At 44.2% G+C, this 144179-nt stretch overlaps 1 protein-coding gene across 1 annotated transcript; it reads right to left on the bottom strand.

The window, feature by feature from the left end:
* Nucleotides 1-25396: 25396 nt before the first annotated feature.
* On the bottom strand, nt 25397-126217 carry tfap2d (transcription factor AP-2 delta (activating enhancer binding protein 2 delta)). The gene is made up of 8 exons (XM_078541325.1): nt 126179-126217; nt 125286-125783; nt 122347-122407; nt 101683-101848; nt 78115-78233; nt 59776-59917; nt 30538-30651; nt 25397-25616 (listed from the first exon to the last, which is right to left on the bottom strand). Exons 1-8 carry the CDS (start codon nt 126215-126217, stop codon nt 25397-25399), a joined length of 1359 nt encoding a protein of 452 aa, XP_078397451.1.
* Between the last annotated feature and the right edge of the window lie 17962 nt (nt 126218-144179).

Below are 144179 nucleotides of genomic sequence, written 5' to 3'. Positions count from 1 at the left end.
ATAGGACATTAAGTGGACTGAGAATATATTAGTTAAGAAATTCTCCTGAACACAATTCAGAAATTCTTCCTGATCCTTTCCCTTTACTCTAGCATTATCGCAATTGATATTTAGATAATTGGAGTCCTCCAATATCATCACTCAATTGCACACTTTTGTGATTTCACTGTAGATTTGTTCCTCTATGGCTCTCTTTCACCATTTGCAAGCTTTTAGAATCCCTAGTAGCATGATCATACTTTTTTATTTCTCAACTCTAACCAAATGGATTCTGTCCTTGCCTCCTCAAGGACATCCTCACTTTCTGACGCTACAATATCTTCCTCAATCAGTAACGCCAACCCACCTCCCTTTTTTCCATCCCTATCTTTTCTGAACACTTTGTCAATGTGAATATCAACTGCTCAGTCCTCATCATTATTAAACCATTTCCTTTATTGCCACTACATCATAATCCCACACTACTATTTGTACTTGTTGCTCATCAACCTTTGTGTGTTTACATACATCCACGTAATCCTGCCTTTTTATTTCTCATTCTACTTCTTTGTCTGCTCCTATTTAAAACGGTTCTCCCTCCTTCTCTAGTACTGTCCAAGACTCTCACTTTATTCCTTTTTTCTACTTCTATACGCTGATGCCCATTCCTGCCAATTCCCAAACACATTAGTGAACTGCCCTGCAAGGAACTTAGTCCCAGTCCTGTGGAGGTGCAATTTGCCACTTTTGTATCTGTGTCTCCTGCCCTAGGTCCCAATACCAAAAGAATTTGAAGCCTTCCTTCCTGCACCATGTCTCAAACCACGCATTTTTATTTATTTGTTCATGAGATGTGGGCATCACTGGCTATGCCAGCATTCATTGCCCATCCTTAATTGCCTTTGAGAAGGTGGTGAACTGCCTTCTTGAACTGCTGCAGTCCATGTGGTGTGGGTAGACCGACAGTGCTGTTAGGGAGGGAGTTCCAGGATTTTGACACAGCAACAGTGAAGGAACGGTGATATATTTCCAAGTCAGGATGGTGGATGGCTTGGAGGGGAACATCCAGGTGGTGGTGTTCCCATGTATCTGCTGCCCTTGTCCTTCTAGATGGTAGAGGTTGTGAGTTTAGAAGGTGCTGTCGTAGGAGACTTGGTGAGTTGCTGTAGTGCATCTTGTAGATGGTACAAGCTGCTGTTGCTGTGTGTCGGTGGTGGAGGGAATGTATATTTAAGGTTGTGGATGGGGTACCAATCAAGCGACCTGCTTTATCCTGGATGGTGTCAAGCTTCTTGAGTGTTGTTGGAACTGTCACCCATCCAGACAAATGGAGAGTGTTACATCACACTCCTGACTTGTGCTTTGTAGATGGTGGACAGGCTTTGCAGAGTCTGGAGGTGAGTTACTCACTGCAAAATTCCCAGCTTCTGTCCTGCTCTTGTAGCTACAGTAGTTAAATGGCTGGTCCAGTTTAGTTTCTGGTCAATGGTAACCCCTAGTATGTTGATAATGGGGGATTCAGTGATGGTAATGCTATTAACTGTGGATGCTGGAAATCCAAAACAAAAACAAAAATACCTGGAAAAACTCAGCAGGTCTGGCAGCCTGCGGAGAGGAGCACAGTTAACGTTTCGAGTCCGAATAACCCTTCAACAGAACTAAGTAAAAATAGAAGAGAGGTGAAATATAAGCTGGTTTAAGGGGGGGCGGGGTGGGACAAGTAGAGCTGGATAGAGGGCCAGCGATAACCAAAATGTGTCACAGCCAAAAGAACAAAGAGGTGTTGAAGGTGGTGATATTCTAAGGAATGTGCTAATTAAGGGTAGAACGCAGGACAAGCAAGGTACAGATAGCCCTAGTGGGGGTGGGGTGGGGCGAAGGATTCAAAAAAGGCTAAAAGGTAGAGATAAAACAATGGATGGAAATACATTTAAAAATAATGGAAGTAGGTGGGAAAAGAAAAATCTATATAAATTATTTGGAAAAAAAAGCGGGGAGGGGGGTATCAGAAATGGGATGGGGATGGAGGAGAGAGTTCATGATCTAAAATTGTTGAACTCAATATTCAGTCCGGAAGGCTGTAAAGTGCCTAGTTGGAAGATGAGGTGCTGTTCCTCCAGTTTGCGTTGAGCTTCACTGGAACAATGCGGCAAGCCAAGGACGGACATGTGGGCATGAGAGCAGAGTGGTGTGTTGAAATGGCAAGCGACAGGGAGGTCTGGGTAATGCTTGCGGACAGATCGAAGGTGTTCTGCAAAGCAGTCACCCAGTCTGCATTTGGTCTCTCCAATGTAGAGGAAACCGCATTGGGAGCAACGAATGCAGTAGACTAAATTGAGGAAAGTGCAAGTGAAATGCTGCTTCACTTGAAAGGAGTGTTTGGGCCTTTGGACTGTGAGGAGAGGGAAGTAAAGGGGCAGGTGTTGCACCTTCTGCGGTTGCATGGGAAGGTGCCATGGGAGGGATTTGAGGTGTAGGGGATGATGGAGGAGTGGACCAGGGTGTCCCGGAGGGAACGATCTCTGCGGAATGCCGCCGGGGGGGTGAAGGGAAGATGTGTTTGGTGGTGGTATCATGCTGGAGTTGGCGGAAATGGCGGTCGATGATCCTTTGAATGTGGAGGCTGGTGGGGTGATAAGTGAGGACAAGGGGAACCCTATCATGTTTCTGGGAGGGAGGAGAAGGTGTGAGGGCAGATGCATGGGAGATGGGCCGGACACGGTTGAGGGCCCTGTCAACCACCGTGGGTGGAAAACCTCGGTTAAGGAAGAAGGAAGACATGTCAGAGGAACTGTTTTTGAAAGTGGCATCATCAGAACAGATGCGACGGAGGCAAAGGAACTGAGGGAATGGGATAGAGTCCTTACAGGAAGCGGGGTGTGAGGAGCAGTAGTCGAGGTAGCTGTGGGAGTCAGTAGGCTTGTAATGGATATTGGTGGACAGTCCATCACCAGAAATTGAGACAGAGAGGTCAAGGAAGGGAAGGGAAGTGTCAGAGATGGACCATGTGAAAATGATGGAGGGGTGGAAATTGGAAGCAAAATTAATAAATTTTTCCAGGTCCAGATGAGAGCATGAAGCAGCACCAAAGTAATCATCGATGTACCGGAGAAAGAGTTGTGGGAGGGGGCCGGAGTAGGACTGGAACAAGGAATGTTCCACATACCCCATAAAGAGACAGGCATAGCTGGGGCCCATGCGGGTACCCATAGCCACACCGTTTATTTGGAGGAAGTGAGAGGAGTTTAAGGAGAAATTGTTCAATGTGAGAACAAGTTCAGTCAGACGGAGGAGAGTAGTGGAGGATGGGGATTGTTCGGGCCTCTGTTCGAGGAAGAAGCGGAGAGCCATCAGACCATCCCGGTGGGGGATGGAGGTGTAGAGGGATTGGACGTCCATGGTGAAGAGGAGGCGATTGGAGCCAGGGAACTGGAAATTGTTGATATGATGTAGGGTGTCAGAGGAATCATGGATGTAGGTGGGAAGGGACTGGACAAGGGGAGAGAGAAGGGAGTCAAGATAGCAAGAAATGAGTTCCGTGGGGCAGGAACAGGCTGACACAATCGGTCTGCCAGGACAGTCCTGTTTGTGGATTTTGGGTAGGAGGTAGAAGCGGGCCGTCCGAGGTTGGGAGACTGTCAGGTTGGAAGCTGTGGAAGGAAGATCTCCAGAGGAGATGAGGTCAGTAACAGTCCTGGAAACAATGGCTTGATGTTCAGTGGTGGGGTCATGGTCCAGGGGGAGGTCGGAGGAAGTATCTGCGAGTTGACGCTCAGCCTCCGCGAGGTAGAGGTCAGTGCGCCAGACAACAATAGCACCACCCTTGTCAGCGGGTTTGATGACAATGTCAGGTTTGTACCTGAGAGAACGGAGTGCAGCAAGTTCAGAGAGAGACAGGTTTGAGTGTGTGAGACAAGCAGAGAAATTGAGACGACTAATGTCACGCCGACAGTTCTCAATGAAAAGATCATGAGAAGGTAAGAATCCAGAGGGAGGGGTCCAGGTGGAGGGAGAATATTGGAGGTGGGTAAAAGGATCCGTTGAACGGGGAGAGGACACCTGCCCAAAGAAGTGAGCACGGAGACGAAGGCAGCGGAAGAAGTGTTCAGCATCGTGCCGAGCCCGAAATTCATTGAGATGAGGGCATAAGGATATGAAACTAAGTCCTTTGCTGAGCACTGAATGTTCAGCGTCAGAGAGGGGAAGGTCAGAGAGTATGGTGAATACACAGCCGGGGCTGGGATTGGAAGACGGGATGGGGGCAGAGGGACAGGCAGGGGTGGAGGGTCCTGGATGGGTGTTGGTGTCGATGAGTTGTTGGAGCTTGTGTTCCTTTGCACCTGAAAGAAATAGACAAAGTTTCTTGTTGAGGCGTCGGATGAGACGAAGAATAAAATGAAACTGGGGTCACACGCAGCTTTGAAAAAGGGTGCGGCGGTGCTGCAGGAGGGAGAGGTCGACTGTGTTCATATGGCAGCGCATTCCACTGAGTGTGGATCTCAGAATGCGACGAGAACAGCAGTCCAAGGAGTGTTGTACGTCCCGGAGATACCTGTAATCCTGGGTGGGTTCGAAACGTCTGGCTGAACTTGTTCTCACACTGAACAATTTCACCTTAAACTCCTCTCACTTCCTCCAAATAAAAGATGTGGCTATGGGTACCCGCATGGGCCCCAGCTATGCCTATCTCTTTATGGGGTACGTAGAACATTCCTTGTTCCAGTCCTACTCCGGCCCCCTCCCACAACTCTTTCTCCGGTACATCGATGATTACTTTGGTGCTGCTTCATGCTCTCATCTGGACCTGGAAAAATTTTATTAAATTTGCTTCCAATTTCCACCCCTCCATCATTTTCACATGGTCCATCTCTGACACTTCCCTTCCCTCCCTTGACCTCTCTGTCTCAATTTCTGGTGATAGACTGTCCATCAATATCCATTAAAAGCCTACTGACTCCCACAGCTACCTAGACTGCAGCACTCACACCCCGCTTCCTGTAAGGACTCTATCCCATTCTCTCAGTTCCTTCACCTCTGTCGCATCTGTTCTGATGATGCCACTTTCAAAAACAGTTCCTCTGACATGTCCTCCTTCTTCCTTAACCGAGGTTTTCCACCCACGGTGGTTGACAGGGCCCTCAACCGTGTCCGGCCCATCTCCCGTTCATCCGCCCTCACACCTTCTTCTCCCTCCCAGAAACATGATAGGGTTCCCCTTGTCCTCACTTATCACCCCACCAGTGTCCGCATTCAAAGGATCACCCTCTGCCATTTCCGCCAACTCCAGCATGATGCCACCACCAAACATATCTTCCCTTCACCCCCTCCGGCGGCATTCCATAGGGATCGTTCCCTCCCGGACACCCTGGTCCACTCCTCCATCACCCCCTACACCTCAAATCCCTCCCATGGCACCTTCCCATGCAACCGCAGAAGGTGCAACACCTGCCCCTTTACTTTCCCTCTCCTCACCGTCCAAGGGCCCAAACACTCCTTTCAAGTGAAGCAGCATTTCACTTGCACTTTCCTCAATTTAGTCTACTGCATTCGTTGCTCCCAATGCGGTTTCCTCTACATTGGAGAGACCAAATGCAGACTGGGTGACCGCTTTGCAGAACACCTTCGGTCTGTCCGCAAGCATTACCCAAACCTCCCCGTCGCTTGCCATTTCAACACCCCACCCTGCTCTCATGCCCACATGTCTGTCCTTGGCTTGCTGCATTGTTCCAGTGAAGCTCAACGCAAACTGGAGGAACAGCACCTCATCTTCCAACTAGGCACTTTACAGCCTTCCGGACTGAATATTGAGTTCAACAATTTTAGATCATGAACTCTCTCCTCCATCCCCACCCCCTTTCCGATCCCCGCCTTTTTTTCCAAATAATTTATATAGATTTTTCTTTTCCCACCTACTTCCATTATTTTTAAATGTATTTCCATCCATTGTTTTATCTCTACCTTTTAGCCTGTTTTGATTCCTTCACCCCACCCCACCCCCACTAGGGCTATCTGTACCTTTCTTGTCCTGCGTTCTACCCTTAATTAGCACATTCCTTAGAATATCACCACCTTCAACACCTCTTTGTTCTTTTGTCTGTGACATATTTTGGTTATCTCCACCTATCACTGGCTCTCTATCCAGCTCTACTTGTCCCACCACCCCCCCTTCCCACCCCCCCTTAAACCAGCTTATATTTCACCTCTCTTCTATTTTTACTTAGTTCTGTTGAAGTGTCATTCGGACTCGAAACGTTAACTGTGCTCCTCTCTGCAGATGCTGCCAGACCTGCTGAGTTTTTCCAGGTATTTTTGTTTTTGTTATGGTAATGCTATTGATTGCCAAGGAGAGATTGTTAGCTTATCTCTTGTTGGAGATGGTCATTGCCTGGAACTTGTGTGGCATGAATGTTACTTGCCACTTATGAGGCCAAGCCTGGATATTGTCCAGGTCTTGCTGCATTTGGACATGGGCTGCTTCAGTATCTGAGGAGCCACGAATCGTGCTGAACATTGTGCAATCCTCAGTGGATATCCCTACTTCTGACCTTACAATGGAGGGACGTTCATTGATGAAGCAACTGAAGATGGTTATGCCTAGAACACTGACCTGAGGAACCATTACAGCGATGTCCCGGGACTGAGATGATTATCCTCCAACAACCACAACCGCCTTCCTTTGTGCTAGGTATGACACTAACCAGTGGAAACTTTTCCATCTGATTCTAATTGACTCCAGCTTTACTAGGGCTCCTTGATGCCACACTCAGTCAAATGTTGCCTTGGTGTCAAGGGCAGTCACTTTCACGTCACCCTTTGAGTTCAGCTCCTTTGTCCACGTTTGGATCAAGGGTGTGGTGAGGTCAGCAGCTGAGTGACCCTGGCGAAACTGAAATTGATAGTCAGTAAACAAGTTGTTGCTGAGCAAGTGTTGCTTGATTGCACTGTCGATGGCACTTTCCATCGTTTTACTGATGATCAAGAGTAGACTGATGGGGCAGTAATTGGCCGGGTTGGATTTGTCCTGATTTTTGTGGACAGGACATGCGTGGGCAATTTTCCATGTGGCTGGGTAGATGCCAGTGTTGTAGCTGTACTGGAACAGCTTGGCTAGGGGCATGGCAAGTTCTGGAGCACTATCCTTCAGAACTATTGCCAGGATGTTGTCATGTCCTATAGCCTTTTCAGTATCCAGTGCCTTCAGCCATTTCTTGTTATCCTGTGCAGTGAACTGAATTGGCTCAAGACTGGCATCTGTGATACTGGTGATCTAAGGAGGAGGCCAAGATGGATCAGCTACTCAGCACTTCTGGCTGAAGATTGTTGCAAATCTTTTACACTGATGTGCTGGGCTCCGCCATCATTGAGGACGGGGATATTTGTGGACCCTCCTCCTCCAATGAGTTGTCTAATTGTCCAGCACCATTCACGACTGGATGTGCCAGGTCTGCAGAGCTTAGATCCGATCGGTTGGTTGTGGGATTGCTTATGTCTGTCTGTTGCATGTGGCTTATGTTATTTTTCATGCAAGTAGTCCTGCGTTGTAGCTTCACCAGGTTGGCATTTTTAAGTATGCTTGGTGTTGCTCCTGGCATGCCCTCTGGCACTCTTCATTGAACCAGGGTTGATTCCTCGGCTTGATGGTGATAGTAGAGTGGGGATATGTCAGTTCACAAGGTTACAGGTTGTGATTGAAGAGAAGTCTGCTGCTGCTGATGGCTCACAGCATCTCATGGGTGCTCAGTTTGTGTTGCTAGATTTGTTCAAAATCTATCCCATTTAGCACATTGGCAGTGCCACACAACATGGTGGAGGGTATCCTTAATGTGAAGATGGGACTTTGTCTCCAGAAAGACTGTGCAGTGATCATCCTACCAATACTGTCATGGACAGATGCATCTTCAACGGTTAGTTTGATGACGACAAAGTCAAGTAGGTTTTTCCCTCTTGCTGGTTCCCTCACCATCTGCCACAGATACAGTCCAACAACTATATCTTCTGGAACTTGGCGATTTTGGTCAGTATTATTATGACCCACTCCTAGTGATGGAAATTGAAGTATCCCACCTAGAGTACATTCTGTGCCCTTTCCACCCTCAGTGCTTCTTCCAAGTGTTCAACATGGAGGAGTACTGAATCATCAGCTGACAGGGACACATTACATGATAATCAACAAGAGGTTTCCTTGCCCATGTTTGACCTCATGACATGAGATTTCATGGGGTCCAAAGTTAGTGTTGAGGGCTCCCAGGACAACTCCTTCCCAACTGTATACCACTGTGCCACCACCTCTGGCAGGTCCATTCTGCATTGATCCCCCATCCTCCTATTTCTACTCTCAATTGTGTGTCCAACTGAAAGTCATCCTGATTACTACCTTCGAGGTTCTTCATTTAAACTTACCCACTAGCTCCTGGAAGTCTGACCACAGGACCTCAATATCTGCCCTCCCTAAGGGTCGATTTTCATGGAGTCCGGATGACACTGGAGCCATTTGAAAATGGCAGGAGGGACTCGATTCTAGGACTTTCTACCTCAATTGGCAATTTTCGTTGGGATGGGATAAAGGTGCAAGTAGCGAGCCTATGTCCTGCACTCCCAACTTGGCCAGCTCCATTGTAGGGATAGGCATCTCCTGGCTGCCCGAAATTTTTATGGAGTTGGACCAACTTCTCCATAACTCGTGGTTCATGGCTCCTCAAAGCAGACATGAACTATAGTCTGAATTCTGGTGTCTTTTGAAAGATGAGTTCAAAAAGTCTTACCCATGCCATCCAGCCACTTCCCATGGCCTCTCATACCATCCGTGCCAACTCAATGACAACTCATGCCCCTTAGCCATTCCCGATGGCTTCTCATACTCTCTATGCCAATTCAATGCCTATTCACTCAGTATGCATTGTATACAGAACCAATGACCAATGTAATATAAATGTTAAGTGTGGAACTGCTGAGAGAGAAAAAAACCCATTCAGAAATTTTCTTTGAAAATAATGCTGTTCCTACAATCTTATAAAAGTGTCAACCAGGCAGACTGTTGAAGTATAAGTAATAGAGGCTTCAAAAGCTTCATACCTCTTAGTCTTGTCCAAGTAAACATTGAGACATTGACAAAAGAGATCACCGAAAGAACAAGTTATTACATGCGTAATGAGGGCAGGTGGAAACCCAACGGCAGTCTAATTGACACTTTTTAGGGTTGTAGGAAGAAACTGCATTTTTTTTTTAAAGAACATTCCTGAAAGGGTGTGTTTTTTTCTCAGCACTTATGTGGGGTGACCACCTCCTGGAATGTACAATCCAGGAAATACTCATCCCCCTTGATGCTCCACATTGATTCCAGCTGCCTCTCAAGCTCATAAATCTTGAGCTCAATCTGAATCAACTGGAGAAACTTCCTACACACATGGTCTCCCAAAACACATGAATTGTCCTGAAGTTCTCACATGCCACAGAAATTGCAAGCAAGAGGTCTTAGCTGCCCACCCATAATCTCAAATAAACCCACCATTCCCTCTTTTAGAGTCTTGTTGGTATCTTACTTGAACTATCAATTTTAATTAATGCCTCTCGATCTCACCCCTCAGGTGTTGCTGTCTCTTGGGCTGACGCTTGATTTAAAAAAAAATACCAGAACAGCACCTCTTCTTTCATTCAGCAAATTCCCAACTTTAGTACTCTGTAGGAGCAATACACTGTATAACTGGATTCTCTGCTACTTGCTTCATGCATTAGCAAAATATAATCTAGGCTGTCACTTCAGTGCAATACTGAGTAAATGTCTAAATCATTTTTGAAACACTTCCCATTGTAACGAAGCTCACACTTATTTCTGGTGAAACTTCCTTCACTTCCTTAATTTGTTCAGAATTGCATGATATGTAAATTTTACAAATAAATTGCTCGCATTTATTTTACACCTTTTATGTCCTCAGAATATCTAAAAGCACTTTGCAGACAATGAATTATATGGGCAACAGGCATCACTTACAACTGATTTTCAGGTAAACTTATATTACACCTCAAACACATTTTGTTGGATGAAACGGAGTTGAAAATCAGAACAAACAAGTCAAATTTGATTTTTATTATAAGGCACTGCACTTTTCCATAATTTCTCATTTTTACAGGGATTCCATTCTGCCACTTATTCCATTTTCTGTGAAAAACATAAGTGGCCTTAGTTATAAATATAAATATAGACCAAGATGCCCTGTAAGAATGGCATGGGGAGATGAATGATGTGAGGAAGTAGCAGGCCATGGTAAAATAGTTCAGATATTGAGGATGAATAAATAATCTGGAATTTGTTTGATTATCTTCATTAGTCATAGACTATTTATACAAACGCTTTCCCACAGCAGATTAGGTGGGATATGAGAAGCCCATGATAGACTAACATCCCAGCGTTTCTACCATCAGTGATTGACAGGTATTCAGACCGGAGAGCTTCAATCATGGAATTTAACATGATGGCAGAGAGATAAAATAGGAAATTATAAGCAGAGACATGAAATCTAATCCCATCCTCATGGGCAATGTCAGTGGAAAATGGCATACGAATGATTAATATAAGGGTAAGAAGGATGATAAGTGAAGAAGGTAGGGAATTCCATGAATTTAAACACAAAACCTTTCAGAGAGTCAGGCCTCCAGCAGCAAATGTTATTGGAGATATTTTAAATACACAATATTGAGCCAAATCTTCCAGCCTCAGGGTTGTCGGAGACCAAATGTATGACTGAAGATGTGTGTCAGGACCCTGTGGAAGTCTTGATGTGTGGACCGCCATGGGAATTGCCTAGAAAGTTTCAGCTTCTGATGGACAATTCCCCTGTTCCCCAGGACCCTCTTTGAATATTTCTCCGACTCGAGCTCAGAGTCCAAGACTTTGGACAGTTACCCAGGAAATGTTAGACAGATTAAAACCTAATCTAACATCAGGGTAACTACAGGGTATTCGGGTGGTTGGGGGATAGTTGGGTCAGGTCGGGGGTAATCGGGTTGAGGGGATAGTTGAATAGTCGGGGGTAATCTGGTTGGGGGAGTAGTTAGGTTGGGAATGGGGGAAGTTGAGTGATCGGAGTGTTAGTCAGGTCAGGTCCGGGGTTAGTCATGTGGTTGGGGGGTTAGTTGGGAGTCAGGGGAATGTTGGCTGGTCGGGATGGTAGTCAAGGGATAAATTGAGGGGTCAAGGAAGGAGCCAGGGGCTCAGAGGTGGTAATTCAGGGGTCAGTTATGTAGTTATCCAGATGTTAGACTATGTTTTAATTGGTATTATTAGTTTTATTAATATTGTAAGTATTGTTTTTTTTATCAGTATTGTAAAGCTTACTGGCAGTGCCAAAATCTATTGGGAAGTGTAAGCTTTGTTAATTATAATCAATTAATTAACACATATTTGAGATGGCAGGGCAGGTGATGTGTTGTGACTGCAGAATGTGGGAGCTTCTGGATACTGGTGTGATCCAGGGCAAACATATCTACAATAAATGTTTGCGATTGCAGGAGATTCAGCTACGAGTTATTGAGCTGGAGGATGAGCCGCAGACACTGTGGTACATCAGGGAGGGGGAAAGTTACCTGGACATTTTATTCCAGGAAGCGGTCACACCCCTTAGGATGGAGTCTTCTGATCTGGTCAGTGGTCAGGGACAGGAGTGTGTGATTGCAAGTGAGGCAGGTAAGGGGACCCAGAGGGCAGGAGTTCAGGAGCCTTGGTCTTTGCAATTGTCCAACTAGTTTGAGGTTTTATTGACTTGTTTGGATGAGACTGGGGTCTTCAGGGTGGATGAGCTAACTGGCCAAGGCACCATGACACAGGAAGCCATTCAAGCAGGGGGCATTACAAGGAATGTAGTGGTAGTAGGGGACAATACAGTCAAAGGGATTGACACCGTTCTCTGCAGCAAGGAGCGTGAATCCAGACAGCTGTGTTGCCTGCCCTGTGCCAGGGTTTGGGACATCTGCTCAGGGCTGGAGAGGAACTTGCAGTGGGAGGGGGAAGACCCAGTAATCCTGGTCCAGGTGGGTACCAATGACATAGGCAGGACAAAGAAGGAGGCTCTGCATAGTCAGTTTGAGGATCTTGGCACCAAATGAAGAAGCAGAGCTTCAAAGGTCACAATCTCTGGTTTATTACCTGAGCCACGTGAAAACTGTCATAGGACAAATCAGATTAGGGAGATGAATGCGTGACTCAAAGCCTGGTGTGGGGGACATGGGTTCTGGTTCATGGGGCATGGGCACCAATACTGGGGAAAGTGGGATCTGTACCATTGGGACGGTCTACACTTGAACCATACTGGGACCAGTGTTCTTGCGAGCCGCATAACTAGGAAGTAGAGACGGTTTTAAACTAAGTAGTGGGGGAAAGGGTACAAATTTAGGAAGAGGATGCAAATCAAACAGTAGAGACAAGGCAAAAGAGATAAGTATTATTAAGGGAAATGAAAAACAGACTGTGACAGGAAGGGATAGAGAGTATAAATCTAACAGTAAATTAACAGATGAAACTAGAGGTTATAAAAAAAATAAAAGGATAAAACTAAAGGCTCTGTATCTGAATGCATGAAGCATCCAAAACAAAATGGATGAACTGAGAGCGCACATAGAAATAAATAATTACAATTTGATAGCCATTTCAGAGACATGGCTGCAGGAGGACATGGATTGGGACCTGAATTTTAAAGAGTATAGGACAGTTAGGAAAGACAGGAAATGAGGAAAAGGTGGAGGGGTGGCTCTAGTAGTTAATGATGGTATTAACACAATAGAGAGGGAGACCGAGGTTCAGGAAACCGGGTTGTGGAAACGGTTTGGGTAGAGATGAGAAATGGTAAAGGCAAGCAAGGAGTTGTGCACAGACCCTCTAATAGTAACCATGTGGTATAATGAATGGAGCATTAGGAAGAAATAATTGGAGCTTGTCAGAAAGACATGGTGATAATCATGGGAAATTTTAATCTACATATATACGGGAAAAGTCATTTGGGCAAAGGTAGCCTAGATGAGGAGTTCATAGAATGTTTCTGGGATAGTTTATGAAAACACCATGTTCTGGAGCCAGGAAGAACAGGCTGTACTAATCTTGCTAGTGTACAATGAGATGGGATTAATTAATGATCTCATAGAGAAGACATCCCTAAGTAGCAGCGACCATAATATGCTTGAATATTACATTCAGTTTGAGTGAGAGAGGAATGGGTCTGAGACCATGCTTTTAAACTTAAATTAGGGCAATTATGAGTGCATGAAAGCAGAGCTGGCAAGAGAGAATTGGCAAATTACATTAAGGGGTAAGTCAATAGAGATGCAGTGGCAAACATTTAAGAGGATATTTAAGAATACACTGAATAAATGCATTCCAACGAGTAAGAAAAAGTCCAGGGCCGGGCGCACCATCCATGGTTAACTAGAACGGTTAAAGATAGTATCAAACTTACAGAAAAAGTATATAATCATGCAAAGATAGATGGAAGACCAGAAGATTGGACTGAACATAAGGGACAGCAAAGGATGATTCAAAGATTAATAAGGAGGGAAAAAATAGAGAACAAGAAAGCTAGCCAGAAATATAAAAACAGATAGTAAGAGTTTCTATAAATATTTTAAAAAGAAACAAATTATCAAAGTGAGCATTGGTCCTATGGAAAGTGAGTCTGGAGAATTGATAATGGATAACAAAGAAATGGCCAATAAATTGAACAGGTATGTTGCATCAATCGTCACTATAGAGGATAGGAGTAACATCCCAGAAGCATCTACATATCAGGAAAAGGAAGAGAGGGAGGAACTCAGGAAAATTACAATCACCAGAGAAGTGGCACTGAATAAATTGTTGGAGCTGCAGGCTGACAAGTGCTCGGGTCCTGAGGGACTTCATCCTAGGTTCCTAAAAGAAATGGCTAGTGAGATAGTTGATGCATTGGTTTTAATTTTCCAAAACCCCCTAGATTCGGGGAAGGTCCTATTAGATTGGAAGATAGCAAATGTAACTCCATTATTCAAAAAGGAAGGGGGACAGAAAGTGCGAAACTACAGGCCAATCAGCTTAACATCTGTCATAGGGAAAATGTTAGAAGCTATTATTAAAGAAGCTATAGCAGGGCACTTGGATAAGTTCAAGGTAATCAGGCAGAGTCACCATGGTTTTGTGAAAGGGCAGTCATGTTTAACTAACTTATTGGAGTACTTTGATGAAGTAACATGAGCTGTGGATAAAAGGGAACTGGTAGATGTATTGTACTTAGATTTCCAGAAGGCATTTGATAAAGTGCCACTTCAAAGGTTTGTGTGGAAAATAAAAGCTCGTGGTATAGGAGGTAACATATTGGCACGGATAGAAGATTTGCTGGCTAACAGGGAGCAGAGATTAGGTATAAATGGGTCTTTTTCAGGTTGCCAAGATGTAACAAGTAGCATGCCACAGGGATCAGTGCTGGGGCCTCAACTCTTTATAATTTATATTATTGACTTGGATGAAGGGATGGATGGGATTGCTGCCAAATTTGCTGATGGCACAGAGATAGGTAGGAAATAATTTGTGAAAAGGATATAAGGAGGCTACAAAAAGATATAGATAGGTTAAGTGAGTGGGCAAAGATCTGGTAAATGGAGTATAATGTGGGAAAATGTGAAATTGTCCATTTTGGCAGGAAGAATAAAAGAGACGCATATTACCTAAATGGTGAGAGATTGCAGAGCTCTGAGATGCAGGAGGATCTGCGTGTCTTAGTGAATGAATCATAAAAGGTTATTATGCAGGTACAGCAAGTAATTAGGAAAGCTAATAGAATGTTATCATTTATTATGAGGGGAATTGAATACAAAAGTAGGGAGCTTATGCTTCAATTATACAGAGCATAGTGAGACCGCATCTGGCATACTGTGTACAACATTGATCACATTATTTAAGGAAGGATGTAAATGCATTGGAAGCAGTTCAGTGAAGGTTTACCAGACTAATACCTGGAATGTCTTATGAGGAAACGTTGGACAGGCTAGGCTTGTATCTGCTGGAGTTTAGAAGAGTAAGATTGAAACATATAAGATCCTGAGGGGACTTGACAGGGTGGATGTGGAGAGGATGTTTCATCTTGGGGGAGAATCTAGAACTAGAGGCCATCGTTTAAAAATAAGGGGTTGCCCATTTAAAATGGAAATGAGGTGAATTTTTTTCACTCAGAGGATCGTGAGTCTTTGAAACTCTCTTTCCGAAAAGGTGGTGGAAGCGGAGTCTTTGAATATTTTTAATGCAGAGGTGAATAGTTTCTTGGTAAGCAAGGGGGTATAGGTTATCGGGAGTAGGAGGGATGCAGATTTGAGGTTACTATCATATCAGCCATGATCTTATTAAAGGTGGAGCAGGCTCGAGGGTCCAAATGGTCTACTCCTGCTCCTTGTTCATATGTTCATAAAAAGGGGATGTGTCATGTCTTCCCCACTTTGAGGAGTTTCCTGAGTGATGCTTTGCTGCACATTTCTGGGAAAGCCCAGATTGGAAGGTCCCTGTAGAAATGTGCAGCAGCCAGAGGAATGTTCGATCGCCATGGCAATCCAACAATCATTGCCGCTGCTCAGAAGATCTGGGCCAACTTGGCCTATAGTTTAATAATGCTCTTGTAAATTTTGTAATTTATGTACTTAATATTTAAAACATCTTACTCTCAGTTCTTCCATATTTTTACTTTAGTGGAAATTGAAGATGGTGATTGAAAAAACTTCAAAAAATTACTTGGAACAATTCACTGGTTTTCCTCTTCTTTTAAAGGCAGCTTTTGCTGACTCTCTCTGGTTAATGCTTATTGAGAGTTCATTCGGGCCTGAACTTCCGCGGAGTGGCAATCAGAATCGGCTTGACGCTCCAATCCTAATATCTTATTTTTACATTTTTTCAATCCTGTCTCGCCCGATCATCCGACTCAGAACTGTGCAGAGCAGAGCGCTCCTGAAGCCTTCACTCAAGTGTTGCTGCATCAAAGGGGAGAAGGCCGTGCCCCTTTTTTATTGAGCTAGCTGCCGTAAAGCAGTTAAATTTAAAGCGTTAAAGGACTTTGACAAGCCAGGGAGAAGGTAAGTGGATAGGGTCCTGGGGGAGGGGGGTGGGGTCGGGCCTTGGCGGGGATGGGATGGTCAGGTCAGGCCTTGGCGGGGGACGTTGTTGGGTCCGGTTGGGCCTTGGCAGATGGGTGCGGGGGTTGGAGTCGGGAGTCAGGCCTTGGGGGGGGGGGCTTGGGGGTGTAGCTGGGTATTGGACCTTGGGTACATGGAGATGAGACTTGACAGCCGGGACTTGGGCCTTGAGGGGGAGCTGGGGGTCAGAGTTGGGAGTTGGGCATTGGGGTGGGGATGAGAGTTGGGTGTCGGGAAGGGGGGTGGGGGTGAAAGTCAGGAGTTGGTTCTGGCGGGGTGGGGGAGGGTTGGGCATTGGATGGGGGTGGGAGAGTCCCCATGGGGACAAGTCCCCCATCCCCCCATGGGGGCGTGTCCTCATTGGGCAGGCACGTCCCCTTGGTGGAGGGGAGTCCCCATAAGTGGGGGAAGAGTCCAGTGGGGGTGGGTAGTCAGGGAGTTCTGTGGCGGGGAATCCCGTGGGGGTGGGGATTCCTAGTGGGGGTGTAGTCAGGGAATGGATGGAGTCCCATGTGGGTTCAGGGGTGTTGGGGGAGTCCCATGGGAGTTCAGTGTGGGCCTGCACAGAAGTTAGGGGGAGGATTTTTCCCTCGTTGGGTCAGCTCGGCAGGGGCAGTCGGGAAGCCGACCGCCGTCCGCGGTTGTGGCTGGACCGCGATTTCATGCTGCTGGGCCAAATAGGGCCCACCTAGCGTGAGTGGCGCATGGCAGCGCTCAGCGCTGCCTGTGTCAAGGGGGGGAAGGGTAAGAGCGCAAGTTTGCGCATGCACGCGGGTGTGTGCTGGAAAAGCTCCATGAGGCACAAAGCTGTCTCAGGGAGTTGAAGAGTTTAGGACATTAAAAATAAAGATTTTAAAAATGTTATAAAACATGTCCTCACATGAGCAGGGACATGTTATAAATGAAATGTTAAAATTTGAATTTTATTTTTATTTGCTGTTGGAAACCTCATCCCGTTCGTGGATGAGGCTTCCTAAAAGATGCAAATGTCGCTTGGCCTTTTTGCCTGTCCACAAACCATTAGGTTGTACGGGCAGCAAAAAATTTATTTCAATTATAACTTTATTGGCCTTAATGGGCCTTTCAATTGTTGGCGGGCACGCTGGAGTTGGCAGCGCGCCCGGCAACCGAAATATTGCGCGAATGTGCGATGACGATGGTCGGGTCAGGCGTGCACCCTCCCGATGAGCTAAAAATTCTGGCCTAGAAGAGGTTTTAATTCTTCTAACCTTTTCCTGGGTAACTATTGATATAACACAACTTGTGATTTAAATAGCAATTTTGGATGGTTCCCACTGCAGTGAATTGCCCATCGGAAGTTTGCACTTCCCAGGCACACACTATGCAAACCTCACCCGGGAACATTGGGGGTGGGGTGGGGGCACGGGTTTTGGGGGGTGGTGGGTGTGGTGGTGGTTCCCCAGTGCATCTTTGGGTAAGCCCCAGTTACACTGCCCTGGAGAACAGAAGTTATGGCCTGAATCATTGTAAATCATTTGGATTGCTCCAGCAGGCAGCCAGTCAGAAGATGATGGATTGAGTAGTCACCTTCTGCCCATGGTTCTCAATTTTAATTGGTACATTTTGTGGATGGGAAATTTCAAGCGATCAAACACAATGTGGCACAGAAGCTTGCAAGAGTTACACATTACGATGCCTCAATGTGTGCCTGAGGTGTGTTGCCCGATGGGCCACCTGATGAATGAAATGTAGTAATCGCAGCACTTCCATGGCCTGAGTCTTCTGGTCGGCATGTGGGGGCGGGCCCAGCTCGCCAATGCGTAAAATGACCTGCGGTGACATCGAGCGTGCATCCCGACGTCACCGCGCGTAATTCAGATCTTCAGTTTGGCGAGCGCACACCGGAATCGGCTGCGCGCCCACCGAACTGTCAAAGGCCTGTTAAGGCTGTTAATAACTTAATTGAGCTGGTTGTCTGGGCTGCCCGTCCAACCTTAAGGCTGGCGGGCAGGTGAAGAGCCCAGGCAGCCTTCGCATTTATCATGAAACCTCATCCACAGGCGGGATGAGGTTTCATGAAGTGTTTTTAAATTGAATAAAATTTTTTATTAAACTTCATTGGCATGTCCCAGCTCATGTGACACTGTCACATGAGGGGACATGTCTGAATATTTTTTTTTCTTTATTTAAATTTTTCATAATCAAACCAATCTCCCTGAGGCAGCTCTGTGCCTCAGGGAGATTTCTGTGCTCTTTCGTGTGCATATGCAAAAGAGCGCAGACCCAGACTCTCCCTCATGCCCCTGCCCACACAGGGACTGCTCAGCACTTCCAATTGTGCATCACGCTGGATGGGCCTTAATTGGCCCGCTCACATAAAATGGTGTTGCGCAGCCAAGCGCGGAAGGCTATTGTCTGTATGCCTGCCCACGCCCACGCCCATGCCCACGCCCACTCCCTCTCAGCCCGCCCAACGGGGAGAAAATTCTCCCCCATATGTACTATAGATTTCCCATTGCATTTTTACACTGAACTGAAGTATGTACATTATTGTCACTGAAGCATATCAGGTACCCATGATGTATAATATAATCAATCTCACCTTGTTTAGCACACAAATTTCTCTGTCTCTGCTTCTTTCCTACTTAATAATTATTTCTGTACTGAGCTCTGTGTCTGCTGAATGTGCTTTCAGCTGTCTAGTCTCAAACTCAAGAACTTCCTCATTAAACCTTCCATCTCTTCAAATCCCTCTGCTTCCTTAAGAGTCCCCTAAACCTATCTTTTTCACTCAAATTTTAGTCACCCCTCTTAATGGGATAGAAATGATTCCAGGCTCATTGTGGAGCCTAGACATGACATTGTGGAGCAAGTGAATGCCTGAACCTAAACAGCTCAAACAACGATAGAAATTGATCCTTTGCATATAAGTCCTTGTAGGGGGATTGAAGCAGACTTCAAGGGGAACCAATTGGAGAGCTTGTGGAGTTTGAGGAGCAATCATGCTTCTCCTGGCTCTACTTACGAGTCCAACTGCCTTTGGTTGGTGTCTACAAGAGCTACTGAAGCATCTACATGTTCACTCCACTCTTCAGGAACCAATTTTGCAAACAGGTCCTTCAGAAGGAATTGACCACTCGTTAATATAAACAAGGGGCCTAGTGCCTATGTTAGGCATCTGCCCTGGATACATCAGAAATCCGACTCATAAATTTAACATTGGAACCAATGCCTGTGCAAATAGGGTATAGGCTGTCCTACTGCTAATTTGGTATGTTATGCATATGTTTTACACCTGATAAACATCTGAAATGTATTTCTCCTCTAATGTTCCCTTCATTGACTTGTCTCAATGTTAGTCTTGTTATGCTTCTGTGAAGGGCCTTTGGACATTTTTCCTTGATAACACCACTATACAAATGCAAGTTTTTATTACTGTTGTTGAAAAGTTACCAAATGAACTCGGTATATTAACTCAATGATGTTTCACTGCATTTTTTGGACAACATTTAGAACTTTTGATTTTTATTTGTGACCAAGTGCACACATATATTAGATTACAAATACAACAGTTCATGTACAATACATATTATAGAATGCAACAGTAGAAAAGAAAACAGCCAGCGCTGTGCAAGCTGCTACATTTCTTCAATTTACAATAAGAAAACCAAGCTTTCAGTCTGCCAAAAACCCTGAATACCACTGTGCATTCACCAAATCTCATAGGAAACTCATCAGATCACAAGCAATTTTTAACCCTTTCTGTTCTGGATATTTATTAACCTATTAAAGAATGCAGTATCATCTTGTACCACGTAAAAAGTTACAAGTTTAATTTTTTATATCAGATATTGGGAATATGTTCTCTTAGTTCTGAAATCTTTTATTTACAGTTTTCCTTATATCATCTCCATTTTTCCATGGTTCCATTGGCCTGTGTCTTCATGTGGCGGGGAGGGAGGCAGTCTAGGCTATGGCGGTTTTCATGACATCACCAACCCAGTTATATGATTAGTGAAAAGAAGGCCAACTTAGTGGAAGGGTGAAATGAGGAGCGTCAATTCTCTGCCTTTGTCGGGCAAAGACAAAGGCGTTTCACCTAACGGCTGGAGGATTGGAGTGTCAGATTACTCTGGCATGTAAATCTACAGTCTTTCCATCCTCTGACTATCCTACCTGGGGCAACTCTTTAATGCTCTTTGGCATGAATGCTTCATGTTTTGGTAATATAATGTAAAGGTAAAGATATGCAAGAATAAATGGTGGCTAGGAGAAAGGATATAGAAATACAACACAGTAGGTGCCTTTGGGCATTATCAAGTTTATAAGCTTGGATGATGATAGGGCTAATCATTCCAAGTTAGCAAGTTAAATCAATTTTGCATGTTACACTTTTGCTAGGTGACATTGTTTAATGATCCATTGGATATATGAGTGAATAATTGGTACAAGACATTGGTGATGCTCACAACTCACTTCCAGGTGACAAGATATTTCATGGAAACAATCTCATTAGGCAGAAGTTACAAAGTCATATAAGTGGGGGAAAATAGTTGTTATTCAGAATTGTTTCTTAAATGTCCCTCAGTCCACAGAGGTCCATGTGAAAAAGCCCCATTTTTCTATTTATTGTTATCCCCATTTTTCTAAGTCTGGGTAGGAATAGGCCATTCAGTCCCTCATGCTTTTGAAATAAAACAAAATGAAGTAAAAGTAAAATAAAATAATATTGATGAGTAGCCTAAAAAGATTTAAAAGTATCATATAGTCCTTCTGTTAAAGTTTAGTGCTGACACGGCATGCAACAGAATGGTGTTTTAGCCCAGCATAAATAACGTGGCACATTATTATGAAAATTTTAAAGTGGTGGGATCTCTTTCATTGTATATGTGCAGTCATGCATTAATGGAGTATGTTTTCATGGTGAGAAGCAAGTGATTGCTGATATTTTAACGATACTGATGTAGGTCTACTTCCTATTCGCTGCAGTCGGACCCAAAGGCCAGCTCCTCACTCCTTCACCCTCCATCACCTTCCAGTTACTGGCTCTCACCTCCAGGGAAGCTTTTACCAGAAAGGCGTGAACAAGTAAGCAGGAAAATTTAGGAAGAAATAGGGCTGCATCACACACAACCCAATAAGAGTACACATTATTATTTCAAGTTATTTTTTATCCATCTCTTCCCCCTCTCTCAAGGTCAGTCTGCCACTTTGCTGCCAAAAGGCAACCCATCAGGCCCAACATCACTGACCCTAATAACTGAGTATGACTTGCATATTCAAAAGTCACATCTGTTAACTGTGATTGCAGGGTAGAAACGTCTATGGCTGAAAGGCTGTAATTTACATTTCAACAAATTGATTTTTAGTGAAGCGACTATTCTCACTATTCAAATTAAAGTGGTTTGAAAATGCACGTTATAAGTAATATAACTTATCTTGTACTTAAAGGACATTGGATCCAATCACTCGCTGTAAAGATGCAAAATCTGAATTGAATTGATTGCACCAGATTGATTCAATGAACAATTTGCATTTACATAGTACCTCTATATGGACAATATTCCAAGATGCTATATGGAGGGGACGGTTGGGGTTGTGGGAGAGTAGGAGATAAATAAAAGAGAAAGTGAATAAAGGTGCGGATGCTGCAAGATTTAGAAGTGATTGAAATTGTGACTGAGAGGATGGGTTCCCGGATAGATTTTAAGGGTGGAGAAAGAAGTGGGGAGGAAAATGAATTTAGCCAGGAAGTTCCAGAAAGTCAGACTGAGGGGGTGTTGAAGGATGTGCCACCAATGTAAAGAGGGGGATATACAAAAGCCCAAAGTCAGACAACTGAAGGGATGGAAGGCTACAGGCAAATGATAAGGTAAGTCCAGGGAGGGAGTTGACAATAAGAACAAAGATTTTAAACAACAAAATAACGTTGCTCAGTGGAAATAGGGGCAATGAGTGAGCAGGACTTTGTGTGGGACAGGGTATGAGCAGCTGAGCTTTGGAGAAATAGAAGTTTATGGATGCTGGAAGACAACAGACTAAGATGGAGAACATTGGAGAAATTGAGTGCAGATTTGAAAAAATGTGAATAAAGGTTTTAGAGATGTAGAGGTTGAGGTAGGGTAGAAGGCAGGCAATATTATGGAAGCCTTGGTGAGGGATATGATGTGGGGATAGAAGGTCAGTTTTGGATCATTCAGAACACCAAATATCTGCAAGATCAGGTTCAGCTTGAGCAGTGGCCACGGAGAAGAGTAGAGGAATATTACAATTGTGCAAAGTTCATATCAAGGGATGAACTTGATGATATTGACTCCTCTATGCCCCACAACCCCATGTTCACTGTTCAGATGGCGGAAATTTTGATTCATCCATTACCTGAAGTCATACAGGTGAGATAGCAACACAGTGAGTTTGTTGTAGAGTCAAGGGAAGTGTTGGAAAGGAAAATATGGGTGTTGTCAACAAATGTATGGAAGATAAGCTTGTGTCTGTGGATGATACAATTTGGAACAGCATATTTTTCAGGATGAGCAGGGTCCCAAGGATAGATCTCACCAAGGATTATTTGACAGCCCCTTCAAAACCTGTGACATCTGACACGTAGAAGAACAAGGGCATCAGGCGAATGGGAAACACCAACTTCAAGTTTCCTCTAAGTACTGGCTTGGCAATATATCACCAATCCTTCACTGTTACTGGGTTAAAAACCCGGAACTCCTTCCCTAACGGCAGTCTGGGCACAGAGGTTCAAGAAAGTAACACATCTCTATCTTCTGAAGGCCAATTAGGGATAGGAAGTAAATGCTGGCTCACACATCATGAACAAATAAAAAAAATCATTAGTGGAACTTCAGAGGAACATAATGGGGACAGGAAGAGGAGCCATTACTGGCGATGTGCTGGCTGTGTTTAGTCAAGTAGGGGTGGATCCATACAAAGTGAATCCCGGCGAGGAGAAATAATGGAGGAGACTGATGTGCTTAACTTCATCAGACATTGCAGAGGGGTCAACGGGGATATGGAGAGAAAAACAGTTTCTTTGAGTGGGCTTAAAAAGATTTGACTTGAAACTAATTCTGGGATAGGTAATTCTTTTCATTATTTATTCTTTCATGGGATGTGGGCGTCGCTGGCTGGGCCAGCATTTATTGCCCGTCCCTAATTGCCCTTGCAAAAGTGGTGGTGAGCTGCCTTCTTGAACCGCAGTGTCCATGTGGTGTAGGTACACCCACAATGCTGTTAGGAAGGGAGTTCCAGGATTTTGACCCAATGTCAGTGAAAGAACAGTGATATAGGTCCAAGTCAAGATGCTGTGTGACTTGAGACAGGAACTTGCAGGTGGTGGTGTTGCCATGCATCTGCTGCCCTTGTCCTTCTAGGTGGCAGAGGTTGCAGGTTTGGAAGGTGCTGTTGAAGGAGCCTTGCTATGTTTCTGCAGTGCATCTTGTAGTTGGTACACACTGCTGCTATTGCTGGTCAGTGCTGGAGGGAGTGAATGTTTGTGGATGGAGTTGGCTGCTTTGTCCTGGTTGGTGTCAAACTTCTTGAGTGTTGTTGGAGCTACACTCATCCAGGCAAGTGGAGAGTATTCCATCACACTCCTGACTTTGGATTGTAGATGGTGGACAGGCTTTGGGGGATCAGGAGATGAGTTACTCTCCCCAGAATTCCCAGCCTCCGACCTGGCCTTGTAGCCACAGTATTGCACTACTTTGAACTATCTTGAGAGAGTATTTGAATTCTGTTCAGCTGAAAACTTCAGGGGAATTTCCAAATTTAAATTTGTATGATATAATTGTACACCAAGTTATCCAGGCATTTATTGCAAGTGAAATAATCTACAAGTCATTCAATCTGGCCAATACAAGGAATATAAATTAATTGAACGTACTTGTAATCTGAAAGAAAAGATCTAGAATTTCTAAAAATGCACAGCAGACTGATTAATGACTGGAAAAGAGGCTAATAGATAAACGTTTTAAGGTGTGATCCTGAGTTCTGAGGAAAGGTCAAGCCCAGAATGTGAACCTCTCTTTTTCTCAGATGCTGATTGACCAGTCGGGCATTTTCCTCTTTTTCTTATTTTCTGTAGTGCCTGGATCTGACTTTTAATAGGTAAGATAACGTGTTAATAATTATTTTAAATTTTAGTGCGTTTCAATTTTTTGAAAACGTAAAGCTGACAGTTACCTAATAATCAAACTAACTTCAGTGTTAAATGGTAACCTGTTTTTTGTTGCTCAAATTGGAAAAAGAAAGCATAAGAAATAGGTGCAGCAGGAGGACACATAGCTCCTTTAGCCTGCTCCATCATCAAATAAAATCATGGCTGATCTGACCTTGGCCTCAACTGCACTTTACTGCCAGTTCTCCATAACCTTTGACTTATCTCTCGTTCAAGAATGTGCCTGTCTCAGCCTTGATTATATTCAATGACTCAAAACTATTCAAAAACTCACTGAGGTTCATATATGCTGAGATATCAATGCTAAGCCTTAAAAGTGTTACTGTCACACACATAATACTACAAGATGCACAGAAACCTAACTTCATTTTGTCAAAAAAAATCGAGTAATGTAAAAGGGGGTTTGAATTAAGCTCAGGGTGAAAATGGATCAACAACATGTGATATGAATACTTTTATAATCTGTGTCCTGGTTTGTCTGGCTAATTGAAAAATTTATCATACCACATGGCTCACGATGGCAACTTCAATTTATAACATGATCAGTCAGGAAACTAATTTGAATAAGCACTTTAGCAGTTTTAGTTTCTCTGTGTTGCCACATTACATCATTTATATGATATACCACTGGAAATGTGATGGGCTGCAAAAATCTGCAGCCGTTCCAACTTACATCTGCCATAAACTTGATGCTCATCCACCAGAATGGTGAAAACTAGATCAGAACTCAAATAGACTGGTGAGTCCTGGTTGAAGCCACATGTGCAAACTCAGAAGATTCCTGGATGTTACAGGGAGACTGGAGCCATCATTTTCCCCAGAATCTTGTGATCATGCAAATAATTACATGAGGTAAATAATGAGCAGGTTTCATGCCACATCATGTAGATTGTTATTTGAAAGGGAATACTGCACTTTTGAATCCGGCGCTTAAGTTGTTAGGTGTATCATTATAAACACTATATAAACAGCACAAATGTGCATTAAATGTTCCAGTATTGTAAAAGTCGTGACTCCAATGTCGAGCTTTTATTGCCCTCTTTCCAGTCTTCCTACAAGAGGAAAAAAAACACCTTGTTTAAAATTGGACTTCAGCAGCAAGAAAGCTCTGGTGACTTAAAAGTTCATTCACTGAGTTCATTCTGTCTTCTCAATTTTGCCATCCTTTTGAGATGACTCCAAGCTCTTCCGCAGTGATGCCTTTTCTGTGTTGCCATTGCCCTGACCGTTCTCTGGTGAGCCTCCATTTTTAGTAACTGTGTGCTTATCCAGGTAGTTGAGCATTTCACTGAGGACAGTTTGGAAGCTGCTGAGGGCAGCACAGATGGCTGGGGTACCAAATCCATGTGTGATCAGGCTACATCAGATTTAAAAACAACAAATATTAATGTTTGAGTCCATGCGTACTCATATGGAACAAATTTGTTAAGACTATTAAACTATTACTAGAAATGCATAATTATAACTCGCTTTTCAACAGAAAAATAAAAAGAAAAGGAAAGATTTACATTTATCATTTGTGCTTTTCACAAACACCAGATATCACAAAGCACTCTACAACCAATGAAGTATTTTTGAAATGTAGTCACTGTTGTAATGCAGGAAATATGACAGCCAATTTGTGCACAGCAAGCCCCAACAAACAACAATGTGATAATGACCAGATAATCTATCATAGTCAGAAAGATTCTCAAACTAAGTAGAGGTGCTCCTGGATAAGAAAATCTATTCTTTGTACAAACATTACAGTTGAAAAAATAACTATAAAACCTATCCATGATACCGATGGCCAAAAACCTTCCCAGGGCCCAGAGACAAAAGGAGGTAGATCTGTGGTTTCATCAGTATATGTATCATTGGAGCACCCAGGCATCAGCCACCTTAACACAAAGATCTATCAATATTAGTCTGCTGCGTCAGATGGGAATAAGGTGGCTGGGTGGTTAAGTACCCATTAGAATTCTTACTGGTGTTATGACCAGGTGAGCAGAAGCAAGCCGGGCTCCCCTTCTATTCAGGCCCCTCAGTTGGTTGCAACAAAAGTGTTAAAATTTCTTGTCCCTATAAATGCCTTTTCCAATTCAAATGTATTTATTTTTTCAATAATGAGCCAATCAAGCCAGGTTTCCTTCAGTCAAAGATAAAGCTTATTAGCTACTGAACCTGAGGAAAAAAATAAAGATGTGACAACACACACATAGATATCAGAAGTAAGGAAGTTAGAGTCCAATAAAGAGTTAGGGATTAAGTCCTTTGCTTGTCTTTGAGGCGTAGATTGTTGAACGTTGTGGTCATTTGGAGTTAGTTGGTTTCCTGTAGAATTCTGGAGTTGACCTGGTTCAGGTCTGTACTTTTTTGAGGAGATTCTTCTGGCTTGAGAAAGAGAGAGATAGAGGGAGAGAGTTTGAGAGATCTTTACTGCTCTCTTCCAGCAGTGTTTTCAGATGACTCTGTTGTTTCTTTCTCCTCCTTCCTCTTTCCTCCTGATTCTGCTTGGCAGAAACAGTTTTTAAAACTTGTGTCTATATATTCCCAGGAAGGTATTCATTAAGCATGTCTTGCCATCATTGTTGCAGACCAAGTTATCCCATTTTTTGATCTTTCCATCTCCGAAACCTTTGACACATTTCATGATAGAAATCAACAGGAGATAGGATTATTTTGCCCTCCACAGGGGCTTTTGAATGCCTGATGAGTATCTGGCTGGTTAGCAGTTCCCATTGTCTTGACAGAACTACAGCTGATCAAAGTCCAGCACTTTGCATTTTTAATGCCTGCCTTTCAAGAGTTTGAATTGGACCCCAACAGCCCCCCAGGTGTGAAATTCCATGCAATAGTTCTGCAGTGCAATTCATATAGAAACTTTCCAGAGAAGTTGTCAACTTACAGTATCAGACATCAGGTGACTCATGGCAGCCGTTTTAATCAGTGTCTTTTCTTGTATTTGTTTTGAAACAGGTCATATTTAAACAGTTCAACATGTCTGTGGCTAACTGATGAAGTTGTAGTCAGTCACAGTTTCCTGTCATCGTGATGCTGGTAAACTCAGAATGCATTCCCTCCATTGCTACCTTAATTGCAGTTTTCTGAGTTGTCCAAGGTGTCTGTCAGAGGCAGATGGAGGCCTTGTGAAGTTATGGAAATTGGGTTCTTTCTGTCTCAATTACAACCCCAATGTCATTTTCACATGAAAATCCAGAAGGCCCCGCCCATAGCCCAGCCTGCCAGTAAAGCCTAGCTGGACTGATCTATCCGCTGAAGCAATGTTTAAAACCAGTATGTACATGTAACTGGATCATGGTGTCTGTGTGCTTTTGAGGTATTTGGTTTGTCAAGCAACCTTCCGGATTCCAGAATGCATCCTTCTGAGATTTTCTGCCTTTTGGCAGGTTTATCTGCTTATCATGAGTGGCAAAGCATCTCCCAATCTGCAGTACATAGCTGCACCAAGCAGGTTACCAAAATTCTGTTTGCCAGGAATGACCAATACATTACCTGCCCCATTGACCTCAACAGTCAACAGGAGAGGGTTCATGACTTGCAGCAGTAATTGTGCTGGGATTTAAATTCGTCACATTATTGACATTTGGCACTTTGATCTGCAGTGTAATTTTATAGCAGCTTCTGAATTTGCAGTGTCATTATGTCATAGACATAACAGCTGGCTGAACGATTTCAACATTCTTTAATACAGAATGAAGGGAATGGTAGGTGATGTAGCTTTAATACAGATGTATCCAGAGTATTGTGGCCTGTACCGGTGTTGCCTTCAGAACATGAGAGCACCAAGCACTGCAGAATTTTTGAATATGAAAGATTACCATTCTATTGATGCCCTTTAGTCCCCAGTTGCAGAAAAAGGATCACATATGTTTGTCCAAGGAAGTCTGACAGTTGTCACATTGCACATATCTTGTAATATTCTACCATCTCTTCAATATTCAGCCCTTCCGTAAACATGGTAGAGTGGCCATGAGGTAACTGAAGCTGAGGTTCTATGTCTCAACAGTTTGGTGGGGGGATTGGGTGGTGGGGGGATGGGGGGGTGGGGGAGGGGGGGGCGTTGGTGGGGGTGGTGGTGGTGGAAGTAGGTGTTCCTTACAATATGCTTCAGAAAGAGTCTCTTCCATCATAGTGCTGTGCTGCATCATGCACCACCTTGCCATACTAGGACGCCCATATTTGAAGGAGGCACAACAGTGGAAATAGTTGCCATTGGATAAGGCAGACCAAAGGGAAAGTGAGGAAGCAGTAGAAGATGGAGAGCCGCCTCACCATCTTGCAGAAAGAGATGTGAGGGATATTAATTGCTCAGATATTTCAGTAACTTGCTCATTCTCCTGTCCTGAAAAGTTGTCCAAAGCACATCTGTATTAAAGCTACATCACCTACCATTCCCTTCATTTTGTATTAAAGAATGTTGAAATCATTCAGCCAACTGTTATGTCTATGACATAATGACACTGCAAATTCAGAATCTGCTATAAAATTACACTGCAGATCACACTGCTAAATGTCAATAATGCGATGAATTTAAATCCCAGTACAATAATTGCCTTATATTAATTTCTTATTCAAGTGTCAACACATAGTGCCTTTCTTAGAAGAAGATTTCCTACCTCCAGTACTCCTACAATGTTCTCTCCTAGTAACCTCAGCTATGTTGATGGATGGTTGCTGTTGATCATGATGGGATGCTCATGGCTGGTGACCCCTGGGTTACTGAAGGTTTCATCACATGACTTGACCCAACTCTCCAGCCATTAGTTGGCCAAAATATGCATCCTTGTGACACATTACATTGCTACACCAATTGGAAAGCAATTGGTTCATTACTCAATTGGATAATGCTTGGCTGTCAGCCAAATAGTCTCTGTCTTCCCATTTTAAATATTTTGAAATTATTCAAAGAAAACGACAAAAACCAATATTTTTTAATATCCCAATGATTTTTCTCCAGAGTTGCATACAGTAGTGTCCTGGAGATTGATCTTCAATTCCTGGAGAGTCCAAGCTCATCCAGGAGGGTTGGCAACCTTACCTTTAGGTGTTTGAACTTCTGAGCACCCAGCTTCAGGTTGTTGCATCTTGGCAGTTGCCAGTGCAATCTGGCTCAGCTGACTAGCTGGCACCATGATGGGTGTTGGTTGAAGGAGGTGACGAAGCAGCAGACATGTCACTGCCACTCCCTTAGGTCTGACAGTCCCCAATTTCACTGATCTGTGGGAGAGGAGATCTTACAAGATGAATGACTCCTTGAAATACATTTCAGTGATTTGAGCTTCCAGTAAAGCTGATAAGACTGATGGCACTGACTCCTTTTGTGAGAGCCTGACTATAGTGTCTCTGGGGATGCCATGCAAGATGACATCACATAAGAAAGGAGCAGACTCCTCCATACTTTCAGCTGAAATGATGAAACTCCTCGCAGGCCCTCCAGTGCCTGGTGTATTCACTTGAGCAACACAGGCAGTTTTCTCTTCGTGGCTGGACCCTGGAAATCCACATCTGTGTCCTGATTAGCAGTGCTGGGAAAGAACTTCTCTGTCTGATGAGCTGCCTCCTCGGCCGTCACTGCCACAAGCATTTGTTGCTGCTCAATTATGCTGGGTGTCTCAAAACGTGGACAGCCCTCTGGATCATTATCTAACCCACACAGAGTGCCGATGTTTGTGGTGTTTGTGTGGAATAGGGTGCATGATGGTGCAACTTGTGGTAGAGTGCCCTCCTCCGAAGTGGATTCTTCTGCAGGGTCTAGGTTCTCTGAAGTTACAAGAGGAAAGAGAAAAGGGGGAAAGAATTGGGGTGACACATTAACAGATGGCAGTCTTGAGACTGCAGCTTGAAGTTGTGAAGTTTGTTGAATATTAGCTGAGGTACATGGAGGGTTACAAGTAGTGTGTAGGCACTTGCTCAGGTAAGCTGTCAGCCTCATATTCTCTGATGCTCGTGGCTTTTCCCAGGCCACCAGTCCTCAGGTCTTCTTGCTCCACATGAGTGAGGGTGTGTTTTTTTTTCCCAACAACTTTATTAGTAAATCTACTGTAGTGGATGCAATATATATGATGTTAGGTCACAGATCAGCCCTGATTTCATTGAATGGTGGAACAGGCTTGAGGGCTAAGTGGTCTACTCCTATTCCTATGTTCCTTTGTACGTCAAACACCATAAAACCATATGGTTAATATCAACAGCAGAATAACTGACTTGCTGATACAATGTCAGGTGACTAAAAATTTTAGTGTAAATTTGATCAATATGATAAGTGGCAGAAATACCTAAAATGTGTTAAATGTCTCTGAATATCGAGGTCTAGAATTGGAGTTGGTCTTGAGGATCCCAGGGGTGATCTTTCTTGACTTAATAGGTCCTGAAATTCCTTACAGATTTGCCTGCAATTTAAAAAAAGAACACAGTTTGTTAATGTATTGGATTTAATATGACATATGCCAGTTTGTTATTTGGCAGCTTCCAAGGATCTTGGATTTGGTGAGGTATGACGTTGAATTGAAAATCTCAGGAAAGCTCACCAGACTGAATTGGCAAAAACAAAAGAGTGTATATATCAAATGATGCATTGAGCCTCTTACATAGTATAGGATAATGGTGCTCTTGGTGACCATCTTACCCTCTCTATTTTAACAGATAGTGCCATCACAATGGCCCCTCTGTGGCGTTGCAGTCACATAACATGTCTCAATCCTCCTTTTCCAAATTTGGTTGCCACATCAATTCTTAAATTATTTTCCCCTTCTTCTTTAACCCTCCAGCATCATACATCTGCAACCACCTTCAGCCAGAAGTGCCAAGCAGATGATCTGTCTCGGATACTTCCAGGGGTTCCCAGTATCACAGATGCCAGTGTTCAGCCAATTCCATTCACTCAATGTGATATCGAGAAACGGCTGAAGGCACTGGATACTGCAAAGGCTATAGAGCCCTGACACCATTCCAGCAATCATACTGAAGATTTGTTCTCCAGAACTAGCTGTACCCCAGGCTAAACTGTTCCAATTTAGCTACAACATTGGCATCTACCCAACAATGAGAAAAATTGCTCAGGTATGTCCTTCCACATAAAGAAGGATAAATCTAACCCGGCCAATTACTGCGCCATCAGTCTACTCTTGGTCATCAGCAAAGCGATGGAAGAGGTGGTCGACAATGCTACTAAAAGGCACTTACTCAGCAATAACCTGCTCACTGATGCTCAGTTTGGGTTCCACCAGGGCCACTCAGCTTCTGACTTCATTATAGCCTTAGTCCAAACATGGACAAAAGAACTGAACTCAAGAGGTGAGAGTGACTGTCCTTGACATCAAAGACCCCTAGCAAAACTGGAGTCAATGGGGATCGGGGGATGCGGTGGAACTCTCCACTGGTTGATGTCATACAGAAAACAAAGGAAGATGGTTGTGGTCATTGGAGGTCAATAATCCCAACCACAGGACATCATTACAGGAGTTCCTCAGGGTAGTGTCTTAGGCCCTGCCATATTCAGCTGCTTCATCAATGGCCTTCCTTCCATTATAAGGTCAGAAGTGGGGATGTTCGCTGATGATCGCACAATGTTCAGCACCATTCGCGACTCCTCAGATACGGAGCAGTCCATGTCCAAATGTAGCAAGACCTGGCTTGGGCTAAAAAGTGGCAAGTAACATTCACGCCAAACAAGTGCAAGGTAATGACCATCTCCAACAAGAGAGAATCTAACCATCGCCCCTTGACATTCAATGGCATTACCATCACTGAATCCCCAACTATCAATATCCAGGGGGTTACCATTGACCACAAACTGAACTTTCCCAGCCATATAAATACTGTGACTACAAGAGGAGGTCAGAGGCTGAGAATTCTGTGGTGAGTAACTCACCTACTGACTCCCCAAAGCCAGTCCACCATCTATAAGGCTGAAATCAGAGGTAGAATTTTCTCCCCGTCGGTGGTTGTTGGGCAGAAGCGGGCGCGGGCGTGCACGCAGCCAATTGCCACCCGCGATCGGCTAGGTGCTGCTATTTTACACAGGCGAGCCAATTAAGGCCCGCCCAGCATGACGCGCGCCTGAAAGCGATGAGCGCTCCCTGTGCGGGCAGTGGGGTTGTCTGAGTAGGGGCCTGCGCTCTTTTGCGCATGTGCGTGAAAGAGCTCAAAAGTCTCCCTGAGGCAGAGCTTAAACTAATTTAAAGTTCAAAAAAATTTAATAAATGAAAAAAAATATTTTTAAGACATGTCCCCTCATGTGAAACTGTCACATGAACTGGGACATGTCTATTAACTTTAGTAAAAATTTTTACAAGACTTTAAAAACCTTCATGAAATCTCATCCCACCCATGAATGAAGTTTCATGATAGATGCGAAGGCTGCCTGGGCTCTTCGCCTGCCTGCCAGCCAACCTTAAGGTTAGACAGGCAGCTCAGTTAATTGTTTCAATTGATAGTTAACTGGCCTTAATAGGCCATTGACAGTTCAGCGGGCATGCAGCTGACTCAGCTGCACGCCTGCCGAATGGAAAATCTGAATGACGCGCGGGGACATCGGGACGCACGCCTGATGTCACCGTGGGTTATTTTACGCCTCGGCGAGTGGGCCCTGCCCCCGCTCACCGAGTTGAAGATTCTGCCCCAGGAGTGTGATGGAATGGTCTCCACTTGTATCAAATTTGCGTGGTTGGTCTAGTTAATTTCTGGATAATGGTAATCCCCAGGATATTGATGGTTGGGGATACAGCAATGGTAATGCTCTTGAATGTCAAGGGGAGATGGTTAGCTTTTTTAGTTATAGGTGGTCGTTGCCTGGAACTTGTCCGGTGTAAATGTTACTTGTATGTCCAGTGCCAATAGGTCTACCCTTCACCCATTGGTATTTGAGAATTTTACTTGGGTCTTACACACAGTATATTACTCTAACATGAATAGTTTAGAAAGACTCCCAGCTTTCGGATGGGATGACTGCTTGCCTCTATCAAAGCCTATGCAAAGTTTGAGGCCAATGGGCCATGGGTTGCCAGTTTGTGGTTAAAAAGAAAGATTTGCATTTTTATATAGCTTTCTCAACCTCCAGATGTTCCAAAGTGCTTTACAGCCAATGAAGTACTTTTGAAGTGTAGTTACTGTTCTAATGTAGGAAACATGACAGTTAATTTGTGCACAGCAAACTTCCACAGGAAGGATTTTAACTCAGCCAAGGCATAGGAAGACAACCAGTGCCTGTAGTACTGTACCCCAGAATAGATCAGAACTATCAGCAGAGGAGAGAAAAATTGAAAGCAAAGCAATTTGATGTTGGAGCTTTCCCCTGAATGTTCCACAAACATTTAAAAGTAATAAAAGATTGAATAAATGAAATACACAGAAGTAAACCATGTTTACTTTGTTTGCAGCATTTCCTGAATAAGCAAAATATTTGTAGCTTGATGAATTTTCTATTTTACTACAATGAGAAAATCTCAAAGAAACATTCAAATTTGCTATTGGTGATCATCTCAGGGAACAATTACTTCTTGAAAGAAAAGAAGAGCAGCAGGCTTTAAATACCACTCTTTGTTTCACATGGTTTCAGCTTCTACGTGATTTATATGATTTCCAGTCCTAGGCTACTCTTCCTGAGGTCATCTTTTCAGTGTTTTCAGGCAGGTACCAAATACAGGTCACTCTAATTACATGGATTCCTGCAGCATCATGTAAGCTGTCAGTCACACTAGTCTGACAGCAATTGATATATCTCTTAAGAAAAAAAGTCAATGCACAAACACTTAGTCTTAGCACAATATTGCATACAAAGACCCATGCTGTGTCTTGAAACTGTGGATCATATTTTTAGACTCAAGCCTACAAAAGTCTATACCCAAGAAACTGTATTTACATTTATTTTATCGGGAAATTATATATGCTGCAGTCAAAGCAATCCTCCAAGGAGCCAAAGTGTACTAAAACTATAAATGTATTTTTAAAGTTTATATTCTGATTTCATCTTTAACAAATACTTATCCATATCCAGAAACTGATGATTCTCAAAAAAACATTTCTCTAAGTCAATAAAACTGATGCTAAAAGTGCTAAACTCATTTTGCCCAAGAAAACACACAGATTTGCACTAAGTGCAGCAGCAGGCAGTTAAAACAACATTTTACCCGCTGGCCACAATGGCGGCTTTTCACGCTGTATCGTCCCAAACCCGCCGCATTAATTATGCATTCTGGGGAAACAGGCTCTTTCGATGGTGGGCAGGCTCTCATTCATCTGCCATGTCATCACATTGCACCATATCTAAAGTGTAGCTACGCGCACACCTCTCAGTGCTTCCAGCCCATGGCTGCTGCAAAGAAGACATGGCCCTGAAAGGCAAAAAGACTGCAGCCCCCAAGTTCAATGGCACGTCCCTTGAACGCCTTTTGGATACAGTGGAGGCTCGCCGTGATGTCATCTACCCCCACTCTGGCCACAGGATGGGCAGCAACCTCACAAATCCAGCTTGGGAGGTGGCGGCAGCGGTGGGCAGTGCCAATGCCACTCAGTGCCACTACAGGATGAACGGTCTCATCCATTCCGCCAATGTAATTCTCTTCTCATCATTCTCAACTCACACTCACAAACCCATCACACATCCACAGAGATCTCATACCTCAAAGGACAACACCACTAACTCTCACACACACCCTCACATCTCCATCAGGCTCATACTCTCTCGAGCTTGTGTCCTCAGCATGTCCATGGCTCCGATCACCACGCAAACATTCCGCGCAGTGCGATGTGTCCTGCTCACCCTCTCTCTATCTGTTTTCATGCAGGAGAAGCCAGCTCACATCAGCAGGGAGAGGTTCCAGACCAGCAGGTGGAGTGGCCCACATTAGGCCCCTCACTCACTTTGCGCACTGACTGATGAGGACATGGACCGTGCCTGCGGGGACAGTGAGATCAGCGGCGATTACCCTCCTGAGGACCCTGCACCACATCATCCCTCTCACAACACAACTGTGAGTGCTCTCTCTCCTGCTTTTGACTCTGCTTCCATGCACTAATTAACTCTACTTTGGTTCACAGGGAGCTCTGCCAAGCAACTGGCACCCTCAGCCAGCCAGTCCCTCAGCGCAATCCAGGTCCTCACCTCCAGCCAAGAGGACACCTCCTCCATTGAAGAGCTGGAAATACACAGCCTGAAAGACCCATCACAGTGCTTACACACACCCTCTACCAGCGCACAGATTTACACCTCGGTGGGACCTAGATCTAGTGCAGGCTCGGAGTCACAATCTGGTGGTCACCGCACGGACACATATCCACAGCAGCAGGAGGCAGGTTCATGCAAGCTCCCCAGCACTTGGAGATTGCTGGGGACCAGGCATCTGTGAGCTCCGAGTCAGATGATCAGCCTCTAGATTTGGCCTTCAAACTCATCCTGGGGAGTCAGCGGAAGGCGGGGAACATCACGCAGAGCTGTTGGAAGCCCTTAGCAGAGCAGCATGTAAGTTGGAGGAGTGCGTCCACCTGCTCTCTGATGAAGTGGTGCCCACAAGTGCGTGTATGGAGGTCTCCATGAGGATGGCGGACGCCATGAAAACCCTGGTCCAGCAGAGTGTGGAGATGCGCTCAGGCCTGCACTCCATCACGGGAGCCATGGGTGAGTTCCTGCAGTGGCAACACAAGAGGGAAAATGGGCCAACTCGATGTCCCTCCAGATGCTCCTTCCCCTTAAGGAGTCAGACCAGGGTCCCCAGGCACTCAAAGGGAGGAGGAGCGGCAGCTGGACACCCCTGAGTCATCCACTCAGAAATCTCAGAGGCTGTCCTCTCCCTCTGAGTCCCTTTGCCTGTGACTCCCTCAACCTTGTCCTCTGTCACCGCAGAGGGAGCAGGTGGCCCATGAGTGATTCTGGAGGGAAAAGTGTGTGCGTGTGTCAGGACCTTTTGGAGCCTCATGCAAGTATTCTCACACTCACGTGGATCCTTCACGTATCATAATCACCTCAATGTCCTGAGCATTTTCAATGCTGCCTGCTGGGATTCGTGATCAGTTGTCCATCTGAGCTGACCTGCATCTCCACCCACCCACTGATCACACTCCCATGCAGCATCTGACCTCACCCAGCATGACTCTCGTTTCACTTTTGATTTGGACAGGATGGTTTGGATTTGTTTTTTCATGTGCTCTCCCATCTTTTCCCCTCCCTTCGTCACCCATTTCCTTTCCCCTATCACAGTTGACCCACCCCCCCACCCCCATCCAGGCATCACCTTCCACCTCCCCTCCGTGACCTACCAGCCACAACCGTTTTCCTTCGGGGACGTCCGGGTGAACATGCACATTCCCTTCCTTCCAGTAAATCCCACCCTCATCCACATTAACCTCCCCAACCTCTTCCTTTCCACCCCCAGGGTGCGTGTCTGCCTCCGAGACCCACCAACCACCCTCACCGTCCCCTCTACCGTCAAACTCTCGTCCTCCCACCCTACCAACTCATTCTGCCCTCAGTCATTCTTATCATTCCCTCTTACCACACACACCCTCAGTTCACTCCCCAGGAGGTAGACATGGACCCATCAGACCCCTCCTTGCAATTTCACATGGATATTCCTCCCCAAGAACACCTCACCCCCTCCAGGCCACTTCCCCCGGAACACTGTCCCACCCTGCAGCCCTTTCCACCCCGCAACCCCTTCCCCGCCTCTGGACACTTTCCCCCCACTCCAGATCTCCTTTCCCCCTCTGGACCCCTTCTCCCCTCCAGACTCCTTCCCCCTCCACCCCGGAATCCCTTCCCCCCCCACTTAGTCCTCCCACCACACCCACCCCAACCCCCTGACTCCCCACTTGCTTAGTCCCTCCCCCTTCCTGACACCTCAGAAAGCCTCATTTCTTCTGCCCTTAGTCCTTCCTCCCTTCTGACTCCTTCCTCCAGCCTTACCTCTTCCTCCAGCCTCACTTCTTCCTCCAGCTTTACTCCTTCCCCCTTCCCAACTCCTTCCTCCACCCTTACTTCTTCCTCCACTTTTATTCCCTCCCCTTTCTGCACTCCTTTCTCCCCCTGGACTCCTTCTCCTCTCCACAGTCCTTCCCCTCTCCGAACTCTTTCCCTTACACCTTCCACCCCTCTTACACCTACCTCCCCAGTTGCCATCTTCTCCCCCATTACCCCATCCTCCCCAGGGCTCTCCCCCCTTCCCAACTTCACCCCACCCCCGACACCTCTTCCTCTCCCAGTCAATCCTAGAACTCTGTCTCCCACCCCCTCAACCATCATCCATTGTGAGCATCAACGGTGACTTTCCAACTTCCGTGAGATGCTTTGCAGCAGAGCCAGGTCCATGAGAATCCACCCAGCATGCCATGAATGTTCCCCAAGGGTCCTGTTGCTGTTGGGCTCCTGCATTGTCTCCTCTTCGAATGTCCGCAATGTGAGCAAGACCCTGGCGGTAAATCCTGACTTCTGCACATCACAGTTGTCAAGACGTGTTCTTTACCGGCGTGTTTTCCCGCTGACTTGGGCGGACGATCCAGCGGACGGGGGGATGAGTCCTGCAGGCTGACCTTATTATGATAAGCTGAGGTATTACAATGAGGTTCCCGATAACCGATGGCGGGGAACGCAGCCCGCCATCGACGGGCTGAGCGGACGATTGCAAACTGTTTTCACACTGGTTGTCCACTCACAGCACCAAACAAGCCCAACACCAGCGGGCACAGAAAATCCCAGACAGGGCTTTGTTTTTAAGGAAAACTTTCTGATGCTCCACTAGTACTGAACTTCTCTGCTACTCTGCAGAATCTGAAGGGGAGTTTTTTTTTAACTGGAAACAGAATTTCAGAATTGGGGAGGAGGTGGCAACAAGTGCTCAATGGGTCTAATGCTGATAGCTTGAGACCCAAACACATTGAACTTATGGGCTTCGTCTCCATGCTGCTAGAAAGCAACATATGTTGGTGGGCGGAAATTGAAGTTCAAGCAGCAGGAGGCCACCCCTATACCAAAGAAAGACTCACTGGCAAGAAGATGGGAAGGTGAAGAGGTTTCAGGATCATCTTCCAGGACTTGGGAGTGGAGGGGGAGTCTGCAGTAGGGAGGCCTAATCTTTCCTTGTGGTGTTCTGATTAATGCAGTCCTCCACGTAATGATATTTTTAGCATGGGTTGTGATAACTGCAAGAACAAAATATGGGCAGAGTGTTGTTTACAGGGAACAGGAAATCTAGACAGAGGACTTCAAGATTCAAAGTTTCCCCTCCCTCATTTCAAAGACCAACACAATAGGCTTACTTCATGTTTCCTTTTTTTAAAAAAAATCAGTTTTATTGCTGGCATGGAAACCCTTGAGAAGGGTCAACACTGCTTACAGACTGCTGTGGTAATGTTAATTACAGAAACATTCCTTGAGGGTTTTCAGTGTAAAACAAGGAGGACACAGCATCAGCATGGTCTGAGAGCCATTCCGCTGCTTCCACAGATGTTACCTGACCTGCTGAGCATTTCTGTTTTACTCTCTGTTCAGGTTGTATCAGGGCCAGTTTTAAATCATGCACCCTGGAACTAATAATGGAGTCATTCTAGGACACTCCTTATAACTGATGTCACTGAATGGCAAAGAAAGGAAGGGATTTCCATTTTGACAATAAAAAAGACATTTGAAAGTCAAAGATATGAAACCAATTGGAGCAGATTTTCATCAGGTCAACATGGTGACAATGCCCTTAAAATACAGTTGTTAGACCTATGCCCCTATCCCTCCCCAAAGTCCCCCCACCACTGACCTCCCACCCCTCAGCAACACCAAAGCTTTGGCTACTGCCATTTTTAAAGGGCCTCTCTTCTGTATGGCTGAACTGTCCATCCTGTTGTGGCAATAGGTCTCTTGATTATGAAACTAGAGTCCTATGAAGTAATAAATATCCCATAGTTCTCAGGAGACGTGGGGCAGAGCAATGCCACCAACATTCCACAAATATATCCCGGCACTGAGTGGTCTAATTGTCAGTCTTAAGGGGACAGCTCCTGACCACTCCATAAATGGGCCAGGAATGTTCATGGGGTATACTGCATATCGCTTAGGTGGGTTTATTGAGGCAAAAATTTGAATCAGGCTTTAAGTCCAATTGAAGCTCTATTATTCATTCTAGGCTTTTGATTCAGTTAGCACACAACATAACAGTGGAGATTAGAAATTTAAATTGTTGATGTTTTTAAACTTTGTTTATCCATTCCTTCAGGTTTAATGTAAAACATGCTATCTGCAATTAGTTTGTTTCTATCATTCTTGGAAATTAAAAATCAGAATGAGTTATTATATTGCAGTGTAAAACTACATTATTTCACAGCTATGTAAAGCTGATACTCTGATACTTGAAGAAAATGGGCAATTTCAGTGGTTCCACCTGCATCGTGGGAGTACCTGTCAGAGCAGCAGATCAAGGCAATAGGGGCTCGACTCTGAGAAAGTCAGCACTTCACAGGATTGTGCGATCTGATTCTCAAAAGCTACTGGGAGCAATCTACATACAACTGCTGCATTGGTTATTGTGAAAGATGTATACAAGCTCTATCTTGGCTTAGTACGCAACTACAGAATTCCACAAGGTTCTGACAGTGTGAAAATGTCACATAGAATTTTGTTCTTTAAAGTTTCTTTGAGTGCAGCTCCAACAACACTCAAGAAGCTTGACACTATCTAGGACAAAACAGCTGCTTGATTGGCATCCCAACCACAAACATTCACTCCCTCCACCACCAACGCACAACGATAGGTGTGTACCATCTACAAGATGCACTGCAGGAATTCACCAAGACTCCTTAGACAGCACCTTCCAAACCCACAACCACTACCATCTAGAAGGACAAGGGCAGCAGATAGATGGGAACACCACCACCTGGAAGTTCCCCTCCAAGTCATTCACCATCCTGACTTGGAAACATATTGCCGTTCCTTCACTGTCACTGGGTTAAAATCCTGGAACTCCCTTCCTAACAGCACTGTGGGTGTACTCCACCACATGGACTGTAGCGGTTCAAGAAGGTAGCTCACCACCACCTTCTCAAGGGCAATTATGGATGGGAAATAAATGCTAGCCTAACCAGCAATGCCCACATCCCATGAATGAATAAAAAAAACTCAATAAATTTCAATATCCCTTTGTTCTGACCAACAACAGCCACTGTTAATTACCTCTATGGATTGGAGCTCGCAGAACCATTATTTATATTAAACTGTAATCATTTTTTTCCACGATTATTAAACTAACATTTGCTTTTACCCATACCCACAAAATTATTTTTGGGCATAACAGGTGATCCTGATGCTGATCCTGCATTAACAATCTTTCTGCTGGTTAAGGGTTTCCAAAGGATGGGTTGAAAAGGTTCTCTCTAATTTCTTTCGGTTTTTAATGAAATAGGCTTTTTATTAATGCTTGTTTAATATTGATGTTAAAGCAAGAGGAAGAAAAGAAAGATGACTAAAGTGACCTAAAGCTGACAAAATTGGCATGTCAAACAGCTAAGATAAATATGTAGTGTGGAAAAGAGAGTGGAGAATAGCTAGGGTGGCTGGATGAAAATACCCTTAATATTGCAAATGCCCCTAGTGTATTAACACATGGGACTATAATGGCCCCAGCTAAAAAGTGGCCCTCTCCAGGGTTTGTGAGCCATATAATAATGCCTGTTATAACCTAAGGAACTTGATCTCTCTCCCTCAATCCAACTGGACTGAGAAGCTGCTCATCTATATTAGTAAAACCCACTGGTTGACAGCAGGTCCCATCCTTCTCTGTTCACATAGGTTAAAGTGGATTGTAGTGAGGAAAGGGAGATGTCCAGGGTAATGCTCTGGGGACCTGGGTTCAAATCCCAACATGGCAGATGGTGGAATTTGAATCCAATAAAAATCTGGAATTAAAAGTCTAATGATGACCATGAAACCATTGTTGATTGTCAGAAAAATCCATCTGGTTCATTAATATCCTTTAGGGAAGAAAATCTGCTGTCCTTACCTGGTCTGGCCTACATGTGACTCCAGACCCACAGCAATGTGGTTGACTCTCAACTGCTCTCTGAAATGGCCCAGCAAGTCACTCAGTTATTTCAAACCGCTAAAAAGTCTAAAAGGAATGAAACCAGATGGACCACCCAGCATTAACCCAGGCATCGGAAAAGACAACGGCAATCACAGCCCTTTCAATCCCTGCTAAGTCCTCCTTACTAACATCCGGGAACTTGTGCCAAAATTGGGAGAGCTGTCTCACAGACTAGTCAAGCAACAGCCTGACATTGCCTGTAAGGTATGATTCCGTAAGTATGACTATGCCCCAGAGACCACCATCACCATCTCTGGGTATGTCCTGTCCCCCCCAGCAGTGGTGGCGGTACAATGGTATACAGCCAGGAAAGATTTGCCCTGGGAGTCCTCAACATTGACTCCAGATCATATGAAGTCTTATAGCAACAAGTCAAACATGGGCAAGGAAACCACCTGCTGATTACCCGGCACCATCCCCACTCAGCTGATGAATCAGTGCTCCTCCATGTTGGAAACCACTTGGAGGAAGTACTGAGAGTGGCAAGGGTGCAGAATGTATTCTGGGCGGGGGACTTGAATGTTCATTGCCAAGAGTGGCTCGGTAGCACCAGTACAGACCAAGCTGGCTAAGTCCTAAAGGACATAGCTGCTAGACTGGGTCAGCGGCAGATGGTGAGGCAACCAACAAGAGGGAAATACATCTGCTGCAGATGTATCTGTCCATGACAGTATTGGGTGGAGTGACCACCACACAGTCTTTGTGGAGACGAAGTCCCATCTTCACATTGAGGATACCCTCACCCCTAGAGCTCAATTCTTTTATCCATGCTTGAACCAAGGCTGTAATGATGTCAAGAGTTGAATAGCTCTGGCAGAACCCAAACTGAATGCCAATGAGCAGGTTATTGCTTGATGGCATTGTTGATGTTGTGTGGAACTACCACTGTGCTAAATGGGATAGATATCAAACAGATCTAGCAATTCAAAGCTGGGCATCCATGAGGTGTTGTGGGCCATCAGCAACAGCAGAATTGTATTCAACCGCAACCTGTAACCTCATGGCCCAGCATACCCCCTTTCTAACATTACCATCACGCCAGGGAATCAACCCTGGTTCAGTGAAGATTGCAGGAGGGCATGCCAGGAGCAGCACCAGGCATAAACAGCAAGCAATAGACAGAGCTAAGCGATTCCACAACCAATAGATCAGATCTAAGCTCTGCAGACCTGCCACACCCAGTCTTGAATGGTGGTGGACAAACAACTCACTGGAGGAGGAAACTCCATAAATATCCCCATCCTCAATGATGGATTCAGCACATCATAGCAAAAGACAAGGCTGAAACATTTGCTACAATCTTCAGCCAGAGGTACTGAGCTGATGATCCATCTCAGCCTTCTCTAGAGATCCCCAGCATCACAAATGCCAGTCTTCAGCCAATTCAATTCACTCCACGTGATGTTAAGAAACGGCTGAAGGCACTGGATACTGCAAAGACTATGGGCCCTGACAATGTTCCGGCAATAGTACTGAAGACTTGTGCTCCAGAACTTGCCACACCCCCAGCCAGGCTGTTCTAGTACAGCCACAACACTGGCATCTACCTGTCTATTTGGATAATTGTCCAGATATGTACACAGCAAAGCAGGACAAATCCAATCCGGCCAATTACCATCCCATCAGTCTACTCTCAATCATCAATAAAGTAACGAAAGGGGTCATCAACAGTGGCATTAAGGGGCATTTGGCAATAACTGGCTCACTGACACCCAGTTTGGGTTCTGCCAGAGCCACTCAGCTCCTGACCTCATTACAGCCTTGGTTTATACATGGACAAAAGAGCTGAACTCCAGAGGTGAGGTGAAAGTGACTGCCCTTGACACCAAGGCAGCATTTGACCAAGTGTGGCATCAAGGAGCCTTAACAAAACCGGAGTCAATGGGAATCAGGGGGAAAACACTCCTCTGGTTGGAGTCATGCCTAGCACAAAGGAAGATGGTTGTGGTTGTTAGAGGTCAAACATCTCAGCTCCAGGACATCACTGCAGGAGTTCCTCAGGGTAGTGTCCTAGGCCCAACCATCCTCAACTGCTTCATCAATTACCTTCGTTGCATCATGAGGTCAAAATTGGCAATGTTCACTGATGATTGCACAATGTTCAGCACCATTCGCTACTCCTCAAATACTGAAGTAGTCCTTGTCCAAATGCAGCAAGACCTCGACAATATCCAGGCCTGGGCTGACAAGTGGCAAGTAACATTCGTACCACACCAGTGCCAGGCAATGACCATCTCCAACAAAAGATAATCTAATCATCACTTCCTAACATTCAATGGCATTACCATTGTTGAATCTCCCACAATCCTGGGGATTACCATTGATCAGAAACTGAACTGGACTAGCCATATAAATACTGTGACTACAAGAGCAGGTCAGAGGCTGTGGCGAGTAACTCACCTCTTGACTCCCCAAAGCCTGTCCACCATCTACAAGGCACAAGTCAGGAGTGTGATGGAATACTCCCCACTTGGCTGGATGAGTGCAGCTCCAACAACACTCAAGAAGCTCAACACCATCCAGGACAAAGCAACCTACTTGATTGGCATCCCATCCGCAATCACCCCATTCACTCACTCCACCCTCGACGCACAGTAGCAGTAGTGTGTACCATCTACAAGGTGCACTACAGGAACTCACCAGGCCTCCTTAGACAGCACCTTCCAAACCCACAACCACTACCATCTAGAAGGACAAGGGCAGCAGGCACATAGGAACACCAACACCTGGAAGTTCCCCTCCAAGTCACTCACCATCCTGACTTGGAAATATATCACCATTCCTTCACTGTCGCTGGGTCAAAATCCTGCAACTCCCTCCCTAGCAGCACTGTGGGTGTATCTACACCACAGGGACTACAGCAGTTCAAGAAGGCAACTCGCCACTACCTTCTCAAGGACAATTAGGGATGGGCAATTGTTGCTGGCCTAGGCAGAGACACCCACATCACATGAATGAATAAAAAAAGTTGTATAAGGGGAGATCAAACGTTCTTCAACACCCTCTGAACATAGGAAATTGCAGCAGGTGTAGGCCATTTGGCCCCTTGAGCTCATGGCTGATCAATGTCAATGCTATTTCCCACGCTATCCCCATATCCCTTGATATCTTTAGGCCTGAATTTTTCAGGCAGTGGGCGGATTCGGCTGGAGCGGGTGGGGTGGTCATGGTGCTCAGTGCTACCTGTGCAGGTGGGGGGAGGAGGGAAAGTCAGTGCCAGCGCTCTTTTGCGCATGCTCTCAAAAGCGCACTTCAGTCTCCCTGTGGCACGGAGCTGCTGTAATTATTAAATAAATGAATGTAAGATTCAACTAAACGGGAAAAGTTATTCATTTATTTAATAAAAGCTTTAGGAAACCTCATCCAGCTCGTGGATGAGGTATGCTAAAAAAAGTGAAGGCCGCTTGGCCTTTTCGTCTGACCACCAACCTTAAGGTTGGACAGGTGACTTTAACAATTACATCAATTACTCACTTAAAGGCTTCAAAAGGCCGTTTACATTTCGGTGGGCGCACAGCCAACTCCGGTGCACGTCGGCCGAATGAAAATATTGCAGGACTGCGCGATGATGTCGGGACGCACACCCAATGTCATCACGGGTCATTTTCCGTGTTGGCATGTCGGGCCCTACATGCAGACTGAAAAATCCTGCCCTTAATGTCTAGATATCCATCGATCCCTGTCTTGAACATAATGAAAGAGCCTCCACAGCCCTCTGGGGTAGAGAATTCCAAAGATTCATCATCATCTCGCTGAAGAAATTCCTCCTCATCTCAGTCCTAAATGGCCTAGCTCTTATTCTGAGACTGTGATCCATGGTTCTAGATGCTGCCCCCCAATCCCCCTGCCACCCCTCCCTGCCAATTTTATGCTTATATTTCAATTTTTCAAGTTTTACATTTTCCTTCTAACAGTATGTTCTTTATTTGCTGATTTTGTGCTAAATGTGGGGGGGCAGAGCAGGAGTGGGCGCGGACCCAATCGGGTCCACGCCACCATTTTACGCGGGTGGGCCAATTAAGGCCTGCCCAGCGTATTTATCGACTCCCGTGGATAGCAGGAGTGGGCGTGCGGCGGCGGACATGCACAGACTACCAGGTCCAATGGCGACCCAGCAGCCTGTTCAAAAGGAAGGCCTGGCAGTCTTTTCTAGGCTGCTCACAATGGCAAGTGCAAGGCCACAGCAGAGGGCTTCTGGTGAGCAGGCCAGTCCAGAGTGTAGGCCAGTGGGTCAGGCCTGGCCGGAGGGTAGGGTGGGGGGCCAGTGTGCCCCTCATTTTTCAGAGGACTGCCTTGCTGCCCTCCTCGAGGAGGCGGCAGCACAGCAGGAGGTGCTGGTTCCCCAGGATGGGAGGAGGAGGCCCCACCCACATGACAAAATGTGCCTGGGAGGAGGTGGCGGAGGTGGTGAGCTCCCACAACGTGGTGCAGCGCACCTGGACCCTTCAACAACTTGTTGCACTCCGGCAGGGTTAATACCATGTTAGCATTGGGCATTTAACCCAGCAGGTCAGTTTAACCCCCTGCTGCAGCACCCCCAAGTCCGAGTGTCGTGACTGCATTGAGTCATTGACGGCATTTGTCCTTTGCTGGGTGGGCCAGCAGATATTGCCCATGCTGAGGTTAGCCTGAGACGGTGATGAAGAGATGTGTATTGCCCCCGCAGCATGTCTTACACTGAGTCCCGCATGACTGATGTGGGATCAACCTGGAGGAGCTGTACCTAGGCGCTGTTCTTGAACTCCAGGACATTTCCTAGTTAGGGTGATGAAATGCTGGGAGGGGAGCTTCAAGGTGGCATGGCAATGAATCATCTGCTGCCCTCTGCGCTCCATGTGCTTGCGCTTCCTTGCTACGAAAGGATATAGTGTGGTGCCTAATGTGATATAGGCAGCATGTGTCCAAGGAGGGGGTGGGGGGTGGGGAGCTATGTGTGAGTGCTCAGCAGCAGCGGGGTGAGGAGGCATTGGAGCCCTGAGATGTCCCACTCTGGTTGGGTTGGGCCATGCGCAAACAGAGTCCATGTGCTATTTGCACTAATTAATCCTCGCCTCTCATTTTCAGGTGAAAAATGCTCATAACGCGGTAGAGTGTGCGAGGACTGGCAGTGGCCAGGTGCAGATCGCCATTCTAAGCCGCTTTTAACAGTTGGCCCTCGATCTGGAGAGGCACCATGCACCCAAGTCCACTGGTGTCGGTGAGGCTGGGGTGCCATGGCCAGGTATTTATGCCCAGCAGTGTGGTCAGCATTGTTCTCCCAACAGCTATAGCACTGCTGAATGTTAGTTGACTTAATTTTGCAACGTGGCTTGACCATGGGTTATGGAAGGATGAGCGCATAGTGACCCGGGGGACAGGGATGGACTTTGCCATTGTCTCAATGCTAAGTGATTCACTGTCCTTGTTCTTCCTTTCAGCATCAGCAGAGCAGGGCCGGGAGGAGGAGCAGCAGAGGCCCCCTCTCACACCTGAGGGGCATGAAGTTTCACCAGCGTCACACCATTTCTGCCAGTCAGGCAACAGAGCAGATACTAGCACCTCAGTGGGAATTCAAACATCGGCTAGTGCCCCGGGGCACAGCGGTGAGGGCACTTCACAGTCGCTGGAGCAGCTGGCAGAGACAGAGAGTGCCCATGGCGCCAGCAGTCGGAGAACTGCAGGGGCCCAGACACATGCTCAGTCGATGCCTAATGACATTCCTCTGGAGTCGTCCGCGATGCAACAGGTGCAGGAAATGCAGCCAGGTGTGCGGCAGCATCTGGGGGAAGATACATGAGGCTATGCTTCGCTTGGTCTCTGTGGTGGAGGAGTCTACACGGACGCTCGTCAAAGAAATGAGCCACATGTCTGAGCGCCATGCATCTTCCATGGAGAGAGTGGCGATTCTCATGGAGACACTCCTCCAGGAGACCCGTCAGGGCTTCCTGGGGATGGACTCGGACCAGCAAGCCCTCACATCGGCATTTACCTCAGCTGGTCAGAGCCAATGCGGGAGATGGTCTGGGCAACAAGTTTCCCAGCTTGGTGCCCATCCATCCATGGTGAACAGGGAGGTCCAAAGCGACCTCACGTCGGTGCAGCAGCTGCCTATCGTCTCTGTGTGCTCCTCTCAGGGTGCTCCAGGTGAGGGCGGCAACACCTCCGCCCCTCTCCCAGTGACTGTATCATTCAGTGAGGCTGCGACGACTGGGGAGATGCCAACTGTGGAACTGGCAGCTCCCTCCCAGGCGGGGCCAGCACAGGCTCCACGGGCCAGAACAACCACCAAGGTCAGAGGCCAACAGGACAGCAGTCAGCAAGCTGTCTCAGATGCCACTCTGAGAGATGGGGCAGCACCAAGACGTATCACCCAGAAACAAAAACATAAGGCACCTTAGGCACACCACGGGTTTTTACTGGTGCTTTTGTGTTGGCCCGAGATGAGGCCCTTATGATTTTATTTGATTTGTAACACTATTGTCTTTTTTTTGCAATAAGTTGCTTTGCTTGACACATTAAATTCAGATATGTCACCATGGCTGAGTGTGCCTCTTCTCCATGTGTATGGTTTTCAAAACAGTAATGAGTGCTTTGTTGGACATTCAGCTTTATTAACAAGGCCCTTAGTTACTGTTGCTAACCTGGCAGATTTTGCACTTAGGTGTCGAATATCAAGCCGACAGCCCAGGCTTGTCCTAGTGTACCATCTGTGGTGTGCTAGCTGAAGATTTGCTGGATTAAAGCCTCCCAGGTGTCCCTGCCTCCTTAGAGTATGCCCAGGCCAGCATCTACCCCCTCAGCATTTCCCTGTGCGTGCTCATCCTCGGACTCACTGCTGGACTCATCGTGTGCAGCCGCAGCCACTGCATCGACATCTTCATCGTCCACTGTATCCCCCCTTTCCAGCACAAGATTGTGGAGAGCGCAGCATGCAACCACTGTCACTGAGACACGGTCTGGGGAGTACTGGAGTGCGCCCCATGAGCAGTCCAGGCATCAGAAGCACATCTTGAGAAGACCAATGTTTCTCTGCATCACAGCCTTTGTGGAGGCGTGGCAACTATTGTAAAGCTGCTCAGCGTCTGTTCTTGGATGGCGGAGAGGCGACATGAGTCACCTTCTGAGGGAATAGCCCTTGTCACCCAGCAGCCATCCATCCAGCCGGGCTGGAGCAGTGAAGAGCCCCGGCACCTGGGAGTGTCTGAGGATGTAGGCGTCGTGGGAGCTGCCTGGGTACCTTGCACAAACTTATAAAATCAGCATCCTGTGATCACACACTATCTGCACGTTCATGGAGTGGAAGCCCTTCCTGTTGACGAAGGCACCGGGCTCACCTGCTGGCGCCTTGATGGCCACATGTGTACAGTCTATTGCACCCTGGACGCGGGGAAGCCAGGAATGGCCGCAAACCCTCTGGCTTGCTGTGCCTGGCTGGCCTGGTCCCAATGGAAGTGGATGAAGGTCAATGCATGCCTGAACAGAGCGTCTGTGACCTGCTTGACACAAGTGTTGACCGCTGATTGGGAGACACAGCAAAGATCACCCACCGACCACTGGAAGGAGCCAGAGGTATAGAAGTTGAGGGCAGCTGTGACCTTTAGAGCCACTGACATGTGGTGTCCACCCACACGGCTTGCGGAGATCTCAGGCCCAATCATCTGACAGATATAGTTGACTGTCTCCCTTGAGAGATGGAGCCCCCTTTGGCACTGCACCTCAGTCATATTGAGGTAGCTGCTTCGCCACCTGTATGCCCTGGCAGCAGGACAGTGGCATCGTCTGAGGCCCCTTCCCCCTTGGGTTTCCTGTTGGCCCTGTGTCCATTATGCCTGCGCCTGTCCTCCCAAAGGTAGCTCCCCTGGAGGCTGAATGTGCACTCCTGGCCTCCTCCCCCTTCTAGCCCTCCCTTCCTCCTCAGAGGAGCTGCCTCCAAAGGAGACTTCAGCTCCCATTCCCAGGCTAAGGGAAGGCTTCCTGAAACCTGCAGGCCCAGAAAAGGTTCCTCACTGCAGAGTGCTGACCTGAAGGTCAAGAGTCCAGAAAAAGCAGCTGGTATGCGGTTTGAAGTACTGCAGATCACACAGGCAAGTTTCAAAAACTTTGAAAAATAAATACTTGCCTGTGCACATTCATGACCCCAGTGAGCCCTCTTATCCTGTTGCATGGATGAAGTTAATAAAAACGTGTCCTACCCGCCTGCCCGTTACGCCTGTGCGCCAACCCAAAGATTGTACAGGCGCCGAAAAATCGACGTCAATTGAACACTCAAGGGCCTTCAGTTGCCTGTTAATTAATGACGGGCGCGCGTCGGACATCATCACATGCCCGCCCAGCAAAACACTGTGATGGCGCGTGGTGACGTCGGGATCATCACTCGATGTCACCGCACATCATTTTACGCATGGACGTGTGGGGCCCGCCCCTGCACGCCAACGGGAAAATTCTGCCCGTGGGTTTGAATGCCTCAATCAGACCTGAACTCATCGGGCAGAATTTTGCCCTTGATGGGCGGGCAGGCCCCACCGGCTCAGCGGTGAGTGGGCAGCCAATTGCCGCTGCCGAAACGGGCCCCGCTGCCATTTTAAGTGGGCGGGCCACCCGGTGGGAAGCGCTACGCGCTTCCTGTGCAGGCGGGGTAGGGATTCCCCAACCGTCAGAGTGCGCTCTTTTGCGCATGCGCGTGAAGGAGCGCACTGCTCCCTGAGACCAAGTGCTGTCTCAGGGAGATCGGTGAAAGGCTTATAAACTTCAAAAATAGAAAAATAAAAAAATTATTAACATGTCCCCCTCATGTGACAATGTCACACGAGATGGGACATGTTAATAAAAAGCACAGAAACTTTATTAAACTTTTTTAAAACTGACATGAAACTTCATCCTGCCGGTGGATGAGGTTTCATGTTTTTTCAGAAGCCCGCTGGGGCTCCTGGCCTGCCCGCTAACCTTAAGGTTGGACGGGCAGGGCCTTTAATTGGTTTAACTACCCTGTCAATGGCCTCAATTGGCCATTGACAGGTCGGCGGGCGGACAGCTGATCGGGCTGTCCTGAATATTTAAATGGGGCAGGATGACGTCGGGGCTTCCCCCCGACATTATCCCATGTCATTTTCGTGTCCGCGAGCGGGCTCCGCCCCCAACTCGCCGACGGAAAAATTCTGGCCAGTGGGTTTGGTGATAATTTTTGTGACTGTCACAAGCTTGCAGTTATACTACTGGCTTTGAGGATTTGGCAGTTCAGGTGTTGGTTTGGAAAAATGGATTAAAGTTAGTCATATGGGTCACTGACAATTATGCCACAATCCTTCATATAGGTAAGACAGTCAATTACCTTACATTATAGAAATTAACAGCATTGTCTCATCCACAAACTTTACAGTCCCACAGACCCTGTACAATCTTTCACCCCTAGGCCTCTACGATGATGTTCTCATAGAGGTTTAACTCATTGTGTCCAATTATCAGTCTTAGTACTCTGCCAATGCTGTTGTTTTCTCTAATGGTAATCACGTTCTTTTGATGGAAAGAGCACAGGAATAGGAGCGAACCCCTTGAGGCTGTTCTGCCATAGATCATGATTGATCTATGACCTAACTTCATATGCCCACCTTTGCCTATATCCTTTAATACCATTGTTTAATACAAATATATTAATCTCAGACTTAAAATTAACAATTGACCCAGCATCAACTGCCATTTGTGGAAGAGAGGTCCAAGCTTCCACCGTGTGGAAGTATTTCCTAACTTCAATCTTGGAAGGCCTGGCTCTAACATCCCTTAGCCCGAGGTTCCACAAACAGTGCAAATAGTTTCTCTCACATACATTAGCTCGAGCAACGATGTTCACTTTCATCAGATTCAGTGTTGTACTTGCCATGAACCATAGAGGGGAGTTTTCAGCTTCACAGTCTTTGTGGTAAACAATAGGAGGAAATCAGATAAATTCTACAATGGGCTGCTGATCTGACCCGTCGGGTTACCGCCCAGGTAACAAAGTTGAAAATGATCCCGACGGTATTTCCCACTGTTATAGGAACAATAGATTCCAATACAATTCCACATGTTCATGCCGCACCATTTCTTTTTAACAGAAAGGTTAGAGATCCCACTGAGTCATTTATATTTCCAAGGTCCAGCTCAGTGAAAATGTTTGCTTTGTGGGGCCAGGAGAAGCAGGGCTGCACCTCTTGGAAAGTCACAGCCTTTCCTTCCCAGAAACCTACCCCCGCTAACTGGCGAGACCCACCTGAGATTTTCTCTCTGCCATTTACCTGCCAGCTCATGGCTGGGCAAGGGTCAAGCAATGGTCCCCTACAGGCAGCCACAGTACAACCTCTTGCGAGCAAATCAGCATTGTGCAATTTCTGGACTTTCTCCACCTTTCCTGCTCTCCCTCCAGTTTGTTATCAGCTGAAAATTGCACTATTTTGCATTAACTTTCTGAATCCAAGTCACTGATTACTTACATAAACTGACTCCGAGGCACTCCAGCCAATACTTCTCCATATCCCAACATAACTCATCCGACAAGTGTCAATTATCTTCTTCCCATTTCAATTTCTTATTCTTTCTCAAACTTTACACTGGATTCCTTCAACTTGTGAGCTTAAACAACTTCCTTCCATGTAGAACTTTATCAAATGCCTTTTGGAAATGTAGGTATACCAGGTTGCAGGATTTTCCACTTCTCACATAATTTCCTCAAAGAAGTTGAAGAGGTTGGTTAGGTAGTATTCTCTGCTTTTTATTCCTGACATTCAGCTTTATTATTTTACACAGGACTGAAGTAATCATATTTAAGAGCGCATTCCCACAACTTTATTAATTGCTATTTTGCCAAACAAAAGTTCAATTTTTATGAAAAAAGACAGAAATGTTAGCGCTGTTACCATAAGGGAAAAACGAAATCAGTTAAAATAGATCGGCCTGATTTCAAACATGTGATTTGTTATATTCTGAGTCATGAGGCAGCTGAGGACTGTTGTATGAGATAATCTCTTCAGGGGATAAAACAGGTCTGCCTAATCCTACAACAAAGTATGTGAGAAACATTGGCCAGGATTTTACATGGAGGCGGTGGCCCCACCAGCCCTGGAAGCCATGCATCAATTAATTGCCTGCAGTCATGGCTTCTGCTCCTCTAGGTAAGATGTACCGCCTGCAAGAGCTGTTGGCCAAACAGAGGGCCAGCAGTTCTTCACTCCCAGCAGCAGCACCAGGTGTTGTGGCCACTGCTAGGACCACAGCAGGTCCCAGACCAGCAACGATGGAAGAGGCCTGGAGTGCGGATAACTGGGGTTGGGGCTTGTGGGGCCAATCATAAAGGCCCAGGCAAGCAGCAGTCAGGGCGGGGCGGAGGGGAGTCTATCACAAGGTGGGGGCACCCTTCCAGTTGGGCCGTCCGCTGCCATCGGTTGGGGGGGTGGGGGGAGGGTTGTGGGGGTCCTCCTTCGGCCACGGGATGCCTGATCAGGAGGGAATACTTCCGAGTGCGAAGAGAGACTGCCAGATGTTACTGGACAGCCTCCCAAGATGGTGAAGCATCAGCAGTGGGGGTAATAAGCCCTTAAGCACCTCAATTGGCCTAAGGGCGGGTTGGCTGCCTGCCATCAACTCTGCCGCTGGCAAAGTACCAGCAGAGGAGGGAAGGCAACGAGCACCTCCACTATCCCACCCAATTTTACAAACCCCCCCGGCCCCCCAGCACCTAGCTAAACACCCTACTCACTCACCAGGAGAGGGTCTGGGTGGAGGGGCCATAAAATTCCAGCCATTCCAGATTCAGTGAATTGAGCTGCACCATTATGAGATGTATATCTTTATGTTATTTTATGCTTTTTCCCTTTATACATCTCTCTGAGCCACACAGCATAACATTACAGGAAACACTTTTACTCAATATATATGCCTCTGACTTGTCAACCACAGCACTTCGAAATTAAAAAGGATAACTTTATCTTCACTCATCTGATGGGAACCTGACCAATGAGAGTAAGGCACCCATTTTGCACAATTGTAAAATGTGGGGCCGACCCACACCAGTCAGTTTTACACTGAACGAGTTAAGTTAAAATGACCGCTAAAGTGTCTGAATTCCATAGATTGACTAGCAACACAGGGACAACAGGGATTATTTTCATATAACCCATCCTACGGGGACAGGATAGTTTTGCGCCAGATGCTTGTTTTACACCCACTGATCTTATGGGCAGAATTTTTCCCCCCATCGGAGGGGAAGTTTAGAAGCGGGCATGTGGAGGCGCACCTCCGATCAACGCCCCCAATGGGGGTGCGCCGCCATTTTAGGTGGGTGGGCCAATTAAGGCCCGCCCAACGTGACGTCCGCAAGGAAGTGCAATGCGCTCCCTGTGCGGGTGGGGATTTCCTGAGCCAAGAGTTCCCTCTTTCGTGCATGCGCGCGAAAGAGTGCACTCATCTCCCTGAGGCTAAGTGCTGCCTCAGGGAGATCAGCTCCACAATAAAAAATGTTAAAAACAGGGAAAAACGTCCCTGACATGTCCCCTCATGTGACACTGTCACATGAGTTGGGACATGTCCATCGCTTTTAGTTATACTTTTATTAAATTTTTAAAAACCTACAAGAAACCTCATCCAGCCCGTGGATGATTCATGCTTTTTCCAAAGCCCGCCTGGGCTCCCGGCCTGCCCGCCAACCTTAAGCAGGTCCACTAATTACGTTAATGAGTTTGTCAACAATAGGCCGTTGACAGGTCGGTGGGTGCACAGCTGATTCGGCTGCGCACCCGCCGACCAGAAGCACAATGTTCAATATCGATTTCTTGAACCACTACGATGGGCTGAATTTTACTGTGGGCTTCAGGACCCTGACCTCGGGCTGAAATGAAGGTTCCAATCTTGCACTTGCTGGTAGAACTGGCTCAGTGATTTTACGGCAGGAGTTCTCCTGCTGGCCACTTGTGGGCTCGCCATCAAATTAAGGACATCTGGAGGGCTCCTGATGCTGCTGAACCAATCAGAGGAGACCTCCATGAACCTCAAAATGGAGACGCCCTCCGTCAGTTGATTAAAGGTTAGGATTTAGAGGGCCGTGGGCAGTAGCACCTCAAAATGGTGAGGAAGCCTCTACAGGGTAGCTTTCCCTGACAACGGACCCCTCTTTAAACAATGGAGCCTCTAACTCCAATGGCTCCCTGGTCGACCATGGGGAAGCCACCTCCATGAAGCTGGTGGTCTCCACGAGCGGCGGAGAGGCCACTCTGCTGTCAGTAAAATACCGAAGACACCATAAAATGGCCCTTAATAGAGCCTTGAATTGTGTAAATCAGATGCTTGCCTCTATGCAGCAGGAAGCTGATCTGCCTCAGCTTTCCCATCAGCTGGACAGCGATGGGTAGTCATCCTAATGCAGCTCCCTACATCTGTTCCTGCCAGCCGGGAGCAAGTAAAATACAGTCTGTTATTTCTGGACAGACCAAATCCATTTAAAAATGTTTACAGGGGCAGTTTAGTTATGAAGAATTCATGATAATGGGCTGAATTTTTCTGTCGGTGAGAAGGGGATGGGGCTCGCTCACCGACACGAAAATGACGTGGGATGACATCGAGGGGAATCCCCAACGTCATCCCGCCCTATTTAAATCTTCAGGAAGGCGGGGGCACAACGAGATCAGCTGTCCGCCCGCCGACCTGTCAATGGCCAATTGAGGCCATTGACAAGATAATTAAAACAATTAAAGGACCTGCCCGTCCAACCTTAAGGCTGGCGGGAAGGCCAGGAGCCCCAGCGGGCTTCTGAAAATATATGAAACCTCATCCACTGGCAGGATGAGGTTTCATGTCGGTTTTAAAAAAGTTTATTAAAGTTTTTGTACAATTTATTAATATGTCCCATCTCGTGTGACATTGTCACATGAGGGGGGCATATTAATGATTTTTTTATTTTTCTATTTTTAAAGTTTGAAAACCTTTCAGCGTTCTCCCTGAGGCAGCACTTAGCCTCAGGGAGATGTGCGCTCCTTTGTGCGCATGCATGAAAGAGCACACTCTCGCTTTTGGGGAATCACCCCCGCCCGCACAGAAAGGACATAGCACTTCCTGGCGGACTTCACGCTGGGCGGGCCTTAATTGGCCCGCCCACTTAAAATGGCGGCGGGGCCCAATTCGGCGGCGGCGATCGGCTGCCCACCCGCCGTTGAGCCGGTCAGGCCCACCTGCCCACCAAGGGCAAAATTCAGCCCAATGTTTCTATTGTCAATTGACTTCATTTTCCTGTAGGCTTGTCAGAGTCTGATTCCAATGTTTGGGGTTTCTTAAAATGGAAGAATCCAGGGTGTTTTTTTCATGGGATGTGGGCATCGCCAGCTGGGCCAGCATTTGTTGCCCATCCCAACTGCCCTTGAGAAGGTGATGGTGAGCTTCCTTATTGAACCGTTGAAATCCATGTGGTGTAGGTACACCCACAATGCTGTTAGGGGGGGAGTTCCAGGATTTTGACCCAGCGACAGTGAAGGAACAGCGATATATTTCCAAGTCAGGATGGTGACTTGAACAGGAACTTCCAGGTGTTGGTGTTCCCATATATCTGCTGTCCTTGTCCTTTTAGCTGTTAGAGGTCACGGGTTTGGAAGGTGCAGTCGAAGGATCTTTGGTGAGTTGCTGCAATGCATCTTGTAGATAGTACACACCGCTGTTACTGAGTGTTGGTGGTGGAGGGAGTGTTTGTTTTAGGTGATGGATGAGGTGCCAATCAAGCTGACTGCTTTGTCCTGAATGGTGTTGAGCTCCTTGAGTGTTGATGGAACTACACTCATCCAGGCAAGTGAAGAATATTCCATCACATTCCTGACTTGTGCTTTGCAGGTGGTGGACAGGCTTTGGGGAGTCAGGAGGTGAGTTACTCGCCAAAGAATTTGACCTGCTCTTGTAGTCACAGTATTTATATGGCTAGTCCAGTTCAGTTTCTGGTCAATGGTAACCCCATTAGCACCAAATGGTGCTAAACTTTGTGCAATCACCAGCGAACATCCCGACTTCTGACCTTATGATGGAGGGAAGGTCATAGATGAAGCAGCTGAAGATAGTTGGACCGAGGACACTACCCTGAGGAACTCCTGCAGTGATGTCCTGGGACTGAGAGTATTGACCTCCAACAACCACAACCATCTTCCTTTGTGCTAGGTATGACTCCAACCAGCAGAGAGTTTTCCCCCTGATTCTCATTGACTACAGTTTTGCTAGGGCTCCTTGATGCCACACTCGGTCAAATACTGACTTGATATTAAGTGCAGTCACTCGCAGCTCAGCTCTGGAGTTCAGCTTTTTTGCTCATGTTTGAACCAAGGCTGTAATGAGACCAGGAGCTGAGTGGTCCTGGCAGAGCCCAAACTGGGCGTCAGTGAGCAGGTTATTGCTAAGCAAGTGCCTCTTGATAGGTGTCAATGACACCTTCCATTACTTTACTGATGATCGAGAGTAGACTGATGGGGCGGTAATTTGCTGAATTGTATTTGTTCTGCTTTTTGTGGACAGGACATACCTGGGCAATTTTCCACAAAGCTGAATAGATGCCAGTGTTGTAGCTGTACTGGAACAGCTTGCACTGGGTCGCAGCAAGTTCTGGAGCACAAGTCTTCAGTACTATTGCCGGAATGTTGTCAGGGCCCATTGCCTTTCCAGGATCCAGTGACTTCAGCCATTCCTTAATATCACATGGAGTTAATCGAATTGGCTGAAGAAAGGCATCTGTGATGCTGGGGACCTCCGGAGGAGGCCAAGATGGATCGTCCACTTGGCACTCCTGGCTGAAGATTGTTGCAAATGCATTTTGCACTGATATGCTGGGGTTCCCCATCATTGAGAATGGGAATATTTGTGAAGCCTGCTCCTCCAGTTAATTAGTTTAATTATCCACCATCATTCATGACTGGATGTGGCAGGACTGCAGAGCTTAGTTCTAATCCGTTGGTTGTGGGATCACTTAGCTCTGTGTACTGCTTGCTGTTTCCGCTGTTTGGCGTGCAAGTAGTCCTGTTTTGTAGCTTCACCAGGTTGGCACCTCATTTTTAGGTATGCCTGGTGCTGCTCCTGGCATGTTCTCTTACACACTTCATTGAACCAGGGTTGATTGATGGTAATGGTAGAGTGGGAGATATCGAGGCCATAAGGTTACAGATTGTGGTTGAGTACAATTCTGCTACTGCTTATCACCTCATGGATGCCCAGGTTTGAGTTGCTAGGTCTGTTTGAAATTTATCCTATTTAGCATGTTGGAAGTGGTACACAGTATGATGGAGGGTATCCTCAATGTGAGGACGGGACTTCGTCTCCACAAGGACGGTGCAGTGGTCACTCCTACTGATATTGTCGTGGACTGATGCATCTGTGGCAGATAGAGTGCGGGGTCAAGTAGGTATTTCCATTTTGTTGGTTCCCTCACCACCTGCCGCAGACTTAGTCTAGTGGCTATGTCCTTTAGGACTTGGCCAGATCGGTCAGTAGTGGTGCTACCGAGCTATTCTTGGTAATGGACATTGAAGTCCCCCACCCACAGTAAATTCTGCACCTTCACAACCCTCAAAGGATCTTGCAAGTGGTGTTCAACATGGAGGAACACTAATTCATCAGCTGAGCTGGCGAGGTGAGGGAAAACAGTAGGTGATAACCAGCAGGAGGTTTTCTTGCCCTTGCTTGACCTGATGCCATGAGCCTTCCAGGGACAACCAGAATCGATGTTGAAGACTCCCTCCCAACTGTATATTGCTGTGCCGCCAGCTCTGGTCTATCCTGTCAATGGAACAGGACATACCCAGGGATGGTGATGATGCTGGAACAACTCAACAGTTCTAACTCTGTCTTTCTCTCCACAGATGCTGTCAGACCTGCTGAGATTTTCCAGCATTTTCTGTTTTTCCATCATGTGCAGTATTTTGCCTTTATCATGGTGATGGTGGTGTGGGGGACATTGTCTGTATGATACATTTCTGAGCACATGACTATGTCAGGCTGTTGACTGCCTACGCTGTGGGTTAGCTCTTCCAATTTTTGCACAAGCCCCCAGATGTCCATAAGGACAATTTTGCAGGGTTTGGTTTACCATTGTCATTTCCTGTGCCAAGGACCTGGTGGTCCTTTCAGTTTCACTTTAACTTTGTAGTGGTTTGATACAACTTCAGTGGCTTACGAGGCCATCTCAGAGGGAATTTAAGAGTCAACCACATTGCTGTGGGTCTGTGGTCACATTTAGGGCAGACCAGACCAGGTAAGGACAGCAGATTTCCTTCTCTAAAGGGCATTCATGAACCAGAATTTTTAACCACAATGGTCAGTATTACCAAGGCTAGCTTTCAATTCCAGATTTATTGAATTTAAAGTTTACTAGCTGCTGTGGTAGGATTTGAACCTGTGCCACCAGAGCATTAGCCTGGGCCTCTGGATTACTAGTCTAGTGACATTACCTCGATACCACTGCCTCCCCCTCCCCCTGTCTAATATCAGATTTCATGACTTTTGGCTATCAGGAGTTTAAAACTTAAGCTGTTTTGATTGAAGTTAGATAAACTCCAACAATAATTGCTATTAATTTCCAAAATTAATACAATAAAATGAAATTTGAGGGGCTAATATATCAACATATGACCTTCAGAAAAACTGGCAAATGTTACACTGAGAGACAAATGCACCTTCTGAGGTGGTATTGAGTCATAAAGGCTAGAACATTCCAGATTCAATGTCTGTCCTGAGCTGGGTTTCTTGGCCTCAGCCAGAACAGAACCTGGTCATATATTTGGCCTCAGTATCCCTGGATTAGAGAGGGGGGAATATCAGCCACATCTGATTGCTATGCATTGCCCTTCCTGGTAAGTGTAGGTCGGTTACATTGTGCTGGATAATGCCCATTTTTCAGGCATTACATGATCTTCTAAGGCCCTAAAATAGTGGGCAGGAAATGTGTACGCATTTCTGGCCAGAAGTTCATGTCTGGCATATTGGGTAAGACAGATAAAAGACAGTATTTACCCATGACTGAAGTAAGCCAGTTGCATATGCGAGTAAGTTGCCAACCCCCCAGATCCCCCCCAACCAGCAACACCCCATCACTTTGGCCCTGACAATCAAACCTCTCAAATCTTTATCCTCAACTTCCTGGCATCAATTCTGGGATCCTCAATCCAGTTGCCCCCTCCCACACTGTTGTCCTTGTTTTGTGGTGTCTGAGGCCCAATATTGGGGTTCCTCCAACCTCACCATTATGTGATTGAAATAAGTGCACGCTCCCGAATTAAACTCCCTCACTGTCAAATTAAAACAGCATCAGGCCTGACTGTGATGCATCCCAATGTCAAACAGTCTGCAAAATACACCATTTAGGGCCACACGTGAAGATAATGGAGAGCTGCAGATTCTAACAGAACCAAAAATCACCAGTTTAAAGGAAGAGAGGAATGTGGGGGTGATGGGTTATGAAACATATTAGAATAGAAGAGTAAGCAGATAACATACTTGGTTGCTAGAATCATCTTTTTCCTTGGCGTTTGTTCTTTGGGTTCAAGATGTTGTCGGGCTAGTTGCTCCCCCACTGCTTTGGCAGGAAACTCTGTCTCGCACGTATAGCCAAAATCCCGGGCCAAGTGGAGGGCCTCGCCTTACGGGGAGAAGAGAAATTACTTTTAGCTTTAAAAGGCAAACGTACTTGGAGAATATTGGAACCGTATTAAATGTAGTTCTTGACTAGAAGATTAATTTTCACCTGATGAAACTCCCGAATTAAGCACCATGACATTTACCTTGACAGGTAAATAACTTGCTCTCAACTTGATCATCTCATGATAGTGTAAACACTCATAGCTACATTGTCTGTGAAGCTGAATCTATGTGAACTCTTTAATTAATGTACTATGTTGCATATGGATACACATTCCACAGTATGAATATAAACTCCATTGTGCAATGAACAGACTGCAGGGTGTTCCTCTGATTAATAGGCAGTCTCTATAGTCAGCTGAAATACCTGGAAAATTCAAAAGATTGATTTGACTCAGTTGCCACATTCAAAGTCTCGTTTTCTCATTATCACTGGATACGGTTACTCCTATTTCAGTCAAGCCACTAGATGGTGCACTTGGTGGTGTCAGAATACTTTAAGAGGGAGGATAGAGAATGTACAAAAGCCCCATACTCTCTTCAGAAATACGTATCCCTGTTGTCTGTTCATGGAGTTGAATTTACAATGGTCATGAAGAAACAGGCTAGCCTGTTCTGCAGGCCAAAAAAAAGGTGTGACAGCAGTGGTGGAGCCTGAAATAATAAACAGCTGATGAAAGCACATTAACTCACACCAAAAAGAAAGAAAAACATAATGATCAACAATAAGAAGGCAGCAAAGCATGTTACAATGTTTATATGAGCACAAGATTGATTTTACTGAATTTTAGCAAAATGAGTCAATAGCTTGTGAGAAAGAAAAACTTGTATTTATATAGCACCACAACCTCAAGATATCTCAAAGCACTTTACAGCAAATGAAGTACTTTTAATTGCAGTCACTGTTGTAACGTAGCGACTACAGCAGCCAGTTTCCATATAGTCAGCTCCCACAGACAGCAATGTGATAATAAGCAGCTAATCTCTTTTTGTGATTAAAGGGATACAAGGGATAGCTCCCCTGCTCTTCTTCAAAATAGTGTCACGAGATCTTTTAAGTTTACCTGAGAGAAAAGGCAGGGCCTCACTTTAATGTCTCTTCAAAAGACAGCACTTCTAACAGTGCAGCAAGCCCTCATCAGCACTGCTCTGGAGTGTCAGTCGAGATTTTGGGTCTCAAGGCTCCAGAGTGGGGCTTGAACCCACAACATTCTGACTCAGATCTAAGTTGGTTTGATATCAACTAAGCTATGGCTGGCACCTTTCGTATTCTTAAACTACAGTGTTTTATAGATGTACAGCGATCACTGAAGCCCAGAAAATATAAAATGAGAGAAATTGCTGAATTGTAGATATATCAGATTTGACAAGGGCTGGAAGGTCTATCTTGCATCATTTCAGCCTCATACTGGCTTCATTTGTGGAGGCTGAAGGGTAAGTGCAATTGGCACAGAGCAAATTTGTCAAAGTCCTCAGTTCGCCTTTTGAACATTTTAATCCTTTCCTCCACTTTTATTTCTTTTCCTTTCTCCTTTCCCCCCTTCTAAAGCTGTTGAATCCTTGTTTGAGCACAGTTCTACAGTGGCAAGTGTTGAATCAGCAACTGGAGAACTTAAAAATTATCTCCAAAAGAAAAAGAACTGGCATTTATATAACCCCTTTCACACATCCTCAAGAAATCCTGAAGCCCTTTGAGCCAATAAATTACTTTTGAAATGTAGTTACTATTGTTTTGTTGGCAAACACAGCTGCAAAATTTGCACAAAGTAAGTCCCATAAACATTAATTTATTAATTGATCAGATAATCGGCTTTTGGTGGTGTTGATTAAGGGACAAATGTTGGTCAGGACACTGGGTGAACTCCCCTTCACACAGGGGGAGTGGGGGAAGGTGGGATGGGCGGGAGGGGGAGGGGGGAAGGGGGGTGGAGGGAGGGCGGGAGGGGGGGAGGGGGAAGGGGAGGGGGAGGGGGGAGGGGGAGGGGGCAGATTTCCCTGCTCTTTTTCAAGAGGGCTCAGTGGTGGGGAAACTATTGGGTGCAATTCTGAGGGACAGAATTAATCTAAACTTGGAGAGGCAGGGATTAATCAAGGACAGTCAGCGTGGTTTTGTTAAGGGGAGGTCATGTCTGACCAATTTGACTGAATTTTTCGAAGAGGTGACCAGGTGTGTAGATGAGGGCAATGCATTTGACGTAGTCTACTTGGACTTCAGCAAGGCTTTTGATAAGGTCCCGCATGGGAGACTGATAACAAAGGTAAGAGCCCATGGGATCCAAGGCAATTTGGCAAATTGGATCCAGAATTGGCTGAGTGGCAGGAAGCAGAGGGTGATGGTCGAGGGGTGTTTTTGTGACTGGATGCCTGTGTCCAGTGGGGTTCCACAGGGATTGGTGTTGGGTCCCTTGCCGTTTGTGGTATATATAAACGATTTAGGCTTGAATGTAGAAGGGTTGATCAGTAAGTTCGTGGATGACACAAAAATTGGAGGAGTAGTAAATAGTGAGGAGGATAGCCTTAGATTACAGGAGGATATAGACGGGCTGGTCAGATGGGCTGATCAGTGGCAAATGGAATTTAATCTGGATAAGTGTGAGGTGATGCACTTGGGCAGGACAAACGAGGCATGGGAATACATGATGAATGGTAGGATCCTGGGAAGTACCGAGGATCAGAGGGACCTTGGTGTGCATGCCCACTGGTCCCTTAAGGTAGCGGGACAGGTAGATAAGGTGGCTAAGAAGGCATATGGGATACTTGCCTTTATTAGCCGAGTCATAGAGTATAAGCGCAGGGAGGTTATGCTGGAGCTGTATAAAATGCTGGTTAGGCCACAGCTAGAGTATTGCGTGGAGTTCTGGAATCTGCATTATAGGAAGGATGTGATTGCACAAGAGAGAGTGCGGAGGAGATTTACCAGGATGTTGCCTGGGCTGGAGAGTTTTAGTTATGAGGAGAGATTGGATAGACTAGGGTTATTTTCCCTGGAGCAGAGGAGATTGAGGGGGGTCATGATTGAGATGAATAAAATTATGAGGGGCATAGATAGGGTAGACAGGAAGGAACTTTTCCTCTTGGTGGAGGGACCAATAACCAGGGGGCATAGATTTAAGGGAAGGGGCAGGAGGTTTAGAGGGGATGTGAGGAAGAAATTTTTCACCCAGAGGGTGGTGGGAATCTGGAACTCACTGCCTGAAAGGGTGGTAGAGGCAGAAACCCTCATAACATTTAAGAAGTATTTGGATGTGCACTTGTGATGCCATGGCATACAAAGCTATGGGCCTAGTGCTGGAAAATGGGATTAGAATAGTTAGGTACTTGTTTGATAGGTGCAGACTCGATAGGCTGAAGGGCCTTTTTCTGTGCTGTAGACCTCTATGACTCGATGACTCTAAAATAGTGCAGCGAGGAAATGGCTTTCGGAGAGGGCAGCAGGATGGGACTATGTTGAAAGGGTGAAGCAATGTAATAGTTATTTCATAAGGCATGAAGGGCTGATTGATCTCCTTGTGTCATCTATGATTCTATGGCCATGCTTTGGTGTCTCATCCTGGTAACCATTCTTTTGGTGTGAGCTTCAACAGAACAAAGTATATGATTGCAGGTACATCAAAGCCAAACCCAATTTTGTTTTCATCCAACAACTGCATAATTTGACATGTTTTTCTGCAGGGATTGTTGCAAAGCAGATAGCTTGGAGCACTGAGTTTAATTGTAGCACCCAACCACCACCCTGGTGGAGAGCATTTATCACAGCAGAGACCAGAAGTAAGCTCAGCTACTCAGAGCTTAAAGCCAATGAACCTTTAGAAGTAAACTTTTAAATGTTAAACAAGGGGCTGACTGTCCTCTAACATTAAAAATATAACAGGTTTAGATCCTGAAAGGCTAATGGTGACTTTGTGCTCTAGTGCCTGTTTTACATCTTTCCTCATTATTAAGCTGAATTTTAACTTTCAGACATATTCACAGTGAGGGGAGAGCAAAAGTGTGTCAAGAACCTGGAAGCTTCAGCAATGTGCTTTTCAGTGGTTTTTTAAAGCAGTCACTGCATTTGCATCTGAATTCGTTTCTTGGCCTTTTGGCTAAGATCAAGTGTTGCAGGGGCGACACCATGGTCCTACCAAGGCAAGGTCGGGATGGAAGGGCTATAACCAATCGAGATCCATACCGTGGGTTACCTATCACCGTCCGAGTCACGGTGTACCACAGCGAGGGAGGATCACCTATGGATCGGGGCTTCTTCACCAGGAGGATCCTGTTGAAGGCGTGCGGCTTCCAAGCTCCGGAGATCTTCACCCTGCACGACTCCCGCAAAGGTGGTTATTTTGACGTGACGTTCAAGCGGGTGGCAGACTGCGTCCGGCTCCTGAGGGTGTTCGAGGAGAAGAGAGACCTGCCGGAGATGAAGATCCTGACGGCGGAGCCACACTTTTCTCTGCCGTTGCAACGGGAACGTGTGGTGATGGTGCATGTGTACAACCCCTTCGTCCCTGTCGCCGACGTGGTCACCTTCCTCACCAGGTACTTCGATAAGGTGGGGAGCGGCACCGAGATTCGAGACGACCTGGGGATCTGGACAGGCAAACGCCTGTTTAAGGTCACGCTAAAGACCGATGGTAAGGGAGCCATTTTCCACCCTCCTTCCAGTTTCACTATCGGGGGAAACCGTGGCTACCTGGTCTACGCTGGGCAACCCAAGCATTGTCGCTCATGCGGCAAGGCTGGTCATGTGGCGGCCAACTGCAGCGCCTCCCTCTGCAAGATCTGCAAACAGGAAGGGCACCAGACAAAAGACTGCAAACAGGCCAAGTGCTGCAACCTGTGTGGCGAGGCAGGTCACCTCTACAGGACCTGCCCCAAACGCTGCCGTACTTACGCACAGGCAGCCAAAGCCGACCAGGGGGAAGCAGAAGAAATGTTCCGTGTCACTCCAACCACCAAGGCCCCCAGGGAGCTCAACGGGACAAAGGAGGACACAGAGAGAGACAAGGTGGAGAAAGAGATTGAGGCAACAGAGAGCCAATCAACAGCACTACCCCCTGAACCTCCCAGTCCTCAGGACAGCGAATCAATGGAGGAGGAGGCAGCAGTGGAAAAGCAGCAGGGGGAGTGGCGGACGGTGAAGAACAAGAAAAGTAAGAGGGAGCGAAGAAGAAGCAAAGGCGTTTCCCAGAGAAGCGGCAAGAGGCGTCTCCCATCCGACACGGATGACAAGGGCAGCAGCTCTTCGGATGATGAAGTGCCAGAGCGGCACCGACAGAAGAGGCGGCAAAGCTCCAGGGCATTGGAGGACGAGACACCCGAGCTCCAGAAAATTGGAGACAACAAGGAAACCAGCGCACCCCAACTTTGCCTGCAACCTGAGGAGGCCAGTGCACCACAGCCCCTGGAATCTGGGAGCAGTGAGGCAATCATCGCACCCCAGCTCCAGGAAGCCGGGAACAGCAACACCCCAGAGGGGGTGAGTTTTGGAGAAGCTTCTCCAGCAAAGGTCATCTCAAAACCCGCTCTCTACGTGAACCTCCAGATGCCACCGGAGCAGAACACGGCCAAGGAGATCTACCTCAGCCCATCCAAAGTGAAGGAATTTGAGCTCACTACGGGTATGAAGGAGCAGACTAAAGGTCTGGGACTCTCAGAGACAGTGGGTTTGGTAGGAGAATAAATGCTTTAAAATGGGTTTAAAGATTGTATCCATAAATGTGCGTAGCATTAAATCTACTATGCGATGTGTTGCGACCTTGGACTACCTAGCCAAGGTCAAAGCTGACCTGTTGTTTCTGCAGGAGTGTGCGATACCGCACCTCAGCTCCTACAGGCAATGGTCACGATGGTGGTCCCACGGGCCATCGATCTGGTCGGGCGGAAACGACTCTCGTTCCTCCGGCCTGGGTATTCTGCTGCGGGGAGGCAACTTCACCGTCTCCGAGGTTAAGGAGGTGGTGGGTGGGCGACTCCTCGTAGCAGACGTAATGTACAAGAACGCTCCACTCCGGTTAATTAACGTGTATGGCCCGGCACAAGGGGCTGAGCGGCTGGAGGTTTTTCAGAGCTCCCACTGCTGCTGGCGACCTCCAGGCCGGTCATTCTGGGCGGTGACTTCAACTGCATCATCGATGCGGCTGGACGATCCGGCAGGGCCGGCAGCAGATTGGACGCTACGTCCAGATCCCTGATGGAAACAGTTAAGGATGCCAAGCTGCACGACGTCTTCAGCAACCCTGCAGACGGAGCGCAGCGTAGATACACCTGGTCGCGGCCAGACGGGTCCATTCGTTCCAGGATAGACTTCCTGTTTGTGTCCCGTGCATTCACAGTCAGATCCACCGAGGTCAAGCCGGTGTTCTTCTCTGACCACTGCCTCCTACTGGCGGACTGCCACTTGGAGAAGGACCTGAGGGTGGGCAGGGGGGCATGGAAGCTAAATGTGCAACTGCTGACCCCAGAGAACATTGAGGAGCTCAAGAGGGATTACAAAGGTTGGAGAACCGTGAAACCCCTCTTTGAGTCCCTGACACACTGGTGGGAAGCGATCAAGGGAAGCATCAAGAGATTTTTCATCCTCAAAGGCACCCAGAAAGCTAGAAAGGAACAGAGGGAAATGTCCCGACTCCAGAAAAAGATGCAGAATCTGCTCCGGCTGCAGTCGATGGGGGTCGATGTCAAGGAGGAGCTCCAAGAGGTGAAGGGCCAGCAAGCCTCGCACTTAGCCTCGGAGGCCTCCAAGATCATCTTCCGTTCCAGAGTCCGCTCCGTGGAGCAGGATGAGACGTGCTCACGTTTCTTCTTCCAAAAGGTACACAGAGAGCGCTCTGTGATCAGCAGCCTGAAGGAAGAAGACGGCTCAGTAAAGTCATCACGGTCCGACATTCTGAGGATCAGCAAATCCTTTTATGCCGGATTGTATGACGTGAAGCCCACGGACAGCACGGCCTCCCAGTCCTTCCTGTCCTCTATCACGGAGGTCTTAGACCACAGTACGCGGGAGAGCCTGGACAAACCGCTAACTCCTGATGAACTGACTAAGGCCCTCGAGTCCTTCGAGAAGAGTAAAACCCCCGGAAGCGACGGCTTGCCGGCGGAGTTGTATTCGGCTCTGTGGGACTTGATCGGCCCAGACCTGCTAGGAGTGTACGAGAGTATGCTCCTGGCCGGTAGTATGTCAGAATCCATGAGGAAAGGCATCATCACCCTCATCTACAAGCACAAGGGGGAAAGGGAGGAAATTAGAAATTGGCGACCCATTTCACTGTTGAATGTGGACTATAAGATTCTGTCCAAGGTCATCGCCAACCGGGTCAAATCCGCTCTGGAATTGGTGATTCACCCTGACCAGACCTGCTCTGTGCCGGGCAGGAAGATCTCTGACAGCCTGGCGCTGATCAGGGATACGATTGCCTATGTACAGGACAGGGGTGTGGATACCTGCCTCATCAGCTTGGATCAGGAGAAGGCCTTTGACAGAATATCGCACACCTACATGGGGGATGTGCTCTCCAAAATGGGGTTTGGGGAGGGAATTCGAAATTGGATCCAACTGCTCTACACTAACATCAGTAGCGCAGTCTCAATCAATGGGTGGGAAACAGATAGCTTTCCGATTAAATCTGGAGTCAGGCAGGGCTGTCCTCTCTCGCCTGTCCTTTTCGTGTGTTGCATAGAACCCTTTGCCGAGTCCATCAGGAAGGATCCGGGCATAAGAGGAGTGACGATCCCAGGCAGTGGAGGCACTCAGGTAAAGGCCTCCCTGTACATGGACGACGTCGCCGTCTTCTGCTCGGATCCGCTGTCGGTGCGCAGACTGATGCACATCTGCGACCAGTTCGAACTGGCCTCGGGAGCCAAGGTAAATCATGGGAAGAGCGAGGCCATGTTCTTTGGGAACTGGGCTGACCGATCCTTTGTCCCCTTCACTGTCAGGGCTGACGGCCTGAAGGTGCTGGGGATATGGTTCGGAGGGACCGGGGCATGCGTTAGAAACTGGAAGGAGCGAGTGGCTATGGTGAAAAGGAAACTGGGCATGTGGGAGCGACGCTCCCTCTCCATTGCGGGTAAGAACCTGGTCATCAGGTGTGAGGTACTCTCGCTGTTGTTGTACGTGGCGCAGGTCTGGCCCATTCCAGACTCCTGCGCGATGGCGATCACTCGAGCCATCTTCCGCTTTATCTGGAGGTCGAAAATGGATCGTGTCCGCAGGGACGCGATGTACAAGCCTCTAGATAAAGGGGGAAAAAACGTGCCCAACATCGCCCTCATACTGATGGCCACCTTTGTGTGTGGCTGCATCAAGCGGTGCGTAGACCCTCAGTACGCAAACACCAAGTGTCACTACGTGCTGAGGTTCTACCTGTCCCCGGTGTTGCGAAGGATGGGTCTGGCCACGCTGCCGCGGAACGCTCCAAGTAGTTGGACCGTGCCGTACCACCTGTCCCTGGTGGAAAAATTTATGCAGAAAAACACCTTTGACCACAAGTCCATCAGGCAGTGGTCAGCACGTAACGTCCTAGAGGCCCTGAGGGAAAAGGAGAGGGTGGACCCTGTGGGATGGTTCCCCGAGCAGACTGTCAAAGTCATTTGGCAGAATGCCTCATCGCCAGAACTTTCCAACAAGCACCAAGACGTAGCTTGGCTGGTGGTGAGAAAGGCCCTCCCCGTCAGATCCTTCCTACATGCCAGGAGGCTCACCCCCTCTGCACGTTGCCCTCGAGGTGGCTGTGGTGGGGAAGAGACCGTTGTTCACCTCCTTGTGGATTGTGCCTTTGCAAAGAAAGTCTGGAGAGAGATGCAGTGGTTGCTGTCGAGGTTCATCCCGAGCAGTTCTGTGACACAGGACTCTGTGCTCTACGGGCTGTTCCCAGGGACACACACCGAGACAAACATCAACTGCAGCTAGAGGATCATCAACTCGGTGAAAGACGCGCTTTGGTCTGCCCGAAACTTGTTGGTCTTCCAGCACAAAGAGTTGTCCCCGACCGATTGTTGCGGACTGGCACAATCCAAAATCCAGGACTACGTGCTGAGGGACGCACTAAAGCTTGGGGCAGCTGCCGCAAAGGCGCAATGGGGAAGGGTCGCTGTCTAAGACCTTTCTACCACAGCGCACCGAGAGACTGGGAACTATTTAGAGCCCCTCGGGCTGTACAGATCAAAATGAAAGGCTGTAAATGATTGTAATATTGTTTGTACTGATGCACCTGGTGATACATTTTGTAAAAGTTTAACCTGGATTGTACCCTTGTAATGTTGTTTTTGAAATGGTTTGGAATGTGATTGAAGATATTTTATGAATAAAGTATATTTTTACAAAAAAAAAAAATCTGAATTCTGGGTTTCTCAACTGCAGCTGGAGGATCATCAACTCGGTGAAAGACGCGCTTTGGTCTGCCCGAAACTTGTTGGTCTTCCAGCACAAAGAGTTGTCCCCGACCGATTGTTGCGGACTGGCACAATCCAAAGTCCAGGACTACGTGCTGAGGGACGCACTAAAGCTTGGGGCAGCTGCCGCAAAGGCGCAATGGGGAAGGGTCGCTGTCTAAGACCTTTCTACCACAGCGCACCGAGAGACTGGGAACTGTTTAGAGCCCCTCGGGCTGTACAGATCAAAATGAAAGGCTGTAAATGATTGTAATATTGTTTGTACTGATGCACCTGGTGATACATTTTGTAAAAGTTTAACCTGGATTGTACCCTTGTAATGTTGTTTTTGAAATGGTTTGGAATATAATTGAAGATATTTTATGAATAAAGTATATTTTTACAAAAAAAAAAAATCTGAATTCTGGGTTTCTTGACCAATTGGGCTTGATGATGACTCACCTTAGTTGACTTCAGCCCCAGTAGTTAAAGGCATCCTCCCAGGGTCAGAACTGAAGCATTGTAGATGTGTTTTGAGAGAGCCATGAACTGCACAGATAGAAACTTAACACGGTAAAAAAGTGCCATGCTTAAACGATGCTTCCCTGGAAATAATGCGGTGGGCTGTGAGGGCCCACAGGGAGATTCTGTCAGCTTCAGAGAACAAGTAGGGTTTGCAGGAGATGGCTAAGCCTTGCTCCTAGATACAGTGCCGCAAGAGGTTTGATGATCTGATCAGGGCAGGAGAAGTTTCTTGTTCAATTATAATTCTGGTGCTTTTGGGTCGCCTGTTTTACCTGTCTTGGGTGTCAGTGTTTGGGCTCCTCACAAGTGTCATCATCTTCAGAAAGTAGCTCTTGTCTCCAATGAGCCATCCAGTGACTTTGCTTCAAGGTATGTTAACCTTTGCAAGATGTGACTGGCGCAGGATGAACACATCATGGCAGTTCCCTGCTAACCTTGGGCACACATGTCTGGTGATCTATTGGTGGTTGGAGACCGGCTGAACATTAATGGAGTGCAATCCCTTTCAGTTGATGAAGGCTTCTTGGGTGATATAGGGGCTCCTTGATTGAGACAAGTGTGCAATCTATGACTCCCTGGACTGGCGAGAACCCAAACAAAGCAGAAAATCTAAGTTCTTTCTCATTCTGATTGGTCTCATCAGTTGCAAAGTGCCAGCCTCGGCAAAAATGGCATCCGTTCTTTCGAGATGCACTTATGGGCATCAGATTGTGAGATTCCACAAATAGCACCAGCAGATTCCTGGAAGGAGGCAAAGAAATTCAGGGCTGTGGTGACCTTGACAGCCATTGGCAATATCTGCTCATTTGGTCCACTTGGCGGAAGGTCTTCTTCCAGGAGGCTGTAAATATTAGCAACTACCTGACAGCAAAGCCTGGTGCTTAGTCATGTTCAGAAAGTGAATCCCCTGCCTGTAAACCCTGTGTTGGGGGCATTGCCTCCTGCGAGCTGGAGCTCTGTGCTTAGTTCCTCTGTCCTGTGGAGTAGCAGGTGGTTTAGGAGAGGCTAGCTGCTGCTCCTGCAGGTGCTGCACCTCTTATAATACATCTGAGGTCCAAGGTGGAGCTGCATAAAGCTTCTCCCATGCTCCAGTGCTCCATGCTTGCAGCTGGGAAGTGTAGAAGCAAAAAACTCCAAGCTCAGTGGTAGAAATGATCTCCAAAGCATTGGAAATCATCTCCAAGACAGTGAAAGCTCATGCTCTGTACAAGTCCTGTTTGCTAAAACCTTCCGCTTAAACCAGGAAGCAGGTGTCAGATTGCAGTATTCAACACTTGCCTGTCAATTGCCCATCCCCATCAAACCCCTCTGTCATCTTACTTTGTTTTCCTTGGCAAGTTCCAGGAAGCTTGGGAAACCAGTGCACACAGAATTACAGTCAGTATCCCGGATTAAAGCAGCAGCTAATGATTATTTTACATATTTAAATGGCAGATCTGCCAATCCCCCTGGGGTCCTGCTGAACTCCCGACACATCAGTATTTTCAGCTTTTTCTAAACTGCTGCCTGCACAGGAACCCGCCCACCTCGACGGGTTATAACTCCCCCCACCCCCATTATTTCTATTAAAATGAACCAATTCTTAGGCTTTGCCCTGGAGATATTAATTTAATTCAGCATTAGCCAAATGTCTACCCCTGAATGTGAAGGTCGGAGCATGTTTGGAAGTACACATGGGCACAGCTCACTTTGTCTAACCAGGGAATGACATGGAGCCGGCAGTATAATGCAGTGCTCCAAAGCAGGTAGCAGAGTCAATAATTATGCCTCCCATCATAGTGGTCCTGAAATTAAAATGCTAAAAACAACTCTAAAGTGCAACAAGATTAGCTTGGTAATACTCAGCTGCCTCTACTATTGACATATCCTGCAAGTTACTCTGCCTGATGTAAATGCCTGAATGTCAGCCCAATTTTAGCAAAATGCTTTAATCCTGTTGCCCGAAGGTTGAGACCAAGTCAAACTACAGTATTTAGTCCCTTGACTGGCTTAGAATCATCCTTTGGAGCCAATTTTTACTTAATCCAGGGTGATGTAAATTTGTATTGATCAAGACTGAATCCAAAATAGGAGGATGCAGAAAGCTGAGAAACAGATAAGAGATTTATTTAAACTTTAAGAAGAGAATAGGGTACTTAACAATAAGCAATTTTTTAAAAAAGTAGATTAAAAATATTGTGGGAGAAAATCTGATTCGGGAAGAAGGGAAAAGTGAAGAGAAGCAGAATTAAATTAAAAGAAGGGTTGAGACTGGTAGAAAGCAGTTAGACCTTTGAGTGTAGAGGTTTTAACTCTTGGTTCTCATCTGCATGCGCCTGATAATTTCCCATCCAAAATTGGCAGCTGACCGGCAAGGCCAGGCAGCAGGGTCCTTTTATTTGGATCAGGCAAGAAAGCCACAATCCCTTCGCTACTCAGTTAAAATTGTTAGTTAAAATTGCAGTCCGGCCCTAATTACATCACCTGCACATTTAAAGTAGGATCCCATTGGTTGCTGGCAGATGTCCCTGTCATCTGTTCAGAAAGGAAACGTTAAAATTGGAATCGGCGAGATCTGTGTGAGATTTCAGCCAGTGATTACTACTGGCAATTTGAACTACCTGCCTGCTTGGTTTCAGAATGCAGCAAGGTTAAAATCACCCCTTAAGCTTTTCAAACTTATTTAAATTTAAAGTTGCTAAAATTCATTTGTTTTTTATATTAATATCGCAACAATAAACCTATTTCTGATACTACAATAGTTTTGTTACTTTAATATTGGAGCTTGCGCACTTGTCATTCTGTGTCAACAGACAACTTGAAATAAAGGAGGAAGCCCAGACCTCCGTGAAGCTGATGGAAACTTAAAAATTGCAAGAAGCAAAATCTATGGGAGACTTTTTTTGCACCAATGACCCATATTTTCCTAGAAAGTGCCCAAGCTCATTTTATAGCGTATCTTTTCAACCAATAGAGGAAGAAAGCTTTCATCCTGCCATTGTAAGTTGGGTTTAAACCAAGAGGTAGAATGAATCTATCCTTATCTATTCTTCTACTCAGTCATCAAAAACCTACAGTATCTGGAATCCCAGGAAATCTCCCTATAAGGAATTAACGTGCCCCAGCTTGACTTCTGGGATAAGACAGGGCAGGGGAATGTCAGAGTCAGACAAGCTGATGATGTCAATCACCAGCCTTTTTAGTAAGTAGAGACAGAGCTAAATGTATTTTTTATTGGTGAAATGTTATTGTGTCTATAGAAGGAAAAAGCCTTTTGCTTGATTTAGCTCAATAGTGCCATCACTGATGAATCACAAGCTCACCATTTCCAGTGTAAAGCAGGAGATTGCTTATGACAATTATATATATTCAATGAACTCAGTACAACAGAAAATCTGAGTTAAGTTTTAACATATATTTCAGAATCTTTAAATTCACATGGTCTTCCAAAGCGAAGTCAAGTGAGAAAAGTCTATTTCGTCTATCAAAGCTAATTACTGGTACTCTAACTCTCCCACCACATCACCCAATTGTGTTGTGAACAACTCAAATGTCCTAGTCTCTGGTGTGCTAATTTTAAAATCCTCTGGGATACTGCAAATATCTCAAAAATTGGAAGACAAGTTATAATGATTTTCTCTAGTTAATACTGCTAGCAAACATTCATTTACTGTTCCAACTATCCTATCTGTCTTACTTTCACTGTCATTTTTATACTTGAGAGTTTTAACATTCTCTGTAACGAGACAATAACTATTCTGCTACTGGGTTAAGGTTTCATATTATACTTAACTGGGCTGAATTTTGTATGTTCCTTTTAGTTATTTATTTATTCTTTCACAGGATGTGGGCATCACTGGCTGCACCAGCATTTGTTGCTCATCCCTAATTGTCCTTGAGAGGGTGGTGGTGAGCCACCTTCTTGAACCGCTGCAGTCCATTCCCGCTCCACCATAAGAAGACTTCTGCCATCCATTTGTGCCCTTGATCCTAGCCCATTTCTTTTTGGCATCAGGGCATGTAAATATCTCAGGTGGGTAATAGTGGGCATCCTTTACCAGTGGATGGGGAACCGAAGGCAACTTCCCACAAGGTAAGTGAGCCCCCGTGGTGTCAAAAAACATTTGCAGGGCAAAACTGGTATTATTTCAATTTTTATTTCAAGACCCTTTGAAATGTTGGATGCCAGGGATGTACAGATGTCTTTTCATTTAGGGTTGCTATGGCACCAATGGCAGTTAATTTTTTTGTGATGCATTTACATAATTTCATACCATCACAATAAATTCTGTCCATATAAGGATCACCTCATGCGCAGCAGAAATTTATAGGTGAAAAAAGAGGTGGTAACATGGATATAATTGGGTACCATCCAAAGTTCCATCCCCATCATGATCATTTTGGAGCTGAAATTCAGGAGCAATATTTTTAGTTATTTTTTGGAAAAAAAATTGCACCTTTAATACCAATTTTAACACACTTTTGCAAGTTACTACATTCCTCTCAGAGTTCACTATCTTTTCCCCTGTAGGTTTGAATAGTTTATTTTTCCTGTTTTATACCCATTCAAATTGATGTTATTATTTAGGATGTATGCTCAACTTACACTTGCTTGATACAATGCCATACAACAGACTTGTGAGCAAAGTTATAGCTCATTGAATGTAAGGGACAGTAGCGACATGGATACAGAATTGGCTGAGTGACAGGAAGCAAAGCGGTTAATGATGTTTTTCGAGCTGGAGGATAGTTTGTAGTTGAGTTCCTGAGGGGTCAATGTTGCAACCCTTGCTTTTCCTGATATATGTATTAATGACTTAGACCTTAGTGCACAGGGGAAATTACAAAGTTTGCAGGTGATACAAAACTTGGAAGTATTGTGAACTGTAAGGAAGATAGTGTAGAACTTTAAAAGGACTTGGACAAGTTGGTGGAATGGGCAGACACGTGGCAAATTAAATTCAATGCAGAAAAATGTGAAGTGATTCATTTTGGTAATATGAACATGGAGAGACAATATAAAATAAAGGATACAGTTCTAAAGGGGCTGCAGGAGCAGAGGGACCTAGGTGTATATGTGCATAAAGTCAATGGAGGTGGCACTACAGGTTGAGAGAGCATACAGTATAAAGCATGCAATATCCTAGGCTTTATTAGTAGGAGCATAGAACACAAGAGCAAGAAGGTTATATTGAACTTGTATAAGACATGAGTTTGGTCTCAGCTGGAGTATTGCATCCAGTCCTGGGCAGCACACTTTAGGAAGGATGTGAAAGCATTGAAGAGATGAGTATTTTTCAAATAAAGTCAGTTGACTGTCCAACAGGTTTGGCAGGTTGTGTCCAGAGGCCTCAGAGCCCGCAATGCAGCCTGCAGGTCATGAGTTGGACAAGCCTGCCTTAAATCTATCTATATTATTCGCTTCAACCAGTCTCTTTAGTAGCGAGTTCCATATTCGCACTAATCTTGGGAAAAGAAGTTTCTTCTGAATTGCCTATTGGATTCCTTGGTCATTATCTTATGTTGATGGCCTCTAGTTCTGCTCTTCACCACAAAGTGAAACATCCTCCCTGTGTCCACTCTATCAAAACCTTTCATAATTTTATATACTTCTATTAGGTCACCCCTTGGCGTTTATTTTCAAAATAAAAGAACCCCAGGCTTTCAATCCTTTCCAGATATGTGTACCTATATCTATCATCCTTGTAAATCATCTCTGCATCCTCTCCAGTGCCTCTGCATCCATTTCATTGTATGGTCACCAGAACTTTACACAATACTCTTAAGCATGGTCTAAACAAAGTTCAATACATGTTCAGCATAACTTCCTTATTTTTCAATGCTATCCATCTAGAAATAAAGCCTAGTGCTTGGTTTGCCTTTTTCTTCTTTCGTGCGATATGGACATCACAGGAAAGGCCAGCATTTGTTACCAATCCCTAATTTCAGAGGTCAACCACATTGCTGTGGGTCTGTAATTGCATGTAGGTCAGACTGGGTAAGGACAACAGATTTCCTTCCCTAAAGGACATTAGTGAACCAGGTGGGTTTTGACAACAATCAATGGTAGCTGCCATGATCACCATTGCTGAGACTGGCTTCAGATTCATTCATTAAATTTAAATTCCACCAACTGCCATGTTGGGATTTGAACTCTTGTCCCTAGAGTATAAGCCTGGGCCTCTAGATGACTAGCCCAGCAACATTATCACTGAGCCACCATCGCCCCTAAAGACTTTGCTAACATGTAGCACAGGCTTGTCTAACCTTTTCACGCGAGGGGTCACATTTCAATTTTTTTCTCACTCAAGGGACCAATGAGCAAGTTTGGGAAAGATAAGGCTTGCCAATCTCTTTCACCCACCCCTCTCACACTCTACCCGGCAGGCAGTCTCTCCCCACCCGGGCTCTCCCCACCCCACCATGCAGCCTCTGTCTCTCACTGTACCCACCCTGCCCCACCACCGCTGCCCTCTGGCAACCGCTCTCTCCCTGGCCCCAACCACGCACTCCCCACCAGCCGGCCTCTCCCTCCCATTCCACCCCCACCAATGCACTCCGCAGTAGCTAGTCTCAACCTCCCCCCCATGCATTCCTGGCAGCAGGTCTCTCCCTCCTCCCCACCCACATGCACTCCCTGGCAGCCGGTCTCACCCTCTCTTCCCCAAACCCTTCCCCTGACCCACACACTCCCTGGCACCCAGTCTCTTCAGCTACTAGTGAGTCTATCAGCAGCAAATGTGGGGCAGGAGTGCCCTGTGATTGGAGGAGCAGCTCCCTGCAGAATTTTCCATTCCATTTACCAGCACACACTGGCTCTATGGGCCAGGGTAGAATGGCTTGGCAGGCCAGGCCTGGCCCGTGGGCCGGGGGTTGGACAAGCCTGTTGTAGCACATCTTTTAGTGATTGGTGTATTTGTACTCTAGGATCCCTTTGTTCCTCTACCCCGCCTACCAAATAATCTCACCTTCGAAGTAATCAGTGACCTCCTATTCTTCCACCCAAAATGTACTACCTCACATTTATCTGTTGAAATTTATTTGCCAATTTTTTACTCATTCTGTAAGTTTACTTATGTCCTTTGTAATTTGTTGCAGTCCTCCTCAGTATTGACTACCCCCTATTTGGTGTCTTTCACAAATTTAGAAATTGTGTTTTTGATTAAAAAGTCCAAAGCATTCACATATACAGTGAATAGCAGTGGTCCCATCCTGTGGAACACCACTTTCCACCTTCTGCCACTCTGAATAAATATCCTTTACTCCTAGTTTCTCCTTTGTCTTGAAGCCAGCCATCAATCCATTCTGTCATTTGTCCCTTCATTCCACATTCTCTGACCTTATTCATTAGTCTATTATAAGGCACTTTATGGAACGCCTTTTGAAAATCCCAAAAAATTACATCTACTGCATTACCATTGTCAACTCTCTGTTACCCCCCTCACAAAATTCAGCAAGATTGTCAAGCAAGATTTTCTCCTCTAAAATTCATGCTGACTATTCATTGTTATAGCTTTCATTTCTAGATGTTCTCCTAGTCTCTCTTTAGTAGGGATTCTGTTATTTTTCCTACCACCAATGTTAATTTCCTGGACCCCCCCTTCTTAAATATAGGAATTACATCAGCTATCCACCAGTCTCTGGCACTACGCCTTTTTCTAACAAATTATTAAATATATGTAGTAATGCCATTGCTATCTCAGCCTTAGATTCTTTTAAAATACATACAGGTAATCCATATGGACCAGAGCCTTCGTCTTCTTTGAGTTTGATTAGTTCATTCCATACATCGTTTTTTATTTTAAATGCACTTATCTCACTGCTCATCTCATCACTCAATATAATGTCTACCTGTTCTATCTCCTTGGTAAATACTGAAGCAAAAATAAATATTTAATATTTCTGCCATCTCCAGAAGATGGAGTAAAATATACAGGTTGGAGGATTAGTGAAGGGAGAGGATCAGGAAGCTATCATTGACTAAAAAACGGTTAAGCAATTTTTCCCATGCTTAGTCTGTAGTGTTACTTGGTTGTACTTTTCTCTAAGTACATTTCAAAGTGTGAATTTATCCTTATTTTATGTAAGCATGTACCAGATGGTATTCAAAGTATGATTCCAGTAATTTATGTTTCTATTGCTGAAGTTAAGCTTTTACAAACTCACTTGTGACTTTGTGACTTGTGACACATTGGGATGTCCCCTGAGTTCCACTGAAACTTATGTTATTAGTTTTGTCCTTTCTAATTTGGCCTAAAATACACCTTAATAAACCCTCAAAATGTGAAGCTCAACTTACAGAGGGCACCAATAATTCTGTCTGAATGTTGGTCTTACCTTCAACCAGTGAGGTTAGCAGGGTGACGTTGGCTGCTTTCCGCCTGCCAGCCGGTAAGTTCAGTCCCAATCGGTCCAACTTCTCTCGTAAACACCGCCCCCCATTCTTAGATTTTGCTCTGTAGATGGTAATATTTTTCAGCGTTAAGTGTCATCCACAATGAAAACCAGCAACATTGAGTGAAGCACACCAAAATAGATATACTAATCCTTGAACATTAGCCAAGATATGCATCACAATGTTCAACGAGCCAATTTCTTTCCTGTCTAACCTATCATAGCACAGTAAAGGCTTTGGAGCTGATTTTAATATTTGGTGTTGACAGAAAGCAAGCAGAAGCGGATTGGCTGTCCTTTATACACCCTGCCTGATTTTGGAGTCAATGGAAATGAAAACCTGGTGGGTTGTATGACAGGGAACCAACCTGTGATTCACCACCAGCAAAAGTTAAACTGGCCCCTTTATGCAATAGCCATCTGCCTTGTATCTGGTAAATAACACAGACAGGTACAGGTTTAAGTTGCGTGGAAATAATACGCCTAGCTCAAGAAATAGTTCCCAAAGATTCTCTTTATTAATGCTGACATTACAAAATTTTGAATAGCAAAACCGTCGTGCAGATGTGACCTGGCTTTCAACTCTGGGAACATATACATTCAGCCCAGGCTAATGGGATGACATCTCTCCTGCCTGCTGGTAACAAGGGTCCTATGTGAAATGAATTGTGTCCATTTCAGTCCAGTTCCTAGTGAGCATGAGCCTGCAACACATATCTGTCCCTAATTATAAAGAAGGAAGCACTATTAATATCCTTGAAACATCCTAAGCTGTTTCACAGCAAATGAAGCATGGTCACTGTTGTTAGGGTAGGAAAACAAGGCAGGCAATTCACTGACAGCAAGCCAATAAATATCAATGAACAAAATGAATACAGCTTTTGCTGTTATTGGTATCAGGAATAAATATTGGCCGGGGCACTGGGAGAACTCCCCTGCTCTCCTTCAAATAGTGGCATGGGACCTTTTGTGCCCAGATAAAAAGTTGGACACAGCCTTAGTTAAATGCCTCACTTGAAGGAAAGCATCTCCCTCAGTTTAATATTAAATTATTTACCCAGATCTTTTCACTTGAAAAAGATATCAGTGATCCGGTTGGCAATAGGTTATGATTATGATATGCCAGTAACTGATGTATGAAATACACAAGTTTATACTTACATAAGCCATTAAAGGTGGCAGGACAGGTAGATAGAGCTGTTTCTAAAGCATACAGTATTCTAGGCTTCATTAATGGGGGCATAGAGTACAAAAGCAGGGAGATGGGATGGATTTATATAGGACACTGGTTAGACCTCAGCTGGAGTATTGTGTACAGTTCTGGGTGCCACACTATAAGAAGGATGTGGACACATTGGAGAGAGTACAGAAGAGCTTTATGAGAATGGTTCCAAGGATGAAACATTTCAGTTATGAGGAAAGATTGGAGAAGTTGGGACTGTTTTCCTTGGAGAGGAGAGGACTAAGAGGAGACTTGATCGATGTTTTCAAAATTATGAGGGGTGTGGACAGAGTAGATAGGGAGAAACTGTTCCTGCTCGTAAACAGATCAAGAAACAGAGGGCACAGTTTTAAAGTGTTTTGTAAAAGAAGTAAATGCGAGGCGAGAAAAAACTTTTTCACACAGCGAGTAGTTAGGGTTTGGAATGCACTGCCTGGAAGTGTGGAGGAGGCAGGTTCAATTGAGGCATTCAAGAGGGCGTTGGATGATTATTTAAATAGAAACAATGTGCAGGGTTAGGGGAAAAGGCAGGAGATTGGCACTAAGTTAAAATGCTCAGAGAGGCAGAACAGACACAATGGGCCAAATGGCCTCCTTCTACACTGTAACAATTCTGTGATTCTGTGAAATGGAAAGATATCGCACTGCTGCAGCTGGAAGTGTGATGCTCTTAAGTTTGGAGCTAAAGCACATTGTTGGACTCTGTAGAGGGACTTGATTCTGAATACAATACTCCTATTTGGTCGAGAAAACAGTTTGCTTAACTTGCGGTAGATTTTTCTAAGGTGCTCTCTTGGTCCTTTTCCATAACTTTGGTGCAAGATCGGTGGAAAAATGGTATAAATGGCTACAAAGCATTTCTAGCAAAGTTACAATGGGAGATCAGGGAATCCTCAGAAATTCTATCCCATTATCACTCTACTTTTATACTCTATGGGGGGAATCACTCAGAATTACACTAAGTGCAGTAGGCGGTGTGAAAAATGATGTTTTACCCGCCGGCCGCAATGGCGAGTTTTCGTGCCATATCGTTCGCTTCCTGCCTCATTAATTATGCAGTCACAGGAAACTCACTGTCTCACTGTGGCCTCTGAATCACCCATCAACCGTTACATCACTATTTCCTCACTCCGGGTGCCATAGCTAAACTCTAGCCATACACACAGTTCTCAATGCTTACAAGCCAGGACTGCTCCAGTGAAGACATGGCCCTGAAAGCCAAAGGAGTTCAGTGACCCATCATTGGAGTGTATTTTGGAGGCCCGCTGTGATGTCCTCCACCCCCACTCTGGCCGCAGGAAGTCCAGCAGTCTCACCACTCCAAATTAGGAGGCGGAGTGGTGGTCAGTACCAATGCTGTACAGAAGAGGTTGGCCACCCTGTGCAGAAAGAGGATGAATGATCTCATCCATGTCGCTAGTGAAAGGCAACCATCTCATCACTCTAAACTCGCTCACTCACAAGCCTATCACGCATTCATTGGCATCTCACTCACTGCCAGCTCAAGAGACATCACCACTCACTCTCTCACACACACCCTCACATGTCCATCTGGCCTCATCTTTTCTGTAGACTGCCCCCTTAGCCCTCATCACCTTGAGACAACTTGCACAGATCAACTTGTGCCCCCACACACACCATGAGATACCCCCCTTCCCAAGTACAGCCCTCGCACTGCAGCCTCTTCCCTTGCCTGAGGCAACTTCTACCCCTTCCCCAAGCAAGTCCTAGCCCTGCAGTCATTGAAAGTGATGTGGTGCTGCCCATGAAGCCTGGCACTGATGACTGTGAGTGCTGTCCGTAGCAAGGAAGGCAAACAAACCTCGAAGCCTCGAGTGAAGTGCAGCTCGCCAGGTGCACATCGCTTACGTACAGTTGTGGAACACGTCGGCATGCAATCACGCCAACGTGCCCAGATGATCCAGCATGGGGGCATGATTCCGGCGAGCAGGGCTTTTAATGAGATGCAGGTTCCCAACATGCAGCAGCGTGAAAGGCGGGCCCACCATTGACAGGCAAAGCAGATGATCACAAATTGGCTTCACGACAGCATGAAACCGATTTTTGGCCTTCTTGCCATATTGTCAGCTTGTGCCGTCAAACACCCGCCGCCAAGGGGAGCATAAAGCTCCAGCCTTTCATTTTATTCATAAAACCCAAAGTCTCATTAGTCTCTTGCTTGCAGGGAGTTATGTATTTGAACCCCTGGGTCTTCTGTTCATCCACAAACTAGAAATCCACATTTCTAATCAAATGTATATTCCCTGGTTTCTTTAGTCCATAATACATAATTTCACACTTATCCATATTATATTGCATCTTCCTGATCATTCTGCTAACCTGGCTTCCCGAAATCCTATATAGCTCTCCTGACTATTTTCATACCTTTTACTTTTGAGTCATTGGTAAATTTTGCGATCATATTCCCTAAATCCAGGTTCAAATCGTTTATTGTACAGATAGGCGAATTCAACATCGAGGGATGCCATTTCCAATGTACCTCTAATTCATGCAACACCCATGTATTGTAGTGTTTTTGTTCCCTGTTCATCAAGCAACTTTCTATCCATGCTCCTCTTATGCCATACACCTGGATTCTTCTAGTAAGTCTTTTGTCAGGCACTTTATTGATCACCTTCTCAAAATCCAAAAACAGTATAGCTGTTATCTACCCAACTGGTCATCTCACCTTAAAGCTGACAGTCCATGTTTAAATATACTCAGGAGCTGATGACATTATTGAGACTTGACTGTGATATTGACCCCAAGGAATTTTTTAAATATTTGCTCATGGGATGTGAGCATTGCTGGCAAGGCTAACATTTGTTACCCATCCCTAATTGCCCTTGAGCTAAGAGTCAACCACATTGCTGTGGGTGTGGAGTCACATGTAAGCCAGACCAGGTAAGGATGGCATATTCCCTTCCCTAAGGGGTATTAGTGAACTGGAAGGGTTTTTACAACAATCGATGATAGTTTCACAGTCACTATAACTGAGACTAGCTTTCAATTCTAGGTTTTTTAAATTCATTGAATCTGAGTTCCACCAGCTGCCACAATGGGATTTGAACCTATATCCCCAAAGAATTAGCCTGGGCCTCAGGATTACTAGCCCAGTGACATTACAATGACATCACCGCCTCCGCATGGAGAAGAACTTGTGGGTTCCGGCCAAGCTCAGAAAACTGGGAACAAAGGCTGAGCCAGAAGAGACCAAATAAAGTAGTTTTTTAAAAAAAATCACAGATTCCTTGCAAGCCTGGAGGAGAGAAGTTCTCCCCTAGCCCAGGCTTGCCTTCCCTTTGCCCTACTGTGACTGCCTTTGAACCCCGCCTCCAGGAACCATTCTCCCAGGTCTCCAGCAGCAACGTCCTGGCACAAAACATCCCATCCCAGCCGTTCCATCCTTGTCATTCGCACCAGGTTCAAGCAGGAGCCTGGCCTGTTGAATGTTAATAAGGTCCAGTCACTAAAGAGGTGGGCCCCCCGCTGCTGCCCCTTGGTGGGACAGCCAGTAGCTAAGCCATGTTCCCACCCATGAGTTAAAATTGACCTTCGCACATCTGTGTGAATTGTTTACTTCAAGGAAAATACTTTACAGAAACAAAATATATTCCATAGGCATAAAGAGTCAATAAAGGTCTCAATATATACAATACAATACATTAATTATATCATCCGAATATGATTTTTTCAGTTTATATTCTATTCATCTTGCTCAAGCAGTCTAATATTTTGTGTCATTGGGAGGCAAGTCATTTTTCTTAAGGAGATGAAAGATTTCCAACAAAACCTTTTCTTAAAAATATAGGGTGGGATTTTCTGGCCCCACCCACTGCCAGAATCATCCAGTCCCGCTGAAAGTTAATGGATTTTTAGCTGGCCTGCCACATCCCCCACAATGGATCCCACTTCTGAGTACTTTAGGTTTCCAATCCCTAACTGATTAACAATTTTAATGTTAAGCAACTCTTCAGTATCTGCTCCTTAAGGAAGGGTTAAACAATGTGCAGAAGAGGTCTAGATTCCAAGCCTGAAGAATCAGTTAGGTTTAAGGTGTTCAGAGCCAGAAGCTATTTGATTCCCACAAAGTTAGAAAAACCTGTTGCATATACAAGCTGATTTCCTTTGTCAATTTTTCGAAAAGACAAGATTCATTTTAAAGATGAACAAACAAGTCAAATTTTATTTGTCCCTTAAAGGGATAGATCTTCTGATGTGAGGGTTTGATCTTTTTGCCTGACTTCTTTTTTCAGACTTCAAGCAATTTCATTTTCCTACAATCAATGCTGCTCTGCAGCATTTCCAACAGATGTACGTGAGAATAGAAACTACTGGAAGATGCAAAAAGAAATTTAACAATCTATAAAAGTGAAATGACCATATTTGAGCATAAATGTTACTGTCATGCCCAGTGAAGGCATGTCATATTTATTACTTCAAACATAGACTGTGTTCATATGGAAGCTTCTGGAACTGTCTTTCACTTTTTTAAATGGACACTAACCACTAACCAGGTGGCTAAGATGGCTGCCAAGGGTCAGGTGACTTTTGCAAATTCAACACAGACAATCAAGTTTCTGTAAAGTTCTTAATTAAACCATCCAGGTTCAGGGACTCCCCTTTGAAGGGATGTACCGAGACAGCAACGCCTCTGTGAAATTCACACCTACCATTGTTCGAAGTTTACTCCAAACTTAGAATCAATGGACTTCTTTACTCTATGGGCTGGATTTTCACCAAGTCAGGATGACTCAGAAACCCTTTAAAAATGACAAGCAGTCCTGATTCTGGGATTCCCGACCCCATTCCTGGGTTTCCAGTTTTCAGGAGTGCCTTTTAAGGTTGCGGTCTGGTTTGGGTCACAAGTCCACCTTCTGCATCCTCACCTGGCCAGCTCCAAGCATGCATAATGAGACTTGGCTGAGAGCCCAGAAATCCATGAGAACAGTCCCAGAGAAAACATTGCTTGATTGACAGCTCTGGCTCTCTGATCTATGCTGTCAATTTCACAATGTTGATTTGCACAAGATAAAGAGGTTTCAAGTGCTTACAGTTTCAGCTATTGTTACTTTCAAGAGTCTGGATGACTGACACTTTTATTCACCTGTAGTAAAAGGAAGTTTTTTTTAAGAAAGCGGAAAGTTCTGATTGACGTAGCTATTAGATTAGTGGTGGGCAATCTGAGACCCATGGGCTGCATGCGGCCCGTCAGGGTTCTGAGTGTGGCCCACGACACATTTGTTGAATGTTGCCCATGCACAAGGTTTACAGATTCTGCTGGTTTCTGTCTGCATAGTTTTTTTCTTACTGATATCACTAAAGCGATACTCATACAAAGCAAGGGCACGTGAAGTGAGGTGCATGCTGATTGCACACAACATTGACTGTGAAAGCTGTGCACTCCCTCTGCATCCAATCAAAGTGCTGCTACGATTCAATCGGCCTGCCCTGCAAATTCTACGTACACAAGCGCAGTTGGCAAAATTTCCCTACCCCGGGAGACCGTCTTAGTTACTATACCAGTGGACGTGGGAGGTTGTGTTTTTTTATGCCACTTTTGCTGGTAGTGGGAAGCCATTCTCAGATGTTGAATTAGTGATACAATACCCCATCAAATCCTTGGATGTTTCATTTGATAGGTTTAAAAGCCAAGAGAAAATTATCAAACATGTTAATTGTCTGCAACTCAGCAGGTGTACTGTAAGTCATACACAAGCAGACTTTTCCTGCTATGGGACACATCAAATACAAGAAGCGCAACAGACTCATGGATGGAAACCTCAGTGCTGAATTACGAAGCATCTGCACATCCCTGAGCCCTAATCTAAGACAGCTTGTAGAGGGCAGATCCAACCAGAAGTTGCACTGAGTATGATGTAAGTGAGGGAAGTGCAAATATTTATTTTGTTTTCACCATTTGAAGTTGATGACAGTTCTATTCATATATGAATGATTAAGCATTTTCTATAGCTCATTATAAAATATTCGGCATGTACTAAATATATTTAATCTTATTCTTGGGATCATGGTTAGTGCACTTGCCCGATTTCAATCTTGCAGCCCACTGAGATGAAGAAGGCCCACTCATTAGTCTAAGTTGCCCATCACTCTTTTAGACTTTCGGGATGAATGCATGAATAAACATTTCTCTTTATTTAAGCACACAAAAGCTTGCTAATATTATTCAAATCGACCACACACTCCGGGGGTTAAGAAACACACACACACACATCTTCCTCTCCAAAACCACACTGATTTTGGACAATAAAGGAAATGGCATAAAGGTTTCACTTCTCTCCTGACTCTGTCTGTAACATTACCGATTTAAAAAGATAATAGATCATAGAAAGCACTTCAAAGGAATTTTCCATCTAAGAGAGAATGAACAGTTGCTCATTCTGGCAGCAATTCTAAATAGGCGTCAAGTGGTATAATGTAGACCAAGCTTGTCCAACACATGGCCCACGGTCCACATGTGACCACAGAGACCCCAATGTGCTTCCTGGGGGGACTAAGTGTGGTAGAAGATTCTGAAAGAAACTGCTCCTCCAATCACAGGCCATTCCTCTCGAGGCTCACAAGTTAGCCTATCAGCAGCAAATGTGGGAGAGAAATAATCTATGATTGGAGGAGCAGCAACACTAGCGGAAGCGATTGTGCTCTGGAAAAAGAGGTATTGGTGGTGGGGGGCGTCAGGGGGTGGTGGGGGTAGTGGGGAGAGAGAAAGAGAGAGAGAGAGAGAGAGAGGCTGCCGGGCCATGCTGGGCCGGGGACAGGGCTGACTGCTGGACCAGAGGGGGTTGGATGTAATGCTGTGGGCAGAACGGTTCTTGGTAAGGGAGACGCACTGTCCAGGGCTTTGGGAGAGAGAGCCAGTGAGTGAGTGAGGGTTGTAGAGAGTGAGTGAGGAGGTTGGGAGAGAGAGAGTAAGTGTGGGAAAAACACAAAGTTTGGGAGAGAGAGAGTGAATGTGGGAGGGTGAGGGAGTGAGGGTGAGATTGAGAATGAGTGAGTGAGTGAGGGTGGGAGAGAGAAAGTAAGTGAGTGTGGGAGAGAGAAATTGTGGGAAAGAGAGAAAGTTTGGGAGACAGAGAAAGTGAGTGTGGGAGAGAGAGTGAGTGAGGGGCGAGAGTGTGAGTGAGTGAGGGTGGGGGAGAGAGAGGGTAAGTGAGTTAGGGTGGAAGAGAGTGAATAAGAGTGGGAGAGAGTGAGTAAGTGAGGGTGGGAGAGACAGTGGGTGAATGAGGGTGGAAGAGAGAATGGTGAGTGAGTGAGTTTGGGAGAGAGTAAGTGTGGGAAAGAGAGAAAGTTTGGGAGAGAGAGTGAATGTGGGAGGGAGAAGGAGTGAATGAGAGTGGGAGAGAGAGTGAGGGTGGGGAGAGAGAGTGAGTGAGGGTGGGACAGAGAGTAAGTGAGTGAGGGTGGGAGAGAGAAAGAGAAGTGTGGGAAAGAGAAAGTTTGGGAGAGAGGGAGTGAGTCTGGGAGGGAGTAAGTGAGGGTAGGAGAGGGAGGAGTGAGTGAGGGTGGGAGAGAGAGAGTAAGTGAGTGAGGGTGGGAGAGAGAGTAAGCGAATGAGGGATGTTGGGAGAGAGAAAGTAAGTGTTGGAGAGAGAGAAAGTTTGGGAAACAAAAAGAGTGAGTATGGGTGTGAGAGAGAGTGAGTGAATATGGGAGAGAGAGTGAATGAGTGAGGGTGGGAGAGAGTGTGGGTGAGTGAGTGAGTGAGTGAGTGAGTGAGTGAGTGAGGGTGAGAGAGACAGTGAGTGAGGGTGGGAGAGAGAGTGAGTGAGGGAGTGAGGGAGTGAGGGTGAGAGAGACAGTGAGTGGATGGAGGTGGGAGAGAGAGTGAGTGAAGGTGGGAGAGAAACTAAGCGAGTGAGGGATGTTGGGAGAGAGAGTGATGGAGGGGAACGAGTGTGAGTGAGTCAGGGTGGGAGAGAGAGTGAGTGAGTGAGGGTGGGAGAGAGAGTGAATGAACGAGAGTGGAAGAGAGAGCAGTGAGTGAATGAGTTTGGGAGAGAGAGTGAATTTGCTATGTGCAAATTGGTTGCCACGTTTCCTACATTAGAACAGAGACTACAGTTCAAAAATATATAATTCACTGTAAAGCAATTTGGGACATCCGACGGTTGTCAAGGATGCTATATAAATGCAGGGTTTTTTCAACTCATATTCTCCTATAAACCAAATCAACCTATTTGCCTTATTTGACAGGAAAGGCGGACCTGATGGCCTGTATCAGGGTCTTATAAGAAGTGGTTGCAGAGATGGCGGATGCATTGGTTGTAATCTTCCAAAATTCCCTAAACTCTGGAAAGGTTCAACCAGAAAGCAGGACAATATTGGCCAGTGATCCAACATCTGTCATTGGAAAAATACTAGAATCAAATATTAAGGAAGTAGTCGAGAGCACTTAGAAAATCAAAATACAATCAGACAGTGAAAATGGTTCTTTGATAAATTTATTAGAACTCTTTGTGGATATAACAAGCAGGATGGATAAAAGGAAACTAGCAGAAAGATTGTATTTCTATTCAATAAGATGCCACATAATAGGTGACTACACAAGATAAGAGCTCATGGTATCGGAGGTATATTAATGCAGATAAAGGATTGGCTAACCAACAGGAAACAGATTTGGGATATCATTTGCAACTTGGCACACTGCAACTAGCGGAGTGCCATAGGTATTAGTGGTGGGTCCTCAACTATTAATGATCTATATGGATGACTTGGATGAAGGGACTGGCTGTACAGTAACCAAATTTGCTAATGATATACAGACAGGCAGGAAAGAAGTTGTGAGAAGGGTACAAAAAGTCTGCAAAGGGATACAGATAAGTTAAGAGGGTGGGCAAACATTTAGCAGATGGAATATAAAGTAGGAAAGTGTGAGATTGTCTACTTTGGCTAGAAGAATAAAAAAGCAGAGTATTATTTAAATGAAGAGAGAATACAGAATGCTACAGTAAAGAGGATTCTGGGTGTCCTTGTATATGAATCACAAAAAGTTAACATGCAGGTACAGCGAGTAATTAGGGAGGCAATTCAGATGTTGGCCTTTATTGCAAGGCAGATGAAGTATAGCAGTAGGGAAGTCTTGCTCCAACTGTACAGGGCAACTGCACCTGGATTACTGTATAATGTTTTGGTCTCACCGCTTCAGGAGGGATATACTCGCATTGGAGGCAGTTTAGGCAACAATATATAGTACCCGCCTCTTCCTACATGTCATACTTTAACAGCTTTGTTCCAGAAAATAATTCTAGCCTATTATATATTGGTCTCTAAATAAATCAAATGACAGGGGCTTGACATCTGTGAGCTGGATCCCAGTAAGTGTGCAGTTTTCCAGATCGAGGTCTACAGAAATATTTAAAACTCTATAGCTTGCATAAAGATGCGTCTGGATGGAGCAAAGAGATCAGAATGGATGGGGAAGAGTGCATACCTGTAATAGAGCTCACCTGATCCCCGATGCCCAATTTTCCTCTCTCCATTCTGCTTGGAAATGCTTTACACCAAATCAGTACACATGAAAATCCACTCTAGATTTAATGGTATAAATATCTGAAGCCAGTACACAGGGCGGTAGTGACATAATGGTCATGTCACTGGGGGAGAGATCCAGAGGACATGCTCTGGTAACATGGGTTCAAACCCCACCCCAGCAGCTGGTGGAGTGGTGGAAATTAAGTTCCATTCATAAACCTGAAATCAAAAGCTAGTAATGATGAGCATGAAACTATTGTCATTTTTTTAAAAAGCATCTGGGGCAGAATTTTCAGTTCGGTGGCGGGCGTGGTTGGCGGACCCGGGATTGGCCGGGAAATGGGCCGCCGCCCACTATCGGCCCCTGAAGGCCCGCCCAGCGTGAAACGTGGCTCCCCACTGGTCAGGAAGGACCGGGCGGGAATGGGAGCCTGTCAGCCGTCGGGTCCAATGGCAATCCAGCAGCCGGTTTAAGAACAACACAGGCAGCCCCTTGAAGCCTGCCATGGAAGAACGTCTCTTCCGTCTCTCATTGCCAAACATGATGGAGTCGAGAACAGAATTACCTGGAAAAACTCAGCATGTCTGGCAGCATCGGCAGAGAAGAAAAAAGTTGACGTTTCGAGTCCTCATGACCCTTCAAAAGAACTGAGTAATATTAGGAGAGGGGTGAAATATAAGCTGGTTTAAGGTGGGGAGAGAGAAGTTGGGGGGGGGGGGGAGGTGTGTGTGTGGTTGTAGGGACAAGCAAGCAGTGATAGGAGGAGATAACCAAAAGATGTCACAGACAAAAGAACAAAGAGGTGTTGAAAGTGGTGATATTATCTAAACAAATGTGCTAATTAAGAATGGATGGCAGGACACATAAGGTACAGCTCTAGTGGGGGTGGGGTGGAAAGACTAACAGGGCATAAAAGGTATAGATTTAAAAATAATGGAAATAGGTGGGAAAAGAAAAATCTATATAAATTATTGGAAAAAACAAAAGGAAGGGGGAAGAAACGGAAAGGGGGTGGGGATGGAGGAGGGAGTTCAAGATCTAAAGTTGTTGAATTCAATATTCAGTCCGGAAGGCTGTAAAGGCATGTTGGCATGGGTCAGTGTGCAGAAGTGTTAAGGTCTGGCCATTCCCCCTTGGACCTCAGGGGTGCTAGAGCCTGAGTGCCAACTGTTAATGATGCCGGAACTGGCCAAGGGAGTGAGCCCTGGCTGCTTGGACTGAGTGCCTTACAGCTCAAGAGCCACAAGTCGGATGTGCCCTGCAAGGTGTTCCTCAGCTGGGGTTGGCCAGGCTGCAATGCCGCTGCAGGTACAGAGTGGGCTAATCAATGAACCTCTGTCCTTTCAGGAGAAGACAAGCAATAACCAATCAGAGAGGTCACGTACAGGTGGAGGCTGCCAACCTGCTGCTGCTCACCAGATTCGAGCAGGACGCCCTAGAGCTGAAGAGCCGGCACGCTCCCCGTGCAACTGGTGGTGGAGATGAAGATAAGAGCGCAGTGCACTGAGGTGAGAGTTTCAGATTGTGCAACTATTCTTGTGTAGTCTCTTCATTGATGGGAGGCTCAAGCCTGGATTCCCCATTGATCATTGAAAGATGATGGCACCATGATGCAGATCTCCATTGTCTCACCAGAGTGCCCAGCATGCACAGTGACAGTGTGATGACTTTAACTAATGACATGTCCTTGTTCTCCCTTAGATTGCCAGCACACAGTTGCTTACTGGACCCCAAAGGGCAGTTCCTGACACCAGAGCACCACCAGACTTCATTTGCACCTACTCACCAGCTCTCTGAATCAGGCACCAGTGCAGATACCAGCACCCCAGTGAGCATTAGATCAGCAGCTAGAATGTCAGTGCATGTTGGTGAGAGCACTTCACACTCGTATGAGGTGCAGATGGAGGCAGAGGGTGCCCAGGGCACCAGCAGTCGGAGGACAGTGGGGACCAGGACAATGCTCAGTCAAAACTGATGATGAGCCTCTGGAGTTGTCCATTAGGCAGCAGATGTTGGGTGTCCAGCGAGATGTGTGAGAGGATTGGCGGAGATCCATGAGGATCTGTGTGTCATGGTCTCTGTTGTGGAGGAGTCCATGTGGAGCATGAGCACTGCGTTGCCTGTCATGGCCGAGCGCACTGCCCCCTCCATTGAGAGAGTGGTGACTCTCATAGAGAAGCAACTCCAGGGACAGAATCAGGAGTTTCTGGGGTAGCGCTTGGACCTGCAAGCCCACACCCAGGCAATGACCCCAGGTGGTCAGTGGGAGATGGATGAGGCACCCAGTATCCCAGCTAGGTACCCGTCCATCAATGGTGAGCAGGGAGGTCCAGAGTGACCTCACATTGGCGCACAAGCTGCTTGTCATCTCTGTGGGCTCCTCTCAGGGCATTCTGGATGATGGCAGCAGCTCCTCCACCCCTCTGCCAGTGATCATGGCATCTGATGAGATTGGGGTGACTGGATACCAGTTATGGCACTGGCCGCTCCATCCTGGGTGGGGTGAGCACAGGGTACACTGGCCAGAGGACGACAGCCAAGGTCATCAAGGCCAAGGAGACAGCAGAGTCAGCAGGCTGCCTCCAATGCCGCTGCTGGTGAGCCGTGGGGCAACAAGAAGTAACACTCAGAAAGGTAAGTTAAAGGCATCATGAGCACAAGAGGGACAGTTCACGAGTGATTTTCTATTCATTTATGTTTAGTTTATATGTCTGCAAGTGTAGGCCTCAACACCAGTAATGGTAATGTCATTATACATTCAAAGTGACAATAACATTAAATTTGCTTTTGTTCTGATGGCCAAGTATGCTTTACCTTTTTTTTCCTGGTGCAAGGTACACCAGTATGTAATGCTGGATGTGAGTGGTTCGATGTTTTATTGCACAGACATTGAGTGGACTTTGGGTTCAATTGAAAGGCTCATTTCAGACATCTGGGATGGAGGTGGCAGCCCTGGCATGAGGTGGAAGAAAATTTTTGGCAGCCTCACTGAAAGGGAGTTGGATCAATGTGCCCCTGGTGTCCCTGACTCGCTGGAGATTAACGACGTCTGCCTCCACGCCCTCAGTGTTCTGCTCAGTGTGCTCCTCTTCTGACTCACTACTGGACTCATCATCTGTGGCCTGTGCAGCTGCATCAAGATCCTCTTCTTCCAGTGGGTGCCCCCTTGCCAGTGTCAGATTGTAGGGAGTGCAGCATGCAACCACTAACAGTGACACCCACTCTGGGGGGTATTGTAGTGCACTCCTTGAACACCCAGGCATTGGAAGTGCATCTTCAGAAGACCTATGGTCCTCTCTACTACCACACTTGTGAAGGCATGACTCCTATTCTCACATTTCTCTGCCTCTGTTGTGGGTGGCAGAGAGGCATCATAAGCCACCCTTTCAAGGGATAGACCTTGTCACCCACCAGCCATCCATCCAGTTGAGCTGGAGCACTGAAGAGCCTGGGCACCTTGGAGTGCCTCAGGATATAAGCATCATGGGAGCTGCCTGGGTACCTTGCACAGACTTGTAGAATCAGCATCCTGTGATCACACACTATCTGCACGTTCATGGAGTGGAAGCCCTTCCTGTTTACGAAGGCACCGGGCTCACCCGTTGGCACCTTGATGGCTAGATGTATGCAGTCTATTGCACCCTGGATGCGGGGAAAGCCAGCAATGGCTGCAAATCCTCTGGCTCACTCAGCCTGATTGGCCTTGTCCGTACGGTAAAGAATAAATGTCAGTACCCGCCTGAACAGTGCCTCTGTCATCAGCTTGACAATATGGACAGCTGATTGGGACACTCCACACAGATCCCCCACTGACCCCTGGAAAGAGCTGGAGGCATAGAAGTTGAGGGCCATTGTGACCTTCAGGGTCACTGGCATGGGGTGTCCACCCACAGAGTTGGAGTTGGTTTCAGGCCCAATCATCTGACAAATGGAGGTCACTGTCTTCCTGGAGAGGTGCAGTTTCCTTTGCCATTGCTCCTCAGACATATTGAAGTAGCAGCATCGCCTCCTGTAAACCCTGGCAGCAGGATAGTGGTGTCTTCTGGGGCCCCTTCCACCTAGGACTACCTGCTGGCCCTGTGCCCCTTGTGCCTGCGCCTGTCCTCCCACAGGTTGCTCCCCTGGAAGCTGCATAGGGAAATCTGGCCTCCTCTCCCTTCTGCCTCTCTCTTCCTCCTCAGAGGAGGTGCCTCCAGCAGAGACCACAATCCCGATTACCAGGGTAACGGAAGGCTGTCTGATACCTGGAAGGGCCCACATGGCCTGAATCCTCCGGGGGCCTTGGAGACACAAAAAAGTCCTGAAATAAATCCTGGGAATGCTAACAATGAAGCCCTAAACAGAGATGAAGCTGCCAAGTACCAATAAGCAACCAGCAGCAAACTACCTCCAAAACTCACTACCCACACTGGCAATGCTTCTGACCTTTTTATCTTGCCCTTGGATGAGGTTTAGCAAATTGTCAGTTGGAAAATTGAATTGTGGAAAATTGCCCAGGTTTGTCTTGTACATAAAAAGTAGGACAAATCCAACCTGGCCAATTACTGTCCCATTAGTTTACTGTTGATCTTCAGCAAAGTAATGGAAGTTGTCACCAACAGTGCTATCATGCAGCACTTAGATAATAATAAGCTGCTCACTGACGCTCAGTTTGGGTTTCGCCAGGGCCAATCAGCTCCTGACCTCATTACAGCCTTGGTCCAAATGTGGACAAAAGAGCTGAACTCCCGAGGTGAGGTGAGAGTGACTGCCCTTGACATCAACGGAACATTTGACCGAGTGTGGCATCAAGGAGCCCTTCAAAATTAAAGTCAATGTGAGTCAAAGGGAAAACTGTTCACTAGTTGGAGTCATACCGAGCACAAAGGAAGATGGTTGTGCGGTTGTGGTTGTTTTAGGTCAATCATTTCAGACCCAGGATATTGCTGCAGGAGCTCCTCAGGATAGTGTCCTTGGCTCAACCATCTTCAGCTGCTTCATCAATGACCTTCCTTCCATCATAAGGTCAGAAGTGGGGATGTTCGCTGATGATTGCACAAAGTTCAGCACCATTCATGACTCCTCAGATACTGAAGCAGTCTGTGTCCAAATGCAGCAAAGCTTGGACAACATTCAGGTTGGGCTGATAAGTGACAAGTAACACTCATGCCACACAAATGCCAGGCAATGACCGGATCCAACAAGAGAGAATTTAACTATCTTCTTTTGACATTCAATAACATTACAATTGATGAACCCTGCACTATCAACATCCAGAGGGTTACCATTTGCCAGAAACTGAACTGGACTGGACCTGGCTACAAGAGCAGGTCAGCGGCTAGGAATTCTGAGGTGAGTAACTCATCTCCTGGCCTCCTGTCCACCATCTACAAGTCAGGAATGTGATAGACTACTCTCCACTTGACTAGTGGAGTGCGGCTCCGACAACACTCAAAAAGCTCAACGCCATCCAGAACAAAACAGCCCACTTGATTGGCACCCCATCCACCACCTTAATCATTCACTTCCTCTAGTACCAGCCAGGGCCTGGAAGAGGCGAGTGCAGAGGGTGCCAAACACCAAGGCCCAGGGTCTTTGCGGCCCAGGTCAATGCCCTAAACAGAGTTTCTTGTCCCCCAGCCTGAGCATCAAGAGGCAGAGCTGCAGAGCTGAAAGACTGTCTTCAATAAACTTCAGACCCTTCAGGCTGAGAGTTCCAACCTCTTTAAAGCCGGTCTGTCAGTGTCAGGTTAATTTCACCAGTTGCTGCATTACTGCTTCTGACATTCGGGCAGCTCTGTGGTTCTGATTTTTTTTAAAAAAGCCCGTCAAAAGCCACAAAGCTGCCTGTAAGTCAATAGCAGCAGTGCAGAAACTGGGAAAGTTCTTGCTTGAAAAATGATAAGTGAAATCTCTATTTTGGAGCCAATTTGATGCTGTTGGAGGGGTTGGGGGGTAGTTGGAGGGATTGGTGGGGTTGTTGGAGGGATGAGGAGGGAGGTTGAATGGGTGGGAGGGAAGTTGGGGGCATGGAGGGGAGAGGATGGTGGATGGGTGGTGCTTGAGGGGTGGGTAGTGAGCTGGGGGGTATTTGAAGGGTGGGGAAGGAGGTTGGGGTGCTGGAGAGATGGGGAGAGAGGTTGTTGGAGGGGTAGGGAGTGAGCTTGCGGGCGCTGGAGAGATCGGGGAGGCTGGGAGGTGTTGTGGAGGTGGAGTGGCAGGGGTGGGGTGGCATAGGGGAGGTTGGGGTGGGGGTGTTACTCCTTTTTTGCTGTTGGGGTTTCTTATTTATTAATTACAATTTTCTGTTTTAGTCTGTAAATTTACAGTGTACATCACAATTTGTATGACAGTTTCTGCGGGAAGGGCAATCAATACTGTTCTTGAGTTAAGGCCATACTGAATTTAGTTGCCTTGCATCATTCTTCTTTGAAAAATTCAGATCAGCAATTCAGTCTACATATTTCCCTAAGCCACTGGTAGATGTCTGATTGACAAACCCTGGGGATAGTGTCATTAATGTAAAAGGGGCAGATTTCATTTATAATATATTGTGGGTTGGCGCATATGCAGAATCTATCTGGGCATTTTAATCTGGCTTAAATATCAGACTCAAGGTGCATGGCAATGAAATATCACAACAGTTCTATTAGAATGCAACAAAAGGGGACTTGGAGTGTAAGGCTAGCCTTCCACTGCACATATTATCCCGATTCCATGTTTATGCTGATCAAGGTGAAGTATGCTCATGTTAAGAAAATCAATATTTTATCATAGGAACATAGGAAATAGCAGGAGTAGGCCACTTACAGCTTCGAGATTGTGCTGCCATTGAGTTAGATAATGGCTGATCCTCTACCTCAATGTCATTTTTCCGCACTATTCCCATATCCCTTGATATCTTTAATATCTAGAAATCTATCAATCTCTGTCTTGATTGTACTCAATGATTGAGCCTCCACAGCCTATTGAGGTAAAGAATTCCAAAGATTTACCACCCTCTGTGTGGTAAAGTGGAGTGCTATGTACCTTTAGGAGAATGAAGTTAGTTGACCACGTGACTATATTGACCAATCACTACACAGTGCGGGCTTCTTGGGTGACTCTAAATCTAGAGCTGGAGGTGATTGAAGAAGCATTCATGGTGTCAGTGATCTATTCTTAGTTCCAAAAACCAGCAGTGTTTGTTCAGTCAATTGATCTCCCTGCCTATATTGTTTCAAGCACCAACTAATGTGTTGACATCAAGGGAGCAACTTGCATTCACTGAACAAAATGATAACATAAAACTGGCGATGAGGCTAAACTGGATCAATTGATGGCAATCAAGAAAGCTGCGGTAAGCCAGCTATGTTACTTCACCACTACCTTGAAGCTGTTTGAAAGAGCTGTCTCCTTAGTCATTGAGTATGCCGCAGTTTGGTCATCTTGAACCAATCGACCCCATTCCCAATGACTGGTCTCATTATGTCGAATGCCTAGCATTCTTCTTTACCGCAAACAACATTGCGGGGGAGGACAAGAAGATGGTGGTTATTTTGTCCACATGATGGAACAAAACATATGGGCTGATCCACAGCCTCACATTACCTAACACGAAAGACTTTCGACGAGTTCGTAAATATTGTGAAAGAAAAACACCTGAAGCCAAAGCCCTCAGTCACTGTGCAACATTTTAAATTCAATTCAAGGAATAGGCTTCCAGGAGAGACAATCACTGACTATGTAGCTGCTTTAAAGGAATTAATGGAATATTGTGAGTTTGGAACTTCAACTAATGATATGTTGAGAGATTGAATGATATGCAGAATAGGGAACGATGCTATTCAAAAATGATTGCTATCCAAGCCTAATCTAGACTTCAGTAAGCATTAGAATTGGCAACAGCCATGGAAAGCACTGTTAGAGACTCAGAGGCAATAGAAGATACACGGCCGTCCATCTTGTAGGGCTGGAAGGGCCGGTAACAAAAGGAGCGAAAACGTCGGACTCTGCAGAAAGGTGAGGAACACTCACTATGTACACACCATTGAAGAACAACAGTACTACATGACATTAATAAGAGAAATGCATCCAGGCAGCTTGCAAGCGACTGACAGTTCAGGAATATCGAATGCTTTTCCTGCCACCGCAATGGTCACATAATGCAGCACTGTAAAGATAGGCTGTGATAGCGTTTTAAAAACAAAGGTAGAAATCGCGAAATCTTTCTCATTGAAGAACCAGAGGAAGCGGAATCTGACATCTATTCATTATACAACCTGAAAGTGGGTAGAACTGAGCCAATCCAGGTAGTCATTAGAGTTAATGAACAACCCATCAAGATGGAGGTCGATGCTGGGGCATCATTGTCTGTCATGGGAGAACATACATTCAGTCATTTGAATAAAGGAGTCCATCCTTTAAGTTTGGGACAATCGGACACTAAATTAAAAACATAGACGGGCGAAGAAATAAGAGTGAAAGGGATATGTCAAGTCCTGGTGCAGTATGGGGATCTCTCTGCAAATTTACCCCTTACTGCGGTAGTTGGGGCGGGCTCCAGTTTAATTGGTCGCAACTGTCTCGACAATGGGCCGATATTTTTCAGATCAGAATGAGAAACTTACAGGAATTGTTACAAAAGTATGCTCCCATTTTCAGTGACGAGCTAGGAAGGATTCGTGGGCAACAAGTCAAAATCCACGTAGACCCTTACGGAACCCCCAGATTTATCAGAGTCAGACCAGTCCCCTCTGCTCTCCGGGACAAGGTTGAGACCGAGCTAAACAGGCTGGAAAAGTTGGATATCTTAACAACCGGTGCAATTTTCCGAGTGGGCGGCACCCATAGTACCCGTACTGAAGCTGGACCAAAGTGTTCGCTTATGCGGTCACTATAAGTTAACTGTAAATAGAGTGGCCAAACTTGATAGATACCTGATATCGAAGATTAACAAATTATATTCAAAATTATATTCAAAACTCGACATGAGCCACGCCTACCAGCAGGTAGAGTTGGAAAAGGGCTCTAGGGAATTCGTGACCATCAATACAAATCGAGGATTGTATCAATATACTTGACTAGCCTTTGGGGCCTTATCAACGTCTGCTATTTTCCAGCGTACCATGGAAAATCTACTTCAGGGACTGCCCCATGTTGTTGTTCACCTGGATGATGTCTTAGTCACTGGACTAACTGATGAAGACACTTAGCTAATTTGGAGGAGGTGCTGAAGTGCTTCTCACAAGCGGGGGTATGCTTGTAAAGAGAAAAATGTCTTTTCCAAGCCAAAGAGGTAGTTTACTTGGGCCATAAGGTTGATGTGCAGGGCCTGCAGGGCCTGCATCCCGTGGAAGAAAAGGTCAAGGCTATTCGTGAGGCACCTGCACCGAGAAACACTGAAGAACTAAAGGCCTTCTGAGGCATGATAAACTACTATGGCCAATTTATCCCAGATCTATCAACCGTACTGGCTCCATTATATGCATTGCTTAAGAAAAACCATAAATGGATTTGGCAAGCGCCACACCAGGAGGTGTTTCTGAAGGTAAAGCAGTTGTTAAGATCATCGGCCCTACTGGTTCACTTTGGCCCAAAGAAAGAATTGATTTTAACTTGTGACACATCCCCTTATGGAGTAGGGGCTGTACTTTCACATCGGATGGCGGATGGCTCCAAATGACCCATTGGTTATACATCTCGCATGTTCAGTGCTACGGAGCGACAATATTCTCAAATTGAGAAGGAGGGCTTGTCTGTTGTTTTTGGTGTTCAGAAATTCCATTAATACTTCCGCAGTCACCATTTTCACATTATATCCAACCACAAGCCTCTGGTGGGATTATTTGGAGAAGATAAGGCAATACCCCCCATCACAAATGCTCGCATCCAGAGGCAGGCTCTGATATTGGCTGTTTACGAATAAACTTTTATTCACTGATTGGGAAGCCAGATCACACATGCTGACGTGCTGAGCCACCTCCCCCTGCAAGATAACAACGTGAAGGTTCCAATTCCCGAGGAACTTGTCTTAGTACTAAGTTTTTTGGATTCCTCCCCTGTCCAGGCCAAACAAATCCATGAGTGGACAAGCCAAGATCCACTTTTATCTCACGTCTGGGAAAAGGTCTAGAATGGATGGCCAGGAGAGCCAAAAATCTGTAAATATGAAGCCCTATTTCAATTGCAGATATGAGCTCATGTGCCAGGATGGCGTATTGCTTTGGGGAGCAAGGGTTATCGTGCCCCCGAGAGGGCTAAGGCCATTACTGGCCAACTTGCATAGCGCTCACCCTGGCATTAGTAGGATGAAAATGCTCACACGCAACTACTTGTGGTGGCCAGGAATGAACGTGGACATCGAAACCCTAGTCAAAAGTTGTCTTCAATGCCAGCTGGTATGAAAGCTACCCCCCTTAGCTCCATTCCACTCCTGGGGATGGCTGGGGCAGCCATGGGTGCTCCTCCACATCGATTATGTGGTCCTTCTTGGGCACAATGTTCCTTTTACTAATAGATGCCCATTCAAAGTGGATGGATATCTACAAAGTCCAGTCACCCACGTCTGCTGCCATCATAGACCCGTTTGCGACAGAATTTTGCAGTGCACGGGTTACCAGAGGTGGTCGTGTCAGATAACGGGACTGCATTTACCAACGGGGGGTTCCACAGGTTAACAACCCTCAACAGAATAACTCATATCAAAACCTCGCCTTACCACCCATCCTCTAATGGTTTGGATGAGTGGGCGGTCCAAACTTTTAAGCCTGGGGTGAAAAAGCTGAACGGGGATTCCATCAGCACCAGATTGTTACGGTTCCTGTTTGCATACTGATCAACGTCACACACAACCACCAGTGTTGCACCCGCTGAATTACTGATGAAGAGTCATCTCCGCACCCATCTAACTCTTATCAGGCCGAATTTAGGAGGGAGGGTGGAGAGAAGCCAAGAGGCCCAGAAGAGCAGGCATGATGTCCATAATCATGAAAGAAATATCATGGTGGGAGACACAGTTCTCGCAAAGAACTTTGGAGATGGGCCCAATTGGCTATTAGGCAAAGTGAGTGTCGTGACAGGACCTCTCTCCTATAATGTTTCGGTAAACAGCCAGATAATTAGACAACACATGGATCATCTCCGGAGAAGAGAGACAAGAAGGAATTCCGTCATCACTGGCATTTGAGTCTGCACCGCACATGCAAGAAATGTCACATGATTTGGAAGTACCAGTGGGGCCAGTTGAACCCGAGAGGGTCGAAGACACAAGCTTGCCCACTTCTACCGAAGAGCTTGGTGGACAGTTGACCCCTGGGAAGGGGATCTTGGTAAAACCAGCTGAGGCCGTTGAGCTATGATGCTCGACACACCCAAGGAGAGATTTGACATGTAAATAGTTATTCATGTAAATAATTGGGATGTTGTGAAGCTTGTCAATTCTACTTACAAGTAAAGGGGGAGGGATGTGGTAAAGTGGAGTGCTATGTACCTTTAAGAGAATGTAGTTAGTTGACCATGTTACAGTATTGATCAATCACCACACAGAGCGGGCTTTTTGGGTAACTGTAAGTCTAGAGATGGAGGTGATTGAAGAAGCACAAATGGTGTTAGTGCTATGTTCTTAGTTCCAATAAACCACCAGTGTTTGTTCAGTTAATCAGTCTCTCTGCTAATATTGTTTCAAGCACCAACTAATGTGTTAATATCTAGGGTGCAGCTAGCGCTCTCGGGACAAAGCGCACCTACATAAAACTCTGAGGGAATAAATTCCTCCTTATTTCAGTCCTAAATGGCCTACCTCTTATTCTGAGACTGTATCCTTTGGTTCCAGACCCACCCCCACCCCCTCACCAGTCACGGGAAACATCCTCTCTGCACCTACCCTTTCAAACTGTGTAAGCATTTTGTGTACTTCAATGAGATATCACTTCCATCCAATGATAACACCAAGCACCTAGGTTTCAGATAAAGCAGGAACCCAATATTAACTCTCAGTAATCTCAATTTCAGAAGAATGCTCCTTACTGTAATAGTATGACGGCTTTTTTAGTTGTTTGGTAGTACAGAACTTGAGCATTGCTGAAAAAAGACATTTTGTCAAGGATTTTCAGGACAATTTGCAAGAAAATGCCAATGTCAGGAGAAACAATAAATTTATACTGTATGAGAAGTGAGTGTTGATTGGTTGGCAAGTGGACTCTGATTGATAGAGGCATTGGCATGGAGAATGCACCTGTTGATGGCAACTGACAGTTAATTACCAAGCCTTATTTGAAATTTAAACCAGGCAGCTTGACTCTGATTGGTCAAGACATTGCCCTAGGGTATGAACCAGTGAATGGCTGCCATTTGTTTTGTTCAGCTTCTCATACAGTATAAATTTGTTGTTTCCCCTGACATTGACAGGTTCTTGGGAATTGTCCTGATGAGTGCAAGACGAATAGCTTCAACAAAAAAATGTCTCTTTTTTTTAGGAATGTTCCTTTACTATCTCAACTATTTACAGATGTATCAGATTTAAGACATCTTTGTGTTGTGAACTGGATTGAGAATGTTTAAATTCATTGCAATTAAATCCTTCACAACCATCTGACAGAAGGAATACTTTTGCCCTCAATGTTAGCAGGATTCAAGCTCTAGGACAACAAAATGTTCCTCAGGTTCTAGCTGTACACTTTACCATACCACTTCAATGAACCTCTTAATCTATTGAATACAAGGAAACTTAGGATGAGAAAAAGTTATTTGGTTCAACAAGCCCACTCAGTGCATGTGTTGCAGGATTTGCCTTGTAATGAGTTTGGTGTAATTATGGTTTGGTATTAAGATTTACCTTCGTAAGATTCCTCCTAAAAGAGAAGCATTGAGACATTCTGGTGGTGACAGGCGCCTTTTCACTTCTGCAATGGTCACTTTATATTTGGAAGTGGAACTGAGTAGAGACAGACGTCCAGGAACAGAACAAAACAGGTCTGTAGGATTTACAACACAGGTGCTACCTGGAAATAATGAAATAGATTATGAAATATGAATCAGATTGTGATTCTTTCTGAAACATGCGATTTTTAAAAACATGCACATGAACACATTTTAGCTTGCAATATTTCAACAATTACTTTGTTATTGAATTGGAAGCTAAAAAATGAATTATCCTAAAGTTGAGCAATGTGCTCTCTTTTACATTGCACTGATGATGCAGGTTAAATCATACACAGGATAACTACGAGTTTTTATGCCATTAGTGGTCAACCAAGGTTAAACAATAAAGCAGATGTCTCAAGCTGCAAATACGAGCTAGGAAGCTTCATTTGCAGGACTACTAATGCATCGCCCTTTCAGAATTGCGCCAAAACTGTTGCAAGGCAACTATAGATGTTGGACTTGATTTCTGTGTTGGCAGACGCAGAATCCCATTGACTGTTCTAGCAAAACCCTCTATTTCATTACTATTACCCTGCAGTGTTCAGAGGTAATGTAAACCTAAATATATCCACATAAGTCACCCAATGGTTATTTGCACCATGTGTTATGGGACTCAACCATATAGAACAAGATGCCTTAGCTTCTTTCCCCAGTTTGTGATCAGTTTGTTGATTTGGGCCAGTGCAGCAGCAGTGCAACTATAGTTAGCTTGTAGACCTTCCAATTTAGCTTCATTTTGAAGCAACACTCCCACTTCTGAGCAATTCCAATATTTTTTTTAATACATTTACACTTAATCTCTGCAATAGCACAGCAACTTTATTCAGGAGCAGCTGAATCAAAGAGATCAGGATAGGACCCAGATTCTATCCCTAGTCTGTGTTGCATTAGTTAATATCAATAAGGGTAACAATGTGAGTGTGACAATTGCCTTCAGCACTGCTGTATTAGGAAAGGAAAATGCAGCAATGTTGGTGATCATGATCGCTTTGCAGCAACTTTTGTCGGTAGTGGACATATGTGGGCTTTGAGTGAGGGCAAGGTAAAGGTTGGTTATGATGGTCCTATGGTTGAATGGCCTATAGACATTCATTATCTAGAGTCAAATATGAGTAATGGTCATTTGAATGATGTACTACAGCTTAAAAGCACAGGGCACTTGTAAATATTCTGTTGCATATTCAGCCAGGACCTTGTTATTTGTTAGGACCTTGACCAGGAGGATTTTCTGGAACAGAATGGGAATAATCCCCAGCCTTCAGGAGCAGGTCTACCCTTCCAGGTTCCATAAGGCTGACTGATTAATTATCATATGATCAATTTTCATAATGTCCTTGATTATTGTGGATCTACCTAGGTCAGGCATCAGATTACCCACAGTCTCCTACAAATGATCAACTTGGTAACAAACCTTCATCATCAGGAATGGCACCATGGAACCACCTCAATACCAAGCTTATTTCTCTTGAAGGAGGATGGTCACCAACTGGTCATTACAAACTGGCAAGCATAGGCTTGAACCCTTGATGGTAGGGTAGCAGGTATCAGGAACTTCCCATGAATAATGGTGAACAGAAAAACACACTATAAAATGTCTGAATCAATGTTACTATCCACTGAATCACACTATGGGCACACACTATATCCCATTAAGACGTTGTGCCGCCATGCGGAGGAATGGGATTTCAGCAGAACCTGCTTTCTCTCTGCAACCCTACAAGTGTGATTCAATTTTGCAGCCTCCTTTCTGGTCCCATGCTTCTTGAGACTGAAGCTTATTGCTGGAAGCATGAGATCAGTCGTGCATTATAACATGCAACTCGTTTTGCATAATTTGATTAATTAGAATTATCTTGGGCATAGGTCTAAAAAATATGTAGAACCATGCTTGAGATAATTGAAACTGTGATTTATATATTTAGGAGAATAAAGTATAAATGCTGGTACTATACATTCCAGATTTATTGAGCAACCAGCAACTGAGTAATTAGTAATGTTGGTTTCTGAAAGGCTAAAAGATTCATTTAGAAAAATTATGATGAAATCATGGGAATATATTTTGAGTGTGTTCATTAGTGTCCAATTATTGTGAGAGAATGTTAATAGTCTTAGCCACTTGACTAGGATATAAGATAAGAAATCACATTTGGAAATATTAGTGTAAGAACTATCGATACATTTGCTTTAAATAAATGGGTTAATGCCTGCGTTTTTTTTTTATTCATTGATGGGATGTGGGAGTCACTGGCTAGGCCAGCATTTATGGCCCATCCCTAATTGCCCTTGAGAGGGTGGTGGTGAGCTGCTTTCTTGAACCACTGCTGTCCAAGTTAAGACCGTGAACAAAAGAATTTTATAGCAATACACTTAAGTTTTTGTCTTGCTAACCATAGATTTTAGGCTACCTTTGGTGTTTTATTAGGGGTTTTCTAACTACACATGCACTTACATATGGATATAAAATAAAAGCAGTGTTTTTTTATACAATGATTTATATACAAAATTGAGCGACATATAAAAGTTAACACATTCTCAAAGACTGTGGGCAATTACCAGTAAAGATACTACTAGTAGTCAAATATAACTGAATTATTAGTACAGTGGAGTTGTAGTATCATAGAAAATAAAGACACAATGGAGTCTCTTCTGTAGGAATTAATTGTGTGGGTAAGTATCATGAATTATAAGCACTTACCTTGAGATTAGTTCCAGGCAAATACAATAAATGATAAATTCTTGCCATGAGGAATCCTATGGGCTTAGCTTAATTCCTTGCAGACAAATTGAAACTCCTCTTTTAATGAAAATAGTAAATACTTACTTTTCTCCAAAATTAATACCTACTAGCAAAATTACATTCTGAAAAATTCTACATTTCAAAATCAGAGTGGCTAATCTTAACATTTTTCATTGGATGAAAATGGTTTAACTTACCTTCATACAGTCTCATGCTAATTTGGAAGGGCATTGATTAATAAGAAAGTCATCTTTTATCAATGTAGAAATTACACTAAGTTAGTCACTCAAATTTCCCCATTCATTTTGAACAAGAGCTCGAGATAATTATAGATGACAAGAGTTATTCAATCTATCTAACTCCTCCATTAAGAAAGATCCCACTGCTCTTCCTCTCCACCACTCCCCAACCCATCAACTGTGGTATTGAACCATTTCTCAAATAACCCCAGAGTATTTTTTCTACACTTCTCTATCTAAATTTCCATTATGTGTATTGATCATTCTTTGCATGAAGAAAACTTTCCAAACAGTACTCAATTTGCCTTGAATCTGTGCTCTCTAATCCTATCCTCAGTTTAAAACAGCTTTGTAGGTTTATCTCTTCCATATCATTTAGCATATCATATAGGTCAATAAGATCACCCACACACCCACACCCTGGTCTCCTCTTTTCAAAGGTTTTTAAAAATTGCCCGTCATTCCTAAAACTCAGGCCTCTGAGGAAGCAGTCTCACGGATCTTCTTTATACTGTTTCCTGCACATGAAAGACCAGAATTTGCTGGAGTAGGGCATCCTGTGGTGAACACCATGAGCTGAAATGTTTTCCTCACTCTTCATCTCCAACTAATTTTGTACTGCCATTTTCTGGAAGTGCGAATTTTAATGGCAGTCATAGTGAGCTCAAGTCTGGGACTTTGCTGAATGCTAGACTAATAGTCTATTTCCTTAACCAGTGAAATTTAATGATTTCAATAGTTAATTTATGCATGAAAGCTATATATTTTATAGCGATTTGCAAAAAATCAAATTCTGCTCCACTGGGCAAAAACATTTCTTACTTTGTCAGCCAGTTACTATCCTATGTATTCTCAAGCAGCAACATTTTCATCCAGTAATGCACTTGTCAACCTGTGCTGTCTTTCAGTTATATTTCCTAACGCATTTATATTTCTCTGTGGAAGATATGCTACATTTTATAATTTCCCCAGTTGAACCTGCGTCCTTGTTATGTGTTTTATATGGCATGGGCAAGACATTTCTAATTACTTGCTAACAGGTTTCAGAGTGGAAGGTGACGGGAAACATCAATTGTCCCATTAGCAGAGATCCTATGCCATTATTTAGCAGCCATAACTTTGAGCATAAATTTAATTTCATTTTGAGGCACAAATGCTGCAATTTCTTGACACTCATGGTCGGTGAGCTCCAGTTCTGGCCAGGCTAATACCAGAGTGACAGAATTCGTCCAGCTATTTGAGGTGGTTTGCAATTCACAGCATATTTTTTCCTCACCACAAATTAATCATTTTTTTTATGCATCAATAATGATGTGCACCGTTATTTTGGCAGCAAATTCTGTGCCATAGGGTAGAATTTTCTGTGCCCACTAGGAGTGGGCGTGATAGGTGGGGTGCATGGACAATATGGCGCGATCGGTTTCACGACGGCAGGAAGGCAGGTCGCGATTGTCCGCTCAGCCCGCCAATGGCGGGCTGCCTTTCCCGCCAATGTATGTCTGGGAGCTCATTGTAATACATCAGCGTATCATTAAAAGGCCATTCGGCAAAGTTCTTGGAGCCCCGCCGGATCGTCCATCCACATCGGCGGGAAAGCACGTCAATGTGTTTCACAACGGCAAACAGGCAACGAGCACTTGCCGGCCTTCACTTTGGGGGAACTGGAGGTGAGTGAGCAGCAGCGTCTCCACAGCTCGCCAGGGTCGCCTGTTGCTTTGAAGGCTTCAGGGGCACCAGGAGGCCTGGGTGAAGTGACATCCTGCCTTGGAGGTGACTGTTGCTGTTGTCAGGGCTGGGGGAGCAACTGGTGTGGAATCCTGCGCACAGGCAATCGAGGTGGGGGGCAGGGTAAGTGAGGGAAGTGGCCATGCAGTAGGGACACCTGTATAAACTGACCATCCCTCTGCAACTGAGACAATCCAGGCGCAGCCACTGGTATGCTTGGGGTCGGGCTCCTAGCTTGCCCGCCCACACAAGCAACACAGCAGCACCAAAGTGTCACCAAGCACTCCAGATCTTACACCCCCCAAACCCTCTACCCCCCACCCCCCACCCCACCTCCAGCACAGACTGCAAGTCCGCGACCACTTTACTGGACCGTGGAGCAGTTGGACTGTACACATTGTACAAACTCCTCGCCAATGCTGGCCATGTAACAGTCACTGCTGGAGGCGCTCACAGCCCTTTGCAATCTCAGCATTCCAGTTAGGAGCAGTCTCCACCATGACGCAGGCTGACAGGGCAGCCATGCAGCGCACTCATCTCTGGCCATCCAAGGGGTGGCCAACACTCCCCAGGAAGCGTTAAGGGGCAGTCACACAGGGCCAGGGAAGGTGCCAAGTACATCCATGATAACCACATCTCTCTCTGTTTCATGCTGCAAGAGGATCACGTCAGAATTATGGAGCCTGGTGACCTAGCTTACGCCTGATGGCCTGCAGAGAGCAAAGAAGATGGAGGAGAGAGTGATTGAGGCTCCTGGCCATGCAAAGGCAGGAGCAGCAACCTCATGAAGAAGGGGCTGCTGGGGCTCCTGCACACGCTGCCCAGGGGCGATAGCGAGCCATGGCTGGTCGGCACCTAGCGAAAATCAGAGTCTATAGATACCGCCTGTCATTCCTGCAGATGACCAAGAACCAGTGTCACCGAAGACAGCGCATGTCTAGGGACCTGGTTGCTCGCATCTGCCACTTACTGCAGGACTTGGCGCCAAAGGGGCATGGAGGGCATCCACTGCCAATGGCTGTGAAAGTGACCGTGATGCTCAATTTCTATGCCAGTGGCTCCTTTCAGGGCTCCACAGGTGGGCCTCTGTGGGATTTCACAATCTGCCACCCACAAATGCATCCACAAGGTCACAGGTGCCATCTTCCCCATGGCACACAACTTTGTGCATTTCGCCCGGGACCAGAACAGCCAGGATGCAAGGGCCATTGGATTCGCCCTAATCTCGGGATTCCCAAAGGTGCAGGGTGCGATTCACTGCTCTCATGTAGTGCTCAGGTCTCTGTTGCTACACGCAGTGGACTACATCAACCACAAGGGAGTCCACTCACAGAATGTGCAGCTGGTATGCGACCACCAGCAAAACACCCTGCAGGTGTACACATTGTTTCCAGGGAGTGTGCACGATGCCTACATCCTCAGATGGTCACAGATCCCTGCAGTCTTCCAGGGCCTACAAAGGCTACAGGGTTGGCTCCTTGGAGACAAGGGCTATCCGCAGAGGCCGTGGCTGATGACACCCGTGCAGTGGCCTCAGACTGCAGGAGAGCGACAGTATAATGAGGCTCATGCTGCAGCTCACAACTTGGTGGAGCAGATCATCGGGATGCTGAAAATGAGGTTCCGGTGCCTGGACCGGTCTTATGGAGCCCTGCAATACAGTCCACAGAGGGCATCACGCATCGTCGTCATCTGCTCCGCCCTTTACAACCTGGCGCTGCCACGGGGAGAGGAGCTGGCTGAGGAGGAGATGGAGGAGCTGCACGTCTCCATCTCTCCTCCGATGAGGAGGACGCCGATGGCGGTGAGGGAGAGGACGTCCTCAGAGGCGATGATGACAGGGGCCCTTGCACTGGCTAGATGAGGCAGGCACCCTCAGAGGCCCTCATAGCTGCTAGATTTGTGGAGTATGATGACGACATGCAGTGAAGTGACCACATAGATCCTCACAGTTAATTTGTGAATGTTTGACTCCAGTCTGGCTTACGGCAGCGCCAATACCCTCTGTGAGAATGCTCCTGTCATGGAGATGCAGTGGAGGCCCTAATAGTCGCTCGATTGCAGGAGGATGATGACGATAATCAGTGAGGACACTCCATAGATCTTCACATAGCCTCTGAGAATATGACTCCTGTTTGGCTGAGGGCAGATCGCTTGCGCTTGTGATCAGGGTCATATCATACAGACGCTGCCATGAAACTTTAGAAGCATCAGATGCTTTGTCCGCCTTCAGCACCTGAGCCCTTCAAGAGCTGGAGCACAGCATCAGTGGTCACAGATACTGAAGAGATGGGGGCCAGCCCCTCCTTAAAAGTGTTGAGAGCACACCGAGAGACTGAGAGAGCTCTGTGGTGCCTGCCCAATACATTCTGGCAGCAGTGACCAGCAGCGCCGAGGTGCAGGCGTCAGTAATGTTTCCAGGGAGTGTGAGGCTGGACCATCACTTTGGTCTGAAGGCTGCACAGAGCACAGGGGAGAGGTCCTGGACTGAGACACCTGCCTTTATCTTGTGCAGAAAGGTTTCACATCTGAGTGACACAAACACTGCTGATCAGAACAAGGAGTCATAGACAGGGAGACATTCTTGAGAGTTTATTGACAATAATGAACAGTATGTACAAGTGATTAACACCCATGCCCAGACTAATTCTCCTTAACTTCCCTATCCCTGTCGCTACGTCTTGGTGCTCCCCGGACATCCACAGCGAAGATGGTGGGGGCAGCCTGCTGACTGTGTTGCCCCGTCTGTGATGACTTTGGTGGGCATCGTCTGGAAGGCCGAGACTTGGAGGGCCCCGGACAGCTTTCGGGGCCCTGCTGTGTGGCAGTGGCACCCTCCTCGGCCTGTGAAGCTGGAGCTGCTGAGGTCACAGGAAGAGGGGATTTGGATAGGCCAGTCCCTCCCAGAGTCACTTGGGTGTATGGGCCCGGAGTGTGCACCTGCTGATCCTCCTCCCTATGGGTGCCCCGGGGCCCCAGGCTGACTCCTTGAGGGGAAGGGATAGCTGGAGTGAGACCGGGCTGACCTGCACCCTATCACCTACAGATCTTTTTAGGCCAATTATGGCACCAGAGATGGAGTTGAGCCCACGCAACAGTGCAGGAGCGACATCCTGGACCAAGGTCTCCATGGCAGCCGCTATCCTACCATGTTGACCTCGATGCATCGGCATGCCGGCGCTATCACCTCAGCCTGAAGGCAGACAGACTCCTCTATCGTGCCTTGCAATCTGAGGAGTGCAGCGGACATCCCTTCCTCATGTTCCCGAGCTTGCCTTTGCAACTCCAGCAACTGTAACTTGACCGAGTCCAGAGGCTCATCATCTGAATCAGACTCAGCAAATTTCTGGCCCTCAGCAGTCCTCTGGGTGTCAGGGACCTGGGGAGTCCCTGCCGCCACCTGCTATGGATCAGAAAATGTGATCTGTTCACCAGATTGTGATCCCGTGTTTATTCCAATGCTAGGTGCCAGCGAGGTGTGTGTCTCTGACCCGGTGGAGGGTGTGGGCGAGCGCTGTGATGGAATTTCGAGGAGGGTGCCTTCAGATTCCCCTTCGGAGATTTCTTTGGGGCTTGATTGGAGGCCCTGGACATGGAGGACTTTGTTGGCTGTTTGTGCCTGTGGAAGCAAGGAGAGATAATTAGTGCATGCCCGTGGCCTGTGAAAGAGGACACATCACTCACAGCATGGTTGTCTGCTGGATGTTGCACTCCTGGATCCTCACTTGGTAGAGCAGCGCCAACCTCACTGTCAGCACAGGACTGGTCCTGGTCATCGCCAGCCAGCTGGATGGCTCTGTTTTCGAATTCTGTCAGAACTTTGATTTCCGGCATCCCTCCACCTGTCTGCAACCTTTCCATTCTGTTGTGAGCCAGTTTGTCCTGCTTGGATAGAGATGGGGAGAGTGTATCAGGACGCCTGCCAGGCCAGATGATAAGTATGCCTGGCCTGTGTGGGTGGTGAGTGGTCCCATGGACGGGATGAGGACAGTGACATTGTGTGTGAAAGAATGAATGGTGATGTCCCTTGCACTGGCAGTGAGTGAAGGCCCTGTGGATGTGTGATGGGTTTGTGAGTGTGTGAGTGTGAGAGTTGGGAGTGATGAAAAGAGTGATTTACCCTGGAGGAACGGAGGAGATCATTCATCCTCTTGCAACATGAGCTGGCAGTTGGCGCTGACCACCGCTGCCACTGCCTCCCAAGCCAGATTGCAGCCAGAGCGGGGGCACAGGACATCCCGGCAGGCCTCCATGGCATTCAGCATCATTCGAGGAGCATTAAACAGGGGGATTGCACCCTTTTTTCCTTTGCTGGCCATGTCTCCCGGGCAGTGGTGGTGAGCTGGTAGCGATAAGCGGTGTGCTGGTGGCTGCCTTTTAAACATGGCGGCCAGCGTGCTGCAATGGCGGGTTAAGGGCAAATGACAGCTCGCCCGCCATGGAATCAGCGTGTTTCCCGGGGATGCATAAATAATGAGGTAGGTTTAGGACAATACAGCATGAAAACCTGTCATCGTCGTTGGCAGGTAGTTATGCCATTTTGCCCACCCGCTACTGCAAATGGTGCAAATTTGGGAAAATTCCATCCATAGTCTCCCATTTCTCAGTGATCAAAATGGGCAAAGTGTAATCTAACCAAAGCACTGTGGTTTGAGTATCCTCTCACTAGTTTACATTTATGTGATATAGTTCAACATTCTAGTTGTTTGCTGACTGATATGCAGCAGTGGTTGGGCATGTTTATTGCTGAACCTATAAAGTCTCCACCCTTATTAGCCATAGCACCCATTCACACCACACATTTTCTTCTACATGTCTTTTTTTGCACTAGTCTGAATTAAGCTTTGCTCTGACCACATACATAATTTGTGCAACTCGATTTGTAATTTCTCCACTAGACATAGTCTATAAATTTGACAAATTTTCATTGCATTTCTGAATCTATGTCTTTGGTGTAAATCAACAATTAGTGTTGCCCCGTGCAGCACTTTGTTCCACCCCAACATAACTCCTTTAATAAGTATTTGTTGTTTCCCAGACTTCAACCAATTTCTTACCCACTCGCAACATCTACCATAAATCCCCATGGCTTTCAGATTAATAGCCTTTTGTATGTAGCTACAGCCAGATGCTTTTAGAAAGCTAGGCACTTCACATTGTAATGATTTCTTCACTAAGGATGTCAATACTTCAAAATAAAAGGTCAGGGGGATGTAAACCAAGGACATAAAAAGCAAAATGCTGCAGATGCTGAAAATATGAAATAAAAATAGAAAATGCTACAAATGGTCGATAAGTTAGGCAGCAATGGTTAACGTTTCAGGCCTATGACCCTTCGGCAGAACCATAAGGTATTACCCTAAGGAATCCCTCTCAGAGTGTACGCACTTTGTAATATTCCTGCACGTTTTTATACAGATTACAAATTACTGCTTGCAGCACTTTTGAAACAGACAAGTGACACTGACATCAATGCTTGTAAGTGAGTGTATTTCAGGAGAATCTTTGGACTGACATCATACAGTACATCTGCTCCACAGTTTATTTGTTGAAATCTAATAGGCAAAATTCCATGCAGGACTGCTGCAAATTGAATTATTGAGGAAGCATTAAAAAAAATTTGAGCATGCAGGATAATGAAATGGTAGGCGATTGTCATTTGTAATGCTTGCCCCTAAAGTTATCTCCTCTAACAGAAGCACTTCTGTGATCATGATTCCCTTTATTGAAGCTTTCTCATTAAGCAAAAAGGTCCTCGTCTAGACCGTGACAAGCCTATATACACATATCCAGGAACTCATATCTTTAACCTATCATCACACTTGCCATGGCTATTGAAGAAAGAGTCCACTTCGGACTGATTCTATTATGTACCAATTGTATAGGAAAGTTTTCCTTTTCTCCATGTTAGCCCACACGCCATCTCTTGCAGAAGGAACAGATTCCTGCTACTAATATTATTCTGTCAGCAGCAAGTTAGAGATATGTGAAGTTGGCCTGGAATGACACTGGTAATTTCTTCCTCACTGGAAGAAAATATTTAAGCTCAGATATTTATGAGGAGGCAGGGAGAGGTTGAAAATGGCTGGCATCCAACAAGACAAGGGACAAGGAAGTCCTATTGAACACTGAAATTAACAAGAGGAACTATTTATTATCTTTGATTTTTCATTTCGGCCCAGCAGCAGGCCAAATTGGCAGCCTAGCCAATGATTCCATAGGAAAACCAGCGGCAGAAGGCCATAGTTAGGTCCTTTGGGTGATCTTCGACAATGGGGAGGTGAGAAGTTGGAAGCTCAGGCACTTTGACTGGGGGCCGTGTGCAGGGCACGGTCAGCAGACTGCAACTTGGGGAGAGAGATATTGGGGCCCAAGTGGAGTAGGTCAGCAATCATGGCAGTGGGAAAAAAGAGACTGTGACTGTCAGTGGGGAGACTGAAGGCTCATTTGAGATACTGGGGGGCACTCCTGCTCCTCCCGGCCAGAGTGCTTGTGGAACTGATAAATCCCTTTGACTCCCCAGACCCTAGGGAAACTCTTGAGGCAACTGTTAATTTAAATTAATTTCCCTATTGCATTTTGCGAGCCTGATTTAGGTATGTTAATGAAGTGTCATGTCCCTCCGTGACAGAACACTCAGATACCATGACCTATAACTTCCCACAATGATGTAATTAAAATTGAACAAATAGAAAAACACAGAGCAGAACCTGCATTCAACTACTCTGATACAACATGCTTTTTTCCCCATTTTTGGTGATCTGTTTTGTCCATCAAGGTGAAGGATAATAACACTAGGAAGTGAAACATGTTTCTGCTTCAGATATCTGGTCAGACGTGCAGCACTCTCAGGATAGAGAAAATAGCATCAGTCAAATGTTGAGGTAAGCTCCCTCTACTTTGCTGCCACAATATGCCTTTGTCCAATCACAGAAGAGTATCTCCAAATATACCAATGTGATATTTCTATTTTGAGCACTTGCCATCCTTGTGGCCTCTCTGAATGAGAAAGTCAATTTTGTGCTATGGTATGGCACCAGCCAGGAACTGGATTAGGACTGCTTCAGGGCTTTGGTGAAACCATACCCAGCGACCTATGCACAGTTACGGTCTTAAAGGAAGGATATTCTTGGAGGCAGTACAGTTCACTAGATTGGTTCGTGAGCTGAGAGGATTGTCCAAAATCAGAGGCTGAGTAAATGAAGCTTTACTCTCTGGAGTTTTGAAGAATGAGAGGTGAAATTGCTGAAGGGGCTGGACAGGGTAGACACTGAGGGTTATGTCCTCTGGCTGGGGGACCTAGATCATGGGGGCACAGTCTCAGGATAAAGAACCAATCATTGAGAACTGAGATGAGGAGAAATTTCTTCACTCAAAGGGTTGTTGTCATATGTATCAACAATTACATTGTCAAGGTCCAATAATCATCTTGTTGACTGGCAACTACATTGTACAGCAATTACATTGTTAAAGCAATTACATTGTTTAAACAGGTGATGGGCATTGACTCACCCATAAAGCTGTAACACTCCAACTGGGAGTCTGTCACTCTGTTAAGCTGGCTGAAGAATCAACCTGCTTGAGGTAAAAGACCAGCTTCAGACTCATTCTTCCCTTATATACAATTATTGGAATTAACAGTTGTGAATCTTTAGAATTCTCTACCCTAAAGGGTTGTGGATTCACTCCATCATTGAGTAACTTTAAGGCTGAGATAGACAGATTTTTGTTCTCTCTGGGGATCGAAGGATACAGCAAACAGATGACAAAATGGGGTTGGGGCAGAAGATTAGCCATGATTGTATTAAATGGCAGGATAGACTTGATCAAGTGGTCTTCTCCTGTTCCAATTTCTTATTCCAAAATTAATTTTAGATTTGACCTATAGTGATGGTAAAGGAGACTTTTGTACCCGTTGAATTCAGCCTTGGTTGGAGTTGAACACAGGGACTTGAATATAAAGGGACAGTGTGTCAATCAATTTCTCTATTCCATCTCAAAGCTATTACATATCAGAGCAAGATAATGCTGACAGACTCTCAGTTCCTGGAGTGTTACAGCTGTACCCATTATATCATCACCGTTGCTTCTGGAAAATAAAACCAATTTTCAATAAGGAAAATAGAGAAAATGATAACTGAAATGCCAATTTTTAATGCTTCTACCAAGTTACATAGGTTGGAGTATTCTGATAATGTGTGAAAAACTGCATCCTCTTTCTCATGCATCTCTATAGCAATGTGTTTTTTTTAAATAAAAATTGTTGGAAATAAATCTGTGCCTGTTAAGCAATATAACCTATCATGTATGTGACAGTAGTACCTCAAAAATATACAAAATACAATCCAGAGTTAACAACAGAATGTCATTTAGTGGACCCTGGCATCCTAGTATTACAGAGCAACAAATCATATAAAGCTGCAATGGCTTTAGAAACTGATTGAATTAAAAGCTGAAGGAACATACAAATATACGAATTAGGAGCAGGAGTAGGCCACTCAGCCCCTTGAGCCTGCTCCGCCATTCAATAAGATCATGGCTGATCTGATTTGTAACCTCAACTCCACATTCCCATCTATCCCCGATAACTTTTCACCCCTTTGCTTATCAAGAATCTACCTAGCTCTGTCTTAAAAATATTCAAAGAATATTTCTTCTAATTATTATTTGTCACTGATATCATCAACACTGAAAGAAAATTATGACAACATCTAGAAATCTCTATGATTTCACTTGAGATAGCAATTGGAGGTATATTTGCAGGGTCATTTTGATATTGTTAATAGACCCTACCCGGTCCACGCATTAAGAAAATATTTCTTTTATGTTTACAAAGAATAAAAAGGGACAATAATTTAATTTCTATAAATTAGATTGCAACATTTATAAATATCTAACTATGGCATATGGAACATATTAGATACATTAGATTATATTAGTAAAGTTGACTTAAGCGATTCATGCTAATGCAATGTTGAAAATCTAGTTAATCTGGGAGGGGAAATGTCATTTGAAAAAAAGATAGAATTAGACTATTTAGTAAAACCATTCCCATGCAAATAAAGAATTCTAAAATTTAAAGCTAAGATGGCAGCAAACGCTTTATTTTATATTTTAATATATTCCTTTTCATCTTCAGCTTTAAAGTAATGAAAATTGAATTGATATTTAATTTCTCTTAACTAATTCTAGACTCTCTTATAAATTCTGATGTTTGTTAATATTAGATAATGTATTCGGTAGTTCAAATCTCTTTGGAGGAATTTTTCCTCTGGTCACTATGTTTAGCAATGTGATAAACACATTAAATTTTAAAGCATTTATGAGTACATTGTAGTTGCTGGAAAATTCTTCCTCTCATGTATTTTCCATTCAGTGTAATCAACTTATTTAGAGATCAAAGGTCTCCATTAGTATTGTTTCTGATATTCTGCACTCATGCACATGTATGCGCGCAGGCACAAACGCATATACACAACAGGCCTCTCAGGTATGACTTATTAAAAATGACAATCACTTTGTTTAAAAATGTAACATATTTTGTTGTACCTTTACATAATTTTAAAAATAAATATGGCACTTTTTTTTAATGTGATTGCAATGGTATTACTTCTATTGATCACAAATCATATTATAACTGCTAATAATTCCTTCATTTTAGCAATATTCTCTTTCTCTCTCACACACATTAAACTATGGTGTGATGCGTTTGTAAATGTAGAATCCAGTTAATTTATTGTAATGGCTATTTTGTTTTATTTTAACTTGCTTCTCAAAATATATTTTTAGGTAAATCTGGTTCCTATGCATTAATTGACAAACTTGTTGAATGAAAAATTTATGAAGAAAACAGACTTCTGTACCAATACTAATTAACACAAGTACAAACAAATCTTCCACATATTATCCTTAAAGCTTGGGTACTCAAACACATATCAGCACATTGAGAAAACTGATACGTGCTTGGAACTGTTTGTACATTTATGTCCAAGTGTTGCAAATATTTTGAGAAAATTATCGTGCATTATCCTGATCTATTGATTGGAATAGAATAGTTCTTATTCTGTTGTACTCAATGGGAATTGGAAATAAGGCAAAAATGTTTCATTCTCTAAGCATTTAGAAATACATGGCCATATTTATTAACTTCCAAATAAAATATTTAAATTGTAATCATTGTTTTCTTCGTTGTTAGATGCTTGGGTAGTTGAATAAAAGGGATAACTCATTGAATTGCACATCTCCCTGTCAAATATTAGGAAAACAGCCCATATCATGCAGCACTTGAACGTAAGGTAAATTCACATTCATTCATCTGGAGTAACTTGTAGAATGAAGCAACACATTGTAATCTAAGAATAAAACTGCTTTTTGAAAACTATATTGCAAATTTTTAAACTTTAAAACATTATGCACATTGCAGCTTTGGCCATACAATTTGAAATTGAAAAGAAGGGGAACATTGGTGAATGTTTGTTGGTAAAAGTGAAATTATACTTTGCAAAGCAAACCAAATGTGGCCTCTTCCTTAAAAAGGGACAAAAACTGAACAACAGAAAAGGAAAATAAAATACTTTGGGTTTAACAAGTGTTGTTGGTTTATAAATGGCACAAGTTTGAAATTAGATTTGATCTGGCATTATTCCATGACTAGGCATAAAATCCATGCTTCGAATGATTTCACAAACTAGACTCTCATAAAGTGCAGGGTAGCAAGCTGGGTTCAACTCATATTAATTCCAAAAATGTTTTGATTCAAAGTAGTTTGTATTTTATGTTGCCAAGAGCAATCGAAAAGTGCTATTGCCGGCAGTCTGGTCCTTTTTGCATGGCCTAGGGGCTATAGTAGTGTTTAAGCTGCTGAATTTGCCTGGGGCTGCAAGCCTGAATGATCACAAGGCGAATCAGGAGCTTTTTTAGGAGTTTGCCATCAAGATTTAAAAAAAAACACATGGACCAAATGTCACTTTGTTACCCTTATAGCAAAATATTGGAGCATAGACCACCTAACATCCCTCATGGCTGCACAATAGCAATATACCTTGAAAATATATCTGCTGTCAAGTTTTATTTCTGAAATTTAAAACAAAAATACCTTTCTTAATTAAAGATCCAATCTTAAGCCTGATCAGTTAGGGTTTTATAAAGTTGAGATGAATTGTTAGTACCAAGGGTGATCAGAAAGGATGCGACTTCAGTAAATAGGAGATGGTTTTCTTTTGAAAACAGGAGATCTGAATATTCATCTAAGTGAAGCACCAGTCCGTATGAACAACATTAATATGATCTCTACTGAATTTGGTACTCAAAAATATTAACATATCAAAGCAGATGCCCCAGGCAAGAGAAGCTATCGATACTGGGGCACTATGCAATGTAAAGATTATTGGTTCTGATGGTTGGGAGAGTGGAGCTTCAGGCTAAACACTGCACACCATTAACTGAAAGTGATAGCAGAGGGATTTCAGCATCAGTGCTATACCACAATAATACCAAGTCTTTACTTTTAAAATATAGATTTGGAATAAGTGTAAAAGTTTATTTTCAAAATTACACTGTGGAAAAGTAACAACCCAAATAAAATAAGCCTGGAGAAATATCAATTCAACATTTCTTCAGTGGAGACTTAGCTATGATGTCAATTTCCAAGATGGAGAAGTGATTCTTTTTGAACCTTATGCCTTTAAGTCTATATCTAATAACTGGGGACAGGTGTCCGAAGGTAAGTGAACAAAAGTAAGACAATGTCTTGAGGAAAAGGTTTCAGTTCATCTTAAGGTATTAATTCAAATATTGTATTTCTCATTCAATTGTATTCAATGGAACTATGACAGAAGCAAAGATTTTTTTCATTGTTAGCTGGATGTCTGATACCTGCAGATGCTCATCATTATCTCAAAAGGCCTTTAATTCAAATATTTAGGAAGCCCACATTCTTGGTTTCTACATTAGTTGGAGACTTTTAAGCATGATAATGATTTTCTCACATGTTATATTTATACAGAAAGTGCACTTGTGTTCTATAGAAAAACACCACACTTAAGTTAACCTAAGATAACTTAGGTTCAGGTAAACAATTGCCAAGGCTCAGATACACCAAAACTTATGCTGGGCTATTGATTTAGTTAATACTCCATCCCTCTGTCCATTGTGACTTTATCTCCTTTTTTAACCATAAATCCACATCATGGTTTAGTCCTAAACTTCATGCATGTGCTTTTTGCATGGCCAGCAATAATGAGAGATGATGGAGAAGCATTTGGACACATGCCTTACGTAGCACAAGCATAAGCTGCATTAGAACTTTTCTGTCATTGATAAGAGAAGCGAAATGTTGGAAAATGCTTCACCTCTCCTCAGCAGATTCCCAAAGAATTGTGTTCAAGCTAAAGTTGGCATCCACCACAAATCCCAGGAACAAGTATGGGTAAAAATTGGAATACATGCCTCTTGTATTTTTCAATCAATACCTTTAGCTTTTTTTTCTCATAAGCTACACATGAATAATAATTGACAAGAGGGGTACCCATAACTTTATCTCATTGGTTACTTCATTTTAAGTCATGCCTGCTAAGAAGCACAGCCATTCTTTCAAAAGTACCTAGGACACTATTCCAACACCACTAAATATGAAGCATAAAACATGTCACTTATAAAAAGAACTTGAATTTATATAGCACCTCTTCTGATCTCAGGGTGCCCCAAAGCTCTTTACAGCTAATTAAGAAGTTTTGAAGTGTAATCACTGTTGCAATGTAGGAAATGTGACAGATAATTTGCATGCAGCACAATCCTACAAACAATAAGCTAATTACTAATAATACTACTTCTTCGTATTACTCCGCCTTGACCGTTTAAAACTAATTCACATTGTGACTAGATACTATGTTTAAGTGATGTTGGTTGAGGGATAAATATTAGCGATGGCATCCTTGAGCAACCCCTGCTCTTTTTTGTATACTTGTTTTTTAACACCCACCTGAGAGAACATATGGAGCCTTTGTTTAAGGTCTCATAATAAAAGACAGACGATAAACTGGATAGGTGACAGCGAGCAACAGTCACTCCACTTTTGTGAGAAATAGAGTCACTCAGTTTCCCATCTACCTTTATGTGGATCTTGATCAGGAATACACATGCTAGGTAAAATCCAAGACTTGACCATGTACTCCCATAGCTTTCAATGCTCGCCATGAGTGCAGCATAAGACACTTGGTCAAATTCATTTCTAGCACTGATGAACACAGTGTAAGCGGATTTTACATAGATGTGGTTTATTTATTGGACGCTTACGGTGCCAAAGCCTGTGCCATACACCCACCATGAGAACAAAGTCTATCCTGCTTCTTTCTGAATTCAGAGTGGACTTCCAACACCTCCAACGTAAGACCCAAAAAAGAATCCTGGGAGGCGCTGGTATCAGCAAGACACCTGTGTGATTTCAGGTCTCAGAAGGTTATGTCTTTTGTGGATAGGAAGCACACCAGTTGTGCTCTGGGGCACCAGAGTGGATAGGTGCTTCAAACAGAATCAGATTCCCCAGTCTCAGAAAGGCAACTCCAAAGGGAGTCAGCGATTCTTGGCATTGATGTGTGAGATCATTAGCATTCTCCCTTCCCCTTAAAGCAGCTTTTCGGAATTCAAGATAAATATCACCCAGACTTGCCGGCCTTTAAGGAATGATTATTTATTTATTGTTATATACCATAGTCCAATAGCCCAAAGAAAGAAAGCTAAAAGATTAGTTAGTCTGCTTGATGGCAAACTAAACTACTAAGGTTGACTAACAACTTCCTGGCTAACAGTCCTCATGAAAATATTAAAATGACATGAATCCAAGATACGTGGCGCCTATTCTAAATGTTATATCGAATGTTTCAACTAAGATAAACACAAGGCTAATACGAACACAGTTAGGTAGGAACGTTTAGAATTGATCGGCGCTTTGAATTTGCATTTTGTGGTAAGCAAAGCAAAGCAAGATTAAGTGTTATATGTGTTTTTTAGTGCACTGGAAATAAAATGATTCCAGAGTTTTAAGAAAAAAATACGGAGCATTGGCAAATATAACGCACCATTCTCACCATTTGAAAGGTGCCTAAGGTTAGTAAGAATAAAAGCGAAGGGAGCTGTTTTCAGCACCAATGATATCATTTTGTTCTGGCAGTATTTCTGAACACCTCCAGACAACAATCCGCAAGGTCACGTCTCTGTAAATAACATGATCCACTTTTAGAATAATGGCATTTAATTTGTACATATCACGAAAACGCATTCCGGCCGTGAAACAACCAGAAAATCTGATGAAGCACTTGCAAAAATGTTCATTGTAATGAAAAGCCAATGTGCCAAATGTCTACAAATCAAGTATTCATTATTATTGGTAGTATTCATAATGGTCGCAATCAATAATAATTATTTTAAACATTGCTAAGATCTTATTGTTTTATATTACACTGCATATTACATTAGAAGGTGTTTTTAACTAAATACTATTCATTTAAACATGTTATTCTACCGACTTCAATGGACGATTTTGAAAATAAGTCATTTGTAGATTCAAACGGGTTGACAAAAACTATGCCAAGAGCTCTTCCCAGGTCAACGTGCTATCAACTTCTCATTCCTAGCAAATCTTCCAAACTTTTATATGGAAAGGCTCAATACTAAATTAAAATGGCAACTTTCACGGGGGGTATAATTCTACTGACCTGCAGGTTTCATGACATTTCTAAGTACTGCAGCTGTCTTTTTAAAAAATACTTGGGGATTGCAAAGCTTTTTTTCCTAAGGCTCCACAAAAAAACATAAACTAGATACTTCCATCTGTCAAAGTGTGAGGCAGATGCAATCTACAATCTTGGAAAATCCGTTGCGGTTATGAGCTACAGCAGATTTTTTTTTACATAATGGAATAATGATAAGCTAAAAGTCCTGCGGTTCTGGGTTTCTTTTAACTATTTCCCGTTTAAATTAATAAACTAAATGCATCTTAATTTGTCTTAATTTATTTTTAACTGAGCAGCCCTCCACACCACCGAAGCGTCGGAAATGCAGCAAGCCAGTTTTTGTCATTTTGCGGTTAAGCGTTGAGAGGTACCCACCAATGCGGAAATTGATTCATTCATGGGAGGTACTCAGAAACAGGAAAAATCACTCCATCATAATTCTGTTCCAGTGCCTTTCATATATTCCAGAGAACCTTAATTTTTGATCATTGATATATGTACATAGCGATAACATTTTCTGATGCTTTACAATGGCAGAAAATGAGCGGAATGTGTTCCTAACGGTCAATTAATGGCTTTATATAACAGGAGCAGTCAACTGCATTTTAGACCGTTTGCTCCCGACTGACCTAATGTTTGAGTCGTTTCTTTACGTGGGCATTTACTATCCCCCAGCTCAAGTTATTTGAAGAAATGTGCCGGATCTAAATGTCAGGTGATGCCAATGGTGTTTCCAACTGGGTTACAGAGTTTTCAATGTCAGCCGAGTTAACTTGAAAGCAAAATACATGCGTGTGCAGACAAAAAGGGCGCTTATCAATTGTTTAATAATCTCTAGTTGTTATTCAAATTATGCCTGATCAGGTTTTTAGCTTTGTAACAGAATTGGTTCCGGTTTCATTTCCGAGAGCCTGGGCAATCCGTAGGCACAGCAGAATTGAACAAGATCCCAGCCCGTATTCTGTTTTTTTTTGCTGTTCTCTCTACTCCTTGTGACACGCAGCTACCCGTGCCCAACACACTTTAAGGACGGATAAAAGGCAATGCGGTTTGCGTACATGCGGAGGCCGGCTCACTTCTGAAAAAAAAATTATGACATCGCTGTCGTGTCATACACCAAAGAAATAATGAGACAAATGACTTACCTCTCCGTATTACTCCGCCTTGACCGTTTAAAACTAATCCACATTGTGCCTCCACTGAGTTCTATAAATCAAAACACATATGCGAGATAAGGAAGCTGCAATTTTAAAATATGTACATCCTATCATTTCGTAAAGAGATCGCGGACAATGCCATGCGCCCATTTCTCCTTCCAGGAGCCGCTTTTAAAAATCTTACCGTGTTTTCTTCTGCAACAAAAATCTATTTTTTTTCCTCATTGCATACCCATATATAGCACAAACATCTGCCCTTAGCGTTATTATTGCAGGATCTACGTTTAATTATACATCTTATTAACAGGGAAAACTTCCTGGCAAATATATATTTATGAGGAAAAAAAACATACAGCAAATGTGTTTGATTTGCATTGCTGCAACTATTTCTTCCCAGGCCGCCTTTTTAGTAAAATGTACAATCTTTGGTCGGGTCCTTGAGCCAAATGAAGCATTTTAATTCTGTGAAATACTCCTCCCTTCAGCCAAGGTACAATTAGTTCAGGGCCGTTAACAGTCCGATCACAGCTAAACTATAAATCCGTGAAAACTTGAACTGATTTTACGTTTCTGGCTGGAATGACTTCTCCCATTACTATTTATGTATTAATGATAAATATTTATTTTGTTTACGCACGAATTTCCAATTTCTCGACAAAAAAAAATAAAGCTCCTTGGCCTGTCTAATCCATGGAGAAGTTTGAAAAGAATTCTGAGAGAGGTGTCGCATACTAAAGACCGTTCCAATTTGCCTGGCATCCTTTGCTCCCCTTTCTTTAGCTCTATTGACGCGCTCTTGTAAACCTTTAGAAACTCACAGCCCTTTCTCTTATGTTCTGGGGTTAAAGTGATTATAAAATCAATATAAAAAAAACTCCTGGATCAAGCATAAATTAAACTCGTGACGGGGAAAAGGTGTGACAGTTTCTTTTGTTTGGCATAACAAATCTTTTTAGGGAGCTCAAAGATGCATCTACTGCCGAAAGACCAGTTTGCATCTGTTCAGCTGTTTAAGCAGTCTCCAGTCAATTTGAGTTCAGCACGAATTGACGAGGAAGCTAACATAAAACTGGAAACAAATGTTTTCTGCTGCTGGGCCAGCAATGGGAACACAGGAGCGGAATGGAGTTTTTACACAGCATTTACACAAGGACCAAAACTTAGTCGGATAACACATATATAACTCGTTTTCAATGAAAGTTTCATTCTGTCCTTATTTTTAACACACGCTCCTTGTTTTTTTTAAAGGAAATAACTAGTCTGGTCAGATGACGTTGCATAAGAAAATGGATGGGTGACATAAAGTCGAAAATTGGATAAACTACGGTGCTCCCGCGCGTTGCATTTTCTTATTGTTTCTCGCTTGCAAATTCCCTAATCCTTTCTTTAACAAAAAAACACCACGCTTTGTGTGGAGAAAAAGAACCATAAATGTACAAGTATAAAATTCAGCACCAGACGTGCTGAGCGGAGGAAAAAGAACATAAAGGGGGTTTAGTTGAGCAGAATGCGTTGCATTGAATTAATGTTCTCCAAGCCCCAGTTTGAGAACTTCCCTCTAATGAGGCCACAACTCTGTTCTGTATTTTCGGTCTAATATTCTGCTATTTCATTTATTGCCCCAGCTTTAATGAACTAAGGGAGAAAGTCACGTTTTACGTGCACTAATCGTCTTAATTTCCTTCCTGATCCAGGAGATAAGTTTTTTTTTAAATCCTAGAGTGTGCTGAAATATACCGTGTCTTAGAGGGAAAAGCACGGGCGGGCGAGATATCGAACAGCGTTTCTCAAAATCCTATTTTTACTGAACTGATTTTTTTTTACAAAAAAAGAGGAGCACCAGTCCTGCAAGTGGGAAACAAGAAATAAAAACAGAATTTAACGTGAGTATAATCTCCAAATGTTGCCAATTAGGAATACAATTGTAAGAAGAGAAAATGGTGAATTGTTGCTCGTTTTTGGGGTTCAGTATTTCTAAACTAAATCAGTGCCAAAATACAGGCTCTGAAATCCGGGAAAGTATTATTGTAAATGAATAAAGGCGTTGATTTGACTATTTCGTGAAATAAATGTTTCTCCAAAAGCCGATCCTTCATTCCACCTTTAATTCGAAATCACTCTGGAGTGCCTTTCATTGTATTTCCCTCGAGCAGTTCAACCGTAAAATGTAATGTTCTTGCCGTCAAACTATTTTATTTCAATTTGTGCTGGTAGATTCGGAAAGTTCCTCGAAGGAGGCGGAAGACACATTATACAGCAACGAATGTCCATAGCACATTTTGTAAGTAATAGGTCAAATATAGAATATGCTAGCCGAATATATATTTCAGGTGCATGGGACAGCCGCGCTTCAGTCTTGTGTTTTTAAGGAACTTCGGAGCAGCTAATATTAAAAATGACAAAAATTACAAGGTAACAACAGCTATGTAATAATATTCGTCACATCACGATTCTTAATTTTTTTCTGTTCAGCTTGCATTGCCCAGGACAAGTCAACGGCGGTAAGTAACTGCACTGCCCTTTCACGACAGACACATCACGGTTGCTTATGGGGTATCAGAAAGGAACTTTTGAAAGTTACAATATGATATTTTGTTCATGGTCCGGGGAGTAATACAGGAAATGTGTCGAAAATAATGATATATCGTCTAGCATTGTGCCCGTCAGTCCCATCGGTTGAGTTACTTTAGTTTGACTGCCGTAACCTTTGTTTGCCCTGCTCCTTTCTAAACTACCGAGAGCAGACAAAGATCACTGGCGAATTCATTTAGCTGTTTTATGGTGGGGGGTGGAGGGGAGAATATAAAACGGACTTAAAATCAACGAGATTTGAAAGTTGAAGCGGCGAGAGAGAAAAGCGAATTCATATTTTCTTATTGGGCATTTTAGAACCGCTAGATTATTAGTATTATTAATTCTAATTTTACCTGTATGTCATCAGATCCTGGAGGTGGTAGCCCTAGATTTGGACCTGACAGAAGTCTTTGGTCTGGGAGCATGCTATACTGGGAGCCATGGCTCATAAGAGACAGGTCATGTCGGCGGTAAGCTTCCAAGCAGCCCAGCTCTCGCCTCTGCTCATCCAGGCAAGAGGACTTGAGAGTCCGGGCATTGTGAAGATTGATAAAGTCTGCAGGTTCTCCATGATGGATCTGTTGGTAGTATTGTTGGGTATGATGGAGGCTATTCAATGAGTAAGCATCTGGGTTGACTGCTGGGTGGCTGTGCTGGAACTCATAGTGGAAGGACTGGTGATGGAGAGGGGTGTACTGGTGGTTTGTGGAGAAATAAGGTGAAGTAAAATCGGTTCCATTCGCGGAGTAGGTTAAAGGGGATGAGGATGAATAGGCGACTGTAGAATTTGCCACTGATTCCAGACATCCCAGCTGCATCAGACGATAGCTGTTTGATCCATCATGACGTATCTGAGAAAAAGAAAAGAATAGAAAACAAATCTGGTTTGTCATTTCTTATACCTTCCAGGTACGAAAGTGCGATCAATCCCCTCAATCGCTCAAACACTAAAGCCTTCGAGAAAATACAACCGCAAACGTCTTAAACCTATCCATTACCAATGGAAAATGTTCAAATCCCTTCAAACAATACACGGCGGTTTATCTAAATCTGGCTACTTAACTTTCCATCTTTTTAGGGATAACATTTTTTTTCATTATGGCAACTGTTGCAGTGTAACGAATGCCACTCTCGCGACAGATGTCATAACGAATACATTTGCTCTTAAAGCCAGGAAAAGTAACTTTTAATTGATCACAACAGCTCCAGAAATGTAATTAAAAAATCTTCAGCATAATAAAAATACCTCAGGATCATGGACGAGACCCGGGAACGTTGCTGACATTTTCAATCCAAAAAGAGGTTTCAGTGCGACCAAGTTAAGGGGAAAAAAAACACTCAATTTGCCCCCAAAATGATATTCTCTCTCTACACCCCGGAAGAATCCGTCTATTCCAGGCGAAATAACGTTTCCTCTGCACAAAAGCAACTCCCTGTATCACATTTTGTACTTGTCGGTTTTTTTTTTCTTAACTGATGGCGTAGGTCCCTTGGTAATATATAAGTTTTGAAAATTAAGCATCAGCATTGAACTGGGAAGACAATAGACAGAAGCGCTCCATCCCAGGAGACGCGGAATAAATATTGTATCTTCTGCTCATCACAGCCGAGCTTGCTCTTAAGTTGTTAATTGTACTGGGGAGTTTTTCGTGCTTTTTCCGGTAACGGTGGATTTGTGATACCTAATCTTGTAAGCCTTTATTGCAATTTTCGAAGACATCAGAGAAGGAGTGCTATTTTGTCGGATCTATGGCATACCTGCTTAAAGTAAGTAGAGATTTCACCCCTGGCACTATTAAATCTGCATTATTCTAAAACTGATGTGGCTACAACGGTTTTAAAACGAAAACGCCCAGTTTTGTTAGCAATGCGGACAAAGGTGATATATCAATAATATCTACATAATGGCTTCGATATATTTTAGATTTTAAGAAAAACTTGATAGTTTTGTGTTCAGGCAAAGCACCGCGTTTATTAATTTTAAAGCAAGTAATAAATATTATTTTAAATTAAAGGAAAGCATTTGTACCAGGTCGAAACCCGGGAGTGTTGCATATATTTAACTTTGTTGACTTTGATTTTCTACCATGGAGGTGGACAGGAAATATATTATTACTAATGATTTATAGCTAGCCTCTCATACATTTCACTCCTTATTAACATGGATATTTTCATACATATCTGCATTTTTGTAATCTATAACAAATCCTACAATTATAATTCAATTTTCCCATTTTTGTATATTTTAATACTGCTGCTAATAAACTAACGTTTGTGGTGGTTAACATAACTGTGACATAGCTGTGTGGTTGTATTTAATGCTGTTTCATTCACATTTTAAGAAGGCTTCGGTCAACTTGCAGGAACTTTCTCGACTTGAATATATCAAATGATATTACACTAGAATGAAAACGTTGTCCTTTCTTATTATTGTGTGTGAACAGAGTAATTGGACGGATCGACACTCCCATCAATGATGACGCCGTTATTAAGTAGCCCACTATTTTTACTGTTTCAGTAACTACCGCACGAGGGAGATACATTTTACAATCTCTATATTAGAATATTTCATTACATGGATAATTGAGAGTTGCTTGTTCAGGACATGTGCCTGTTTTAAAGATAGATTATTAATATAGCCCATTTTTAATTAAACTTCAAAAATACACATTTTTTTCTACAATTCGGCCGTGCAACAATATACCCCATTTTAGTTCAATTATGAGTCAAGCTTTTCACTCGGCATGTGTGCACACATTATCTTCATAGTATCTCATTTTATTTAATAATTTTGTATTGAAAATAACATGCACCCTGCTAGAAGGCTAGTACAGGTTCAAGAGGACAATGGGCATATCCTGTATCCTGATAGTTATTAAATAGAGCCTGAGCAAGACTCAGAAATGGGATATTGTGTTTTAACGAGCAGCAGGCGATCTAACATTGAACTCTATGGAATAATAAAAAAACAAGTTTTTGGTGTGGAGGTCTGCCAGACCATTCGTCTTTGCTCATGCAGACTAACCAGAGTTGTCACCCTGGCCCCTTTTCCTTTGTACAAATCGACAAAGGCACACGACTGCTATTTACCTCCATTGTGTGAAGTCCAAGTGTGATCACCCAGGCGTGGAAAAAGGTCAGTTTCTTCTCCTTCAACATTACATTAGCTCTGTTGAATTTATGTATAATCTTCTCCACACAGAGAAGAAACAATCAAAATAAGAAAGGATTCTGACAGAAGGGGGCAGTTTCATTATTATCTCATTATTGGTTTACCATGTGTACATTATTATTTAGCAAATATGTATTTTACCAATACGCATACTTAAAATTACTTTCACACATATAGTTCTACAGTTTGTGAGTTTAGAACAAAACATTTACTTTCTGCGATATCGCTTTACGTCCTTCGCTATCGTTTATCGATGTATATTTATGTCATTTTGTTAAAATAAAATTTTTCACACTTTGTATGCTACTCCACACCACCGTGTTGCTTCTGCAGATACCTTACAACATCAGTCCAGTTTGCTTCAGTCATCTTGCAGAGGTAATTGACTTGCGCCCTTATCAATAAATGTGCGCTGTCAACGTTAATAACACTTAAATAAACCAGAGAAAGAAAACCAGTACTTTAAATAATATGACTGAAACAATTCTTCCAGGTGTCTGTACGGGTATATAAGACTTCATTGAAAGACAAGTTGTGACTTGAACGTCTGGTGATATTGAGTGTTACCTGTATCTGAAAATGATGTAGGGTAAGGCACATAAGTAATGTTTCGAATCTTAGAATTCCGAGCATTTTGATTTCCCTTATGAAAAAAGTTTCAGCTCTTGGCAATTTACTTATGCAGACCCTGCCTCTCAAGTATTTTCACAACAAATGCAGCGGCTCTGAAATTGGTTTGAAGTCGCCATGACCTAGGGCAAGTCGCCATGACCTTCTGTCTGCCAGAAGCATCTCAAAAAGAGAAGCCTCAGAAATGTCACTAAAATTGCAATATGATAATGTAACTAGACTGTCTTGTTACGGTGAAACTCCGTTAACGTTATGGATTGAAAAGTTAACATTTTGTTACAACAATTTATTCGCCAGTGGTCCCAATTGTAAATTAATTCTAGTACATATGACAATATAGTTAGTATTTGGCTAGACTATACATTCCAGTTTAGGTTGGAAGTCGTAATGTGTAATTGTCAATTGGAATTGTTCTGAAATACACTACTTAGGTTTTTTAACGATTGATGAGCAATGCATTCTATTGTATTTCGCTTTTGCATAACTCTATGAAAATCATACAGCACGCACTCAATACTCAATTGTAGAGAGTTCGCAAGAAGGGTTCAGTTAAGTCTGAAGCTACCATAACAACATGGTATGTGCTGTTTTGGGATAATGAACCTGTTTGTGAATTTATGTTTTCATGCCTTAATTACTACTTCATCTGTGCTTAGATTCAAGCTTAATTGTTTCTTTTAATAAACGGCAAACCATCTGAAGAGCAACGCATCTAATCACCATTACAGTCTGCTGTGTCAGAGACGTTTTAAATTTGGCGGGCACACTGCGTACTTAAACGGAAGGAAATTCAATCCTGCACAAGTCAGACATATCAGTTGTACCATATGCACCGTACCAGTCAAATATTATGTTCCATCTGTTGTTATTTCTGACGACCCCCCACCCCCCCCCCCCCTTATATTAATAGATGAACTGAAATATATAGTTCTTTGTGTATATTGAATGGCTCCAGACGTGTAGCAGTTACCGTGTGAATAGTCTTAGTCATGTAGCTTTTGTATGGGTACGGGGATTAAACAATCGTGGCTCATGGATGCTGTGTAAAATTGTAAACTCGGATAATTATAGACACCATTTGTTGATCGCTATATGTCCAAATTATTCAACAGTAAACGCACACAACCTGCCCATAAAAATAAGCTTTAGATGAAAAGGCAACGAGTGTTACCAGGGTTACAGCCATGGCAATCTTGCTTTACAGTAAAGAGTCACTCCGGAACCTCGCACCAATTCAAAATTCGAGAATGTTATTTCTGTATTATATATGCAAAACAACGTGCAGATTTCATTGCTTTGGTATAACAAAGCCATCAGAACATGTTTACACATATAAGCATGCTTAATACATTTACCAATATTGTAAGCAATTCAATAGCAAACCAGTTGATGGACAATAGGATTTAAAATGTTTGTGAAACAAGGCTAGGAATAATTAAAAATATTAATATATACATAAAGGATTAAGCTTGGTGTTCAGTTATCCTGAAAATCACCATGAAATTAATTTAGAAAAAAAAAGTTGGATTCCATTCATCAACTTGTTCTTCGATGTGTGAAATCAAATAAAATGCACGTTTTATAAGAAAAAAAGATATTGCAATTTTGGTGATAATTTTTGAATCGCTATCTTGAGTTGGTAGTTCCCATACAAAATCCTAAAACGGAGGCCAGGCAAAACGTTCAGATGTCTTATCATTATGGTTGACCTCAGGTGCCCAATATCAACATTACAGAGTCTCTTTTAATAAATGTATTTTGACCACGTTCACCTCAAAAACGATTTATAGTACCCAGGCCATGTTTTTATGTGTCCGATTAAACCTTTCCCTTCTAACGTGAATGGATCTGAACTATAACGTTTATCTTGTGTAATGACTGAAAATAAACTGATGCTAGAATGGGGCTTGCGTCCTCTTCTAGATAGTTTACCGCAGCCAGATCAGCCCAACTTTATTCCTGGACCATAATCTAACTTTAGGAATTATAACAATAAGGAAACAGTTCAAGAGGCAGAAAGGCTGCAGGTGTAAGACTGTCTAAGGTTTTATTGTGTACAGTATAAGGAACTCTACCCGCTTTAAGAGTTGATTGCAATGCTTTTCCTTCCAGGGATACAAAGCTGTTTTGTTTCTCTTACAGAACGCTTGATAACAAGTATAACCGCCTCTTCGATTCACACCTGCCGCGAATTGAGTAGCTACTGTCACAATTTAAACGTCCAAGGCATATGTTCCACCTTAATCTGCTCAATTGCTCCCAGTCTGCAAATCATAGGACCGTGTGACAGTTCCCAGTCTCATTTGGAGCTTCAATGCACTGGAATAAAGTGTGCTAACCGGATTTTGGACCACCAAATTTTATCACTTCATGGATGTCTATAACGTCAAATATCACTTAATAACAATAAACTCAATCTTGAGCCTATAATCCAAACTGGCACTTCACTGTCCTACGGAGGTAGCACTGCTATGTCCGAGGTGCTGCCTTTAGGATGAGACTTAACCTGAGGCCCTGTTGCCCTCTAGGGTGAAGGTTAAAGATCCAATCCTATTATTCCAAGAAGGCCAGGAAGTTATCAGGGTGTCCTGGTAAAAATATATCCCTCATCCAACATTATAAAAATAGATTTCCTGGCAATTTATCTCGGTGCAGCTAATGACCTACGTTACAATAGTGATTACCATTAAAAAGCACTCCATTCGCTCTGAGGCGCTTTGGGAGAACCTGGTTCTATATAAATGCAAGATCTTCCTTATTTATTTCCAACAAGAAATAAAAGGAAACTATCCTAAATATTGATTTAAAGTTTTTCAAGTTATCTCTGGTTATATGTGTTTCTCAGTTGACCACAGTTAATGAGGTTAACGTTATAACAGACCAGACACCCCAGACCCTTGGAATTAAGGGCGATATTTTAAGAATCAAATATAAAAGTCGCGATGATCATTTAAACTGCTTAATCTGATGGATTTTGTTCACCGGATAGGTTTTAAAACATTAACATAGGAATAGTTGGCAACTGTAAATCTATTGAACAACCAGTCCATATAGTACTGCGTTAGTTGTAAAATCTGATACCCTCTCTGTGAGTTGGAATTAACATTTGCCGCCCGAATAACTCAGTGTTGGGTTCCAAAGTCAGTCTTCGTAAATTGTAAATAAAAAATCCAACAAGAGTAAACTTTTTTCCCACTGCAACATGTTACGATTGACGTTCTAGATATTGTCGCAGCGAATAATTAGGCCAAAATGTCACGATCGGATCAACTGCGCTATTACCAGTCGCGGAAGGAACAAAAACATGCAATTGTACCAAGATTGTATTTCTGTACATTTTGTTTAGTAATGAAAATGTCTTTTAGCAGCAAGGCACTGTAATCACGTTGGTCTAAGAGACAGGCATTAGCACTTCGGCGCTGCTATGGTATGACAAGATTCTCCCACCTTCTCCCTATTGCTGAATATCAACAAGGTTTAACTACTTTTATGAAACCCATCGGGCGAAATAAGAAACAAGATAGAAAAAATATGTTTCGTAAAATGTGAAACATTTTAAATAAAAATAAAAATAAAGTGCGAAGTTGGTTGCAGTTAAAACTTCTGCAGCTTTAACTGGATTAATGTCTAATTCAGCAAGCAGTTTTATTAGACGGAGACGCAGACAATATGACCCTCTAAGAAAAACTTTGCATAGTTATGATGCTGTTATGCAGCCGCTGATAGTCCAAACCTTCTTCCAGTCTTCCTGTAAGCTTTTGATGTAGGTAATCTGTTATGTAAAATCAGCACTTCAAATTATCAATAATTCGGTTATGGTCGACGTGAAGACCATAGGTTAGTCATTACACCACATAATTTGGGGATTATAGTTTGCTTAACACAAAATCCTGTATCTTAACCTTAGCATTCTTGTTAGGTTTAGAAGAATTGTATTAACTGTTCTCATGTTGGTCAAAAGAGCGAAGGATTTGGCCACTGCTTGTCGCCTGGCTTTAGCATCGTCTCCGTTGAATCAAGATTCGCCTTTATAAATACAAGTTAAATTAATAGGAAGTAATTTACACCTGGGACAGCGTTACCACCAGCAGGTCTGAAGTGCATTATTTATTCACCATCACTATAGAATATTAATTGTGTATAACCGCATTGCTTTAAGGCAAGTACGGTTGGACATGATTGAGAGCATTTTTTCAAGATCCTGTAGTGTATTTTTGGTTGCAACTTCTTATTCATGTTTTAAAATATATTTTAAAAATGAACTCGGAAACTGGGCAGGAATACTGTTTCGAAGAGATGTAGCTGCAAATTTGATCCCGTCGTCGGATAACGGCTCTCCCTCTTTGCAAGTTGGATATAAATTTAAGAGATAGATATGTACCAGTTCGTGTGTTAGAATGACCAGATAGCTGGGCAGACACATATAAACAGAGAAACGAGGTAGACTGATTTAGAATAGGCAAAAATTTAATTCACATAAGCATGCTGAAAAAAACAAAGAAAAATATACAAATCTAAAAGAGGTGGGTATGTAAATAGGCAAACACAAAATGGATACACGATAGATAGAAAGGTGGAGAAGTAGGTAATCAATTGAAAGATAGATAACGTGTTTAAACTGCAGACTTACAAGTTCAAATTCTACAACCTCTGATTCATACTGTCCAGTTTGATTCCCGAGCTATACCGACACTTCGAAATCTGTGCTAAGTGAGCCAAAACCTTAGCAAAAATGCCGAAGTTACAATATAATGGGCCATAAATTATGCTTCAATGAAGATAGGAAAATTCATTGACACATTAGGGAGAGAGTAAGTTAAAATAAATTAGTGTACAATTAAGAACACTGGAGCAAGAGTAGGCCATTCGGCCCCTCGAGCCTGCTCCACCGTTTAACTACATCATGGCTGATCCTCTACCTCAATGTCATCTTCCTGCACTATTCCCATGGTTATACTGGTATCTAGAAATCTATCAACCTCTGCTTTGAACATAGTCTTTGACTCCACTGCCCTCTGAGGTAGAGAATTCCAAAGGTTCACCACCCACTGACTGAAGAAATTCCTCCCCATCTCAGTCCTCTTATTCTGAGACTGTGTCCCTGGTTCTAAACACCCCAACCAGGGGAAACACCCTTCCTGCATCACCCTGTCGAACCCAGTAAGAATGTTGTGCACTTCATTGAGATCACCTCTCATTGTTCTAAAATCTAGAGAATACAGGTCCAGTCTCCTCAATCTCTCCTCATAGGACACTTCTGCCATTCCAGGAATTAGTCTGATGAACCTTTGTTGCACTCCCTTTATGGCAAGTATATCTTCCTTAGGTAAGGAGACAAAAACTGCACACAACACTCTGGATGTGGTCTGACCAAGGCCCTGTACAGCTGCAGCAAGACTTCCTTACTCATTCTCAGATCCACTTGCAATACAAGGTAAAGTGGATAACTTCACATTTTTTCCATTTTATATTCCATCCGCCATGTTCTTGCCCACTTAGTTAGCTTGTCTAAATCCCCTTGAAGCCTCTTTGCATCCTCCTCACAACTGACATTCCCACCAAGTTTTGTGTCATCAGCAAACTTGGGGTTATTACATTTGGTCCTCACATCCAAATCATTGATATAGATTATGAATAGCTGGGGCCCAAGCATTGATTCTTGCAGTATCCCACTAGTCACAGCCTGCCAACCTGAGAATGATCCCTTTATCCCTAATCTCTGTTTTCTGTCTGTTAATCGATTCTCAATCCATGCCAGTGTATTACCTCCAATCCAAGGTGCTCTAATTTTGCTTACTAACCTCTTCTCTGGGACCTTATCGAAAGATTTCTGAAAATCCAAATACACCACATCCATTGGTCCTCCCTTATCTATCTAATAGTAAGCTCCCCAAAAATCTATAACAGGTTTGTCAAACATGATTTCCTTTTCATAAATCCATGTTGATTCTGCCCAATCCTACCATTTTTGAAGTGTCCAGTTATCACATCCTTTATAATAGATTCTAGCATTTTCCCTAACTACTGCTGTTAGGTTAACCAGCCTGTAGTTCCCTCTTATCTCTTTCCCTCCTTTCTTAAATAGTGTGGATACATTTGCTACCATCCAATTCACAGGCACCATTCCAGAATCTATTGAATTTTGAATGATGATCACCAATGCATGCATTTCTCAACAGCCATATCTTTCAACACTCTGGAATGAAGATCATCAGGTCCAAGGGATTTATTAACTTTCAGCCCCATCAATTTCTTCAGTACTACTCTACTACCAATGCTTATTTTTTCAGGTCCTCAATCTCACTAAGTCCCTTAGCTCCCCAATATTTCAGGGAGGTTTTATTTTATCTTCAGCCACGAAGACAGACACAGAGTGTTTAGTTTCACTGCCATTTCCTTATTACCCATTATAAATTCTCCATTCTCTGTCTGCAATGGACCCACATTTTTCTTTACTAAGCTTTTCTTTTTTACATACATATAGAGGCTTTTACATTTCATTCTTATTTTCCTTGCTAGTTTACTTTCATATTCTATTTTCTCTTCCTTAATCAATTTCTTGGTTCTCCTTTGTTGAATTTTAAAATGCTCCTACTTCTCAGGCTTACTACATGTTTTGGCAACTTTACATGCCTCTTCCTTTGATCTAATAGAATCTTTAGTTTCTCTTGTTAGCCATGGTTTTGGAACTTTTCTTGCTGGCTTTTTGTGCTTTAAAGGAATGTAAATTTATTGCAAACCATGCATTAATTCTTTAAATGTTAGCCATTGCCTGCCTACTGTCATATCTTCTAATGTTGTTCCCCAATCTAGCTCAACCAATTTGCCCCTCAAACCTTCGTAGTTTCCTTTGTTTAGATTAAAGACCATAGTTTTGGATTGAACTACATCACTTTCAAGCTTCATATAAAATTCTATCATATTATAGTCATGCTTCCCTAAAGACTCCTTTACAACGAGGTTATTAATTAACAATTGTTCATTGCACTCTACTAGATTCAAAATAGCCCATTCTCTAGTACTGAACATACATACTGTCCTGGAAACCATTGCGTAAACATTCCAGGAATTCGTACACCCTAAATAGGCTTACCCAGTCTATATGTAGATTGAAGCCCCCCATGATTACTGTATTACTCTTGTTACATGTATCTCTAATTTCCTGGTTTATACCATGCCCTACATTACCACTACTGTTTAGTGACCTATAAACAACTCCTACCAAAGTTTGCTGCCCCTTGCTGTTTCTTAGTTCCATCCAAACTGATTTTACAACTTGATCTGATCTAAGAACCTCTCTCACTGATCAGTGTACTGATCCCATCCTTTATTAACAGTGCCTATCCTTCCTAGTTGCTGAGTCCCTTTGAAATTTCAGTCCTCAACCTTGGTTATCCTACAGCCACATCTGATTACTTCTATTCTGAAACTGCGTGACTACCTAAAAATCTAATTGCATCACTAATATGCATCAGGGAAGGAAAACTGTTGTCCTTACCTGGTGGGACATCATTTGGTGTATATGTGACTCCCATCCTAGCCAATGTGGCTGACTCTCATCTGCCTGTTAAGTGGTCGAGCCAGTCACTCTGTTCAGGTTGGGCAAAAAATGACGGCTTTTTCAGCAACACCCACATCCTGAGAATGAATTAAAAGCATTGTAGATTTGCACTGCTGATAGAGTGGTGACTAAAGCTTAAATTCAGTTTTAGTTTATTTTGTTTAAAGCTATAATTTTGCGACTCTGGTCAGCCTGTGTCAGACTAGACAGTAATCCATATGCTTAGAAAGAAATACTTTACACGAAGTTTGGGAAGCGTTCTGGCATCAGTAACCGTTTATTAACCTTCCCGACAGATGATTATAGGCTCAAGAGCGACATTGTTCACTTCTGCTGATTCAAATCAGGTAATAAATTGTAATCAGAATTAATAGAGGGTTTCTGATTTAAGGTGCCTCGTTCAGGTGATTAAGCGTCAATGGACTCTAGTCGCGAGGCTACGTGTTAGGAAGTGCGGCAATCCGAATTTCCTTATTAAATGTGATTTGATTAAATCCGAACCACCGTCACAAAATAAATTTTCCTTTAACTATTTTTCCTTAATATTCTTATATATACAACTGAGTAGCTTCGCAGTTATACTGTACATCGCTGTAATCTGGGAGAAGTGCACTTTCAGTTTGTTAAAACTCGGTATCGGAGCCACAAATTTAGCAGTCTCATTTCGACTAACGCGCATGCTAGTGTTCTTAGACTCCCTGAAGAGATGAATACACGTGTCACTGAAGGATTTAGAGAATAACATATTCAACGTGAATTTTATATTTTTGTTAGCATAACTATATAAACTCCAGTACTTGCATCATCCAAATTGCCTGCCAAAATACTATTCCTATTTATATTGTATAAAGAACAGACACAAATAAACACATGTTAGTGGCATGAGCCATAAAAGAAGAGTTTTCTTTCTTTTGGCAATTGGCCTTAATACAACCGTGGCTTTATGTTACGGTGTACCAACTCTCACCCTGTTCCATCTTACAAAGCACGAAGTAGCAAAGTGCCCCTTGACATTTTTCCAATACTCCAGTGAGGGGCACTGTAAACCTTATGTCGTCACTTACATCTGGATAATGCGCTGTTGCTTGAACCACTATGGCAAACACAAGATCAGATTTCGAGTTATTTATTTTGTATTGAAACAAAGCTGTTGGAACATGTACACGATTGTGTCAAAAATCTGGCTTGCCTCATGGCACTCCAGTGTAAAGCCACCACACACATTACAGATCATCCTGTGCCCTTAGGTACCATCAGTATCATGTTGCCATCTTGCTTTCCAACTATGATTGGGGAGTGCTGAAACCTTGTATGTCACTTGATGTACAAAAACACACTTTAAATCTATTTTAGGCCACCTAATAGTTTAGTATTACTTAACTTTCCTGAGCTTTCCCATTATTGAGGATTTAACATCTGGTTTATATCTTTAATTCTTGTTTCCAACTTCATCATCTTGGTTATCAAGTTTTTCTGTGGAAATCCATATCATTGGAGGAAATATGTTGCTACATTAGTCTCTGGTTTTAATGGGGTCAACTGACTGGAAAAGAGGGTGTGCTGATGAACAATACACAATGCCTTAAATGTGTATAATATTTTGGTACACATTATGAAGTATATCAACTATAGAATTTCCTGGGAGACAATTGCAGATCATTTCTTGATGTTACACTCATTAATCACTGAGTATAAATATCATAATGCAGGAAAGACACCAGCAGTCAGCCTCCATGCTGACAGCTACTGCCAGGATAAAAGTAAATCCCAAGCTGAACAACATCTCATTGAATTAATAGTATATATTATGAAAAATAACAAATACCCTAGAGTAATTTCAATGCAACAATATAATTGTAGGGTTGAGATGACAGTTATAAACCACTTGAGCTTCACTGCAGAGTTGATGCCATGAGCTGAATTGGTCTAATTTATAGTTATTTTATTGTAGTGATTGGGAGCCAAATTAACCCATTCATTTAGATCCTGCTTTCCATCTTGAGTGAGCTAATTTTGTTGCCTTTCACAAAATTGAAACACATCTCTTGGCTGGGTTTCAGCTGTCTGCAGACACACACTGGAGCCCTGTTCTTCAGTTCCAACACCACTGTAAACAGAAGCAGCTGAAAACCAAGCTGAAAACCAGAGACTTAAAGTTCTTATTAACATGAGTGACTGAAATCCTTCCACTTCTTCCTGTACAGGGAGTGAGGTAGTTTCAATGCCACTCCTATGCAATGCTTCCCCTTTGATCAGAAAAGTCAATTGAAGCTGAAAAGAATGTTAAATGCTTGAAGCAATTGTACATATACATGTAAAATCTTGTAATTAGACAGTTATTTTGAGAAGTGGCTCCAACAACAGCTGGAGTTGGTAGGGAAGCTTAAGTATCTACAGTTTTATACAAAAGGGATAACCATAGTGAATGGGTGTTGAATAAACCCAATATACATCACAACAATTATAAATTACAGATATAAGCACAATGCATGTCAACTACTTACGGATCATGCTTGTAACTTGTTTGAGAGTAGTCTGCAGTGCTAATTTTCTGGTCTGTGCATGGATCAAATTCAGTGATTTTTTTTCTTAATTTGCTGATTGGAAGTGGGTGACCACGATGGTAAATGGGGAATCAGCTTAGAATCTCAGTGAGCTCCTGGCATGAAGAATGATTGCAAGTTGAGCTCCCTGTTTCCGACGGTTGCATATCTAGCGCTGCTGCAAGGTCTAAAGAGCAACAGACTTCTGACCTTCTTTACTTGATGAATTTATGCTTTCACTAGTGTTACAAAGTGTTGCAGAATTGACCGTGTCATCACTTAGAATGTATCTCCAATTTAATATTTAGGAATCCCATTGATCAGAATTATATATCAGAAATTTGAATGTGCACTTTCCATGATTTCCCATCCATTTTTAAGGGTTGAATATAAACTGTAGGGGTTTTCTTTTTTACTATCATATACATTTGTCACAACAAAACTAAAGCACACTGCAGTGTAAAAGGCTTATTTACCTCACAAGTAATGTTTTTATGTTCACAGAATGAGAATTCCAAGAACTCCAAGTTTAGATAGTATACCAACTTGTTGACCATTTTATATTCGCTAATAAATAGTAAATAATACGTTTTTCTGTAGTTATATACTTGTAAATAGCTTGTAAAATCCTACATCATAAAACTTTACCTCATAAAGTCCAACATTATACAAATTGCATTCTGTCAAGTGAAATAATATTTATGCATAGCACATCATTAATCCAGCCCAGCAATTTGCATGGGTCCATATCTTCATCACTAGAGAATCGCAATTGCTTACATTTCAAGGTAATGCATTTTGATGTCTGCTATTCTCTATGTACATACTCATCATTGTGTTTTTTTCAACCTCCATTTGATCAGGTTTTTATTCACAGCTGCATCCACATGAGTCAGGCCATATTATTGCTTCCTTGGTAGGTCTCATCCAAATGGCAAATGTTCAGATGCTTGGATTCACACACTGTAAAATGACAATGGGATACACTGATCCAAGCATATGTCAGTACTTGGTATGGTAGTTGAGCATTGTATAACTCCGAGGAACTGTCATGACAAAGCTACGGATTGATCAAAGCCACTCCCAATCATGAGACTTAACTGAAAAAAAAAAGAAACAGCCAGTCTTGAAGTTGTTTTAAGCATTCTTCCATTTCCTTCACCCTCATCTCCAAAGCCAATTATGAGGATCTTGTGGATTTTGGATCTTCAGCGTTGAGACTATCCACTTAATTGCCCCAGAATTATCCACCCACAAATCAACCTATCTCTCATTCCAGCTCTGACCTATATAGCCTCCTTTCTATCTCTCTCCAGCCCTCACCAGGCTAATTTCTACATGAGACAGACTTCATTTCCCTCAAGCCCTCCACTCCCAACCCTCTTTCTCAACTCAGTGCTTGCTAGTGGCTCCCTTTGTAGACACATTATTTTCCTTCAATTCAAATCAAGTTCATTGCATTTAATTGCACGTGGGCTTTAATTTGGGATTCATTGTGCCCTTATAAAAAGGAATAGACTGAAACTGTGGTTGATGAGCAAGGAGATGCACATTTGTAGCACTTATCTCTGTAGACAGATGCTTAAAAATGTGTAAAGGTTGGCTTCAGTTCCATTCTTCACTACCTAACTTTCTGTATTATTGCAAAACAGTTATCAATACCTTCTCAAAAAGCCCACCTTTGAATGCTTTGTGCTTTCCAACTGTAATTCCATCCGTAAGCTTTCTTTCCTCTCTAAGCGCATTGATTACTGCCCTGTCCACAGCATTGAGATTGTTCTGATCAAAGTGAACAATGACATTCACTTTGACTGTAATTTTTATTCATTACACCTTATTGTACTTTTGATCTCTTCATGAGATTCACTGCAGTCAACTGCATTCTCCTCCACTACCCACATTCATACCACTAACTCCATCTCTTTCTGTGACTGCTCACTCTAGCTGCACCTGCTGGTATTAGATCCTGAACTGAGCTTTAATTTTCATACCCTATAATTCACCAAAACTGCACATTTTTACCACAGCAACATTGAACTTGTCTGCTTTCACCTCACCTCACCATTTTGTTGCTGAAAGTTTTACATATGCTTTGCTACTTCCAGCTTCAACTTTGACAAAACCGATATTGATGATATTCCAAATGTTGTCTTTCAAAGAATTCAGCAAAGCAACAATTCTGGTCTCTCCTATCCCATGCTATCTCCTGCTTGTGCATCACCTCTCTCTTCATAGACACTCGCAGACTTATCATCCCCCAATGCAGAAATACAAAATCTTTGTCCTTGTTTACAAATACTCCCTTGGCCTCACTCTCATACTGTGTAGCCAGATCCAACCTTAAATTACAACTTATGTCCTATACTCTTGCCTTCTCTTCGTTTCCTTCTCTCTTACTTGCAACATAATTGTGAATGAAATGATCAATCTTCAGCTAACTTGACCCTACTAGAGTCATAGAGTCATAGGCAGGATCTTCTGGTCGGCGAGCGGGGGCGGGACTTGTTCGCTGACACATAAAATAATGTGGGGTGACGACAGGTGGAGCTCCCAATGTTGCCCCATGTCATTTCTACTTTCAGGTCGGCGGGGGTGCAGCCGAGTCGGATGCGCCTCTGCCGACCTGTCAACAGTCTATTAAGGCCATTAGAAAACCAATTCAGCTCATTAGTGGATCTGCCCGTCCAACCTTAAAGTTGGCGGGCAGGCTAGGAGCCCCGGCGAGCTTGTGAAAAAACATGAAACCTCATCCCCTGGCTGGCTGAGATTTTACAAGGGTCTTTAAATTTTAATGAAAGGTTTAAATAAAAGTGATGGACATGTCCCAACTCATGTAACAGTGTCACATGAGGGGACATGGCAGGGAAAATTTTTAAACTCCTTTATTAAAAGTTGAAAATCTGAGCCTTAATTGGCCCGCCCACGTAATATGGCGGCATGTCCCCGACTGGGGGCGCCGATCGGGAACCCGCCCGCTCCCGCTCTTCCCCCGAACAGGTTGAAAATTTTGCCATATAGAATCATAGAGGGCCACAGCACAGAAAAAGGCCCTACGGCTCATCGAGCCTGTGCCAGTCAAACAAGTACCTAACTATTCTAATCCCATTTTCCAGCACTAGGCTCATAGCCTTGTATGCCATGGCATCGCAAGTGCACATCCAAATACTTCTTAAATGTTATGAGGGTTTCTGCCTCTACCACCCTTTCAGGCAGTGAGTTCCAGATTCCCACCACCCTCTGGGTGAAAAAATTCTTCCTCACATCACCTCTAAACCTCCTGCCCCTTACCTTAAATCTATGCCCCCTTGTTATTGATCCCTCCACCAAGGGGAAAAGTTCCTTCCTGTCCACCCAATCTATGCCCCTCATAATTTTATACACCTCAATCATGCCCCCCTCAATCTCCTCTGCTCCAGGGAAAATAACCCCAGTCTATCCAATCTCTCCTCATAACTAAAACTCTCCAGCCCAGGCAACATCCTGGCAAATCCCCTCTGCACTCTCTCTCGTGAAATCACATCCTTCCTATAATGCGGATTCCAGAACTGCATGCAATACTCTAGCTGTGGCCTATCCAGCATTTTATACAGCTCCAGCATAACCTCCCTGCTTTTATATTCTATGCCTCAACTAATTAAGGCAAGTATCCCATATGCCTTCTTAACCACCTTATCCACCTGTCCCGCTACCTTAAGGGACCAGTGGACATGCACAGCAAGGTCCCTCTGATCCTTGGTACTTCCCAGGGTCCTACCATTCACCATGTATTCTCATGCTTTGTTTGTCCTGTCCAAGTGCATCACCTCACACTCATCCGGATTAAATTCCATTTGCCACTGATCAGCCCATTTGACCAGCCCGTCTATATTCTCCTTTAATGAAAGGTTTAAATAAAAGTTATGGACATGTCCCAACTCATGTAACAGTGTCACATGAGGGGACATGGCAGGGAAAATTTTTAAACTCCTTTATTAAAAGTGGAAAATCTGAGTCAATCCCCCTGACGCAGCACTCCCGGCTAAGGGAATCCCCCCCGCCCGCACAGCGAGCGCATAGCACTTTACGTGGGCGGGCCTTAATTCAAAAAATTCAACCAAATTGGTCAGACATGACCTCCCCTTAACGAAATCATGCTGACTGCCCTTGATTAATCCCTGCCTCTCCAAGTGTAGATTAATTCTGTCCCTCAGAATTGCTTCCAATAGTTTCCCCACCACTGAGGTTAGACTGACTGGCCTGTAGTTTCCTGACTTATCCCTTCCTCCCTTCTTGAATAATGGTACCACATTGGCTGTCCTCCAGTCTTCTGGCACCTCTCCTGTGGCCAGAGAGGCATTGAAAATTAGTGCCAGCACCCCTGCTATCTCCTCCCTTGCCTCATTCAACAGCTTGAGATACATTTCATCCGGGCCTGAAGATTTATCTACTTTTAAGACTGCCAGACCACTAAGAACCTCCCCCCGTTCTATGCTAATTTCTTTAGTTATATCACAGTCCTTTTGCCTGATTTCCATACCTACGTTGTCCTTCTCACTTGTGAACACCAACACAAAGTATTAATTTAGAACCCTACCTACGTCTTCCGTCTCCACACACAAATTACCACAATGGTCCTTAATGGGCCCCACTCTTTCCCTAGTTATCCTCTTACTCTTAATGTACTTGTAAAATAACTTTGGGTTTTCCTTTATTTTACCTGCCAATGTTTTTTCATGCCCCCTTTTTGCTCTCCTAATTTCCTTTTTAAGCTCCCCCCTACACATTCTATACTCATCTAGGGCTTCCGCTGTTTTGAGCCCTCGGTATCTGCCATAAGCCTCCCTTTTTCCCTTTATCCAATCCTGTATATCCTTCGACATCCAGTGTTACTTGGATTTGTTGGTCCCACCCTTTGTCTTTACTGGAATATGTTGGCCCTGTACTCTCCCTATTTCCTTCTTGAATGAGTCCCACTGCTCTGACACAGATTTACCTAAAAGTAGTTGCCCCACTCTGGCCAAATCACATCTGAACTCTCTGGAAATTTCTCCTTAAGTCTCTTCACCTCTCTACTTTTATCCATTCTTCAAAAACTTCAAAACTTATTTCTTTGATCGTGACTTTGGCCATTTTACTGAATTTTTTACTTTTTTTTCATTCGTTCATGAGATGTGAGCATCACTGGCTAGGCCAGCATTTATTACCCATTCCTAATTGCCCTTGAGAAGGTGGTAGTGAGCTGTCTTCTTGAACCGCCCTTCTTCAAACAATGCTGTTAGGGAGGGAGTTCCAGGATTTTGACCTAGCGACAGTGAAAGAGCGGCAATATATTTCCAACTCAGGATGGTGGGTGAAACAGATA

The sequence above is a fragment of the Cetorhinus maximus genome, chromosome 5 (genome assembly GCF_964194155.1).
Source record: "Cetorhinus maximus chromosome 5, sCetMax3.hap1.1, whole genome shotgun sequence".
NCBI lineage: Eukaryota > Metazoa > Chordata > Chondrichthyes > Lamniformes > Cetorhinidae > Cetorhinus > Cetorhinus maximus.
Note: the sequence above shows the minus strand (reverse complement) of the source record. Positions and strands in the feature narration are given on the sequence as shown.

What these genes read in the sequence shown, in the direction of transcription:
- tfap2d (XM_078541325.1), bottom strand. Translation starts at nt 126,217, where the DNA reads ATGTCAGCAACGTTCCCGGGTCTCGTCCATGATCCTGAG. An exon ending in GTCTCGTCCATGATCCTGAG is followed by an intron (nt 125,784 to 126,178) that starts GTATTTTTATTA and finishes TCTTTTTCTCAG; the next exon opens with ATACGTCATGATGGATCAAA. An exon ending in AGACATTTAACACATTTTAG is followed by an intron (nt 25,617 to 30,537) that starts GTATTTCTGCCA and finishes AATCTGATGTAG; the next exon opens with CCTGATCACACATGGATTTG.